The sequence below is a fragment of the Mercenaria mercenaria genome, chromosome 16 (assembly GCF_021730395.1).
Source record: "Mercenaria mercenaria strain notata chromosome 16, MADL_Memer_1, whole genome shotgun sequence".
Lineage (NCBI taxonomy): Eukaryota > Metazoa > Mollusca > Bivalvia > Venerida > Veneridae > Mercenaria > Mercenaria mercenaria.
The window spans coordinates 52,050,828-52,193,376 of NC_069376.1; the positions used below are offsets into that span (position 1 = coordinate 52,050,828).

The 142,549-nt window shown below is 34.3% G+C and overlaps 8 protein-coding genes and 1 pseudogene across 14 annotated transcripts; 5 read left to right on the forward strand and 4 right to left on the reverse strand.

Moving 5' to 3' along the window:
• Window positions 1–1,175: 1,175 nt before the first annotated feature.
• LOC123540847 (serine protease inhibitor Cvsi-2-like) lies at window positions 1,176–3,949 on the reverse strand. 2 transcript variants are annotated; one of them, XM_045326164.2, is made up of 3 exons: window positions 3,794–3,949; window positions 3,233–3,370; window positions 1,176–1,373 (listed from the first exon to the last, which is right to left on the reverse strand). In XM_045326164.2, the coding sequence occupies exons 1-3, from the start codon at window positions 3,828–3,830 to the stop codon at window positions 1,225–1,227; spliced, it is 324 nt and encodes a 107-aa protein (XP_045182099.1). In that variant the 5' UTR covers window positions 3,831–3,949; the 3' UTR covers window positions 1,176–1,224. The 2 variants fall into 2 exon arrangements, with proteins under 2 accessions (XP_045182099.1, XP_045182098.1); XM_045326163.2 differs by having other exon boundaries at window positions 3,230–3,370.
• A 214-nt stretch (window positions 3,950–4,163) lies between these two features.
• Window positions 4,164–4,760, reverse strand: LOC128549338 (uncharacterized). Its single transcript, XM_053525941.1, has one exon. It carries the CDS (start codon window positions 4,758–4,760, stop codon window positions 4,164–4,166), a length of 597 nt encoding a protein of 198 aa, XP_053381916.1.
• Window positions 4,761–22,871: 18,111 nt separating this feature from the next.
• LOC123539566 (integrin beta-8-like) lies at window positions 22,872–25,237 on the forward strand. The gene is made up of 3 exons (XM_053527073.1): window positions 22,872–23,018; window positions 23,408–23,533; window positions 25,070–25,237. The coding sequence occupies exons 1-3, from the start codon at window positions 22,979–22,981 to the stop codon at window positions 25,180–25,182; spliced, it is 279 nt and encodes a 92-aa protein (XP_053383048.1). The 5' UTR covers window positions 22,872–22,978; the 3' UTR covers window positions 25,183–25,237.
• Window positions 25,238–31,056: 5,819 nt separating this feature from the next.
• On the reverse strand, window positions 31,057–32,938 carry LOC123541010 (uncharacterized; annotated as a pseudogene).
• A 3,807-nt stretch (window positions 32,939–36,745) lies between these two features.
• LOC123540389 (cholecystokinin receptor type A-like) lies at window positions 36,746–86,999 on the reverse strand. Of its 6 annotated transcripts, none has more exons than XR_008367877.1 (4): window positions 86,612–86,999; window positions 64,469–64,625; window positions 38,430–41,004; window positions 36,746–37,614 (listed from the first exon to the last, which is right to left on the reverse strand). XR_008367877.1 is itself a non-coding variant. In XM_053527075.1 (2 exons), the coding sequence occupies exon 2, from the start codon at window positions 40,708–40,710 to the stop codon at window positions 39,466–39,468; it is 1,245 nt and encodes a 414-aa protein (XP_053383050.1). In that variant the 5' UTR covers window positions 40,711–41,004; window positions 61,349–61,554; the 3' UTR covers window positions 38,390–39,465. The 6 variants fall into 6 exon arrangements, 1 of the variants encoding a protein (XP_053383050.1); XR_008367878.1 differs by lacking the exon at window positions 86,612–86,999 and adding an exon at window positions 84,573–84,819; XR_008367875.1 differs by lacking the exons at window positions 64,469–64,625; window positions 86,612–86,999 and adding exons at window positions 42,165–42,276; window positions 61,349–61,555.
• LOC128549339 (uncharacterized) lies at window positions 47,433–47,894 on the forward strand. The gene has a single exon (XM_053525942.1). The coding sequence runs from the start codon at window positions 47,433–47,435 to the stop codon at window positions 47,892–47,894; it is 462 nt and encodes a 153-aa protein (XP_053381917.1).
• On the forward strand, window positions 68,880–74,844 carry LOC123540390 (monocarboxylate transporter 3-like). Its single transcript, XM_045325381.2, has 7 exons — window positions 68,880–69,067; window positions 70,183–70,367; window positions 70,785–70,928; window positions 71,618–71,986; window positions 72,138–72,279; window positions 73,631–73,884; window positions 74,204–74,844. Exons 1-7 carry the CDS (start codon window positions 68,958–68,960, stop codon window positions 74,350–74,352), a joined length of 1,353 nt encoding a protein of 450 aa, XP_045181316.2. The 5' UTR covers window positions 68,880–68,957; the 3' UTR covers window positions 74,353–74,844.
• Window positions 87,000–87,082: 83 nt separating the features above from the next.
• Window positions 87,083–98,703, forward strand: LOC123540947 (monocarboxylate transporter 3-like). Its single transcript, XM_053527074.1, has 11 exons — window positions 87,083–87,101; window positions 88,585–88,757; window positions 89,181–89,371; window positions 90,879–91,022; window positions 91,533–91,898; window positions 92,049–92,190; window positions 92,456–92,709; window positions 93,137–93,247; window positions 96,312–96,454; window positions 97,100–97,461; window positions 97,811–98,703. Exons 2-9 carry the CDS (start codon window positions 88,648–88,650, stop codon window positions 96,386–96,388), a joined length of 1,395 nt encoding a protein of 464 aa, XP_053383049.1. The 5' UTR covers window positions 87,083–87,101; window positions 88,585–88,647; the 3' UTR covers window positions 96,389–96,454; window positions 97,100–97,461; window positions 97,811–98,703.
• Window positions 98,704–123,776: 25,073 nt separating this feature from the next.
• LOC123539885 (transmembrane protein 205-like) lies at window positions 123,777–129,976 on the forward strand. Its single transcript, XM_053527076.1, has 4 exons — window positions 123,777–124,109; window positions 126,944–127,113; window positions 127,362–127,525; window positions 127,815–129,976. The coding sequence occupies exons 1-4, from the start codon at window positions 124,039–124,041 to the stop codon at window positions 128,133–128,135; spliced, it is 726 nt and encodes a 241-aa protein (XP_053383051.1). The 5' UTR covers window positions 123,777–124,038; the 3' UTR covers window positions 128,136–129,976.
• The last annotated feature ends 12,573 nt before the right edge of the window (window positions 129,977–142,549 follow it).

Genomic DNA, 142,549 nt, shown 5'->3' on the forward strand with positions numbered 1-142,549 from the left:
TGCGTCGAATCAAGCGCATTGATTGGTTGATCGCTTATCGATTTATTGGTTTGATTGACAGCCGGCGTCTGGTCAATTCCGTTATCTAGATTTACCTTATTTTAAAGCGTCTTGTACAAATGCCTGACCCAGTGGAAAATTTTTCGCGAATCAGTTTTGATATTGACTGATATATTTTAAAGTCACTTTCTTACCTGTTGTAAATGACAATACGGCGGCGAAATTGAGTTTTTAACTGAATACCAATTGTTAACCTCTGATACACAAAAGCTTTGATACGTATAAAATAGATATTATTATCTGTATTTAAAATACTCTCTCATTTTTTTTGTATTTTTTTTAAACGGATAGGTGTCGAAAAATGAATAAAATTACATCACTCAGTAACTCGGTTTTGTTGAAATAAGAAACAGATTAATAGCTCCAAGTGTGTAAATAATTTCATTTTGTAAGCACAATATGACTTGTTATAGTGTGTTGATTTACTTAATAGCCTAACCATTCCTATACATTTGTATATGTTAGTCGATATACCTGACACGTCCACATTTGAACAATTTGTAAAATAATTGCACATCAAAACAAATACTTCCATGGCGAGTTATCTCACAAAAACATAATTTTTAGTCAATTTAATAATGCCTCTGGGGCCTCCTTTACAGAGTGGTTAATGATACTGGCTTTAAACCACTTTACACCTCATCACAATTGGTTCGAATTCTCTCTTGGGATGTATTATATCTTCCTGTGAGAATGTCGTCCAGCTGGCTCGGCGGCCGCCCATGCCTTGAATAATACATGGACGAGCACCTAGAGTTTCCTCCACTGTCAAAAGCTAGGAAATCGCTAAATAACTTAAAATCATCTTTAAAAAGACATACAGCATTTTATGAGTGTTTGTATTAGAAATCACATAATCTTTTTCTAAATCTGATCTAGTCCAATTCGTTGCGTAATTATCACTTTTAGGGGAGGTAACTAGTCACGGATTGGGACTCACGTTGAATAAGTATGTAAAAGATATAATGGGCACAGTCTAAACAATTTCTTTTCACCCTAAAATCACAATGCGGCTACTTTGATGGGGATAAAATTACTGCAATACTGGGAAATCAAATCTAATAGAAGGTCCCTTTTGAACATACTAGTCAAATATAAACAAGCAAACCAAAAAATAATTATTCATTTATGTATTTGTTTATGCATTTTATATACAACGAAAATCTATTTTCCTCCTTGTCCTCCTGGATGATGTCCGCCATGGCCACCATTGCCACAGGTACAATGTCCGTCCACACAGTGCCAGTCATTGCCGCCGTGACATCCATGATTGTGACCACTACTACAATCACTCTGTTGCGTGCACGTATGGGCTTAAAAGGAAACATAGAAATAGAACCTCGATGCATGTTTTTGATTTTAAATTCATTTGAGCCCTTAATTCAGAATATGAGTCCGAACGAAATATATATGAACATTTTCTAACATGTATTTCTCATATATCACAGAAAGTTTCTGAAACACTTTATCGTATTGTGTACCGTGTATACAGGGTGAATTTTCCTTTTTGCTTTATAAATCAAGCCCTTTCCTATTCTAGCTCGACACCTAGCACGTTTCAGGAAGCTGTATGTTGAATTATATCAAACATACCTTATTCATAGCGTAATGTTCATAGAAACATGGTATTCTAACTTTTTTCAATGTCGTCCTTTCCTACTAAGTGTCACGAAATTGCACAGAGCAATTCTGCGGAGTGGTTTCGTGAAAACATGCACTGCAGAATGAAACCATGCAGTGCAGAAGGGCAAACTTTTACGGTGAAATTGAACTCTCGGATTCGATCTTATATACAAAGGCCGGTATCAAACTCGTATAGAATATCTTTACAGTCAACAGCCAAAACTATTTGCATGAGGTGTTTGATTACATAACATCAGAACTAAATTTTCAAAGATTTTTTTTAAAGTTTTGACTTATTCTCGGTAAATCAGTTTTAAATGCCCGACATGAATAGACTTTTATTGGTGGCCGCAATATTATGTCCGTTTCTGATGAATACATAGCTAATGTTTTCTGTTTATAAATGCACTGAATTTAAATAAAAGTTGTATTATATTGTATTGAATGGACTTTGTCTTCTTTTCTAAATGTCTAATCTGTTTCTTCATAAACTTCTGCTATTTTTTTCAGACACGGCTATACTATCCGTTTAGGCCTATCTACAATTTTAGAGCTATTTACCGACAACCGTGCTTTTGATTGATAACTGATTTAAGGATTTATGTAATGGTACAGTATACTGGGTATACCAATTACCGGGATATACACGATATACATATTACCGCGAATGTCCTGTTTTGACACTTAACATGAAAATTGCTTTACATTTTTTCTCTCGTTATTCATGCTCAATGTGCTTAGATTTTTAGCAAAACTATTTTTGAAAATTTTAGTGTCTTTCTATTTATTTCAAACGGATCCCAGAAATTAAAAGGAATTTAGCTAAGTGACTGGTCGTTATGGTTAATCTTTGCAATTTTTCTCCACAAATTTTCAATGAAAGTGCTTATTTCTGCCATATCTGTTTCATATTTAGTTTGGCCCATTGTAAAATAGAAATGCTTTCTTTGTCTTAGATAAATTTAACAACTTCTTTAGATTGAAAATTGAAATTCACGGTAATAGGTAATATGCCAGAAAATGCTAAAATTCCCCACATCTGTTCTTTGAATGACAATAGTGGAACTTTTACCTAGTGTTTTGACGATTTTTTTGCCAAAAGTTTTAAGCTAAGATATAAATTAATTAAACAGAATAAAATTTATCCTTTCATAAAATCATTTTGTTATAAATAGAGTCCACTGAATATAAGACTCACGGTAATTGGTATACCCAGTATATATAAAAAGCAAATTTCTCCTTAAAAGTGTTTGATATCAGCCTCTACAATCAAAACTAAATGTAAAAGAATCAGAACGCCTACTTGAAGCAAATGGTAGCTTCTATAGGTAATTTTATTTGTATCAAAAATATGTATCAGAGTTCAGTTTCGAGTGAGATACTGCCCATCTTGTTATGCGTAATGTTATTCCGTGTGATAACATCAAACGACGTCGCAGAAGAACTGACCATTCTAAGTAAAGAGAAATAAGAAATGTGTAAACTATAAAACAGATTTGTTTTTATGTCAGAGCTGATCAGTAAGCAAATAAGGGTGAAGTAATACCCCCTTGTCCACTGTCACCAACACAAACACAGTGCATGCCTGATCCCGTATTATGGCATGTCAGAGTGTAGCCAGAGGAACAAGACGTTATTGATGTATCACAGTCTGACGTAGTTGTACAAGTGGTGGCGTAAGTATAGCCTGCAAAAATATAATTCGTTACATAACATAATATGTCTCATTAGATAACAATAGCAAGCACATATTATGTTTAATACTAAAGAGACTTCTTTGGTGGTGTTTGTATGAAAGGTCGTGAGTTCAATTCTCACAGGAGGCTGGCCTCCATGTAAAATACTTATTATCTTCCAGATGTGACTTTAAATCGAAATCCTATGATTTCTCGTCACCTTGCAGAATGTGCTTCCAGAAATGGAGCATCATGTCATACCTTGCACGGCAAACTTCCTGAATTGGAGCATTTTTTCCTTATTTTAACCTTCAAAACCTAATATTTCTTTCTATAAATGACAACCCTTAGATTCACAGTATGATGGATTAAACATTTTCATATTAAAATATACACGCTTTAGACTAAAAAGTATATATGTATATAGTACTTACCAATTACGAATGCAAGAAAATAAACTGCGACTCTCATGTTTTCCGTGTTTCACAGTCTCGAATGAAGAATATCTGTAAGACTGAAATATTGATGAGGCGCAGAATTTTTATACTGCGAGACAACTTGAGAAAGTGCCATCTGCTAGTCAAGAGCATGTAAGTTTAGAAGAATTAGGTTAGAATTATAACGATTTCTTAAATTTAACTGACATTTGTGATAAGAAAATTTCACAATTTGTCGATCTCAGACAACCTAAGGTTAAACGTCTTTAATCACAGATCCAACAACAATCCACGATCTATTATCTAGTTGAAATGGACAATTATGACAAACCCATCTTGTTAGCTTGCTGAAGAGATTGCAGGACCATCATCCAAAGGCTTCTACATTAATAACAATAAGGATTGATACTTGCAAGCTGTGCACTAGTAGTGTACAAATATAAACACATGTAAATACTACAGTTGATACTTGGAATCTGTGTACTGGTAGTGTACAGATATAAACACATGTCAATACTACAGTTGATACTTGGAAGCTGTGCACTAGTACTGTACAGATATAAACACATGTCAATACTACAGTTGATACTTGGAAGCTGTGCACTAGTAGTGTACAGGTATAAAGACATTCAATACTATAGTTGATACTTGGAAGCTGTGCACTTGTAGTGTACAGATATAAACACATGTCAATAGTACTAGTAGTATACAGATAAAAACACATGTCAATACTATAGTTGATACTTGGAAGCTGAGCACTAGTAGTGTACAGATATAAACACATGTCAATACAATAGTTGATACTTGGAAGCTGTGCACTTGTAGTGTACAGATATAAACACATGTCAATACTATAGTTGATACTTGGAAGCTGTGCACTAGTAGTGTACAGATATAAACACATGTCAATACTATAGTCGATGCTTGGGTGCTGTACACTAGTAGTGTACAGATATAAACACATGTCAATACTTTAGTCTATACTTGAAAGCTGCGCACTAGTAGTGTACAGATATAAACACATGTCAATACTATAATTGATACTTGGATGCTGTGCACTAGTAGTGCACATATATAAACACATTCAGTACTATAGTTGATAATTGGAAGCTGTGCACTAGTAGTGTACAGATATAAACACATGTCAATGCTATAATTGATACTTGGAAGCTGTGCACTAGTAGTGTACATATATAAACACATGTCAATACTATAGTTGATACTTGGATGCTGTGCACTAGTAGTGTACATATATAAACACATGTCAATAGCACTAGTAGTATACAGATATAAACACATGTCAATACTATAGTTGATACTTGGATGCTGTGCACTAGTAGTGTACAGATATAAACACATGTCAATACTACAGTTGCTGTGCACTAGTAGTGTACAGATATAAACACATGTCAATACTACAGTTGCTGTGCACTAGTAGTGTACAGATATAAACACATGTCAATGCTATAGTTGATACTTGGAAGCTGTAAACTAGTAGTGCACAGATATAAACACATGTCAATGCTACAGTTGATACTTGGATGCTGTGCACCAGTAGTGCACAGATATAAACACATGGCAATGCTACAGTTGATACTTGGATGCTGTGCACCAGTAGTGCACAGATATAAACACATGTCAATACTACAGTTGATACTTGGAAGCTGTGCACCAGTAGTGCACAGATATAAACACATGTCAATACTACATTTGATACTTGGAAGCTGTGCCCCAGTAGTGCACAGATATAAACACATGTCAATGCTACAGTTGATACTTGGATGCTGTGCACCAGTAGTGCACAGATATAAACACATGGCAATGCTACAGTTGATACTTGGATGCTGTGCACCAGTAGTGCACAGATATAAACACATGTCAATACTACATTTGATACTTGGAAGCTGTGCCCCAGTAGTGCACAGATATAAACACATGTCAATACTACATTTGATACTTGGAAGCTGTGCACCAGTAGTGCACAGATATAAACACATGTCAATACTACATTTGATACTTGGAAGCTGTGCACCAGTAGTGCACAGATATAAACACATGTCAATACTACATTTGATACTTGGAAGCTGTGCACCAGTAGTGCACAGATATAAACACATGTCAATACTACATTTGATACTTGGAAGCTGTGCACCAGTAGTGCACAGATATAAACACATGTCAATACTACAGCTGATACTTGGAAGCTGTGCACCAGTAGTGTACAGATATAAACACATTCAGTACTATAGTTGATACTTGGAAGCTGTGCATGAGTAGTGCACAGATACAAACACATTCAGTACTACAGTTGATACTTGGAAGTTGTGCACCAGTAGTGTACAGATAGAAACACATTCAGTACTACAGTTGATACTTAGAAGCTGTGCACTAGTAGTGCACAGATATAAACACATGTCAATACTACAGTTGATACTTGGAAGTTGTGCACCAGTAGTGTACAGATAGAAACACATTCAGTACTACAGTTGATACTTAGAAGCTGTGCACTAGTAGTGCACAGATATAAACACATGTCAATACTACAGTTGATACTTGGAAGCTGTGCACTAGTAGTGCACAGATATAAACACATGTCAATACTACAGTTGATACTTGGAAGCTGTACAGTTGATACTTAGAAGCTGTGCACTGGTAGTGCACAGATATAAACACATGTCAATACTACAGTTGATACTTGGAAGTTGTGCACCAGTAGTGCACAGATATAAACACATGTCAGTACTACATTTGATACTTGGAAGCTGTGCACCAGTAGTGCACAGATATAAACACATGTCAATACTACATTTGATACTTGGAAGCTGTGCACCAGTAGTGCACAGATATAAACACATGTCAATACTACAGTTGATACTTGGAAGCTGTGCACCAGTAGTGCACAGATATAAACACATGTCAATACTACAGTTGATACTTGGAAGCTGTGCAGTTGATACTTGGAAGTTGTGCACCAGTAGTGTACAGATAGAAACACATTCAGTACTACAGTTGATACTTGGAAGCTGTGCACTAGTAGTGTACAGATATAAACACATTCAGTACTACAGTTGATACTTGGAAGCTGTGCACCAGTAGTGTACAGATATAAACACAAGTCAATGCTATAGTTGATGCTTGGAAGCTCTGCACTAGTAGTGTACAGATATAAACACATTCAGTACTATAGTTGATACTTGGAAGCTGTGCACTAGTAGTGCACAGATATAAACACATTCAGTACTATAGTTGATACTTGGAAGCTGTGCACTAGTAGTGTACAGATATAAACGCATGTCAATACTATAGTTGACACATGTATTTAATGTGTTAGTACTATACATTCAAATCTTAACGGTATTATGGATACAAGTAATAATCCCAGTAATACTTTTGTATATTGTCACCTAACAATAATATTCTTGCAAGATAAGTTCTAGAAGCATATGTTTAGGATGGGTTTAGAATCACGCCGACACAATTTACGTCATATGTTGACTTTTGAAGCTTTTGCTAGTGGAGAAAGACTCAAGAACTGTCCGGGGATTGTTTAGGATATGGGTGGACACCCGGGTAGAGATGCCGTCCTTCCGAAAGCCAACTGGATCCGATAGCTGCCCCACATGAAGAGTTCGACACATAAAGAAATGCTTTGAATTAACATAGATGAGAGGCAAGTGTTCCGACCTTAGCCACTCCTGTATATACTATTAGACTTAGTAACATATCAATGATTTTATTATATACCTATATAAATTCTGTAAAAAATCTGCTTGTATTTCACAATTAAATATGAACAGACAGACAAAAATTCCGTATTGTACCTTTTAAATTCCGTATTGTACCTTCCGTATTGTATGCAACCGGACTATTTTCATTAATATGCATGACCCGACAAATTTCTATAAAAAGCGCACATAAAAACTTCACTTTGTTCCATTTAATATCGATAAACATTGAAGATTTCGTTCAAGAACAAATCAAAAATCAAAATGGTAAAGGTATATAATAAAAAGGTCATTATAATAGTAGCTAGATCTGGGATTTGTATTCGGCTCTCGTGGATTTTGCAAGGTCGGATCACACACGGCTCTTGCGCGCCTCGTGAGATCCGATCTGGCAAAATCCACTCGAGCCGAATCACGGTGGCGATACCCTGGGTATGCAGGGGTGCAAAATGGCGGCGGAATCTCTCGATTCAGGTAACATTTTTCATTATAACTGTCTTAATACTTAACCAATTTTAACGAAATAAGCACGAGTGCCCGCTCATAAGAATACTACACCCTCGGCTATAAAGCTTGGGCTCCTGAGTTTCGTAGTTTTTGTGAAAAGTGCAACGGCGTATTCTGACGGTAAAAATGCAACTGCTATGTAGGGGGGCATTTTTATGAAAATGATTAAACCAACTATCCCTGTGTGTTTCGAAAAACGGCTTGTAGGGCGGAACCGGGCTTGACATGTTCCAAAGCTGTTGTAGAACTTTAGCAAGTGAAATCGCCAGTTTTCAACAATTCCGGGCGATTGAAAGGAACTGCTATGTGGGGGAGGTGTTTTCATTATGTTATGTGGAGGTGCTTTTGACATGTGGGGGTGACTTAACTGGTTGCTAGGCTGCTAGAGGCACGCAGTGATATGATCATTTGATATATAAAGTATATATAATATGGCTAGAAATTATCTCAGTGGAAAAAACCTTTTCAAGAATGTTTCATTTTGAAGGTGGATGTGACGTACACATATAAATGCCTTCTACGGACACATTTGGGTACATATCTCTGGAACAGACTGTCAACTCCGTCCATTCAGATTCGTACTTGTATTTTGATAATATTCCCTGTGTTTTTATCCCCATATCCGTGAAATCGAGGGCAGTATCTTTGTTGCTCTCTCTCTCTCTCTCTCTCTCTCTCCAAACGTATCAAATAAATAATTTGTTTCTTAATTGATGTCTTTGAAACTCACATACTTTACTCTTTGTCATATTACCTTTACATTGATATATAGACATGCTACCATGACCTTCAAGATAACCTTTTCACGGCAAGACACTTGGCAATTTTCCTATTTATCAATAAAATGCTAATGAATGATTCATTTCTTTATATATATATATATATTTGAAACTCATACATGCTTCTATGAACTCGGCATTCAAGATAACTTTTTCGAGGCCAAACACTTAGCAAATTTCTTAAGTTTTACCATTACTTTTTCATTTCTTTATAAAATCCCTCCATATTCACACATCCCATTCATTGTACATGCCCCTTACATTGGTAAATAAACATTTGACCTTGGTCTTCGTTCTGACATATTTACACGTCAAGCACATAGCTCTTTTTCCAGCTTCATATTTCAACGGGGGCATTGTGCTTCAAAAACACATCTTGTTTTTCTTAGTTTTCTCGTATACTTATAGCCAGTTAGCGTACTCCATGCCCCACCAAATATTTTATTTTGTTTTCGGTGCTCACGAGTGCCGTGGCAGTAATGTTTCCTTATCTAATTTTCTGATTAACTGTTTTAACTTTGAAAAAAAAATGAAGAAGAATGTGTTAGTAGAAATATATAGTGAAAGTCAAAATCGTAGCATGATATTTCAAACTGAATTGTTGTATATTTGGAATTTAGCCTATGTATGTGAAAGAGTTTGACCCTTCAAAATATTGTTCGAACGGCCAATTATTTCCCTATGTACTAGCAGTAAATGTATTCGGGCTAACGCGGTTCTTGCAATTTAAAAAAAAAGAACTGAAAGGTTCTATACAATAATTTTATGCTTTACGCGCAGTTTCTTTTTAAAATAAGGATAGTGATATCGAAAATGTTTAAAATCGTTATTTAGACAACTGCTTTACCACTTTGAACCATAGAATATTTTAAGTTTCAACTGTCATGACTATATTTCAGTACAATACAACTTCTAATGCCACCTTTAATATTTATTTTCCAATTTCTTTAAAAGAGTTTTTATGAATGTTACCATCGCTGTTCCTGGTTGTGGAGATGCAGCTGATCAACTGATAAAAACCCCAGTCGCAAACTTCGCAAAATAAATCCAACAGCGGCAACGGAGATATAATGTGTTTTAGTAATATATTTCGGGGTTAGTCTTACTGAAACAGCATTTGTATTTCAAATTAAATTGTACTATTCTCACATGACATTTGCACCGGTGGTAAACGAGCTCGTGAAACTTTTTCTTCATTAAATAAAGACAATCTTTGTCGTATAATAGCTATACTGAAACAGAATTGCATTCATTTGAAAATGTGAAGTGATTACAACTTTTTAATATTAAAGTATTGAGTATGTAACATTACAATAAATGACTTACTATTGGTAATTTTGTAGTTGTATTGACCTGCCTAAAAGTAATATGTGTTTTCGTCCGCTGCCACTATATGTTTAAAGGAATACTACAATAAATCACTAGAATTTGTCAAATGATACTATCGCGTATCTATACGCCGCTTTTTTGTTGCAAAATGACTATGTTCCGACTTTTAAAAGTAAAGGTGAAAAGTCAAATAAAAGTAAAGGTCAAATATTAAAGAATATAATTGAACATCTTGTCAACAAAGTTGTTATTTGATTATTAGCCAAACTGGTCAAGTACTAATTTAGAACAAGTTATGGCCGAATTTAATATAATAGATCCAAGGCCCTTATGACACCTATAGCTTTATATCTAGGTGTCGTATGAAAATGCACTCTCCAAAGGCCATAGCAGTATCGTGATCAAGTTTGAAGTTTCTAGTGCTAACGACGTATGAGAACAAACATGCAAAGACGAACGGACGGACATCATCACAATATATATTGACATATAATATGCCTTTAACAGTAAAAAATATTTTTTGCTGGCTTTATTTGTCCGTATTATTGCGTGTCTCTAGCAGCCAGTTAACTTGAGTCATCCCCACATGTCAAAAGCACCCCCACATAACATAATGAAAACACCTCCCCCACATAGCATTTCCTTTCAATCACCCGGAATTGCCGAAAACTGGCGATTTCACTTGCTAAAAGTCTACAACAGCTTTGGAACATGTCAAGCCCAGTTCCGCCCTACAAGCCGTTTTTCGAAACACACGGGGATAGTTGGTTTAGTCATTTTCATAAAAATGCCCCCCTACATAGCAGTTGCATTTTTACCGTCAGAATACGCCGTTGCACTTTTCACAAAAACTACGAAACTCAGGAGCCCAAGCTTTATAGCCGAGGGTGTAGTATTCTTATGAGCGGAAACTCGTGCTTATTTCGTTAAAATTGGTTAAGTATTAAGACAGTTATAATGAAAAATGTTACCTGAATCGAGAGATTCCGCCGCCATTTTGCACCCCTGCATACCCAGGGTATCGCCACCGTGCGAATACTGCATCCCAGATCAAGCTACTGTTATAATAACCCTATTATATTAGATAGACGACAAACTTGTTAAAGAGAGTGCAGGGCCAGCAATCAAGAGACTGTAAGTTTAATAATAATACTAGTGACACTTGCAAGCAAAGTACAAATACAAACCGAGAGCTAAGCACTGTATTATAAGTCACTTAACAATGATATACTTTTCCTTGATACTGTCAAAGACTATACTTTTACTATATAGTCACATCACAATGATAGAAATGATACTTGCTTACTGGTGACATACAACTTAATTTCAGATTTAAAATGAACTATAGTTTTTTTATAGCGAAATAAATAACGTAATCTAACTTATTGCCAAGACAAAATTTGATATAATACTACTGTTTGCAGATCAAATTGCCCTTTCGTCTTTTCTTAAATCTCTAAACTTGTACCTTTACAGCGATGCTGGAGCTATTTTTGGATCTCGTCTATACAGGTAACTCCGCCTTTCCGATACGAGTAAAAAATACTGAATGAACTTGTTTACATAGACTGCGTTTAACCGGATTGTAACAGATGTACTAGAACTAATCTTCATTTAAAATTTAAATGAATCTTGCCATAATGCAAACTACAGTTAGGTAGCGTGGATATGAAAAAAGACACCCTCTTGTACATTACAGGCCTTTTTCTGCCTAAATTTCAGTACCTTTTGCTGCATATTTTTAAATAATGTACCTCGTGTTTATTTTTTTAACAATAATTAAAAAACGTGACTGACTCGAGTTGTTGGATTCGCTCATCGTTGATTGAAGGGCATAAATTCGATTCCCGGAACCGACCATGCTTCCTTAATTGAAAAAAAAGTCGGCAATTTCTTACGGAATATGTGAGTCTTAGTCTAGCTAATTTGACGCGATTCTAGGAAACAGTTTAAAACGAGTAGTTTTCTCCACTCGAAAGAAATTGTCATTGCCAGATTTGGGTTTAAATGCTGATATTGTTGCGAATATAAGATAAATTCAAATAAAACTTACATGTATCAAAAGGTAGTCCAAATAATTTTACTCAAGAGTTGAATATCGTTATATTTTTGACTGGTTGATAACAACTATCTATCTACGTCCGATACATTTCCATACACAGGTTTATTTTTAGGTTACACGCCACGCCTATTGTCATCGACATTTTTTTATTTACTCCATGTACTTACTTTTCGCATTATGGTTAACATTTTCGTTTTAACTGTATGTTTTTAAATTGATGGCATTTTCTTCTTATTAAAGATTTTTCTATTCTGTTTTTGCCTTTTCTAGCCGAAAGTCCAATTATATTTTTCGCATTGATTTCAATTTATTTACTCATAAGACATAATAGCTATTTGCGATCGCGCTGTATAAAATTTTACCGGTAAATTTATGAAAAATCGGTCGTTTTTATGTAATTTTGATTAGTTTAAAGTTTGTATCTTAATGAAAATGCCCTAATATTCTAGCTATATCTATCTTTTATCGACGTTGAAAGTCTGAAGCAAATCTGTTGGATATTAAAAGCTCCACACACGTTTCCTGTGTACGGGACACCTAAATTTCGCGGTATTATTCTTATCTAAAATTTACCTGGTTACCTTTTTTCGGTTGCCTGTCGTCGTCTGCTTGTTTATTGTACGTTTTCACTACTGGATATTCCTATGGTGACTTCTTTCTTATATCCATTACTCTGCTCTGTATGTTGTTTATGCCACCGTAGGTCCCTAACATCTATTTACAAATGCTTGCCTAACTTTACTGTAAATGATATTTTCTTCCTATGTTTACTATTTGATTTCTTATAGTTGTTTTATTACCTTTGTTTCAGTTCTATGTAAAACATGTTAAAGTTGTTTCAAATTTTGGTTAAAACTGTTAAAACTAGCTAAAATATAATAAAATTTTATACAATCAGCATCGGCGTGTGCAAGCGATAAAACCAATAAGTACTGCGATTTATCCTCAATTATTTTGGTCCTTTTAGAGAGACCTTCACAAATATAAAACAAACTAAACGTCGAATTATTTTGACTTATGTGAGTCTATAACTGGTTCTTTCCATGAACGAAGACAAGGCTTATCAACTGCCTGTATGTTAATAACTGATATAGTGTTTAAACGACTTCAAATAAATAGTAGATAAATTCACATAGTTTATCACGTAAACCATACCAAAAAAATAAAATAAAAAAATCAAATAAATCAGTTTTTATGGATATAACAATTACATTTTCTACAAGTGTTGCGGAGTTTGAAGGTTCAATGATCAGTGATACCTTTCTATAAAACCATGTAGCCTATACTTTTGCATTGTTAGAAATTTCGTCGATAATAATTGTCATAACAAACAAAAAACGCTGTTTTCATGTGAACGTAGTTGAAATATTCTATATTCTACTTTTGAAACAATATATATCTATTATCTCCTTATTCATTGCACTTTACAATGTATGCAAGTACGGCGATACTTCAAAGATAGAGTCAGAGCGCGCCCTTTGTGTGACGTCAAGATAAAGAAAAAAGTTTCACCACAAAGTGAATGAATGAGGCGGGGTTAACCAATCGTGCAACATCGGGCATTTCCGTATACTCCGGTAAATACGCCTCGTGTATAGCTCCAGAATACACCAACGCTATTCGCCTGTGGTAAATGTCTGTGTTCGTTCGCGTGAAAGTAACAAATTATGTATCCGTTACTTACATAAAAAAAATTGAATATATCACGTTATTTAATCGATTTTTTTTATTTATACACTTAACATTTGTCAATTTTTGTAGGGATTTTTAAGATATCAGCTCTGACTAGCCAAAGTTTATATAGTCAAAATACATGTATATACAAACAACAAAAATGGCGGATGACAGTTCTCAAACACGGAAGTAAACTTTGATTTTTAAAGAAACGTTAACTGTATCACCAAACGGGTCTTAATAATAGGTAATTGTTCAGATATTGACATGCAGAAGGCATAATAAAATGTCTAAGGTTTGTCAATGGGCAAAGAAGTATACATTAATTAAATGATTTTATTTTATAGCTCTTTGCAATGGGCTATTTCATTAGATTTTTAATTTTATTATCAGACCCCACGAAACGGAAGAAAATTCTGCGAAAGAAAAGACCAAGGTCCCTACTCGGACTGGAACCCCGGACCTCATGATCCGTAGGCGGGCACTCTACCCACGTCGCTAAATTGTAAACCCAACATCAGACATATACATATTTTGATTAAGAAGTGCTTAGCACTAGGACTGCTGGTCCTTGATTTGTTTATGAACAGTTAACCATTTTATTTATCTTATCTTGTATGCCTAAGGTGGTAGTATTTAACTGCATATAAATACAAGTTCAAACCTGAAACTCAACCGGTAAAATCAGAAGTGTGACAAAGAATTGCATGTAGAAATGAATTATCACATTGTATTGTTAGTGAATATTAACATCATGACATTACATTTAGATACAAGTTATTACTTTAATTAATATTTATGACAGAAAATACAGCACAAGTGAAGTGCCACAATACTATAATCTTCTGTAGTCAGAAAAGCCCATGGCCTAGATACAAGAATTTATTTACAGTCAGACCTCTTTGGTCTTGTAGTGCTAGGCACATATTACTTTAAACGGACTGATATTTTTCAACCATTAAATATATCTTGACTTACTTTTCAATGTATTGTGACCCCCAAACGTTTATGGTCAGTTTTCAATCACTTATAAAAATGTTTTAATCTACTGTCTGCATGGGAAAGTGCACATTACACTGCTGTTAACACAAAGTTGATTTAGTACAAAAACTGCTTGACAGTACTGTCTTGTCTTATGACTTTAATTTACCTAGAAAAAAAGCTGTATTTCATTAGATTAAATACATTTGTTGTTGTTTTTGTATCTTTGCCTAGGTAGTAATACAACAGTCATGAAAAGAAATTAACTAAACAGGAATCAACTATTCATCAATAATCAATACAAAAACATCTGTAACACACTACCTAAGTAGTTTTAATGTATTACATGTAAAATGCAGCAATACATGAAATGCAAACAGCATGGATCCTGACCAGACTGCGGGGATGGGCAGGCTGGTCTTTATCCATGCTGGTCACAAAGCCACTATGTTGGTTTTCTCATGGCACAGCTCATTTCATTTCCTATTCTTAATTCAGATAGACAGTTCTGTTCACAGGAAATGTTATGATGCCAGAGTGGTCAATTTATACTGTAATGTTTAGATAGTGTTGTTGATTAAATGTGGTTATTCCATAATATTGCAAATCTATATGACTTAAAGATCTCCTAGCTTGCTTGGAAATTGAAAATTCCAATATTTTTTCCAATGTGGACAGTCTGTGTCAGGTAGCTCAATTGGTTAGAGCACCCCAAACATGTAAGTACAATGTTATGGGGAGGTTTCAGGTTCAAATCCTGATCTGGCACTTGTCCTCACATTTATAAACTCCAGTTTTGTCAAAAATATATTGACAAATATTCAAAAATATATATTGCTCCTTCAATTTTATATTTTCCATAGGGGGGCAGGGTGTAGAAAGTGTTTCAAGCATCTTGGGAGAGCTGAAGTGAGCAACTTTTATCAGTTTATCATTACACACTGAAAAGCCAGTGATAACTAGAGGCCATGCTTCATGCTGAAATCCTCTACAAGCATGTATTTGTGTGTGTGTTTTTTTTTGTTTTTTTTTTTTATATTTGACCCCATATTAACATCAATTCTTTGAATAGTCAAGTGTGCTGTCAACAGACAGCTGTTGTTGAATATTCATTTGCTTAAAAAGTCATAATCTAAACAAGTCTGACATTTTTCAATAAAGCTTTATGACATTTAAGCCTAATGTCTTATAGTTAACATCTTTGCTAAGGCTCTTAAAGTTTTCAAAGGTATTTATTTCAAAATAAAATTGATAAATCTATCTTTAGTTAACTTAATGACCTGAACTATTTCTTTTATCACCAAGGACATCCAATTTTTATACATAATCAGATTGTGTATTGTTTGAAAATTATGGAAAATAACACGTACTTTGCTATGTCAATTTCAAGACATGAACAGTCTTAGTCTTAGTGCAAAGTACTAATTTATTTATTTATTGACATTTAAGATCAACAGCATAAAACACAACACAAGGCAACAGATATAATATCACAGCATATAAAAAACAATTTCTTTACATAGTTATAAAAACAAATTTATATTTAAATGAGTTAAAAAGTTGATTTATGACTAGGGTAAGATGCATACTTTTAATAAAACTGAAAATTCTAAGCCAGGTGTTATACTTTAGAGAAAGCTCAAGACCTATAAATAACCCATTAAGCTAAAGCTTTATTTCCAATGGGGTACATGCTAATCTACAGTATAAAAGATACTAAGAATATGAATCTGATGTTAAAATATAGTAAAAAGAAAGAGATGTGTAAATTAGGTTACATTTACTTGGAGCTCTCTGTGATTACTTCTGTTTTAATAATTTAAAAGGAAATTTTGTATTTTTAAAATTTAAACTGAATGACTTAACAATTCTATTGGAATGGTAAAACTCACAATGAAAAGTTTAGAAAACCCTTAACAGGAGATGTGTGTGTTTTAATGAAAACAAACACACCAGAAGCATTGTTGCCAATCAATGACAAAAGAAAGTATGCAATTGAAACACTAACATCCAGCATCTTCTAAGACAAACTATTACCTATTCACAATTCATGGTGTATACATTAACTGATTTAACTGATTTTACAGTTTATTTATCCACCTCAATTTTCTCAGGTAATTGAATTCCCCAGAATAAGCTGTCATGGTCATCTGAAAGCATTTGTCACTAGCCAGTCACAAAACACAGTAACTTCTCTGTCTGGTGTCTTAGGTTATCCTCAAGTGATCTAATCAATGTAAGACTAGTATAACTCACAGCCTAACAATGATTAATTAAAAATTCCTTTTTAATCAAATGATGATAACCTGTGATGATTCATACATATTATTATATCCTTTAATGTACATGTATCCAGCAGAATGGTTAATCCAGCAGTTCAAAGAAATAAATTCAATAACTATCTGTTTATCAGTAGATTTCAGATGATTTATTGTTTACATCTCCCTCTATGTTCAATCAAAATGTTCCCAGAAAGAAAGAAAATGAAATGGAAACACTGACGCTTATCAAGTTAAAAATATAATTATCAATAAGTAGAAGTAGGTTATTGTATGGAGGCTGCCATTTTAACGTCATGTGACTGAAAGTAGTCCAATATGGCGCCCTATTATGTCAGAGGTCTATTGCGTAGCATAAAGGCCGAGGTGATCAGATTGCGGGGTTAACCTGTCAGCATTGCTCCAAAAAATAGCTTCAGCTTCACGGTTTTTGTGACGTAAAAGAGTAACTCTATCGATTTCAAAAAGGAGGAAAGGGCAATTTGATCTGCAAACAGTAGTATCTTTATGGAAAAGACAGCTATAAAAAAAAGAAAAGAGCAATTACTAGTTTTCTTAGGTAGATCATGCCCTGTGTGTGTGTTCGGGTTTAACGTCTTTTTCAACAATTTTCCAGTCAGTCATATAAACGACGGGGATCATGTCCTATTCAGGAAACATTGATTTGACTAGAAACCCGAAAAAAGTTTGATTGATTAAAAATTATAAACTTCTGCAATGAGCTTTGAAAGTGTGCTCTTAATATTATATCTACACTAATTTTTCTGGGTAATAGTTAACAAAAATACTTCAGATCTTAGTAGAAACCACCTAGCTATTGCCAGAGCAAGCCAGTCTTCAAGGTTTATCATATGATATATAAAAAAATCTTGTCGTTCGCTTAATGATTTGAAACCTCGCTCTTGTGTTTGAGCCGCAGGTAAATGTACGCACTGTTGACTTATCTACCTGATTACTGAGCGGGTATATAGAGGACCTGTAAAAACGAGTACCTATATACCATTTATAGGAATACATGTACTATATAATTCATTTATGTTAGTTGTACACCACACAATCGCTTCGGCAATGCAGACGAAAGGCGCTCTCTAATACATTATCAATGTTGCTCACTATAGACCTGGAGAGGGCGTTCTGATCATGTCGTCAGGACGTGATTATCATTAGGGAGCACGACAAAAATACGCAAATTATTATATTTCTTGACGCATTTAGCGTATGATATGTATAAAATACTAACTACAGGTTACGCTAGGATTACCATGTTTACAAAATATATGCATTTAAGATAATAGTTTGAAAGTTTGAAATGTGAAGTTTGAAGTGTGAAGTCTGAAGTTTGAAATTTGAAGTTTGAAGTGTGAAGTCTTTTTCGGGCGTTTTTTCTATTTTTAAAACAACCTGGGATTACCGAGATTGAACATAATGAAGTAGAATAATTATTATGGCTGAGTTACTTCTTAAACCAGGGGCGTAATTTGAATGTATATCGTAGAGTATAAATATACTGTACGAGAAGAAGATATTAAAAAGGTTTTCCTTTATAAGTCCGTTTAAAAGTACTGTCCCTCGGATGGGACAATTTTGAATCCAGTGGCATAATTTGAATACCTTTAATACTAGAAGACCGCTAGGTAATGCCACACACTATATATCTAATTTCTATGCCTATCTGTTTTACACATGAAGATTTTTAAACATATTTTTCCTTTCGTTTACTATTGCAACCACATTTCTACATTGAATGGAATTGTTTTAGCAATTTGTATGTGCGTCACCCATGTATCATTCCCGCGAGATTGTTTAAAAAAATTATCCCAATAGTTTTTCTCAAGAAAATTTTGAACGGACGGACGACAGACAGTGAATTTCCCCTTATTTTTCGAATATCAACAAGTGATATAATCTAAACTCGAAAAGTCGTTTATTTTCCTAGAACATTCAAAATGTACACAATCAATAACACTTAAAACTCAAATAAGAAATGACATACAGTTCGTTTTTGTAAACATCATGTTTGTAAACATAAATATTGCGTTTTGTAAGCTAAATTCAGCTGTGGGTTTCGTTTTGAGGAGGCTGCGTTTTTGGTGCGTGGCATTCCCTGTTTGATATTTGTCTTTGTTTTTTTTCCATATTTTAGTGTGTCTTGTATAAGGAAAACGTGAGCTCAAGCTAAAACAAAACATAATCAAACGGTAGAAAGGTCATTTTGTAAGTAGAGAAATTTTGGTTTGAAAACGTGTAAACTCGTATGACCTAGTAATTGAACTGTACATATCTATGGCAATACAAAATAAGCAGATGACGTCAGTCACGTGATGTTTAATCTACGAAGTGCGAAGCGTGCAGTGAAGTGTGAAGTCTGAAGAATGAAGTTTGAAGTGTGAAGTGTGAAGTCTGAAGTTTGAAGTCTGAAGTATGAAATGTGAAGTATAAAGTCTGAAGTTTGAAGTCTGAAGTTTGAAGTGTGAAGTATGAAGTTTGAAGTCTGAAGTATGAAGTGTGAAGTCTGAAGTTTGAAGTGTGAAGTATGAAATGTGAAGTATGAAGTGTGAAGTATGAAGTCTGAAGTGTGAAGTTTGAAGTGTGAAGTCAATACCGGTCTTTCGTACCTAATGCTTGTTGCAAGAACGATGCCCCGTCTAACCGAAACCCTAAAACAATATATAATGGTGTACAAAAGGCTAGGCATGTAAACAAAATATTGACACAGTATGACGAAACAAACATTGTGGCTTAAACCACTTAACGGTGCTCACGGAACATCACACTTTATCAGCAGTACCACGCTGCAAAGATTCAGAACTGTATTAAATGCCAGTAGGCCTAACACACTGGGAACGTTAACCGTGTCTCAAACGTTTACGTATACTGGTTTTGTACCATACACTTTTCGTTAGATTTAAAGTTAACCTGACACAATGTAGGCCATATAGTAACTTTTCCAACAGCTGACTTGGAGAAAGACCCGAAATGTAACTCTGGGCATTGTTTCAGTCACGGATGGGCTCCAGGAAAAAGACCCGAAATGTAACTCTGGGCATTGTTTCAGTCACGGATGGGCACCAGGTTAAAGACCCGAAATGTAACTCTGGGCATTGTTTCAGTCACGGATGGGCTCCAGGTTAAAGACCCGAAATGTAACTCTGGGCATTGTTTCAGTCACGGATGGGCCCCAGGTTAAAGACCCGAAATGTAACTCTGGGCATTGTTTCAGTCACGGAAGGGCTCCAGGTTAACGACCCGAAATGTAACTCTGGGCATTGTTTCAGTCACGGAAGGGCTCCAGGTTAAAGACCCGAAATGTAACTCTGGGCATTGTTTCAGTCACGGATGGGCACCAGGTTAAAGACCCGAAATGTAACTCTGGGCATTGTTTCAGTCACGGAAGGGCTCCAGGTTAAAGACCCGAAATGTAACTCTGGGCATTGTTTCAGTCACGGAAGGGCACCAGGTTAGAACCAATGGTCTATCATAAGTCAGTTGAATGGCTTCCTCAAATTAAATTTCTACACCTCAAACCCTTTTCGGTGAGGGGCAAGGATTTGTAGTCGGCGGCACTCACTCGATCCGAAGGCGGCTCCCTCTGTGTTCCATATCGGGGTATTTTGCTAAAAAATAATGTCAGTAAGTTTTTCGGAAGCTTATTTCACAGGGATATAAATTTTGGCATTTTTGATTGATGTCTTCATTTTTGTTTTTGACAAGTAGTGACTTTGGAACATTATGGGAATTAAGTGAATTTTGGTGCTTTGAAATCCCAAGTGTTACTATTGTCACTGACATTTCCACGGCGGCGTCACTGAGTTCCTTTACTCGATTGTTTTCCTTTGTTTTCTACATGTTTTCTTTGTCTATGTCTTTTATGTATATTTCCATGATAAACAGATCATGTGGCCGAGTGGTTCAGGTCACTGTTTTCAAATCTCTTGTCCCTCACCTATGTGGCTTCGGTCCTCACTCGGGGCGTTGAATTCTTCATGTGAGGGAGCTATCCAGCTGGCTTACGGAAGGTCGGTGGTTTTACGCGGGTACCTACCTGTGATGAAATAATACACGGAGGGGCACTTGGGAGTCTTCCTCCACCATTAAAGCTTGAAAGTCGCCATATGACCTATAATTGTGTCGGTACCACGTTAAATCCGACAAAAATTAAGAAAAAGATCCATAAGAAAGTGTTTCCTGATTTTGATACAAAGTTCCGCGTTCTGTGAATGGGATGTTGCTACTGGATCTTTATTCCTGATTATAGTGTTTCATTGCTGTAGGTTAACTGGTTTATTACTAATATTCAGCAAAAGTACAATGCACACCATAAGTGAAGCCACGATGTCTCTGTCCTTGTATTCTATAATTACACCTGTTATCTTTGAAAATCATTCAGATATGTCAGCCAAGACCTCGGAGGCGAACTTATTGCCTTAAGTAGAGAAATCATGTGAGTTCGCATTTGAAGGTTTTTTGTTCCTTGTGTCAGTTTGTTTTTTATTATTCTTGCCCGGTAAACTTACTTCAGGAAGGAGTAATTTTTAACTTTCACTAAAGTACTGAAAAGGCAGGAAACGCATATATCACAAAATGTCCTAAGTATAAAGAGTTTAAGACTTAACATTTTATCCAACAGGACATTGCCCCGATCCTACTTAAAAGAAAAATTCAAAGGCAATGAACTAGTGATTGAATATATATTTTTTGACTGTATTAATTCACTATTCCTGACAAACTGCAAGGCGGCCAACCATTGATAAGGAAATATTGTTTTGAAAAAAAATATGGACCTGGAAGCAATGCACATGTCAAACTGTTCTTGATCACCTTTCTCATGGCTCATTGTCACAGGAGCAAATTTTTTTTCAAAATGGCTTTTTGTCATTTTTTTCCTAAGAAAACATTATAATTGTAGTAAATTTAAGTGCATATGGCTCATGGATCCATACTGTATCCTAGGTACGTTACTGCCACCTGTGATTAATTATAGCACACCATTGTGAACCTAAGATATTATTATAAATTTCTACCGTTCATTACATTGTACTTTAAATGTCCTGACGATTTTTTATTTGCATAATATTTAACTACAGCGGCCGTGTTATGAAAAGGAAAATATATAAAGATCAGATCAAGAAATGCTCTTGGGAAAATGTGACATTTTCGTAGTGGAATATGTCGACAAACAGACGACTTAAAAATATTCCCACAGAATTTCACAAAGTTAAATCTGTTGAGAAAGCCACTGATGGAAAGAGAACAATCTGCTACCTATATATGTATGGGAAAAGATCAATACATACGAGAATTTTGAACAGAACTGTTAGATGCATGACTGTGTGTATCCTGTAAAGCAGGTAACATAGGCAAATTACTTTTCCATTGCACTGATATAATATGGATAGGATTATGATTGACAAACAGTGTTCTTTCAACAATTTCACAAACATATTCTTCCCTTGTGTAAAAGAGGGTATAGGGTAAGTCTCGACGAATGGTTTTTGGCTCGTGGTGCCATGTTTTAAAATCGCTTAAAGAGAAACGTGATACATTAATTAGATGTTTGAACTCTTCATTCCAAATTGGGGTAGAAACATGAGGCAGGGTTATCTGTGTTAAACTACTTCAGCAGTTTTGTAGATAAGAGCCTGTTTGTCACTTCGTGACTGCGTGATCAAAACAGAGCATATATAACCATAAAATCGTGATCGTTATGTGAAAATGAACATATTTTACAATGATAAAAGCGGAGTCGGAATATATATATATATATATATATATATGTATGTAGAATGTCAAATAGTCTTCAAACATTTAATTTCACACGAAACTGTAGATTCGTTTAATAGCACAAAATGAAGGTTATTATTGCGTTACTAGTTGTGACAACTTTAGGTGAGTTTCCATTCAGCAACTTATATTTTTTTCTAATGCGTTTTTCTATCACAGGTTGCGGATGCGAATGGGAATACGGAGTCCCGTTATCCTCGAGCCGGACATTCCCATGTGCACTCAACCGGTCGTTGGTCGACCTATGTCTATAAAAGATACAGAAAGAAGATTTAACGTTTTCAGTTTGAACTTATCAAGCTCGTTTTATTGACTGATTCTCGAACTTCTTAATCTTATTCAGCTCGTTTAATATATTTTGTATTAAAAGACTCTCATTTTAGACACTCTAACTATAACTAAAAATAGTTTTACATATAGATCTACATCTTAAACATTTGATTAAAACTGAAGAAAGCGATTTATAAATGTACGATTTCCAAAACATATTTCAGCTTTTGTCTATGCTGAACATTGTAGAGACAATGCCGCATGTCACGAACACCATATCACTCAGTGCCACGGTCATACACATTCAGTTTGTCTAGATAATTGGTGCGAATGCTCCGATATTCAACACGGTTTGTATATATTTATTTACATACATATACATTATTCCGTGTAGCTTCTTTGTAGGCAAGTATTTTTACATTTATCGCTAATATCATTTTTACATATATGTTTAGTAAATTATACGTGCATCACACATATTCAACAATATTAACACATATACTAAGTAAAACAGTTACACTTTCTTTGTTTCCATTCAGCGTTTGAAAAAGATAATCAATCAAATAAAATAGTATACAGAAAAAAGAATATCAAAATGAAAATATGAAACACAAAACTGTTGATATTGTAAAGTTGTCATTGGTGTTGGAGCGATCTCATAATTTGGCTTGTGGAGAGGGGCACAATAGGTGGAAATGGGCAACGACAATTAAAAAAGAGTAAAGGAAACGTTCTTCGCTTTATCAAAATAGACGTCAAATCAATTCCTTATCGGTACATCTAACTGCTCTCTCAGATTGCTCTTTGCCCTTTTAGATTTCTTTTCACTTCCTAGGTCAAACTTTGGAAGCCAAAACATATGCTGCCCCCGCTCCTACTCTCACAACTGGAGGGAGGGGCGACCCACATTCTCCTATGCCTATGGTTGTACAGAAGATGATGCGATTTTAGTATTACCCATATTACATGTGTATCAGTTTTGAAATTTGATTATGAGAATGAACAAATTGTGAGCAGACTGGTTTGTTTGTCATCACTACGAAGGAAATATTTATAATTCTTCAATTACTACTTCCCTGTACTTATAGCTGTTCTGCATTCCATGTAAAAATCATTATTCGTCTTGTTTGAACTCGTGTTTACTTTTAGGGTTTTCTATTTTTCTTTGTCACTATAAATTGTTGTGAAATACACAAATCGAGGGCTGAACGCAATACTGTAGTAACTCCTATTAAACAAAGAAGGACTTACGCTAGTATTGCGTTCAACCCTCGAAATACTCTTCGTACATTTCTAGCAGATTTCATCGGGTCATTCAATGTCGAAATTTTTACATCTTTGACTATCTTTTGAAAGTGGGACGTTGTCAGTCACAATTTCTATAGTTCAAAACATGCTGGAGGATTTCTTAACATATTGGTATCTTAATGAAAAAGAACTTCACAATTATAACCTACAAATTCTTAGTGACATCTTTAATTTAACGGTGTTCAAAATGTTAATGATAAACTAAATGACAACACTATTTTATTTCAATCGAGCTGAGTGCTGAAGAATATCTCTCTTTATTTTATTTCAACTAACTGGAAGACTGATTTTTTCTTTATTTTATTTCAATCGTGCTGAAGACTAAAGAATTCCGCTTAAACCGGTGCTAGGGGGCGAAATTAGTGCTGCACATTTTATTACCTCTCATGAACAGACTCAATCAAACCGCGTCTGTTATTATTATTTTTGGTTGCATTCTATGCTTCCAAGGGATCTTTTTACAGATATTATTCGTTAAATCATTTCTTTTTAAAATAGGTTGCACACATGTTATTAAGAGTAAGCGCTTTATAATGCCATTTGCATTAATGATATCACATACTTATCTTTTACTACAGGGCACAATTGTACGGCTCAGGCAGACTGCCCTTCCTGTCCCGATAATCACGTGGCTCACTGTGTGGACGGCCGCTGCCACTGTGCAGGAGGTCGACCCGGACAAGGCAAATAACTCGATAATAAATAATTTGTAAACCAAAAGATATATTATAAAACACAGAAATGGCTGTTTTGTTATTATGATTTTATATATTTTTTCACAGTCTTACTGCTTCTTATGAAGCAGCTATCCAGTTGACTTTTGAAATGTTGCTGGTTCTTCAAAGTTAACTGCTAGTGCATAAACTAATGTCCAGGAAGTCCGGCTCACCACTATTTAAACTTGTAGCTAGATTAGGACCAAAGTTTGACAGTAAGACTTTAAACCAAATCCAACCTTATCCTGACAATATTCTGTTTGATGCAAAGAATTTCTTTGAACCAAAGATATATAAAACAACATTGATATGAATATGTTACTATAATTTTTTTTATAAAACTTCCAACGTTTATTCTCTAAAATTACTAAACTGGAAACGTAAAATGCCCTATAAAATGTTGTTGTTTAATGAATGATTAATCAATATTATATATTTTGTAAAACTAAAAAGTTCCTTTTACCATCATTTGAATTCTTGAGAACAATATATAACTCCCATTTTCATCAAGTGTCCAGAATGCAATAGTTCTTATGCAATAAAATTTCATTTGAAATAAAATTTCATTTGATCTTGCGTTTGATTCTGTTCAATTTTTTGTGGGATGTTTAGTTAATGGGGAATCTTTTTAGCTAAAATTGTTAGAGAATGGCCTTAAGTGCCTTCTCCGAATGACATTTCAGGCACAGGCGGGCATATGAGAACAACAACAGACCTACTTTAGGAAAGCTGACTTCTTTGCATGTGTTATAAAACATTTACAATACTATCATGATATATCATGATGAGGGTGGATTTTATATTTACTTTACAACTTTTCTAGTTACACCATTATTTTTTGTATTGTCATCTCTGACAAATTTTGAGAAAAGAAAAATTGAATTTAATTTTAAATGATCATTTTGATTTGCTGAATCATTAATAATAACGGTCGGACTTCTGCAGAATAGTCTTGATTTATTACACACATATTGTATACAATGGGGATTAGAAGTTAATGTTATGAAAACTAAAATTGTTGTATTTAGGAAAAGGGGAATTACTTTCGCTAGAGAAAGATGGCTTTACAATAACCAACCGATAGAAGTTGTAGATTATTTTAATTATCTTGGTACAGTTTTTAACTACTTAGGGAGTTTTGTGTTAAACCAAGAACATTTGAGTGGTAAAGCATTAAAGGCTTTAAACGTTTTATTGTATAACTGTAAAGATTTTGATTTTAAACCAAAGTTATTATGTCAGTTGTTTGATTCTTTTGTAGGCTCTATTTTGTCATACGAGGGATGTTCGAAATGAATTGCTTATTTCTATCTGGAGACTTCATATTTCAAGTTAGCCCAAAAGGGCTCATTTCATGCCCTCGAAGTACTCCCCGTGGCTAGAAATGCAAAGTTTCAGCCAATGTATCCACTTCTTTAAGGCGTCACGGTACGCTGATTTGGGCAGAGTAATAAGGTACTGATGAATGGCAGATCCAAGTGCCTGTCGGGACTGGTATTTCCGCCCAGCAAGGAATGATTTCAATTTCGGAAACAAAAAGAAATCACATGGGGCAAGGTCTGGGGATTACGGGGGCTGAGGCAAAACAGTTACTTTTTCTTTCTTCAAAAACGCCGTAACTATTGCGGAGGTATGAACGGGAGCATTGTCATGTAGAAGACGGACATGTTTAAAAGCAGTGGCAGGGCGTCGGTTCTGATAATACTTTTTCAGTTTCTTCAGTACTACGTCTTTGTAGTACTTTCCGGTAATGCTTTTGCCCTTTTTCACCGGCACTTTTATTGCGACTCCTCCACCAGAGAAGAAGATTGCATACAAAACCTTCTTTGCACTCAAAGAACGTTTGGCAATTATTGGGCGTTTGCTGTGTTTAGTGGCCCAGATCTTATTGCTAACCTTTCTGACGGGCTCAAAATAATGGACCCAGGTTTCATCACCTGTGACGACATTGGCAAACTGCTTTTTGTCATATTTTGGAAACATTTGAAGTAGCTTTTTGGCCACTTTAACCCGTTGCCTCTTTTGCTCATCAGTCAACAGATTTGGCACCTATCTAGCAGAAATCTTTCTGACTTTCAAATGCTTCTTCAAAATAAGGTGAACCGTTGATAGTGATATGCCTACCTTTCGTGCAATATCACGAACTGTAAATCTGGCATCTCCTTCAATGATTTCCTTTATTTTGGAAATGATTTCTTTACGAGATGCAGATTTTGGCCTACCTGATTTCGGTGCATTTTTGATGGACTCTACACCAGACTCAAATTTCTTTTTCCACCGCCGAACTGTGTCATAAGACACACAAGAAGGTCCATAAGCAGTAGAAAGTTCAGTCATCAGCTGCTTCAAAGAACAACCAAGTTTTGAGCGAGCTTTGTTGTAAGCCCGTATTTCATCTTTCTTGTCGACGCTTCTACCAACCATTTTTACTACAGTGGTCAATGATTGCGTGTATTCAAATGGCAAATTTTATGTCTTACACTTAGTCTAACATGTACATTTATACACCGTTGTGTAGATATTGAATAACCCTATACAGGTAGGTATTGGTTTTTATCGTGCCCCACGTGGATATCGAGCTAGAGGACAATAAGCAATTCATATCGAACACCCCTCGTACTGTTCTGAAGTATGGGGCCACAATAAGTCAAAAGATATTGAGCGTGTACATATGAAATTTTGTAAAAGAATCTTAAATGTTAGAAGTAGCACTTGTAATGCAAGTGTTTATGGTGAGTTAGGTAGGCACCCTCTATATATTGATAGATATGTGAGAATAATAAAATATTGGTACAAATTAATAAATACTGATAATATTATATTAAGGAAAGTCTATGAACTAGGTGTATCTGATTGTGATATAGGTAAAAAGAACTGGGTATCGAATGTTAAAAACGTATTAGATATGTATGGCTTCTGAATATTTCAATAATACTAGTTTGATAGATTGTAAAATGTTCCCAAAGATTTTTAAACAAAGACTTATTGATAATTACATGCAAGAGTGGTTTGCATCTGTTGAAAATAGTGCCGTGTTAGATCTTTATAAAAATTGTATAACAACTCTCACATATAGATGTTACTTAGATTTATTACCTAAAAGTTATAGATTTTTGTTACAAGAATAAGAATATCTGCACATACTCTTAGAATTCAAACTGGTCGATACGGACAAAATAGAATACCACGTAATGAACGATACTGTTTATGTTGTAACACTATAGATATTGAAGATGAATATCATTTCATTTTAATATGCCCATGTTATATAGATATTAGAAGAAAATACATTAAGAAGTACTATTATAATAGACCATCGATGTACAAATTCATTGAACTTATTACTACAAATAAAAAGAGTATACTATTAAATCTTGCAAAGTATATTAAAGAATTTGTTAAAACTAGAAATATGATTATGAATGCTAACAATTAATATTAACATATGCGTCTTCTATTAGCAATTTTAACAACACATTTAAGCCTACTTGTTGACAGAATTGTTATAAATATATTATGAATGTTATATTATAACTGTTCATCCTCCGTCATTAAACATTACTATTTGTTGTTTAATTATTATATTATTCATAATTATCATATGTTTGAAAGATCATGTTAACGTGACATTGTATTATCAAAATATGTTGTTTATTATGCATGACGATGTACCATGTACAAGTCTTAAATAAAATTCTGTTCTGTTCTGTTCTTATGGTTAACTTATTGTAACTGTCAAAACATGAATTTACGTACGTTTGTTACTGCTGTTATGGTGTATTTAAATAACATTATATTGCTTCCAATTTCATTGAAATATGTCAATATTTGACAGAGAAAAAGCTAGGGGCTTGAAAAAGTGTCATTAAATGCAATATGGCACCTACGATATCGTGATGAGAGCTAGTGTATCTAAACATCTATTAACGACACCTATGATATAGTGGCGAAGGTTCATTTAGTATCGACATCATGTTATCAAACGCATGGTAAAACCACCATTGATTAAATTTTCCGACATGAACGTCTCTTTTCCGTATCACAAATTGAAGTCTTTTAGTGACTAGGATAGCCAATTTAAAACTTTATCATAACAGAATACCGCTTAAGCCGGTGCTAGGGGTGTTGCAAATTTTATTACCTCTCATAAACAGGTTCGGTCGAACCGGGTCTTATTTTGGTTGATTGCATCCTGTACTTCAAAAGGACCTTCTTAAAGATTTTATTAATTATCACAAAAGCAGTATTTAAGTGCCTTATGGCGGCTGTAAAAGGTCTCCCCGTAGTTGGACTCAGTGTTGTTATAATTTTCTGATCCTCTGGGATCATGGAGTACATTTTGTTCTATTATTATAATAATAAAACTCCGCTTAAGCCGGTGCTACCGGGCGTGAGGGGTGTTGCACATTTTATTTCATCTCATGAACAGACTTGATCAAACCTAGCCTGCTTTTAATTTGCTTGGCTGCATTCGGATCTTCATATAGGTTTTATTAAATTTAGCGTCGGTCATTTCTTGATGCGCATTATCAATAGTTGACACCATAACAGCATATGAATGCTGATTGCAGATAACAGTATTTACTAAAGAAATTAAATTATTTTTGTTATGTTTTGGAAATACGGAATCCGGAAATCAAAATCGGAATAAATCTCAAGCTTATTATATATTTTTGTGAAAACATAAATAAATATCTATATAATTGGAGGAGCACAAATCGCGAAATATTTACGATAAATTGCCAAAAATGGTGTTTAAATTGCCGTCAGATGTAAAAGTCAATAGCGGCAGATGAGTCAGATAATGAGTAGGCAATTACGTAAGTTTTATTGAAACTTAAGATTTGAAATAAGTTTTAGAACTATTATATATCTTTGTTTGTTACAATCATTAAATAAAGTTATTATTACCATTATTATTGCTGATGGTATTGAGAAAGATCTAGACTTCTTTCATTTTAAATTTTCAGGTTTTAGTTAATTCACTCAGTAAATGTCTACATACGCTGTTATAGGTGGTCCTTTGGTCTAGTGGTAACACACTTTGTCAATTCAGAGACCCGAAGTTCGAATCCCTGTTCAGGCGCTGCAAATTTCTGAAATGCTCTCTGACTGAGAGACCAGTACTAGTTCTTGCCAGGAAAGGAAGTTTCGCATGTATCGGTGCTATACACTGGGAGCAAGTTCTGATCTAGACAGTCTATTGAAATAGATTTAGGCTAAAATAGCCTGACATGTCTATATCAAACAGATTTCTCTCTCTGTTCTGGGGACTCCCTCTCTCGTTCTGTTTGTTTGGTCAGATCGCTCTATGTCTGTTCTCGTAATGGATAAATTGGTGCACTGCGTGCTCCCTTTGTATCTTAAACATTTTTGAATGAAAAGTCATTTGAAAGGTAGAAAACCCTGTTTAAATTTTACTAATTTTCCAATTCACAATTATCTTTCTTTTTCTGTTACTGTTGATTAAAAGTTTATATGCGTCGTAAAACATGAAGATTCAACCCGGCCCTTCGTCGTTGTTTAATTTTAAATAAGATGGATTTAAAAAATGACGAATTTGACTTGTGTATCAACCACCATTTGCAAAACGAGAAATAAAGAGGACGAGTTATTGTTTATTTACTATCAACTGAAACATTATATAAATATTGCATTCCTTAGAGGGTGATATGAAAAATATTTCGAGGGGTGAATATTTATCATATCACCCTCTAAGGAATGCAATATTTATTTTATTATACCGAATACACAGTAGGTCTGAACAATCATTGAAAAAATTATGTAACGTGTTCTATGATTTATTGAAATAATCAATAAAAAATTAACATTAAAGACAATAGAAAATCAGTCTATCAGTGTATCTCATTGTAGTTTGTACAGTACATTTAGTTCTGAAATAATCACAGTCTTAAGTCACATGTACCAGGCACTGATTTGTATTTCCATAAAAATGGAAATGTACATTTGAATTGTTCATTGTTGGATTTATTGAATACTGAACGTTTCTCAATAATTGATCTACACTTTCTGCAGCAAAATAGTTTGTATTTGCAGACACTGTTTGGTTGAGAACACCAACTGGTACTGACATTCTGCTTGTGTCCTGACTACGACTACCTGAATAACTGACTTTATTTTGTTCTTTAAAATTATTTTCCTTATTTTCACTTGTTACTTCCACAAATACATTATCATCCCTAAACCCTTTAAGAAGTTCTTCTTCTGATATTTCTGGGAATTGATTTGGCTTTTCCGAGGAGTTTGATGACAGAGCTGCACTTAAAGTGGATGGAATTTCACGCTTTTTCCCCTCAGTGAGTCGGTTGGAGTAACTGCGAATTGATGATTCCGATTTATGTCCAGATGTTCTCATTAGATGCCTTGCCTCAATTCCAGCAGCATCCATAGCAGTGATAGATGTAGCTCTAATACTATGGTTAGTGTATATTTTTGACAAATTTCCTAGTTTGGAGATTTGGACCATGTAGTTAGACAATGGGTTTTTTTCAACCGGTGCTTTACAGTACCAAATTATTGAGGAAGTTTCAAAAGATTCAGATGGCCTTTGCACCAGAGCATCAAGAGCAGGATGAAGTTTTTGGATATATTTCTTAAACGAGGCCACTGGGCACATTAGATCGTCCGGCCGTGCATACATTTACCCTCTCCAATTGTGTCATCCGGTGTAGCTTTTGATCTACAAATAAATATTAACATAGTAAAAGTGATTTATTTTCACAAATCCGTGCCTATTAAAATGCTTTTTTGAAAATAAAATCCAGCATTATCGGGCATTTCCGTATTCTCCGGTAAATACGGAAAAAAACCACAACAACAAAAGTCGTCATGATCGGCCTGTCATGATATCAAAGAAATTTAATTTTAAAAATTTAATTATAAAAAAAAAACAAAAAAAAAAAAACAAAACAAAACACATTGCTCTAAATATTAATTGAAACTTACCCATGATTTTTATCTGCCTCATCTATGTTTTGGTATACGTATTCAAGGCCAGTAGCATCGGATGCAACAGCAAATGTTGATTTTGTCATGGATCGAAGGTTTTCCCTACCTCGTCGGCAAAGGAAATACATAACATCAAACCAAACTTTGTATTGCAGTCCACATGGTGTGTCCACATTGAACACAACAGAATGTTTGTCGTACAAGATTTTCAAGTCCTCGCTAGATATAGGGGGTTTGTGTTCCACAGATCCAAGTCCACACTTTTTTAAGTCATTCACTTTCGCTTTGAATATTTGCTGGCAACTGCTGAATTCTTTGTCTCTACTTATATCAACTGAACACTTTTCCTTCAGGTGTTTAGATAACCCATATTTGTATGAGTTCAGAGTTGAAGTTTTTACATTTTCCCTTGATCGATTTCGAACTGAAGCAAAAAAATTCCAGAGTTCCGTGTTTAATTCCTCTTTTGAAAAGTCCTCGAAATTGCTTCTCTCTCCCAAATATTCACGGAATAAAGCAACACTACGCTTCACGAGGCGCTTTGTATTGTTTGAGTCCTTTTGGTCAAGTAAAGATTGCAGGTCTTCTTCAGTTACTGCGGCAAATTTGCTACAAGACATGTTTTTCTTTTCTTTCTGTCAAAGTTTCTATATTTTGACACATTAATCTCGTCTGTTGTTAGACAAACGCTTCACAGCTAATATCAATAAGCGTCTAGTCAACATTGATCATCAAAGTATGTAACTCAATGTGAAAGAAATACCGACAATATCATATCAACCAACGGGTGATCTGAAAAAAAAATCACATGCGCAGAAAATTAAAATAGCTTTTCTGCGCATGAGATATGAAATTACTGGTAAATATGAAATATTTTCAAAGTTAAACCAATGGGAAATTTGCATTGGACATTTATATGAGGTATAATAATGTTAATTATGCTGGCTTGTTGATATGACGTTTAGCACTTATCATGCTGTACACGACTGATTCTGCCTTTGCGACCAGTGTAGACCATGATCAGCCTGCACACCCGTGCAGTCTGATCATGATCTGCACCGTTCACCATTCAGTCAGTATCTTTTTGGTAAGCACCCCTTTTAACAGTTAATGGTGCTGTCCAAATTTAAAGATGGACAAGTTCATTATAGTTTAGTAAGGGTTAATACTGTATATAATGATTATTTCGTTTAGATTATAAGAACTCTTGTTTTTTGGATATGGAATCTGTCTGTTATTTCTGTAAAATTCCGAATGAACGGGAACATATGTTACCAGAAAGTAAATAAAAAGATGAACTTTAAACATACAAGCGGAAATCACTGTGGCAACATAAATCAAAACATTTGAGCTTACATGTAATGAGTTTGATTTTATGATATAATATAATAATCTAATTGTTTCATGTAGTTACAGCATATGAATATTTACTCTTGTCGTTATCCTTGCCTTTACAGTGAGGACACAAACTCAGAATTCACTTGTCTGCAACGGATGTGACATCTGAACTTGACAAATATTGATGAGTTTAGTTTTCAAGGTCAACTATTTATTTTATTGGAATCGATGAAAGCTTCCTTAGTTCACATTTAACTACACTGTTCAATTTCCTCCTACGTCGATTCGTATCTGAAATGCCTCCTATGTTATGTGCAGCACAGCCATAGCCTTGGTCTTTTTGCTGAGCGGCTGACAACTGTACTCTTATGTTAAGGACGTATGCTAGAATTTGGTGTGAAAATTTTCCCAATAACAGAATTTCTTTAAACTTTGGATATTGAAGGACAATCGTCTAAGAAACAAAAAAATGCAATAAAAATCATGGGTCACCGGATTCAAAAAAGAGTTATCTGCCCTTGAAAACGTCATTTTTGGGGGAAATGCCGTTTTCAAGGGCAGATAACTCTTTTTTGAATCCGGTGACCCATGATTTTTATTGCATTTTTTTGTTTCTTAGACGATTGTCCTTCAATATCCAAAGTTTAAAGAAATTCTGTTATTGGGAAAATTTCCGCCCATCTCATATACAAGGAATTCTAGCGTACGCCTTTAATATATCTGTTGTCATTCTTTGTAAACAGAACCTTTTGAGATCTGTCTCAATTTAAACTAACTGTCCCAGACAAGAATCATTAATGAATGGACATCATAACTGATTCGCACTTTCGGCGCTGGTTTGTCAGACTTCCTGCAAATTAGGTTCAAGCTTCTAAAATGAATTTTGAAAACCTTACTATATCAGGTTATTTCTGAATAGGCACTAGCTGATAGTATTTGGAATCAGTCTGAACATCCGCGTCGATTTATCAGTATAAACTAGCCATATCGTTGCTGAATATATGTAGTGTGATGTTTAACCTTTAATATTGCAATATTTTGTTTAATTGTTAAAACAATCCCACATTGCTAGCGATGAAAATTGTCGACAATCACGGTGTGAATTAAAGTTCAGAGCTCAGGCGCAAAGAATTTGAACCACGGGTGTTTATACATTATTGTTTCAACTTAGTTTGTGTTTTCAAGATGTATCATATATTTACATAAGACTTAATTACTCCTTTTATTAATCTTTAGTTATTATCTATTTGTCGTTACATGCTTAGAAAGACAAGCACTTGAACAGTAGAGAATGTAAAAGAGTAGACTAAATAGTCGCCACACAACAAGTAAACATACTTGATGGTCAACATTCCAGCCAGTCTGACACGATCCGTCTCATCAGTTCTTTGAGCGCTTTGATCTTTGAAATCAGTGTTACACATAACTTTCAGATCGTGTCTTTCATTTCTTACTGTTTAAAACGTGTAATTAAATCTAAAACGTCGGTATATTACAAATGTATCTGTACATTTTCACGTCAATTAGTTTCTAACGAAGTGCGGTGTGTTGTCCAAGACATGCAGAATAACGAGCTTTCATGTACGAAAATGTTAGCGTCATGTAATATTTATCAAATCAAAGATTTTTTCAGCATGATGTTTCCGTGTGTTGTCATAATCATATTAATATTGTATTTATATACGCTTGAACCATTGATATCTATTACTTTCTAACATCATCATTTAAGTAATATAGTAGTTTTGTGTTTAACTTATTTTACAGACAATAATTGTTTGCCTTAACACCTATCATGCTAGTGTGTATGTCGGTTTGGATCAATTCGAATAAACTTATTAAAGACACATTTCATTTTCGTTTCATATCTTCCTTACTGTAATGGTCATTTATATAACCTTCGTATAACGGCAACATACAAAATATTATTGATTTGATAAGCGGACAAGTCTTAGTTAACGTTTTATAAAATGACAAGCGTTTCATTTTGTATCCACTTATACTCAAGTTGGGATCAATTCATTCCGTATTCAAAAATAATAATCATGTTAAAATTGTCATTTTTCATTTCTGTTGATTCTTCGAATGTGTAAGTTTTTATTTGAAAATATCAAGTGGCAGCGGTCAGATTCAATAGAGAGAGAGAGAGAGAGAGAGAGAGAGAGAGAGAGGGGGTGGGGGGGGGGGGGGGGGGGGGGGGGCGTGTAGCAGGGAAGGGAGTTCTAGACTTGAATTTTTGTTCTATTTTTTGCGGACTTCAGCTTTATCATAATTATTTTATTAAATTACGGATAATGACTTCTGCGCACGATACATTTTCGATATGAAAATGCTCAAGCATGTAAATATAAGAAATAAAGATTATAGATGTATTATTAGGTATTTTCCTTCAGTATGTATATAGTTAAAGTCCTTGATTCATATCTAACGAATTTAGATCTTTTGTAACTACACTTTCATCGTTTTAAAAGAAAATGTCCATTAAATTTCCAAAGTATATTCTTATAGATTTTAGAATACTAGATATCTCGTGAAATTTTTGTTTTCGTTTCACAAGACAGCTCCGCTACGTGATATATTAATCCGTGTGCGTTCTTATATAGTGGCATTGATATCTAAAGGCATTAAATTGTATCATATCAAAGCCATCTTATATGCTTCAGTAAATTTTATGATCCGCACTAATTAGGGGACCTTCAAAGGATCTTGATAACCTAGGTGACATATGTTTTATCATGTCATTTTGCATAATAGTTACGTAATGATTTCCGGTAGATCACTTAAAACAGCAACTTCAGTATGTACATGTCATTCAAGTCGGAGAAAAATATATACAACTATTTGAAGTTGTAGAAAAAATAGATATATGAAAACAAATGACATTTTAAAATGTAAGGAACAAGTTTTATATGTGTATGATGTGTGGAATTAGACTGGAAATGCTTGTTCTTTTCTGACGAATATAAGAATACAGCAGACTTTTCAGGTAAGGTATGATTAAAAATATACATGTCTTTAATCAAAGCATACCGTAGAATAAATTACTTGACAGAAATCATCTTTACAGTGGCGAAACAATTCGTAATATAATGAAAAAATTTTGTAGGTTTTCTTAAAACTAATAATTCAATCATAAACTTTATAAATATCTTCCTTTGTAACAAGTATTTTGCGGATTGGCTGATTAATTTAAAAATGTAACTCGAGCGACCGATACGCGCTAAGCGTATAAATTTGTACGCTAAGCGTATATTTTACCCGGTAAACGCGTAAAAATACACGGTAAGCGTGTACTTTTATAGATCTACCGATTGAAATACACAGTAAGCGTGTAAATTTACACGGAGAACGTGTAAATTTGCACGCTAACCGTGCATTATGGTACCGCTCGAGCGATTTCAGACTTTTGACCAAAACGGTACGTCATATTTTATTACGTTTGGTACACAACTAACTTTATTTCGACAATCCCTTTACTGCCTCCGAACTACAGTAAGCACGCTTCCCTGAAGTTAATGCAATTCAGTCTAATTAATTAATATTGGTGTTCATTCATAAACGAATTAATAGCCAGTAAATCAAAATAACGGTAATTAAATTACTTCGGAACTTGAAGAGTAATAACGGGTTACACATCAGGCCGCACCATGTGGACTCCATTATTACATTTTTTTTTATATTTCCCTTCCTCTGTCCCTGGAGCTGATACATTGATATCAATACATAGCTATATTAATACAATACCATATTCTCTTAATACCCAAAGGCGCGATCGATGTGTACGGTGTATTTAGGCAGCATTCATATAACTTCAAACTTATATTGAATATTTATCACTATTTTATTCAGATTTCGTGACAAACAACGCTCTGTAAAACATATCTAGCTCGATAAAACCAATCTATGTCTATGATCGGCCTAAAAACCTCAAAACATACTTTAAACATCTCTTTCAGCTAAATCTTTTAAGATTCTATATCATCTGATGATATAGAATCTTAAAAGATTTAGTTGAAAGAGAAAATACATGTGTCTAAAATATCTGATATGATGATCATATCAGATATTTTAGACACATGTATTTTATTTCAACCACTTGTTATCTTAAGGTTTCGATGGAGGCCTTGAGAAACAAAAATCAAACAACACCAAATCATAGAAAGAAAGAGTTGTTTGACATGAAAATTGAACAGCATGTAAAACATGTATATTACTTTACGAAACAAGTGTCAGTATACTGCTATAAACATTGAATTCCGGAAAAGGGCTGCCTAAAGAGGCTCCACTTCCGGACAGTTAAACGCCTTTAAAAACTCACCATTTTCAAAGAACAGTTACACATGTTTGTTTTGATGCATTTGCAATAGCGTGCGAGTGGTGAAATTTCGCATAACAAGGTGGAACACAGTTTTCAGCAATTGTTTATCTTTATTTCTTTACAAATGGCATTCACTTACTAAGGGAGACAACTGTTCCCGATTATTTTAAATACAAATGGCATTCATTTTCAAAGGGAAACAACTTTTTCCGATTATTTTAAGTAATCTTTGAGAAAAAGTTGTCTCCCTTTGAAAATGAATGCCATTTGTAAAGAAAAAATGATAAACAATTGCTGAAAACTATGTTCCACCTTGTTACGTGAAATTTCACCACTCGCACCCTATTGCAAATGCATCAAAACAAACATGTGTAACTGTTCTTTGAAAATGGTGAGTTTTTAAAGGCGTTTAACTGTCCGGAAGTGGAGCCCCTTTAAGCAGCCCTTTTCCGGAATTCAATGTTTATATCAGTATACTGACACTTGTTTCGTAAAGAAATATACATGTTTTACATGCTGTTCAATTTTCATGTCAAACAACTCTTTCTTTCTATGATTTGGTGTTGTTTGATTTTTGTTTCTCAAGGCCTCCATCGAAACCTTAAAATAAATCTAGCATTTATAAAAATAATCAAAGAAAATATAATTAACAGCTTATCTATAGATCGATTTATATTGATCAATTCACTTTTCTAAAAAGCTTCCTTGGCTAAGTGGTTACGGCCTCTGACTTCGAACCAATTGCCCCTAGGTTGGTTCGAACTCATCTCTGGTGCGGAATTCATCCAAACTAATCGACTGTCTACCTCTACACACTTGTGTGCCTGTGTCCGAAATAATGCGGCACTAGGGGAGATCCTCAAGCATTAAGGTTTAAATATCGTAAAATGACCGAATCGGTCAGGGTGACTTAAAAACTTAACACAACGGAATTTTATAATTGTCACTATTCCTAGAAAATGTGTACTAGGTAGTTTGGCAGGCTCAAAGAGATAAACTCAAACCAAAATATTGTGTTACATGATGTTGTTGACATAGTGAAATTCATCCGACTTTGGAAACGTACCTACGTTAAACTTGATGAAAGTTTAAATTCAGAATCCTTGCCAAATCATTTGTGACTGGTACCTTTTTGTAATTATTGTTAAAAAATATGGAACTTGGTGTGAAATAAAGGCCAGTATTTAGTATTACATTTAACTTTTTCATTCTCCTAATTAAACTGCGATAACAACGTACGCTTCTCTACTTAAACCGCTTCAATTCACTGTTCATTTCTCAGTGCCCAATTTCTCTCCACTTAAACTGCTTCACTTCACTGTTTATGTCTCAGTGCCCTATTTCTCTCCACTTAAACTGCTTCAATTCACTGTTCATTTCTCAGTGCCCTATTTCTATCCACTTAAACTGCTTCACGTCACTTCACTGTTTATGTCTCAGTGCCCTATTTCTCTCCACTCAAACTGCTTCAATTCACTGTTTATTTCTCAATGCCCTATTTCTATCCACTTAAACTGCTTCACTTTACTGTCTCAGCGCCCAAATTAACAGTTCCAGCCTTAATATTCTTTGTTAAAGCACACAATGTGTTTAGCCATTCTGCTCCTGGTCTTTGCTCGTATATATTTTCCCTATTTTAATTTCTGAAACAAAACGCAAACTTCCGTAGTAGCCGCTTGGTTTCGTTCCGAAATCTATTGTCCCAAAAACTGTATATGACGGGGTTAGCTGCATTATTTATTAGATATGATCTTAACATAAGATCAAGTAATAAAGATTCCGTAACTGTCATATCAGTCCAAAGAGCTTCTTCAACTGTATCCATGATGGAAATAACAATAAAAGGTAGATAAGAAATTACGAAAACAATAGTTATTGTCATCATCATAAGTGTTATCTTCATTTTGTTCTTTTCTTCAGCTTTTGATCCCGGTTTCTTATGCCGTATCATTGTGCACATAGTTTTTGCCGTTTCTGTACGATTAGGCTTACCTTTTGAGTTTTTAAACTTTACATTTAAAACTTTTTTCTCTGTCGTCTCCGTTTCGATGGCAGAGCTTTGAAATTCAGCGTTAGTAACGAAATGTGTATCTGTGATATCATCAGTCAATGCATTATTCAACGCGCTAGTAAGCTCTTCACCGCCATCTTCCTCGTCTTGATTGTCAACTGTGAAACAAAAACAAATCTTTTTAGATTTCTTCAAAGTTATCTCCACTGACATTTTATCATGCTGATATATTTTCCGGCAGATAAAACCATAGATTATGATTAGAAACAATACTGACATTACAAAAACTAACATATTGAAACCCAAATATCCAACGGCTAGATCAGATCCGTGATATTCGTCGGCAATGAAACATTCCACACCCGTGAGATTGTTCACCGGCGTCAGTACAGAACTTTGCCCGTATATGAAACCATTTGGAATAGAAATTACAACTGCGCCAAATGTTGCGAGTAAACACGCTTTTCTATCACCGAAGTCTCTAATTTGTCTTTTTAAAGGCCTGCACACTTTGAAATATCTGTCTAGTCCAACAACTAGAAGAATAAACACCGAACTGAGAGTGCAAGCACCTATAAAGAAACTCAATACTTTACATACATTAGTATGTGTGTATGTCAAAATCAGAGTCAAGTCAAGAAGATGGTATGGTATTCCAAATAGACACACAGCCAGATCTGCCATCGCTAGACTTAGGATATAGCATCTAGCGCTAGATCTAGTGAATTTCGTTTTATAGACGATAAGTACAAGGGTATTACCGACAATTCCAATCACCATGATGGTCACGAGCAACACTGTAAGAGGAAGATACTTTAATCTTTCTGATTTATCCAGTTCCTCAAGGGTAATATTATTTTCATTTTCCATTTTCTTTAAAAATGGCGTCACGTCTAATTAGCTAAGACTTCTTATTTTTTCTTGGTTCCGGTTTGCAAATATGTATCACGAATCATGTAAGCCGTAAGAATTGTCGTTTCTAAATCACCTTTTTGCTCCAGAGTTCAGGAACTTTGTTCAGCTCAAAATTCAACACTACAATGTGGGAAAACTTCAAATAATGGAACTGAAAGTTTAGTAACACGTTTTTAAATGTTTCTAAAATATTGTAGCATTTCCAGAGAGACTGTATAACTTGGGTTTTCTTTTTCCTTCGTCTGGTTCCTGAAATATACAAGAAATTATACAATTATTGTTGTTAGTAAAACTCACCAATAACGTTAAAAAAAAAGAATTGCAATTCAGATACTGGTAGCACCAGTTTGCCTAACTAATATACAAGGACACATCATATACAAATATTACCCGTATTAGTAGTATTATCTTTAGTTTATTTTAAAAGCAATCAGAGCCATAAATAACAACATTGGACCGCAAGCAACAGAAACAGTAGTGGAAAAAATATAGCAGACGGGTTGGTTCAGAAAGACAAACGGATTGGGGTAGACAAACGGGTTGAGTGTTGAAGCAATGTATTTTCAACCAGTTAGAACAGACAGTGCAAATAAAATGACTCATCACTGGGAAATGTTCTAACATTAAAAATTTCAAACTGAATAAAAAAACATACAATATAGGGTCAATTTCAGGTATAAGTACAGCAATATGATTATATAGCGTTCTTCATGTAAAAATAATTTCATCAATAACATTTTCGTTTGTGCGATAATACTGTACTCCACTACATTTGTGTTATGTGTATTAGATATCAGAAAAGCTTTAATATTTTTTATAAGTAAGATGATAGTGATAACAGTACATGGTATTTTAATTTATTCAACAAATGTACGCCTCTTTTTAAAGAACAAAGAAATACATAAGTTTTTAATCTGACTTCTTAATTTATTTTTCCTGGAACTACTTTCGCCCCATGTGGTTCTGGGACGATCTGTGTATGAAAAGAATTGGAACCACTGCCTTACCCTTGCATGATCGTAAGAGGCGACTAATAGGTTAGGGTCTTAACACTTGGTTTTGCAGTAATTCTGTGATTCCAGCAGGTATGCAAATTTTGATTCCATACCTCATGTTTTTATTTCGATGTAAATGAGATGTGGAACCAAAATTTGTTGTCCTGTTTGGCGCCATATAACCTATACTGTGTTTGGTGCGCAGTAAAACCCAAATAAATAAATAAATAAAAGGAACTACTTTCGTATCTATACTGACGAGATAAAGAAACGCCTCATTGAAATCTGGCGTTATTTTTTTCCTAACGCTTTTAATTGTTGTGAAATGTAGTAAATCTACATGTACTCTGACCGACAAACACAGTGAACAAAAACTCGCGCGATTTCATTCAGCCATTTGTTCACTTCATGTACCTGGTCATGATTTCCTCGTGCAGTCCGTGCATGTAAACCATGTGGTTTGATTGAACGATTTTTGCACATGTACATGTGTAATACGACACACAACCATATTTTCAGCTATTCTCTGAAAAAAAAAAACATTAGTTTTCGTAATGCCGAGGCTGAATTCTGAAGAGAGGGCTCAGGTTTTGGCTATGCTTGAATGTGGGCGAACGCAGGAACAAGTTGCTAGACGTTTTAACGTCTCTCGTTCGACAATTGTGCGTCTTATTCGACGTGTTAGAGACACGGGAACGTCTATCGATAGACCACGTTCAGGTAGACCGCGTGTAACGTCAATACGACAGGATAATTATATACGTCAACGTCATTTACGTGACAGATTTGTGACGGCGCAATCTACGTCACGTATAGTTGTAGGTAACCGTGGACGTCCAATTAGTCGACATACAGTGAGAAATCGACTCAGAGAACGCGGAATTACCTGTCGTAGGCACTACCGCGGTCTAATTCTAACGTTACGCCACCGTCACCAACGTCTTATTTGGGCCCGCAACCATCGCGGCCAGCGTTGGCAGAACGTAGTGTTCAGTGACGAGTCGCGTTTCAACTTGTGGAACGCCGACGGACGTATCCGTGTCTAAGACGACGCCATGAACGCTACGCAAACAATTGCGTTTTGGAGCACAATCGTTACGGTGGAGGTGGAGTAATGGTGTGGGCAGCAATCAACCATAGGTTTAAGTCCCAACTCGTCGTTTGCCAAGGTAATCTCACAGCCAGCGTTACATCGACCAGATATTACGTCATGTAGTTGTCCCTTTATTCCGTCAACGTCAAGGATTAGTCTATCAGCACGACAACGCGCGACCTCACGTTGCACGCGTCACCAGGGACTTTCTACAGGCTAGAAACATTAATGTTTTACCTTGGCCGGCGTGTTCACCGGACTGCAATCCGATTGAACACGCGTGGGATTATCTCGGACGGCGGTTACGCCAACATCAACCCCAGCCAGCAAACGTCCGGGAACTGAAAGCAGCGCTGCACCAGGAGTGGGCCAGAATCCCACGGTATCTGTTACGCAACTGGTGCGGCTCTATGAGGCGTCGCCTTGCTGCTGTGGTTGCTAGCAGAGGTGGCCACACGCGCTACTGATTTTTCTAATGCAATTTCTCCGACCGGGCTATTAAAATTCAAGATTTAAGCTTAATGCGACAATGAAATGATTTCATATTGACCATAAAGTCTTGTTAAGCATCTAATTTGCGAATGGAATTGTTCTTTTCTAATTTTGAATCACGGTTAACCAAAAATTGTATACCGAGTTTGAATGAGGCGTTTCTTTATCTCGTCAGTGTATCATGGTACATTCTGGTAATCAAAACGTACGGATTGCATTATCTGAACATAAGCCTCCAGGTTGTTTTTATCAGCTGTGCTCCTGGCATTCTTTCAAATGCATATTTATATTTGTCAGCATAAAATAATATGAAGTCATTACTCATATTTGCAGATGTTTGCAATACACAAAAAGCGTCGTAGGTTTGTCATGATAATATTGCGGAATATAAGAATGTAGCTAAATATATTCATTTTTTCTGTATTCGGTATTATTTGATACATTATTTTCTTAAAATGTTGAAAATGTCCGATTTTTTTATAAATGAAAACCACATATAAATGTATAAATGTGATTTTGTATTGCAGCCTCGTTTACATGTATTATTGTTGTAAATACCTCATATTGCATGTTTTGTACATGTTTGAGAGAATAAAAGAGATGTTCTGTTCTGTTCTGTTCCGGTAAAGTAAATTGGTGAAAGTTATGCAAGAATCATTATAGTATATTAAAGGTCTGTAGGAGAGATATAACAGCATTAAATCGAAACGATAAAATTTATTTGAAAACGCTGTGAGGGGAACAGTTTGCATATATATGTACGCAGTGTACATTGACCTATATGAGGCAAATTATATTGTCTCCAAAACGTAAGTTAGACTTAAAAATAGTGTTCAAAAACCAGAAAGTTAATATGTTTTTGTTAATATTGAAACAAATAAGTGAAGTTTTGTATTTTTCAAACTGACATATATTTTTTATTGTGTGTTGCCTATTTTGGGAACTCCTTTCACAATTATGAAGTGTTTAAGAAGAATTATGATGCTAGAGATTTATGTCAAACAAAACGCGCATACGATAAGTGTTGTGTTTCCCTTTGATTGCCAGCAATACAGCTAAGTATTGTCATATTTCATGAAAGGTAAATCGAATTATTGTGTATACATTTATCACTGACATATTGGAATATAACGCATGCAAGTTTAATAACTTTAGTAATACATTGAATCAGAATCACTAAATAAAAGAATCCCATATATTCAAAAAGTTGAAGATACAAAATAAATTTGGTGGTCTAGCCAGTTCAATCTTTAGTTTGAATTTACATCTTATTGATCCAGTAAACGTAGATATAATAAATAACGAAGAAGGAAATTAATAAAAACAATCACATTTTTGCACAAACATTGCATTGCCACTACTTATCAAACGGATTTTGCAGTTATATAATATTTTAAAAATATAATTTAGATCTCTTTTCAGTATCTAAATCATTGTAGGTGCGTCACTGCAAATATCCCATATGTTAATATCAGGTTAGAAACATCATTGTAAATAAATATGTGAAAGATACACCATGATAAAAAGAAAAAAAGAACTTAATCGATATCAACAGCTAATGCTTTATTCTTATCATCTTATTTATGAACACAATCTTCCACGTAGATCTGCAAATTAAAAAAAAATCTGCAGGAAGATAATACAAGTATAGTGCTTAAAATTACCTGGATATATACATCCAACATGCGAATATACTTTTCTTTAGACAACTTCATTCCAATTGATATCAACACAACAAACCCATAGAGCTTAGAAACGTTTTTAAACACGCCATCAAAGATAACAGAACATTACCTCAAGTTACCTAATAGTAGAAAATATCTAATAATTATCTTCTTTCTTTAGATAGTTCAGTGTTTCCGCGTGCCTTTGTTATATCACTCTAATAGAGCAGCCAAAATGACTGGCACACTTTATGCTGTAATTCGCCATCCAATAAAAATACAGTTTCTGATATCACATAGTCGTGTGGATAGGATGTTGATTTTTACATAAGAAAAAAATGAGTTTTAACTATTAATTAATGCATTCAATTGCAATTTTGGTTGCCGATTTTGTTTTAGGCGACTGACATTAGTACATTAATCTTGTGGAAAGGGCCACCTTTTATATCATTACTCTAATATGATTTATACGAAAGTAAACGTATTTTTCTAAAATGCATAGTGAATGTGAATAGTGAAAAATATTACATATATATACAGTTTGGCCCAACAAATTCAAACCTCATAATTTTCACATATTAACGCATCTTCCTTTTCTTGCTTAGGTTTTGGGCAGGCATTTCAACCTTACGTTGCTTTGAAACAAAGAAATCAGTGTGTGATTACTTCAAAAGCATTTCAATTAAGAGTTTGACACCCACACACAAAACATAGAGAACTAAACTGAGTTTTTTTTTATCTTCCGCAGGACTTGGGATTCTCATCCTACTTTGACATGTACGGAAGAAAAAACAGCACACGGTTTTAATAAAACCATCTGAAGTTCTTTATTCTAAGGATCAAAGAATAATGTTTAAGATTTTGTAATTGTTTATATTATGAAGGAATACTTAACGTTAGTCGTTTAAAGTATAAAATTTCCACAGTAAATGGTGTGTCTTGTTTTCAGAACAAAGAACAAAGAACTTTTTCTACCTGTTTCGTATACTTACTGTATTTCATTTTTTTTAAATATAGATGCAATTAGATTTTGTTCATTTGAATGCTGTTCTGTTGCTCTGTAGAAAATCACATATAATCCAAAATAGTTTCTTTTTATATTATGGTAAAGATTTGAACATTTATTTTTCCTTTTATGTTAATTATAACTGTCGCCACATTTTGAGTGATAATCATTAAAAGAAAAGCGATTGTCGACAGAAACAGAACAAAGTTTTGTTGTTACAAACACTTAAAGGTCCATTACTAAGGGAAAGTGAGTTGGCAATTTTTTTCATAGCCAGTGCATAGACTTCTGCAAGACACTAAATAATGAAGATTGGCAGGTCAAAATTTACAGAAGGTCTTTCGAACTCAAAGAAATGTATGTGTATTATGTTGAAATTTCAATGAATCGACAGAATGACCCCCAGGTCTTTTTAACTTTCTTCATACTTCATAGAAAAATAATTGTACATATAGTGCGACATATTTCGAATTTCTACATACCAACTTTCATTTTCCAATAAAATGAAATAGTTTCTGTGCTTTTTAAAAGAAATTAAAATGTTCACTTTCCTTAAGAGTGTCACTAAAATAGATGACAATAAGTACACAAAGTCGTATCATATTCACTGTTTGTGGAATCTCAAACCATCTCTTCGTGTGACTTAAAACATACAACATTTACGAGTAATGGAGATAAATGCTATCATTGTGCTTTCAAAAACAAAAATAAATAAAATGGATTTGCCGTAACCCACTACATGTGTTCCAACAAGTCGGTGAGTCATAAAAATCACTCTGGTACTCTAGTTGTAAGACGGCTATACTACAATATGACAGATGATTAATTTAAGCTCTTTCTATGATACTTTCACTACTTCACGTAATGTTTATTTTAGCTTTTCATACCCAGTGAATATTTTGAAGTTTTGAAACACGGCTAAATGAATATCTCATAACGTACAAACAAAATATAGTCTAAAGTTACGAAATACACCAAGTATTGTACATAATGCTACTTTATTTCAATAAAACGTTTAGAAAGTAAACACCCAATTCTCCACCCTCTCAGATGCCAATGTCAATTTTAGACATTAAAAAACAAAGTAGATAATTGTATTTCTCATTTTTTCCCGATGCAAACTGTGTACTATAGCCATCATTTAATCACAAACGAATACACTTATTATGTGGGAGATCTTTAAGCAATCCGTTTTATACAGGAAACTTTGTCAACAACAAGTAATCACACAATTGGATAAATTATGTCGTTAAGTAAACATTTCGAATCTCGACTTAAGCTAAAAATCATTGTAAAGTTTCGTAAGAGGTGAAGCATCTGAAGAATCATTGTAAAGTGCAAAAGAAATGTTTCATAAGAGGTAAAATCATTGTAAAGTGTAAAGAAATGTTTCACAAGAGGTGAAGCTTCTGAAGAATCATCGTAAAATGCAGAAGAAATGTTTCAAAAGAGGTGAAGCCTCTGAAGATCATTGTAAAGCACAGAAGAAAGGTTTCAAAAGAGGTGAAGCCTCTGAAGATCATTGTAAAGCACAGAAGAAAGGTTTCAAAAGAGATGAAGCTTCTGAAGATCATTGTAAAGCACAGAAGAAAGGTTTCAAAAGAGGTGAAGCTTCTGAAGATCATTGTAAAGCACAGAAGAAAGGTTTCAAAAGAGGTGAAGCCTCTGAAGATCATTGTAAAGCACAGAAGAAAGGTTTCAAAAGAGGCGAAGCCTCTGAAGATCATTGTAAAGCACAGAAGAAAGGTTTCAAAAGAGGCGAAGCCTCTGAAGATCATTGTAAAGCACAGAAGAAAGGTTTCAGAAGAAAGGTTTCAAAAGAGGCGAAGCCTCTGGAGATCATTGTAAAGCACAGAAGAAATGTTTCAAAAGAGGTGAAGCCTTTGTAGAACCATTGTTAAGTGCAAAAGACCCCAGATACCCCTTCTGGCACTGGTTTTGGGAATGAGCGGACGCCTGGTAAGGACCACCAGCATTCCGTCTGCCAGCTGGATGGCTTCTTCACATAAAGAATTTTACAGATCAAACGAGGTGTGAACCCACACCGGTGCATGTTGTGATTTCGTAATGTCTCTTATAGCTTCACATCGAGCTTAGATAGATCTAGATTTATTTATATCTTGAAACAGGAACGTATTGCATTAAAGGCCAAATGCAAATTCGTCTCCTATAGTTCTTAACAAACATAATAAAGGGTAGAAAACATATTTGATAATCTTGACTTAAAGATACCAAAATGCCAATCTTTCACTAAGTATTTTGTTTTTAGATATTTACTTCAAATGTAGAAAATTCTGATCAAATGTATTTCACTTTACTAAAGATACAAAATAACTATGCATGTAGAGTCATATATTTAATTTAATGTCTTGAATTCCATTGTTACAAAACTTCCAACTTTTAGTGGAAATAAATAGGAAATTTGGGTAACTACTTATAAGACGAGTGTGTGAGTTGGGTTTTATGGCGAATCAATTTATTAGACGAATGATGAAATAATTGAAGGTCACATTTCTGATTAGATAACTTGTAACGGATTATGACAAAGTTGATAAACAGTTGATGCATTTCCAATGATTGAAACTTGGCAATATCCACTTCCCCTTTTTTCGAACGGCAAATGTAACAACTTCATACAGCCAATTTATAGATCTTTATCCCCTTCTGACAAAATGTGCAACAAAAATGCCAACAAAAATGTACGACATCATGAAAAATATGTGGAAAATAGTGGTTACAGAGACTGACGTCTAAAATGCTTTAAGTTGTAGGGGTGCAGTCGTCGAACTCGAGCTTTTGAATATTTTGGCACCCTTATTCAAAGTGCATTTATATTAATGTTATAATTATTAAAATCGAATTCCTAAGGAAATCAAAGAATGTGGTCATAAGGAACAGATGCAAATATTTGTCCACCTAGCTCACTTTTGGTCGCCATTCTTGGAGGCATAGTCGAATGAAGCAGCAAAACGACAATAAATGTCTTTTGGCTGCATTTTTCTAAAAACCTTCATTGATGAAGCAGCGGTTTAAAGCCTTAGGGTTATTTAATATGGCAACGTGTTTTAATTACATTTTATATGTGGAAACACACACAAGTTTAAACACATACAGGTTAATGACATGTGTTAGAAATATGACAAAAAGTAAAAAATTCTTAGTTGTAAGAGGGGTACGGGTAGGTTGCAATGTTTATGTATTCTAGATGTAATCTCAAAAGTGTAAATTGATAGTGTCATTTTATGTATATTACTTATTTAGTGTAACTCAATAAACTCTAATTATTTACATATATTATTCGTCATAAAGGTCAAAATAAAATCTGATTATCTGATATTCGTGGGAGAGGTATGTTTATGGATATTGCCGTTTTGAGTAACGCATGTTTGCCCATTTAAAAAACCATTCGATTACACAGGACAAAGTAGACCCTACGTGGTGATGATGATGGCAGCTCTTCAAGAAAGTACTTGAAATAGATTTAAAATTTAAAGTAATAAAGATTTCTAAGTTCTAATTCGATAACCATTTTTTTCGAGACTGCATACGGAATTGAGCATGCAACTTTTGTTTTATGAAAGAATGGGTATTTAACATTTACCATCCACTACAGTCATTACTTTTTTGTACGAATGTCTAGGCAAGACCGGCTAACCTAATTTAAGTATTGTGCCAGCTCAGTATGAGTATTTTCTTCCACTTCGCTTTGCACTGATTATCAATATCAGCAGGACATTGCAGTTTTGAACAATCGGTCAATATTACTTTTATACTGCTTGGATATACTTTCTACATCACTAAATTTTTACTCTGTCTGTTCTAGCAAAATCCTTGTTTGTTAAATCTAACTTCTTACATCAGAATGGATAGACTAAAACCTTGCAAATGAGCTAACATGATAACGGCCCATACCAGACGTTATAAAATGAATTGTGAAAACAGTAAAATTTAAAGTCAGTAGGTCATTCGAGTAGTGGAAATGCATGCAACCGTCCACGCCCTCTAGTCCCGCGTTGAGCAGAACTCAACATTTACACATGCTAAATGTACAAAAATCCGCAGGTGTGTTCATACGGTGGTGCACATGGAACCTTCAATGCTACACTAGTGTGTAACTCCATGAAAAGTGGCGTATGGTCCCAAGTCAATGCTACACTAGTGTGTAACTCCATGAAAAGCGGCGTATGGTCCCAAGTTAAAATAATGGGTATGCCCTAAACGAGAAAACAATAGGCAGAATTACGATGAAATTGACACAGAATGAAGAGAAAAGTAGGTGTCATGTATCTTCTAATAGAGATTTCTCTTGTCATATTTGCTTACTGCAAAATCACATCAAAATCATACTGCTGTGATCTGGTATTACTTCTCATACTAAAATTGACATCCACTTTACCAAATATAACCTCTCCCAGTTTTGATATCAAAATGTCAAAAATACATCAACAATGAAATTTAAACAACAACGAGCTTTTGTGGCCACGCCAAGTGAGAAAATTAGTGTTCAAAAACCTGCATCCAGAATGAGATGTAAACACAAAACATGAGCTTTAATCAAGACCTCAGTGGTCATGCCAGTTGAAATAAACAGTGTTCAAGAACCACTGTCTGCCACGCTGCATGGTTCCTTAAGTATAATGTTATATGGGTAGCATAATTTCTATTATATCTCTTGTATCAAGTGTTTCAGACTTTCTTATGGAGAATGTTGACAATAGATAGGCTGTGGTTAAAAATAATTCATATTAAAAGAATGAAATGAAATCGAAAACAATAAGCAGCAATTCCAGGACTGCAATTGATATTTGACGAATTGTGAAAAATTCAGCACTCGGACTTACATATTTTTGGCCACATGATTAAAAAGTTTGATTAAATCTATATTGTGGAACCTTTTCTTTTCGCGGAAATATCATCAAAAATGTGATTTTTTCACAGAAGCCGTTATGAAAATTGACCGGAGAGCCCATATTTCCAAATCAGTCTATTAGATAAGAAATCACACACACGATCTTAGTATCTTTTTCAGTGGCTGAATTTCATTCAGATACAATGATCCTTTGAAAGGTGTGGTTTAATATAACTTCTATATTGTAGAACAATGATTGTTTTAAACTTTAACAACTACCTTAATCGATGACGGGTCTGGAAACAAAGGTTGTGCTTTCCTTTACATTGACTACCATAAACTTAAGACTCGTAAACACAATAGTTTCAATTAATCTAATATAATGTTCATCACAAAGGCTCCTACACTTCTCTTTAAATATCGAATATAGTCTTTTTTAGTGATCTACACAGTTAATGCCAGCTTTTATTGATTTATTTTCAATATATATCAGATACATAGGTTATAAAGGAACAGGATATAAAGCTTTGTGTTTTCAATACTTAAAAATGTCAAGAAAATACGCGAATAGATTTTAATCGTATTCCTTGTCAGCGGAATCTCAAATTCTTCCCTCGCGGTAATCACCATAGGAAACGTTTTATTTCATAGGAAAGCTACTTATAAATAGCGTACATAAACACCCACTGAATTACTTCGTGATCAAAACTAATTGGACGGAAGTTGCCGAAATCCATAAACTGTGTTCCCATAAGACAACGAATCATAGCATAATGTTTGCTTATTTACGCAACATCTTTAGCGTGTGATTAAAGATATAGTTTTCATATAATGGAAGAATCATAAATCAAATATCTAAATTTGCTTAATGGAAAACTCTTGTTACTCATAATTATGTCGGATAGAAACTTCCAGCGAAACAAACATTTCTTAATTGTTTGGCTGATTGTAATAAAAGTAATACCAGACTGGTGTAGTGTATTTATACAAATTCTGAGAAAATGTTTCCTCTACGTATTTTCCTATTTATAAACAGCAAAGCAGTTCTTTTTCTAGTCACTTACAGTAACTGTTAGTACCCACTTTTATAAAACGTCTTAAAAATAAAAATGTAAGTCTATTATACTTTAGTTTTAGAACTTATACCTTTGATCTACGGAGTTCAATACGTACCATTAATTTAATCAGTTTTTCGACATAAAATGCGGTCGTTTCAACAAAAATGTTACCATAATGTATTTTTCAAATAAAGTTTTTCAACAAAAAACTGGTTTTTACATTAAATCCGCTTACATTTTAAACAGATGTCTATGATATGAAGTTAAGTTTAAAGTAATTTTCCATCAACTATAAATCATAAAAATATTTTAACTATTTTTCGATCTTTTAGTACAGCTTGAATTTTCATTTTATCTTTACTAAATAAGTCAAATGGCGCTTTTTATGATGATTGCAGGTACCCCATCCAGGTATTATTCAGTCATGGGCGTTCATCCAAGAAAAACAAACAACCATTGGTAAACCAAGTGTGTGGCTTCCTAACAAGAAGAATTCGACATCCCAACCGAGGTTTGGAACCTTATGTGAAATAGTTCTTGTATGATAATATTTATAGAGAAGGAATACAGATCAAATAGTCATGACATATTTATTGGCTTATATAACTATGAGGCTCGTGAGTGTTTATGCCTTTTACAGCTATCTGTAAGCAAGTTGTGATGATACAATAAACATAGATATTTATCTTGGCATAATTAATAAAATGTTAAATAACTGAAATACTCTGGTGTTCAACTTAAGTGTTTTTTTTTAAAAAAAAAACCCGCTGCATACGAGTTATACTTCTCAGAAAAAACGGCCTTTTACTTTTTAATGTAATAAACTTCTTAAGGTTTAGGAGTATCTCATCAAAACACAGAAATATTTGATAAACGAACAACATCTTTACCAATATTTTACCTGACCATTACATGTTCTGCCGTACTGTCCCGTACGACGGGTACTTAGAATATTCTGAAAAAGTTGTCCCTCTTTGGAAATGAATGCCATTTGTAAAGAAATAAAAACAAACAATTGCTGAAAACTGTGTTCCACCTATTTATGTGAAATTCAACACTCGTATACGCTATTGCAAATGCATCAAATTGAACATATGTAACAGTTCTTTGAAAATGGTAAGTTTTTAAAGGCGTTTACTGTCCGGAATTGGGGCCCCTTTAGGCAGTCCTTTTCCGGAATTCAATTTTTATATCAGTATACTGACACTTGTTTCCTAGAGTACATGTTTTACATGCTGTCCAATTTTCATTGGAAACAATTCTTTCTTTCTATGATTTGGTGCTAAGCGTTAACGTATACAAATAAACACAATAAACATCCTAGCTAATACCATTTCATCCAGTCGTCAAACAAAACCATTTGTTACATACTGTACTGAACTGTACACATGCTGTAAAGCTAAATTCTGTTACAAGTTATTTTAAAGTGTATTGTTTAAGCATTATTGAAAAGGATAGAATTACTCGATGTAATTTAAAACAAGGTACTTTACATATATCGGAGAATTCAGAGATAGATATTTCAAGATACGTACGATTTATGACATAACATGGGTGGGGGCGAGGGGGGGGGGGGGGGGGATATATAGTTACTTGAAATAATATGAGTTAGTGTCTGCAGCTAAAAAAACACGAAGTTTCATATCTCATATTTTTGTATTTAAAGAAAGAGTTCTTTTAAAACTCTAGCTTTGCCAGAATCGTCCTTCTTGATATGAGGTGACATTTGGCGCTCTATAAAACTTTATAATTGTGTTTCTGTTCAATTATATATAGATAGTTTATAAACATGAAAATGTCTGAAAAACACTTCTAAATTTCTAAACAGAAGCACAGGGCTGATTATAGAATTTATAAAGTAATCGCCTTATATAAAAATAGATGTAATACACATCATCGTATACAGCTAGGGGTACGGAAGAGCGTTAGTGCCAGTTGTATGTTATTTATTAACTCGAAATTTCGAGTTACTAACTATAATAGTTTACGTTGATGTATAGGTCCTGGCCAAGATTAGGTACCTTGTGTATCCATCGGGTAGCCCTACAGGGTCATATGATTAAAATGACTGAGCAGCGTTTTCTCATAAAATATCACTATTTAAACCATGTTTAAGTCTGGAAGGTTTACGACCTAGTTTGGGCCCATATGTCAAGGAAATATAGACATACCCTACATGAACGGAACGTTTAGTAATGAGTCTGATCAAGATTGGGCACCTTGATAGATCTAGATTTTGAGGCGATCTGAGGTCATAGAAGGTGACTGGAAGGTTTTCGACCTAGTTCGAGCCCCTACCACCTGAACATACTATACATGTAAATGAAGGTATATATCCTGGATACAGTTTGAAATCTGGAGTAGCTCTTGAGGCTATGGGGTAGGTCGTACATTGATGTATGGTAGTATATGTTCAAGTCGCTACATGTTGGGTACAGTATATGGATGTGTAGATAGATAATTCCACTTCGAAGAGTCAAAAGTCGTCCATTACTTTTTTGGCCTTTGACAGACGGACGGACGTTCAAATTTTGCAGATAAAAGGGCAAGATACAAAGTCGAAATTTCGTGTTATTAACTCGGGACTTCGAGTTACTTAACTTAATGCTCTTCCGTACAGGGGTAACCTCTTAGAGCAAAACATCTGCATCTACGTTTTCCTGCTTGAGGGAACCGCCACATAGAGTTTTGAAAAAAATTGAATTTGTTTCAATTATATGACCATATTGTATGTTTACGGGGTATAACCACCTGTCTCTACACATATATCAGCATATGATTAATTTGATGTGAGATGTGACGTGAGACGAGATGAGGTTTGTGTTACCCTAAAATAATTATACAACATCACCGAATGTAAAATATAACAGCACGTAGTGAAACATACCTGTCTTAATTATATGACTTGAATTATCAAAATAGAAACAATGATATAAAATCTAGAATTGTATTTATATACTGCAGGCAAAAGAATGAAACAGATATATAAAACAACTTTTACATGTGCATGTTATATTCTTCATATGTTATACCACTGTTAAATGCAAAAAGTCATATTATAATGAGAATAACTTAAATAACTTTTAAACTGATGTAAATATTTACTTCTTGTGAAACAACATTGATTGTGCTATAGAACAGAACAAACACTTATTCACATACCTGTTCGTCGACATCATATCAAAACTCATCTGATTTTTATTTACATACTGATAAATGCTCAAGTGATTATGATAAACTTTAAAACAGACTATGTTTGCAGTTTATTCACTGTAGCTCGAAATAAATGTTGAAAAAAGGGGTTTATATTTGTAAGTCAAATCATATAGATAAACATTCTTGCATAAAACCTTTGTTTTTTGCCGATTTCGACCATGCACAAACAGGGAAAAAACGTGTACAAACAAGGAGATTCTCGTGAGCACGCGCTGTTGGTGAACGTTTTGAATATGCTGTTGCGGGTCCAACGTAAGCAAATTATGGATCCCGAATCAATTTTGGCCAAGGTCGAAAGTTCCAAGATTTATGAAATCTTTTCATCTGCATTTTTATTAAAATATCATTTTTCAACCTAACTTTACTTTAACTTGTAACAAGTGCTACCTCGCTTGATACGCGACTGCATTGACGTTCCTTATTATTGTATTATTACGCGTATTTCACTCAAAGTAAGTTTACACGCCGCGGTTTAATTGCAAACAACTTTTACAAAAATACAGTTTCGTTTTCCAAATTAATTTGAGTCGAGAAAGTTGACATGCTAACTTTAAATCTTACACTAAAACTTTTAAAAAATGTTTGTGTCTACTTTACACATCTATGCAGTCTACTGATGTAGTGATGGTGTGTAATGTAAAGCATAAACATGACGAAGCGTTAAGTTTGAAGGATTTTTCCATAGTTAATGAACATTTGATGAACAGAAGGTATTTATTATATATTTTTCAATTTATTTGTAGATCTAACCAACCATGTTTGAGTTTATAAATCCAATCTAAGTTGATTGTATCGATGCTGGAAAAATTCAAATTTTTGTGTTTATCAAACTATGATCGCGACGGGGTGGGGTGCAAAGCAAAATTTTCTACGTTATAGGTCTAGAGATTTCATTTTAACGATATGAAGAATATAGGTATCGATACCAATTTCTATTAAACGATAATGTTTACATTTAAAAAGCGTAAGGGACAGACTATAAATTTAAACCAAGCAGAATTGTGTTCTGTCGGCACCTCACCTGCAAATTGTGTATCCTGTTGATAAAGACAGGATGCCGTGTATGTCCTATTCTCATAAATTCCGAGCCTCTAAAGCTAAAGTTCCTACCGATATACTGGAAAAAGGGGGAGTCATACTTACTTTACATATATTTAATATTAAAGAAATTACCACATCAAGAATGTCCGTTCGACATGTATAAAATATGCACTGTTTCAGTAGGCCCTAAATGCATTAATAAAACATGTGTCCATTACAACCTGAAACGGCCGACTTCGATCGGCTAATGTCAGCTGAATAGTCTTTTTGTTTTCGATATTTCCAGCACTTTACCAATCCCCAATGATAACGTGATTCCCGCCGAAACGCGAGGACGAGTCTAAGTCATGATAACTGATGAAATAACCATTCATAATGCTTGCACATTACTTGACAAGCAAATATTAGTATTTCTTTCATTTTAAATATCCACTAAGTATATGGCAACATAGCTCAGTTGGGTAAAATGCAGACAATAATTGGGTGTAAGCAGATCGTTTTGTGGGTTCGAATCCTGAGGTTTTTTTTCCAGAATTTTTTGTTGTTTTTCCTATTCGTTTTCGTATTCGTTTTCATTTTTACTTCCGTATTTTTGTTTCTTTCTTTGATGGTTTGTTGTCGAGCACGCTTGCGGTGAGCTGATACGGTCGCCACTTTCGGTATATGTGCGTGCGTGCGTCCGTCCGATTTTGTCCGGATCATAACTTTGACATGCATAGACCAATCTTGTTTATATTTCGCATTAATGTTTAATTCAATGAGAAGGCATGTCATGTCATGTGCAAACCCATGTTCCTATCTCAAAGGTCAAATTGAAGTCTGTCCGGAGCATTTCTCCTTCATACATAGGATTTTGATGTAACTTGGCATGAATGTTCACAATAGTGTCTTGATGTACATTACCATAATGTCTTGTGTGATGATTACAATAAAATATGATTAAACTAATGTTCACAATTATAAGACGGAGTGTCATGCGTAAGAAGCAGGTCCCTAGGTCCAAGGTCAAGGTCACACTTAGAGGTCAAAGGTGCTGGTGGGCTCGACATTCTGCCCGTGGAGATACTTGTATTTGTATATATGTCTTCATATAACACAATAGTATGTTCATTATTTGCATTAATCAATATCATCTTTGTTATATAATAAACTATTCTGATCTGCCATGTCGCCTTTAGATACCTCTCTGTCGTGTTGTCACAGAGCTCATGAAGGAATCTTAATTTTTATGCAAAAGTGAAATAAAAATTAAAAAAATAAATAAATGTCGATGCTGAGTTTCGAACACACACGGCAAAGGATCTGTTGAACATGGACTGTATGCTTTACCACTGAGCTAATTCGTAACTGGTATAAAATCTAGAAATATTTAGATTGTAACATGTTAGGAAAATGTTGAATTCCCTATGTTCCATTTTAATCTATTTATAGTCATGTTTGTAAATATCAAGTTATCGTTGGGGCATAATAGTTGTGTTTTATGCAAGAATAGCGATAACACACGTTTGTTTCGTGAAACAACATCTGCGGAATCCCTCGGGCTACATTGGTGCACTCGCTCTACGGGCTCGTGCACCAACCAATCCCTTGGGATTCTGCAGATGTTGTTACACAAAAAAACAAAAAACGTGCGTTAACCATACAGTCATTAATAGAAAAACATGAATTAAAAAAGAATAATCATTATGACAGTTACCTGATACCTACTTACTAAAGCTACAGCAGAGGTTTGCTATACAAACAAGATTTATCTATCTATTTTAGCATGTTATTACCGTTATTCAATGATTTATGCAGAGAACTAGGCCGTCACTCATTGCTTTTCCAGACATGTTACATATCTATACTGATTTTCTTATCAAAATGTTATCATTTTATTGCGACTTGTTTCAGACATGATCAAAGGATGATTATGTTCGAGAATTCCATAAGAATGTTGGTAATTTATTTAAGCATTTTTTTTTCTTCGTCCTTGTTATACTTTATAATAATATATTGAACTACCATAGCCTGTTCTAACAACATGGATGCTAAATCTATAAGGCGACCCTTTAGAAGTATATAACTCAAACAAACGAAATGCATGATCAAATTATTCAAAATAGATACAATCTTGGGCTTTTGAGACTTAGTTTGATTTTAGGTTAGTATATAATCTATTTTCTATTCCATTTGGAAAGTATGTAACCCATACATTTTGGAAATGTCGTCTGCATTAGATAAAACAAAATTGATCATGTTCCTTTTATGACTATAAAAATACAAATGTCATTTTAATAAAATTTATAAATGTCTAATCCATCTTCAATTTTGAATAAGGTTCCCAGCTTGGAGAAAAATCTTATACTAAAACGTTTTCCAATACATAAATGAGCCGCGCCATGAGAAAACCAATATAGTGGGTTTGCGACCAGCATGGATCCAGACCAGCCTGCGCATCCGCGCAGTCTGGTCAGGATCCATCTGTTCGCTAATGGTTTCTCTAATTGCAATAGGGTTTGAAAGCGAACGGCATGGATCCTGACCAGACTGCGCAGGCTGGTCTTGATCCATGCTGGTCGCAAAGCCACTATGTTGATTTTCTCATGGCACGGCTCAAATTTGTATTTATTGCGTGATAGTTATTTTGGTAGAATTTATACAATTTTACTTACTTATATATCTGAATACATAAAATGTCTTTATTGTTAGTAATAAAGACTTAAGAGAGGAAAATATGTACATATTGTCTAACCATTTTCGGTTTCAATGGAACCAAACATCAGCCATTCGCAAGAACTAAAATCTGCATCACCTTAAATGTCCATATCAAAGGTAAAATCCATTGTACTCAAAAACCAATGATAAACATCAAAAGTTTTAAATGTTTGCTGATTACGATTATATTAACTAATTAAAATTTTGAGTAGAGTCGCATCTAAACTGTTAAACATGGTATAGTGTGAATTTATACTGTCTTTTAAGAACGTTGGTAGATGTCCCGAGAGCACAGAACACTCCAAACAGAGCCATAGAGCCATGCATCGCACAGTAGGCCACAACAAAACGCAGCTGTGACGGAAAATATAGTAGACGGGTTGCTTAAAAATCCAACAAGTACATCTTAATTATATGCAAAATACAGAAAGGTGGGGTGGTTTGGTAGTGGTATGGGTAGATAAAAGGGTCGGGCCATTTGCGACGGCCATTCTAAAGATAATGATAATCGCAAGCTTCCGTGGAAGTTTAACAAGCAAATAATTCGCGTTTTATAGAGATGACTCAAGAATGACTTCTTTATACCCATGCAAAGTTTTATTGAAAACGGTCGTACTGTTTTGGCGATATTTAGGTTTGTATATTTGGTTCAGTCATATACACTTACCAAAATACATGCAGCTATGAAAAGCGATTAGAGCGTTCACTAAAATACTTTGTTCTTCAGATATACATGCAAGGCAAATATTCAGTGAACTGCATACTTTATATGGGAAGTCTGCAGTATACGAGAAAAAGTGTTTACAGGTGAGTACGTAAATTAAATAATGGTTAGGCAGTCCTGGCAGACCCAAAAGAGCAGTCAAAGAAAATTGCTGCTGTATGACGTCTGATTGATGAAAACGCCAGGAACACGGTGTCCGAGATAACGTGTTTTCTTGGCATGTCAACGGGGAGAACTCATAAGAGTCTTACTAAACACTTTGGTTTAAGAAAGGTCTGTGTCCGATAGATGCCTCACATGTTACCGAGGAGCAAAATGCCAACAGGGTCAAATGTGCGAAAGAATCGCAATGTTACAGGTCCCGACAGGAGATGAGACCATGATATACTTTTATAACCCACGATAGCTGCAAGAAGGTATCCATGGATCGGTAACTGCACAACAAACTAAAAGTTTTGTAATCCATCTTCAACTCAAGTGGTACTATTGTACAAATTTCTACATCGTCAGGAAAGTCAATCATAGAGACAAAGTACCGAAAGTTGTTGAACTAAAATACAAAACATACGTCAAAGGGCTGGTTTTCACGGTCTCCAACTGATCTATGACAATGCTACGGCTCACAAAATAGTTTCTGAGAGAGGAAAAAGTAGTACAAATCAATCATTCAGCTCATTCACCAGATCTGGTCCTGTGACGTTTCCTCTTTTCAAGGCTGAAAACAGATGCTGGCTGGGCGCAAATATTTATCGAATGAAAATCTGGGAGTGGTTTTCAGTTACTTAAGACTATACCAAGTGCAGCTGGGGTGGGGTGGGATGGCTACTCTGTAGCGATCACCTCTGGGATTTTTCGACTGCGGAAGCGCGTGTAAATCAAGAGCGAATACTTCGAAGGTATTAACTAAATTAAAGTCTGTACATAGACTTTGTACCATTTTAGAATGACCCTCGCACGAATGTTCATCTATAAACCACTTAAAATAGTTTATCGTCGTAAAACATGATAAACATCATGGGTGAAACCGCCTAAACAATTTGTGCATGAAGTTTGTAGCAAAGTTCTGTCCTTGATAATGTGAGTTTAAAGAGATGACCAACAACACGCCTTTACATAAAAGCTATATTTAGTGTCAAAAGACCTCTGAAAAATTTAAGAAACAATCTTCCATTAGCACATTAGCACGATAGACGTAGAACCATACAACTTAATATTCAGACGTATAAAAAATGATTAAAGGCTAAGATTCAGAATCGTACAACTCGGTTTTTTGCAGCTTTGCGTGTCAAAGTTAACTCTATGCTCCCTTTGAATATGATGGCAAACACAATTGAAGCATAACAATTCATTGAAATAATAAAATTTCAAACACAAACGAAACTTTTGGAAATAAAATAAAAAACGTCGTCAGCGAATGCATATACATTAAACTGTACAACTAGTATAAATCTGTGACTTTTTTTTAAAGAAAACCGAAAATGAATCTCAACATCCCATTAACTTAGCAAAAACATGCAAGTAAAATTACAGTCTTCAGTGCATAAAACGAGAAATTACGTTGCTGTATAAATATTCTTATTATTACGAGTAGCTATCAAGTTATTAAGTTTTACTCATTAATTGTATGAAATAATATGGGGAAACAAGTATACAATAAAATTGTACGTGCAAGTTGAGTTAAATATATCTGAGATGATACACACAGTATCATGTTTCATTTATTTTACTGTAAAACAATAAAGTTACCAAAAGACTTACATTGTACAAATAGTTATAATCCTGATAGTTATATCCCTTGACTAGATATACCACTGGGCATTAATTAATCTAAAAAGGTGCATGTACAGTGAAACTGAGAAAAAATGTATTTAAGTTTCCTCTTCCATGCTATAAACGATGTTAATATTTCCACTGATACCAAGAAAATGTAAAAAACAACTTTAATGACAATCGTAAACAAGGATGTTGTATGATAAGTACCGGAAATGTTTCTCCATACGTGCAAGTATGTAAATTAGTACAATAACAGTTGTGTCACTACCATTCTCTATTATGATCGTTAATTAAGTACAAAAACAACAATACATTTTCACCAGAAAAGCTGATAAATACCACTGGAATCAAATGTGTATAGAAGATATAATAACACAGTTTTTGCTATAGTATATCTGGAACAATGTTATTCATATACCACCGTCCATCGTTATGTTATCAAAAATTCTGATTTTTCTAAAGCAGGTTGTCAAATAATAAATGATAAAAATACCTTTGGACATTTTAACTATCGATTAAAAGTGTTCTATGCTATATGATATACAGGTATAACTTGACTTATCTGTATTAAAGTATAGCTAAGTAATACTGTTTAAACAAGTCATATTTTAATATGTGAAAAATAGACAGGGAATGTTACTATAACACTAAAGTTCAAAATAAAGCGACTTATGATGTAGATGTATTTTATATAGTTACCTAGCGATTAGATTTATATACAGATGCTGAAACATTTCAATGTTGTCTATTGCGCTTGCAGACATATATCATTCCAACCTACAATGTGTTTTTAGAATAATTCGATATCAACATATTTATATTTTATTGGGAATCTTTTACAGAAATAAACATGATCAAAGGATAGATATTTTCAGCCTTTCTCGTTGTGATGTAAAGTACAATTTGTTTGTGTGTGTTTTCGGGTATAGCGTCTTTTTCAACAGTTTTCAGTCATATAAACGACGGTGCCTACTGCAACAGTGGACACAGTGCTCATATTTATAGTGCTGTCTCACCGGAATATCACGCTGAAGACACGTGACATGACACCCCACCCAGTCACATTATACTGACATCGGGCTGACCAGTCCTAGCACTATCCTCAATGCTGAGCGCTAAGCGAGGAAGCTATTAGTACAAATTTTAACGTCTTTGGGATGAGCGCACACAAGACATCCCGCTCTTAGGAAGCGGAAGATCTGAAAAAAAAAGCTACCTAGGTGGTTAAAAGTACAATTTATTTACGGGTTTTTAGTAAGGAAACTTGATCTCTCATGAGATATAGTGAAATGTGCAATACCTCTAATGCTCCCCTAGTACCGTCTAAAGCGAAATTATTTTATTCAGAAATACTGGAAGGACTCAATAATCAGAAAATATAACGTTAAATCTTTGTAACCTCGTGTCCGCCGTACAGAGGAAAATGGTTGAACTAAAACAACACTGTTACTCCAAGCATCGCCACTCTGGACAATACTATTTTCAAAGCTCACTCGATGAAGTAAAACTACATCTTAAACAGAAACAAAGTAATATCCTCTATAGATTGGCCGAAACCGGATTCCACAGTCGTTTAATAGGTTCTACATAAAATCATGGAAAAAATGAAATGTCAATCCAATCTTAGTAAAACTACTTAGTATATAGTACATCAAAATATGAAAACATTGTTTGTGATTAATCTGAGGAAAGGGTCAAAGTTGGATTAAAGAGGTACAACGCACGTGCACATTTAATCACAAGACGAAGTAGAAGTGATTAAAGATTGCCAAAAGTACATTTTTCATCAGTATAATCAAACAAGCTCATTTATTTGGCTGTTTTCAATACAGTTTTGACATTCACTCATCCTTTACATACGTAAGATATATTGGCTTCAAGACAGATTGTTTGTTGTAAAATGAGAAACGTGATAACAATAAAGACAGACATTTGATTACTGATTTTAAAACCGTTTCTTCAACTTTGCGGATCAATAAGTATATTTCATAGGATGATTTAAAGAATCAAATAGGGTCGTGGATGTGTTACGAATTTTATTGATTGTCTGATATTTATAAACAGGTTCAAATGTTCTTGCCTGTCTACCTAACGGGGAAAGATAAGAATTCCTGGGTAGGATATCACCTTATCTTCTCTCTAGGGAAAAAGGGGAAAAGATAAGCTACACCTAAGTCGTTACGTCATACTAAAACTATTTGTGTGATGGCTAAATTTACTTAGAAGTAGCTATAGCTATCAGTAATGTACATGTTACGTAAATAAAAATAGAGCGAAAGTATTCATGCGTTCATTTATTTCATTTTTTTGCGTAGATAAAATGCTTTTTGAAATACACTTAAAACGATGGGAAAGTAAACCCTTTTGTACGAGGGAAGTAACTGTTTTTTCTGTTAGAGTCTATATTTTTCGTATGTTTTCTCCCGTGAAATTTCGTTTACATCGAGGGCAGATTCATGATTCTGTGAATATTGGTTCCAAAGGGGCTAAAGGTAAAATTGTAGACATTGTAAAGCCACCTGGCACATATCAGATGTACACTGTTCAATCATTAATTAATGGAAATATACACAGGCGAAAGACGAGATGGGTAAGGGTCTCCAGACAAAACCTTTTGACTTTGACTTCAATCAAAATTTTGATAGTGATTTAGAGTCATTCTCCACTAGCGTATTAAATGTATCTTCCGCCTCTGCCGATGGTCCGACTACTTTAGTTAGTTAGAGGCCGGTCTCTACTGGAATTCTTGGCACTGTACATACTGTCAATCAACCTAACATAGCAAGCAAAAGTCTGAATTCAACTAATGTGCCTATAGAGAGTCGGCGTTATGCTGACAATTATTCCAAACAGTCCAGAGTCAGGCAATACTAAATTCCAAAACAGACAGTCATAAGAAGCTACTAGAGAGGTTTTTGGAAAGCAAAGGTGAAAAAGAAAAATGAGAAAAGTTCATGCCTATGTTGCAGAACTGTTTGTAAGATTCCGCAATAATAACGTGCCAGTAACACTCAGAAGTATGCTCAACAGTTTTGAGACATAAATATGGGTGAAGTATTGTTCAGTCTCAAACTGCAGATTCCCTAACAGAAAATAAAATAGTACCATTTCCACGCCACAGCTCGGTTGTCAGACATCATACTCAGTTCTGGATACTCTTTAGCCTAAAAACGCCATTCATTTTGGCAACCAAGGTGCCGGAACAGAACACCAAAACATCTACATCCGGTTGAAATACGATCATGAGCTTCGGCAGGAGTACCTGGAATATTATGAAAGACAGACTAAAACCAGAACCGGGGAAAATGACAAATACTTCAAACTTAACTACATATATGCAGAAAAGTTTCTTTATGTTAAACATTCGAGAAACGGTCCGTCAAACAAACTGGTAAGTGATATTATAAAAAGAATGTGTCGAAACATACAGACTGACAAATGACTAATAAACACAAGCGTACGCAAGCATCTGTGCCAAACATTGCTGCAATGTGTTGTTCCTGGTACGCATGCCATACACGTCTCAGGTATCACATATAAAACTTCCATTTTTCTAACTAATTATATTATTTCATTTATTTTAGTGTAAGAAAGAAATATTTTTCTAAGAGTGAAAACAAGATGCAATACTCAAAATATCGAAAATTCCTGCGACATTTTAATGTTCAACATTCTTGTGCTTGTCTATTGTCTTATTCATATAATGATGACGGTTTGTTTTAAGTTAATTTAATTCACAAATATATTAAACATTACTGCACACCACATTCCGCTCATTGTGCCATTGTGCATCTGTTTTTTTTCTGCCTTATTGTTGCATAAACTCTTCATCAAAACTTAGCTGGTATATGTAGTAATGTCTTCTCATGCAATGAAAAAACAACAACAAAAACACCAGACTTACATGTAAAATATTTATCAAATTAATCAACAAAGCTTTGTGAAGGACACAGAAATAGAAATCTCACAAAATGTGAAAAATAACGCACTGTTGTTTTTCGCTTCACACGGGTCCAGTTTTAATATTTATTTTCCCCTAAACTGCATGTTTCTGAGACTTCTGTTTATCCGCCTTACAAGTTTTTGTGTCTCAAAAGTTACCTGTTTGACCAGTCCCAGTTCACTTTCTATCAAAAGCTGAATGATTAACCAAGTTTACTAAAAAAGCAAATACTAAAATAACAGAACTTAAATCATACTGTTCTGGTTGACAGGCTTAAAGCCCTACCAAAATAAAAGGGCCTGATCAAAAAGGAAAAACGGACAACAATTCTCCCGCCAAAATATGTATATCTGGACAAAAAAATGCAGTATGTTATGAAATAATCAATGCTTTCGAGTGTTCAGTTTGTGTAGGAATTGAATCATGAATGCTCGAGCGGTTAAATAAGTAAGCACCTGAAAGATGGCCGTGGTAAATTATACGATAAACCACAAAAAAAACTCTTTTGTTTTCAATCTCGCACCCTCACATACTCATTAATATAGTCAGTTAGAATTCTGTTAGTAGGATTTTTAAAAACATTTACTTGTACTAAGCATAGCATGATATACAGATTCGTGCAACACATCATAGGTATACACAAGACGAATTCAAATATTAGAATATTGTATCGAAAATTCATGTATGAAGATTGGAGTAATATCAAATATTCATCTAGGAGTCGATTGAAATATTACCTATAAAGGTATAATTTGTGATGTTAAATAATGTCTAAATAACACAAAATTAATACGTCACAGAATTGAAGCATATCTTCGCAGGCCACTTTGCATTCATCTATCACATTTAAAACAGAGATGCAAGCACAGAGGAACCTGTCCGGCTTCTTTAGTGTAGCCTTGTTAAAAGGTAAAGTAAATCAAAGATACTAGGGTCAAAGTAAAGTAATTGCTTCAGACTGTTCACATATAAATACAGCAAACACTTCTTAAATTCACTTTGATTGCATCATTTGATAAAACGAGCAAGTAGTATTACATTTTACTACCTTATACAGGAAAGGAACATTTGCTTAACTAATGAGGTCAAATGATCCTACTGCACTGACCTTGGATATAAAAGTGTACACTTGATATTTAAACCTAGATATATTTCAACTTTAACAGCCTTATCTGAAACAAAAAAAAAATAAAAGAAATAGTACATTCAATTAATTATGCTGACACAAAAAAAACCAGATAGGTCCAAGGGGAAGAACTCCGTTAGGCTTAGACAAAAAGCTTATGGTGTGCCGGAGTACTTTCAATGATTCAAAATGAAAGTTGCACACATTTCATCTAGCTTGCTCTCCAGTTTTGATATGAATATGCGGACAGACATACAAAAGACCGACTGACATTATGTGTCCTAAGTACACCCCAAACTCTGTATGAATGGGTGTAAGTAGCATGTAATGTATTAGTATTTGGCAAATTTTAACCATTTCATAACTAATATTTGAACGTTAATTTTAACACGATCCGCAGCAGTTGTTATATAAACATATAGCGAAATCGCTTATACATGAATCTACGATAAAATATAACTGTTTCATTCCACCCTACGATTGTAACAGGACGGTTAGATTCTACTCTGCTTCCGTTATATGCCGACTAAATACCCGACATTTTCAGTGCTAAGTAGTAATAAAAAGTACATCAAATTTTCTGAAACAAACAGTTTTTATTTTACCGTAAGAAAATGTTTCAGCCCGGTAAGTTTCAACTTCAACATCGGTGCATTTATATCTGGTCGTGTGCAAAGTTTACAATTTCTGCGTTCTAGGCACCACATGTACAAATGTCAAATAAATTCTACTTTGACAGTGAATAAATTATAATTCATGTTCCAATCTTCCAGACTCAAGTGTTTACGCGTTTATATGTCGCAATGTTCTGGCGTGTATGTTTCAGTGCCATCATGTAGGTGACGTGTACTATTTTTAGAAACTTCATATATAAATTTTGAATGAAGTATTTACTTCTGATTTCTATATCCAACCTTAGATGTTATTGAAAATAACATTTTCACAGCAGTAACTACTTAATTCTTTAAATGAAATTTACTGAATATCGGAAAATTCCGTTTCATGCGACGCTTTCCATTCGTGGGGAGGTTTTTATAATAGCAAATGGCCAATCGAATGACGTATCGAGCTAAAATGTAGTGCTGTTAAATGCGAAGAATTTGCGTGGTTAGAATCGAAATAATAAATATGTTCCAATCATTTTATCAGTTAATAAAATATGGGCAGTCGTTCGGATGCGAATATTAAATCACTCGTGCTACGCACTCGTGATTTAATTATTACGCATCCGAACTCCTGCCCATATATTATTAACTGATAAAATATAGGGATATATTTATTTTTTTCTTAAATATTACCTATTCATTTTGTGTACATATATCTGATTCTGATAAGCTTTGCTTGTTTTTAAAGAAATAAAGGAAATAAAAAGGCCTAGAGTAGCCGAGAGGATGTTTTTTACTATGTATATCAACTACCCAAAGGAAAAAAGATGCTAGTTTCAAAAGGCTGGGTTAGAGATATGGTAAATCAAAATGTTCAATAAAGCATGTGCCAACAGGTTACGATATGGTAAAATTACTGATGTGTCTAACCACATTTTTGATTACACTGTACATCATACAATTTTTGATGAACAACATTTATCCAAGTAGTAACAAACCAGATGTCATGCGGCAATTTGACGTCATAATGCTTTGACGATAACGTAGACGAATTGACTCCAACAATTCCACATAGTTGCCATTGTTGTGTATAAAATTTGAACAGCTGTCAGGACACGTTTTGCAATGGCAAAAACAAAACAGAACGGTTTTGTCTAATATCAAGTACCGTAAACACAACATCAAGTAGCTTTCGGTATGTTTGCAGCTTCTCATGTGTGAAACTTATTTTTTGCGACATTTTCATGGAAGTGTTTAATGTCTGATACTGCCAGAGCTACCATTCAGAGCCGTTTGTAGTTTTAAATGGTACAATATGACTTATATTTGAAATAGTTTGGGCATAAATATTTCAAGAATATACAAACGGACCAAAGTTGATAGCTTTTAGGTATGACTGTCGTTTCTTCCAACCATTGCAGATGCAGCAATTATAGATGGTAACAATATAAAGTCTTGCGAGCGAGGCATGCCGAATGTCCCAATATATCAATTAAAAGTTATATAAAAATGTTTATTAAATATCTTTAACCATTGAATGTTAAACGTTCGTGAACCTTTGTTTCGAGCACGTTTTAAAACATAATTTTAGGCATAAACAGACACCTGAGAGCAACCACCGGTCTTCCGTAAGCCAGCTGAATGGCTTCCTTCCTATTATAATACTATTATGACTGAAATATCACTCTATAACAGTATAGAGGCAATTTTGTAACACTTAAATTAGGAGATGTCACTGTGAATATAGATATAATATATTGTTATTATCATTTTGTCGGTGAAAATTTATTCCTCAACATGTTTCAGGATAGTCAATGTATTTCTGTACATATATATTTAGATACGACTTAAGATAGATATTCGACTGAAGCATAGGTCGTGAACATAACAGTAACAAATGGTGAATCAGTTTCTTTAAAGATGGCGTCTGAGAAACGTAGTTTTTCCATAGATGATTCAATGACTGAAAGTACACGTCTCTTAATTGAGAAACAGGATGAAGGGAAAGGAAGAATCTATAAACATAGGAGGTAATATTTATTCTTACTTGAAATAAGAACATTTGAATATTACATAGTCGCTAATTATTTACTATATAATTTCTGCAAATAAATATTTACCTCTGTGGTTTTGGGTTAATATCTGTTAATATGAATTTATTTTCAACAGAAAATGTTTCCGTCAAGGACCAGCTGTTCCTTAAGTAGGAATAAGTTTATTTCTATAACACACAGATAAATACCGTACGTATTAGGATTGTTTCTGTTCAGCTTCAGTATCAACAAGTTTTTTCAATAACCTATCATTCATAATTCAGTACATATGAGTTTATTTATGTAAAAGGAAAACTAAAATTTTGGAAAAAATTTGTTTTCAAAATTTACATCCAAAATAGAAAAAGTGGAAACTGCACAGGTCGTTCAACACGACAAAAACAAGTCAAATGCAACTTTTGTGCAAATATCAGGAAAGTCTTCTTGCATCACGTAAGACAAGGGATTTTCTCTTTGTGATAATTTCATAACTTAATGATTTTATATGCTATTCTAATTCTGACAATTATTTTGAGCATTGTTATACTGATAAAATAGTCAAGAAAATGTTCTTGAGAAAATATGGAAACAAATTGCAGTCATGCGTGCTGTACATTTATTATCAAAATGTTACTAGGTTACATGAGACTTTAACTTATGCAGTAAGAAGAGTATAAAGGTACAATCAATAAAACAACAATTAAAAGTGTATGAAATATAATGGTGAAGTGTGTGTCTTATCTGTAGTGCAATTAGCGGCAATGTATATGTATGTAAATATGAAAATTTATGATATATTCCAAACTTTGGAATTTCAATTTGTTTGCATTTGGTATCTTTATTTTGGAAAATATTGGATACTGTCTCTAGATCTCAGACGTAAGATCATGGTGTAAAATCGAAGAATATAAGGTTTACTCATGACAACATAGATAATTCTGATATGTTATTTTGTATACTGAATATATATTGTAACCTTTTGAAATTTGTTTTTCGTCTGGCTGCAGTTTTCTTCATGATCAAAAAATAAATTCGGGTGGACTCTGGTAATTAATTTGTTAAAGCATTATTTTACGTATTTTTCATTAATTCGGACACTTAATTGCAATTAGGAGGAAGGCAACACGAGCACGAAAACTGGTTGTCATGGTTGCAGGTCTGGTTCAGCAATTTGTCTCCGTTGGGTTAGGATTCGGACTCAGCATAATGTACGTGGAGCTCATCGCAGTATTTAACGCAAAAAGATCTGACGCAGCACTTATTCAAGGGCTTTATCTTGGGCTTTCAGTAGGAACAGGTGAGACACAACTTTCCTGTGAACGTTTATTCACTTCTGAAAGAGATATTCAAAAGCATCGTTTTACTTTCTAAAATAAACACGTCATTTCCTTCCGCTTAAATTGGTGCTAGGGGGCTTGAGGGGTGTTGCACTTCCGATTACCCTTCATGAACAGACACAATCAGACACAATCAAAGCGAGTCCGCTATTATTTTGCTTGATTGCATCCTTTACTTTCAAAAGATTACAAACATGTGTGCCACTTGTCATACTGTTAGAGAAAGCAATCTTCACTGTACAAAGCTAACGTGTACAAATAGATATTCCTCCAATGATAGAAATACTCGGAATGCAAATAGTACTATAAAGGTTTCAATGTTATATCAAAATACAAAAAAAGCAACTTTATCTCAACTGCTTCGTTTCTGTTTACAGGTATTGTCTTAACAGGAGTTATCAAGAAGGTTGGGCCTGGGCCCACGATCATTGTTGGTGCTATAGTGGCAGCAATAGGTCTGTTTACAAGTTCATTTGCACAAAATCTCCCTACAGTTATAGCACTCACCGGAGTTGTATCGGGTAAGTGTATCAGTTTTATATTTCAGTTTTTTTTTGTATTTCATGTTTCATTTCACTATTTGATACAATCCGTATGTAGATCAAATTTCTCGTATTATTCAAAATGTAATATCAGCTAAATATGGTATCAAGCCGCGTAAACGAACACAGTTCTAGCTGGCATTTCAGTCGGTGCTAGTAATTCATCTATTTCAGTCACATTATCATATAACTCGCGTTAGTAACATAGTAAAAACAATCAATTTTCTTGAAATATCATGAAATTCCATTGATTACATCGTGTCACTGTTAATTCTGAAATTTAAATTCTTAATGTTTACCAATTTAAAAAATACAGACTTACACTTGAGGACAGGTTTTTAAGCCACCGTACTTGAACACGATGCTGTAATATATAGCCTAGTCCTTCGGGATCACGAAGTCCATTCAGTTATATATATAGAGAGAGTACCGTTAAAGTTGATACTAGAGGGCATTAGGGATGATGCACATTTCATTTCCTCACAAGAACAGACTAACCTAGTATGCTATCATATTTCATAGTTTCCATAGACTATTTACACTGTATCATAATGATAGATTTTGGCTTAAGCCAGAGGGGTGTTTCACATTTCATAACCGTTCATGAACACTATATGCAATCTGAAAATGAAAGGTATAAAACAGAGAGTACACTAATTTAATTTCAGGCCTTGGCATGAGTACCTGCTACCTTTCTGCATTCATTTCTGTAAGTTGGATGTTTCACGAAGATCCCGGGTTTCCACTGGTTTGTCTCACAATTGGATCTAGTCTCGGTCAATTTGCAATTCCATTCCTTTATGAATATTTCATCTCTGAATACACGTGGTCGGGTGCATTTATGCTTGTTTCCGGAATAGCTTTGCAATGTGTTCCATTCGGGGTTATTATTTACACATCTAGAGAATATTTCGTCACGAGCGATCATGGAAGTCACGAGAGAAAGGAGATTCCGACATGTGAAGGATACATGACACTTCTGAAAGACTTTGTGCTGTGGATATTACTGTTTGACTTTCTGCTGATTGCTTTGTCAGGTATTTTGACTTATACATAGTCAGATACTCTTTCTGTCTCAAAATGTAGCATTATGGCCTAGATTTTAATCTGTAGAAGAAACTACAACGACGATGAAAATTATTACACTAAAACATAATGGACAATTCAACTCTGATCTCAATTTTTCAGGTAATGTGGAAGCCTGGTTCATTGTTGACATTATGACGTCACGTGGCTATTCACGGGAGTCTGGTTCTATACTAGTTTCTGCTTTAGGGTTTGCAAATTTTATTGGACGTGTCAGCGGAAGCACGTTGCGATTTAAATGCACGTGAGTTACAATTCTTTAATAAGGTATTTATTTCTTTATTTATGTACAGAATGGCGGCGCAAACTGTCTAACAGTTTTCCCTTTCCGTATTTACTGTATCCTGTGCCTAGTTCTAAACTAAAAAACTGAATTAGTGTGCAAGGTACAACAATAGAAAGATTAGTTTTCATGCTTTTGAATAACATTATATACAAGTTCTTACCTTTGTGTTGTTAAACTTACAGAGTTACAAAAGATAAAAGGTAAGGAGCACAGACTCCCAAACACAGCCACGGAGCCATGCATCGCAAAGTAGGCTCAAAACAAAAATAAGCTGTAATGGAAAAATATGTAGACGCGTTGCTTCAAAAATCAAACAAGTACATGTTTTACTTATATGCAAAATACAAAAAAGGGAGGGGGTAAGAGGTAGATAAAAGGATCTGTTGTGGGGACAAGAGGAAAAAGAAAGGATGAACATTCAACAGGGATGTCCAACTAACATACACAGATAAACAAACAGACAAATAAGAAAAATCAATACATTGGGACACCAACAAAGACACACATACACACGAAAGCAGAAAAAAAACAACAACAGTGCGGCACCGCCCAATGACGGCCAGCTGCCAAAATTATGGTGGGCACGATAACACACTCATGATAAAAGGAGAGGGTGTGCATATGCATGGAAGCGAAAATGCAAGGGGACGATGGGGGTAGTGGGGAGAAAGAGGAAAGAAACGCCAAAAACAAACAAGACAACATACGCAACACCAAATACGAAACAGACAGAAAACAAGTTGAAAATAGGGATACCGCCTCAATTTAATAGGGACACAAGTTTGGTAAAATCAAATTCACTGGCCATTTGCCGCTGTATAGCTGTGAAAAGCATATATTTAGCTTTTAATAATTACATGTACATGAACCGTAATTAGTTGATGCCGTTTTAAAAATTAATAATCAGAATTTTGCATCTTTACAGTTTTACGATAAATTTTACGACGTCATCGTAAAATATCTCAAATTGATGACCTCTGATTCAAAGTTGCTGTATTAAAAAGTTCGATGCTTATCAATACTAAATTAAATTAGTAGCAAACTTACATTTAAACTTATACTTACATTAAAACTTACAATTATTCTTCTGATAATTCAGACCGAAGAAATATAGTTAAAACACATCTCTTTATTAATGTATCTTGCACTTTTATAAAGTTGAGGCTGGTATCGTAAGGTTTAGACCACCCGTTGTACATACCTTGAATACATTTATCTTCTGTTAATAATACTGTTTGTATAAATCCGAATATGAAACTCCTTAGTCTTATAACGAAAAACTGCTCTAAAATTATAATAACCATTTCAGCAACATACCAACTGTGTATCACTGGCTCTGGATATGTCCAGTCATAGCTTTAGGACACACCCTCGTTATTAATTTGAGAGGCTATTGGGCTATATTCGCTGCAATTATTCTGCAAGGGGCAGCATTTGGAATGAATAACTCTCAGACTCCGGCAATAATGTTTGAGGCATCTGGGTTATCAAAATATCCACAGGCTATGTCGTTGGTTAATCTGGTGTACGGCATTGGGAATTTGTTTAGTAATGTAATTGGCGGTATGTTGAGTTTCTTTGTTGTTATTTCATGTTTTGTAATCTTAAACGTTTTATGTAAATACCAGTGAATAATGTTTATTGCGAATGATTTAATTAACTAGATAAAAGTGACATTATTCAGAACAGATAAAGTGGAAACTCCACAGGTCGTTCAACACGAGTATCGTCAAATATAATCATGCCAAACAACATGTTGTTTTAACAGTTACTGTATTATTTTTTTTCTGATTTAAGCATCTGTTAAAATTAGTACTGTCCCTTATATAAAATGTTAAACTAGAGTCGTTGAAGGGAACTTATATTCTGATTCATGTTACAGGTTTTATTCGAGACAGCTTCGGGGTATATGACATTGCATACTACATTGCAGCTGGTGCGTCTTTGTATATAACATTCAATAGTGCAATTGTCTCCTGTATCATACATAGACGCAAGCGACATCAAGTGCAGTATAGTTCTCTGGAGTGAAGACATATTATTGTAGATGTTGTTTGGCATTCTGTGAAGTCCCGTGTTCTTAGTCTGCTTTGTGCAACTGCTCATATTCGAATCGGTGCAATGAATTACCTCAGGAAAATAGCATGGTTTAACCTTAAATACATGTTTCTGGACTTATCATTATAAAATAGAACTTTACATTACATTACTTGTGCGTGATAAACGCCTTTTTTACAGGGCTTCACAGTATACTTTTGCAGGAGCCTTTTTATAAAAACTGTGTTTATATGTTTTTAAAGACAATGTATTACGTGAGAAAGAAATAACATTCTTAATTTTAAAAGATCTTACGATGTAAATTTAGCAGCGTATCCATATAGGATATACTAGTAATGGATTTCCCTGAAACGTCTGAAAGCGATATTCTTCCAGGCTCTGTAAAGCACTTTTACTTTCTTTTCATACTCTTGGTCACTTACCAGCTTCTATGAGATTGAGATAAAAAATAAGTATGAAATTGTTTGTTAATGATGCAATACTTACCCATGAAAAAACGAGCAGACAAGATAGTATTCTGTATTCCGGAATTTTGCATTGAGAACAAACTGGTGGTAAATATATATGTGAAAATATTCATGACGTTAGATAAAACAACAGGATCTACACAATCGTTTAACCTGTAGATACAAATCTGTATGGAATCAATCCATAATAATTAGAATTTTACTAAAAATAGATAAGAGATTTATTATAACTGTGCATTATGTTTAACGTGAGAGCTTCCTACGTACCCAAGGAAATTCTGTATATTTTACTACGGTTGCAGGATGGTACATTTCCCTAAAATCCGTCAGATTTATTTTCATCCTTCGTTTCAATGAATACGACATCGGTTCCTCATTGAACGTATGTGGTGTTTCTACAGGGAGTCAGATTAAGAGTCCTACATTGGGCCGGAAAACTCCAAATTCAGGGTAGTGAGAGACATAACGTTCAGAAGGCTAGTAGGCCTGTACTTTCTGGCACGTTCCTGTCTTCATTGTACATACTTTTGTGTTCTGCATCATGGCGCTGGGGTAATAGTAGGGTACTAGTAATGTTTTGCATTTAAGCGTGAACATTTCGGCTTGGATGTTTCCAATAATCCCTCTTTCAAAGCTTTGGGTATTGTAAAATTATCCTTGGATATGGTGCCTGCTCTTTAAATTTGTTTTTTTTTTTTTTTGCAGTTTCTGTGATATGCAGCCACTGTAACCTCAGATCCTCTTTCTAAATCCCCGTTTGTTTAGTTCCACATTGTTTTCTCGTTTAGGGTAAGTCTATTATTTTAACTGGGGACCATACGCCGCTTTTCATGGAATTACAAACTGGTGTCCATGTGCACTGCCGTATGAAAACATCTTCTGATGGTACTTGTAAAATGTGTAAATGTTGAGTTCTGCTCAACCCGGGGCTAGTTGGCGCGGACAGAAGCATGCATTTTAACTACCATCCATGAACAGACGTTAATTAAGGGGAACAAGAATATAAGTCGGATTCCTGCAAGAAAACAGACACCACGATGAAATTATATCTCTTGAATTTCTATAAAACAAAGTAGTTCATGGAACAGTTTTTGTGATTGTGCATCAATATGTACGTTAGTCTGCTTTCTTTTGAAAGCTTGATATTTTGGTATATAAGCATTTAACCGCAGTTACGCCATATTGTACATCAGAAGTCAATGTGAGAGAGGGAGTAGCAGTGTTAAAAATGTACCCGCTTGAACTTGAAAAAGATATTTGTCTGCGTGCTAATAAGTAGAGAATAGATACATTTATTTAAATGTTTTGTTTCGCTCGAGATAAGCAGTAAGGTGATCTGTCAGTAGGTCTGCAGTTACCTGAGAACCTATTTTAATATTTAAAATTTACCTTTAATGGTAAATACTGATCTTGAACACAGTTTAGGTCTTCTGGAAGACATAATATCACTTCCTTAACTGTAGGCTGTAACAGTTATTGTAGAATCGCCTGTAAACATGTTTTAGTGCTTAGAGGCAACTGAATTAAATTATGTATTTTATAAAAAAACAGCATAATGGCTGACTCAGAGGCACACCGAAGAAGGGACAATGTTTCAAATATATGTTATTTTTTGTGACCTGTCCTCATTGTGTGAAATAAACCCGTTGTAGCGGGGTATGGATGCTTTGGAAAGGCTAGATATTCCGTTGTTGTTTACAGTAAAAAAGACAATGTATTGAACGAAAAGATATACTAATATACGTGCTTATATTTTGACTAATACTTGAAGATGCGTAACCAGATTTTTCCATATTGTAAGGCTTACTAGTATATGATATTGTAAACATCGTGTACCTTTCGTAACTGAAAGTATTCAAACATATAATATTAACGTAACAGTAATGAATGATATACTTCGTACCATAAAACCACAAAGATAACAAGATTTAGTGGCTACTAGACAGAAAGTTAAACTTTTCTGTTCATACGATTTTTTTTTGCAATTCCTACAAATAATATAAAATAAGAAAATATTTAAATCCATTTAAATGTATAACGAATTTTAATTAAATTATTACTTAATTATACTTTTAACACCCTCAAAGTAAAATCAATGCATTTCATATTGTTTTAGCCTTACGAATTTAGATCACATGATACAAAGATATGTATGGTTTTACAAAAATTCTGGTCACGTATGTTTGTTTGCTTCAGAACGGTTACATAGCTTTAGGTTTAACATACGGATTTAGTGTAATGTATGAGGACCATATAAATGTTTTCAGTACGTCGAGATTGAACAATGCATCCATTCAATGAAAATTTAATCTAATCGCTATTGGAGGAGGTATGATCTCCTTCATTGCTATACAAAATTAAATCCCCTTCCCACCCCCCAACAAATATGTATTTCAATGTTAAAGTACTGTAATCTTTTAGCGGTACTGCATGTAGGCATACGTAAGGTCTTAAAAATGGCAAATTGGCAGAGAAATACAACACTCTTACCTCAGATAGATCTACTTTCTGTATTAATGTACCATAATAGTACATTAAAGGTACATGCTCGTCTTATCCGATGATATACGTCTTTACTTCTTGAACATTCACCAGACAAGCGTCACACTTATCAGAATGTTTTAGTCCAGGTGTTATGTAGAAAACAAGGTAACACTTTACAAACTGATTGATACACAACAAAGCTTAAAATTACCAACCAAACTTGTAAATAAAAAATGCTGTAGTTTCTTCTAGAAACTGCAAGATAATATCGCATTTTTATTTATTTTATTCATAATATGGACAAAGCCAATAAGAAGATTCGGACTGAGTCTATCCATGATTATAGGCGCTCTTTTGGGATGATTCGGTTTCGTCGGAAGCTCATTTGCATGGAACTTTCAAACGATTATATTTTTGTACGGGAGTTATTTGTGGTAAACAAGGATGTATTCAGTATTATATATTACTTGTATATACCATACCGCTTATGTGAATCACGTCATACAGTGAACACTTTGTGATCTCTCTTTTCTTCTGTGTAAAAGAAAAAGAAAGGAACTGTCGAGGTTGGTAATATCTTAAATAATTCTTGTATTTACAATCGTGAATGTGTTGTACGACCACATAATGTAAAGATACACATTAAATAGATAACCTCATTTGTGACATTAAATGTAGAAAATCCAACATATTTAATTATTGCTCTCCTTGCCGCAAAAATAATGCATATTCTTATACATTTTATTAACCGTCACTTCAGCCGTCTTCAAGCACCGTATAGAATCTATAAAAAGTTTCTCGGTACTTAAACTCAATGTTGTCATGGTCCTTTAGGAACAGTAAGACCATCCAATATATATTATGGACTACCTGTTAAGCCGGTGCTAGGGAGTGCATGCTTCCACGTGATCTTCTTGTAGACTTTACTAAACAGGATTTCTCTATTTTCAGGCACCGGGATATTTACGGGTTTCTTAGCCCCATTTGTAGCAGAAGGTTTGGTATACAGTGAAGACCCTGGTTTTCCATTGACATTGCTTACAGTTTCGGGTAGCTTTGAAAAATGACAATGCCTCTTGTTTATAAAGCATTTCTTAGTAATTATCACTGGTCTGGAGCCTTTATGCTCGTTGGAAGTATTTTACTCTACATGGCGTACGGGTCGATTACCTTCTATGTTACTCAAGTGACTAACTTGTCAGTAAAGAGCTCTTCAAGCTGTGACACAAACCTGCTGACAGACTTGAACATTTCGGCCTGGGTGGTTCCAACGTTCCCGCTTTCATAGCTTTGGGTATTGTATAATCACCTCTTGAATATTGTGCCTGCTTTTTAATTTTGTCTTTTGGCAGCTCCTGTGATATGCAGGATCCATAACCTCAGATCCTCTTTCTAAATTCCAGTTTGTGTAGTTCTGCTCATTGTTTTGTCGTTTAGGGCAAACCCAATATTTTAACTGAGGACCATACTCCACTTTTCATGGAATACATGTGCACCGCCGTATGAACACATCTGCGGATGTCTCTAAATTGTTTTTCTTTGTACTTGTAGCATGTGTAAATGTTGAGTTCTGCTCAACCCGGGGATAGAGGGCGTGGACGGTAGCATCCATTTCCACTACCGTCCATGAACAGGCTCAATCAAACAATTAAACTTTCGTTTTTGTCGTGTTGAGCGACCTGTGGAGTTTCCACGTTTTCTATTTTTGCGATAAGGTTATACCTCGTTATTGTTCTGGTTTTATTTGGAACAGGAATGCTTTAAAATCTTTGTTTAGGATTCATCGACCAACAACTTTACGAAAAAATATCTATGTCTTTTACTGTATATACCGCAACACTAATGGTAGATTCGACAGAGAAAGCATACCACATACATCTAGAATTTAGATTTTGTATGTACTTATAATATTGTAATATTCATCTGTGTGTAAACAAAACCTCTGTAAAAATGAAAAGAAGTTGCAAACGTTATCCCGTGTAAAATATTTATTTATTAGATTAAATACAATCGATTATGTTACGTTTTTTAAAACAAATAATAAATTTTCATAATGAAATGGTTTGTTTATGTCAGTTTTGACACGAAGTTTGAACTATCGTTCTTTATTATCCAGATGTTATCTTTGGGATACTCACAAGAGTTTGGAATATAACTGCTCTGCGTGCTCGGATTCGCCAATCTTGTTGGTGCTAATAAAACACGAACTTACATTGAAACGATACCTTATGATTGTATAATTGTTAAATGCGACTGGAATACGTTTTTGTTAGAAAAGGTATAATTAGTCTGGAAAAAAATTCTTATGTTTAATAAATATATTGACACACGTGTCTTGCCGTGTTCACAAAAAAAAATATGAAAGGTAATAGTGAACTCCTTGGAGGCATTCAGCACAGCCATAAATCTAAAAGTAAGTCAACTACAAATACAAAAAGAAACTATAGTGGAATGATATAGTAGACGGGTTGCTTCAAATATTCATCAACAACTTCATTATATAAACCACAACGATATAAAAAAGTAGGGATGGAGTGAGGGTGGGGGGCGAAAAGTGTAAAACATTATATGATAAAGGCATAAGAAGAGGGGATATAGGTAGGAACATACCAGAAGTGGGGATGAAGAGAAATAATACCATCGACATAAAAGACCTATACAGGACATAAAACGAACCTGACTTAAAGCAAGTTGAAAAGGGGCATCAGCATAGAACGGTCAGTAACCTAATATATAGGAGCGTCCGGTGCAGTCAACTCCATACTTCCCCTATTCATAAACTAATTAGACAAGACAAGGTACATAAAACGATTCCCGGCAAAAATGAACTCTGACTTATTTTAGCTGAACAATCATCACACCATCAAATAGGACAGCATAGAGACTAACTGTAAAATGATTTCAGGAGGTCAGTCACCAAACATGCTGTGTGCTTTGCGATGGTTTTTGCCCCCTTCGCCTCCCATGAGTGGCGGGGGCATATATATTTGGTCTTGTCCGACTTGCGCACCTCCCTGGAATAGTAAAAATGCACATTTTCACGTTTGACTCGCAAAAGGTATTTATATAAATCGATGAAACTTATCGTGATATGAACTTGCGAACCTTCTATTTTTCGTCTGGCTACACGCCCTCCCCAATTTTTAAAGTTATAGCCCCTGAAATTGTCAAAAATGCACATTTTCACCTAATGAAGTATCTAGCTGAAAAAGTATTTAATGTAAATTCACGAAACCTTGCATGAGTCTTTATCGTGATATTAACTTGCGCACCTCCTATTTTTCGTCTGGCTCCGCCTACTATTGCCAAAGTTATGGCCCCTGAAATAGTCATAAATGCACATTTTCACCTTGTGGCGCGCCTAGCTAAAAAGTATTTAATATAGAATGATAAAACCTTGCCTGAGTCTTAATTATGATATGAACTTGCGCACCTCCCATTTTTAGCTCGAAAATGTAGAGCTATTGCACTCGCCCCGGCGTCGGCGTCGCCGTTGGTTAAAGTTTTTGATAAAGTCAAATATCTGTTACTATCAAAGCTATTAACTTGAAACTTAAAATAAATATTTACTATCAAAGTCTACACCAGAAGAAACAATCCCCATAACTCTGATTTGAATTTTGACAGAATTATGCCCCTTTTTAACTTAGAATTTTAGGTTAAAGTTTTTGATAAAGTCAAATATCTCTGTTACTGTCAAAGCTATTGACTTGAAACTTAAAATACTTATTTACCATCAAAGTCTACACCAGGAGAAATAATCCCCATAACTCTGATTTGAATTTGATAGAATTATGCTCCTTTTTAACTTAGAATTTTTTGTTAAAATTTTTGATAAAGTCAAATATCTCTGTTACTATTAAAGCTTTTGACTTGAAACTCAAAATAGTTATTTACTATCAAAGTCTACACCAGGAGACACAATTCCCATAACTCTGATTGAATTTTGACAGAATTATGCCCCTTTTTAACTTAGAATTTAAAAACATTTTTTTGATAAAGTCAAATATATCTGTTACCATTAAAGCTTTTGATTTGAAACTCAAAATAGTTATTATGCCCCCGAAGGGAGGCATATAGTTTCTGAACCGTCTGTCGGTCTGTCCGCAATTTTCGTGTCCGGTCCATATCTTTGTCATCCATGGATGGATTTTCAAATAACTTGGCCTGAATGTGTACCACAGTAAGACGACGTGTTGCGCGCAAGACCCAGGTCCGTAGCTCAGAGTTAAGGTCACACTTAGACGTTAAAGGTCATTTTTCATGATAGTGCATTGATGGGCGTGTCCGGTCCATATCTTTGTCATCCATGGATGGATTTTCAAATAACTTGGCATGAATGTGTACCACAGTAAGACGACGTGTCGCGTGCAAAACCCAGGTCTGTAGCTCAAAGGTCAAGGTCACACTTAGACGTTAAAGGTCATATTTCATGATAGTGCATTGATCGGCGTGTCCGGTCCATATCTTTGTCATTCATGCATGGATTTTAAAACTATTGGGCATGAATGTGTACCACAGTAAGACGACGTGTCGCGCGCAAGACCCAGGTCCGTAGCTCAAAAGTCAAGGTCACACTTAGACATTAAAGGTCATATTTCATGATAGTGCAATGATGGGCATGTCCGGTCCATATCTTTGTCATTCAGGCATGGATTTTAGAATAACTACGCATGAATGTGTGGCATAGTAAAACGACGTGTCGCGCGCGAGATCCAGGTCCGTAGCTCAAAGGTCCTAAACTCTAACATCGGCCATAACTATTCATTCAAAGTGCCATCGGGTGCATGTGTCATCCTATGGAGACAGCTCTTGTTTTCTATCAAAGTCTACACCTGGAGACACAGTTCCCATAACTCTGATTTGAATTTTGACAGAATTATGTCTCTTTTTAACTTGGAATTTTTTTACTGGCGAAGCTTTAATTCAGAGTCAAGTACTGAGAAAAGTCGAGCGCGCTGTCTTACGGACAGCTCTTGTTCATCTGGCTCCGCCTCCTATTTCCAGAGTTATAGTCCCTGGAATAGTGAAAAATGCACATTTTCACGTTGTGACTCGCAAAAGGTATTTATATAAATTGATAAAACCTTTCGTGATATAAACTTGCGCACTTTCTATTTTTCGTCTGGCTACACGCCCCATTTTTAAAGTTATGGCCCCTGAAATAGTCAAAATGCACATTTTCACCTAATGAAGTACTTAGCTGAAAAAGTATTTAATGTAAATTCACGAAACCTTCCACGAGTCTTTATCGTGATATTAACTTGCGCACCTCCTATTTTTTCGTCTGGTTCCGCCTCCTATTGCCAAAGTTATGGCCCCTGAAATAGTCATAAATGCACATTTTCACCTTGTGACGTAATATATCATAATATGAACTAGCGCAGCTTTTATTTTTGGTCTGGCTCCGCTCCCTATTTCAGAGTTATGGCCCCTGAAATAGTCAAAAATGCACCTTTTCTCCTTATGACGCGCCTAGCTCAAAAAGTATTTGAAATAAATTGATGAAAACTTGCATGAATTTTTTTCATGATATGAACTTGTGCACCTCTTATTTTTCGCCTCGCCCCACCCCCACCCCCCCATTTTTAAAGTTATGCCCCCTGAAATAGTCAAAAATGCACATTTTCACCTAATGACGTACCTAGCTCAAAAAGTATTTAATGTAAATTCATGAAACCTTGCACGAGTCTTTATCTTGATGTGACCTTGCACATTTGACATTCTTCTGGAGAGTTTTGGCGCTTATCATAAAGTTATGACCCTTGAAATAGCCAAAATAGTGGACTTTTTGTTTGTGATGCTCATAACTCAAAAAGTATATGGCCTAGAATAATAAATCCTTTATATAAAATGTTTGTTGAGGCTATACCCGCTTAAGACTGTAAACATTTGAATTATTGCCGGTTATATTTGACAAATGTACCAGTTCGGGCACACCCTGCGTCCTACAGGCACGATCTAGTTTACATTTTATCCTCTTTTGATAAATTTCTTTACAAATGTTACAAATATTTAATTAAAATGACGGAGTCTGTTTTTATTTTGCTTGGTTGCATTCTATGATTCCAAAGGCTCTTCTTGATAGATTTTATTAACTATCACCACAGCAATCATTAAATGCCGTTTGGCCACCTTAAAACTTGCATACAGTGTTGTCATATTAATTGGTCATTTGGGATGCCGGGTTCCATTCAATATCTATATAATGGAATTCCGCTTATGCTGGTCCTAGGGGCGTAATGGCGTTGCACATTTCATTACCTCCAATAAGCAGAATAAATGAACCGGAATCTGCTATTTTTTGCTTGGTTGCCTAGGATATTTTTAAGGTAGTACTGCACGTTTGGATCGATTTTTTTTCTGCAATGTAGAATTTGATTGAACTCTGATTTTCCAAAACTTTCAGAATATACTTAGACACTTCAGTAATTAAAAAAGATAGGGTCATGTGCTTGATTTTTTCTAGACTGATTTGAAAAAATTGGACCTCGCGCAAGTTTTCATAATGGGAGTCTATGGGAAAATCATAACTTTCATAAAATTTTCGAGAATAGAATTTTTTCTACAATGTAGATTTTAATGAAACTTCTCAGTGTTGTAAATAAACACATGGCCTATAATATGGTGAAATAAAATGTATAGGTCAGTGTGCTTATTTTTGAGATATTTGATCATAATTAAAGTGAACCGCGCAGTTCACGCTAATTTTAAGACATTATTTTGAATTATATGACGTGTCAGATGTTTTATTTTATATTTTAACTTAAGAAAGATAGTAACAGTGCCACTGTTACAATTATCACGGTTGTCTTATTCATTAATGATTATTTCGCTCAATCAGCTGTATTCTACTTCCGATAAATGACGTTACGCCATCACTTTCGGTTTATCAAAAATGCATAACTACCTTAAAGACTTTATTAGCTATCTTTATAACAGATCGGATTAATTTGAAAAATCTAGTTGAGAATGTATTTTTGTGTATTAGCGGGCTTGGAAGAGATGTCGTTTAAACATCGTATGGTTTGCAGTACCTACTTGTTTTTAGAATACCCACTTTTCGAACGTTCTGTGGCAGATGCGCATGAAAGCTTGTATCGGGATGAGTAACAATATGCAACAGTTTTTGTTACCAGAAACATACGTCATGTAGTTTTGCAGACACAATAAATTGCTGATATATTTTTCTCGGTCGCCTCGCGAAAGATGAAAATAAACGATGTAGGACGTAACACTCACTGGTTTGAATCGCCCACTTTCTTCCTGTAGAATGCCTTCACACAACATCTCATAGTTTTTGAAAAAGAAACTTCCAAATCCAATGCAACAGGAAGACAAATGTAAAACTGCTAAAGTAAAAAGATCCATAAATATTCAGTATCAGTTTTTATCTCATAACATACAAATGATAAACAGATATAACACTTTGATAAACACATACGGGTGTATGTATAACAGCAGAATATTTCAAACTGATGTGGCTCACTACAGGTCTGGAGCGGTCGTTCTGCGCATGTCACAAAATCATTATCATCGGAGCGCACGGCAAAAATACGCAAATTATTGCATGTCCGCACGCATTCAGTGTATAATATGTATAATATACTGACTAAAGATTAGGGTTAGGATTACCATAGTTACATATTATATACATTAAAGATACTTGTCATTCCAATCGCTTGAATCCTGTATATACCGGAGTCTGTAATATATAACAGGCGCTCCAGGTCTGTTTTTAGGAATAAATGTTTGTAGTGTGAACTAAAATATATTCAAAGATATTCCCTGATTGAATCCATATTAAAAGAAAGAACTGAGACATTTATCAAATAGAATTTATCAGTAAATATCAAAATATTTATAGCTGATACACCGCATCTATTGTAATAAAAACTAACACAACAGTGTTAGTTACTAGTACAGTGTAATAGCTGATACACCGCATTTATTGTTATGAAAATTAATACAACAGTTACTAGTACAGTGAAATGAGTTCTTCATGTTAGAAAACAGTAATGACATGTCATTTATTCGTTGTTGTTAAAGGTTCGTTAATCTGAATAAATATCTGTATAAAACACTTATCAATTTATAATCAAATACTTTTTTTTAATGCTTACTAAATCTAGATACGTTTAAGAAGAAATTTTACATCTCTTTTAAACATATATTATTGCATATTCCATTGAATTTCTTTGACATTCGATGTAATCAATGACTGTTTACAATGTAGCATACCTATTTTCGTAGCCCTATTTGTTAATGTTTTATTTGCAGTACATGTATTTTAACTTTATATAATTAATTATTCTAAACTAGTTATAAACAGTAGGCCTAACAAAATTGCTTATTGCAGAATCCTGTAAACCAGGTTTATAACCAGACGCGAGCAGATACTGGACCGTCAGAAATGTATGACATCATTTGTGACGTAACTTTACTCAGTGTCGTCGTTTGAAAACATCAATATTATATGTGAGTGAACGACTGAAGCAATCGAGTAATCGTTATTATGTTTAGGAATATGATAAAATACCATTAAAAGGCAGCGACATTACTAACATGTTTATGAGCATTCCTAAGACTGTGCTGGTCCTCGAAAGTCACCATATGACCTATAACTGTGTCGGTGCGACGTAAAACCCAACAAAATAAATATACTGGCCCTCGGGCTATGCACATTCTAGTAACCGCTTCAGGCACGTCATTGTCAGTTAATTAATGTATAACAATACATCTCAAGAAATAAACAACGAATAAGGATATTAACAATATGTTGTTGCATATTTTCTGTTGTTAATGAATAAAATAAATGTCATGTAAACAGAAAAAACAGGATGAAGCGTGACAAGATTGTTAACATTTAGCGCGCGTGTATGTAACGCCTTGTTTACATAAACAAAACATAAGTGTTATAGTGAGAAATGTGTTGGTACATTTGTACTTTTGATAATAGAACGGTTTTGTTTAGGTAATGATTTCAAGTCAGAATGAAAATGCAATTCATCTGTGAAAAAGATTGATTTAAGACTCAAAAAAGTATCACTGGAATAGCCGTGGTAATACAAAGCACAGCTAATTCAATATAAGCATTGTAATACTGTAAAATCTGGTAAATAAGCGTATAAGCTTATAATAATTTTAGTGACACTTTTATGCGCCTATTTTTGATATGCGCTTACACTTAAGCCAAAACTATGCGCTTATATTTGATATGCCCTTATAGACAAGCCGTGTGCGCCTATTTTTGATATATTAAGAATATTGACAGTGCTTACCTTGGTTGAGAAATCGAAAGTAAAACATGTTCATGGACGTGCGCAGTGAAGTACCTCCTTTTATTTCATACATTATTAAGACATAATGAAAACATAATGAATGCATAATTTGCAAATAATGTTCAATCTCTCGGACCATTCAATAATTGTTCAACACTAACACTGTAGTATTTTATCCATATTCTTTTCACAGATTTAAAAAAGAATGACAAACTGTCATGACAACGCAAACAACTTATCTGTTATTCAAACTTTTACTTTCTTTTACCGAAAACATTTTCTATTCAAAAAGCATGCTTATCGTTTTATCAGACAACAGACGTTAAAATCTTTTAACATCTATTGGCTATTCAAGAGGTAATAACATTTGTCGTCTGTATTTATGATAAACAATTATCACGGTATAATAGCGTTAATTAAGTCTTTTTGCTACATCTGTTGTCTGTTTACCAGTAATCGGATATGCGCCTACTTTCGAGACAAAATTATGGTAAGGGCATGCGCTTATTATCCTATACGGAATAACAGTAAGGCCGTATGGGCTTACTTTTGATATGCGCTTATATTCGAATATGCGCTTATTTACCAGATTCTACAGTATTCGAATTTTGTGGATGTGGTTTCGATATTCGACAGTCGCTGTCTTTAAAAAAAATATTCTGTGTAATATATTTTGACCGTTAACAAATAGTGTTATGTGAACTCATATAGAATCTACTCTTATAAGAGATGTAGATGAAATGAAATGATATGGAAATAGGTTGTGTTTTGTAATACATTTTCTTCAAATAATTATAAAATATTTATATTCTATATTTATTGTATACATTTGAAAATGAAATAAGTAATAAATGCGTCCAGTGTTTAACTAGTTAATTTGTGCTTCTTATTGTAACTGTAGACTCGACGTTGAATCAAGTCATGTTGATTTTCTATAGACGAGTTTTTAAAATGAACTCGCAACGATAACTGAAAGTTCGTAAATTCCATTTTTGAAAACGATTTGTTTTAAATAGTACCGAAAATTTTCGCAGTATGCATGTATGTCTGCGTTGAAATGTTGACAGTGTATATATCATTTATGGAAATATGAGTGTAATATTATAAAAAAAAATGTCTTACTTCAAATGGCTTGAAAACGTCGATGGTTTAAAATGAGTTTTTATAAGAAGATTTATATATAGAGTTCCGATATGAAGTATAAAAGTAACAATTCTGACAATATCATTCACCAAACCAGAATGGATTGAAAGCTGTTTAATCCAACCACTGCTTCTAGCTAACATATCAGTCCTAATTATGAAAGTACATGTACGTATAATTTATAATTACAACTTGCTTATTTTACACATAGGTCTGAAATAAAAAAACAACATATATTAAGGACTAAATAAATCCGATATATTCTATATGGGCCAGAATACGTTCCCATTATTATCAAAATATCTCTCTACCCATAACACTTTTGTTTTGTATCTTGCATTTAGTCTAAATGTACTTGTCGTTGGATTTTAGATGCAACCTGTCTGCTATATCTTTCCACTACAGTTTCTTCTTGTTGCGAGCCTACTATGCGATGCCTTAATCTCTAGCGGTGTTAAATGATTTTACTTTAGAATGTCATATATAATACCAAATTACATTTTACCAAGAGGTCTGTGTTGTAATTAAGCTTTTGTCAGCCCGTTTATATATGAGACGTTAGTTTCCTTTTAGCCGCACGTTAAGAATAGACCTGCCTGAATTATGTAGTATGAAACAGTTACAAAGATAATCCAACAATTGACCTTGAATATATTGAAAATTGACTCCTTAGCTTTGAACCTGGTTTCTTTTAATAAATGCATGGTCATAAAATATCATGACTATCTTTATATAAAGTACTTTGTAAAATGTTCAGGTATGGTCCATGGTTTAAGCTATTCTCATGCAATGTATACCGGTAAGAAATACGTCAATATGTATTTTATCAGTGGAACAAAACCCAAGAAGTAGACAAGTATTATTGTACGAAACACTAAAGTGGTTATAGCGCAATGAACACAAAAGAAGACCCGGTCGCTGAAACCAGCAGACATTTGGAACATACGGAAAAGACCAGGCTTTTATCTACATCACGGTCAGTGGATAGAGGATTAAGAATTGGGTAAGTCTTATTCCTCGCAATGTAAATACTTCAAAGTAAATAAGTAAATCGAAGACTGTTTAGCCAAGTTTCTTTAAGAAATATGGAAACTGCAGACATTTTTCTCGTAGATCAAAACACGTTTTACCTATTTAGTATGACATTATCCATTTATCAATACACTTGGTTTGTATAAGGACAACATCAGTCACAAGCAAATTTATGTTTCTCGATTAGAATTGAGGATCAATAAATTATGTTAATGATTTGTCATTTTAAAATGATTTGTCACTTTGAGCCATATGAAGGATTCAGGTTTCTTTTGCAAAGATAATATATGCCATTCTGTGTGATTATTATTTAGCCGACATAGGGGTATGTGAAACATTGAGAAAAATCGCTTTGCAATTGATTTTTTTCACGGATCTATAGTTTTTTTTTCAGACATCCAAAGGCGGCATCTAAAGCAAGAAAACTGTTAGTCATGTTGTCCTGCGTAATGCAGTTGTTTATATGCAATGGTATTGGGTATGGTTTGAGTGTTATGTATGCCGAGCTTGTGGTGGTACTTGATGCAAAAAGAGCTGATGCAGCATTAGTACAAAGCCTGAATATGGGCTTATCAGCCGGGGCTGGTATGTTTTCCAATGTTCACATGTTTTCTGCAACCATTGTGAGAGGGTAAAGTAATGACCTTCTGTCATATATGGTTGATTCCTCTTTGTAAACACTAACCCTTAAACATATAGCTCAGAAAATGATTTAAATGTTTCATGCAGTGTCGGCTTACCATTACTATGTCTTAGTTTTGATCACACAGTTTGTAACAGTAGAACTGACTGAGTGGTATAACAGCTCCTTTCACATCTCGTTATTATTGTGACAATAAAACTAAGTTTCGGTCATAATTATATACGGTTCTGTGTAATTATATAAACATGCTACGAGGGCCATTCTAAAACTAATGCCACTCGCGCGCCTCCGTAGTAGTTTAACATGCAAGAAACTCGTGTTATTCACGGATGACACATGAATGTTTTATTGACAAATATAGTACCTCTTTGAGATATTTAGTTTCTTATAAGGTGTAGTCATATACTATAAGACAAATACAAGCGAACAAATTTGAGCGTACATTACAGTACGTTGTTCTTTCGAAATAATACCTAAATCTTAAAATGGTCAGGCAGTCCTTAAGGAAAGGGTTCATCCTGGCAGGCCCAAAAAGCAGCAGAGACGTCAGAGAACATATATGCTGTATGAAGTCTGATTTATGAAGACGCCAGGTACGGGGTTCTTTTCTTGGCATGACAAAGGGGAGACCCAATGAAATTCTCACTAAGCACTTGGATTTAAGAAAGGTTTGTGCCCGATGGGTGCCTCACATGTTGACCGAGGAGCAAAAGGTCAATAGGGTCAAACGTGCTGCAGAAACGTTGATAATATTCTCAAATTTAGATGATCACACAGTGTCACAACTCTTAACAGCAGATGAGACCTGGATATAATTGTGAGCAATAGCATCGCCTTTTATGCACTGGGTACTGTTGTGTAAATTTCTACATGGTCAGGAAAGTCAGTCACTGGAACGATATTTAGAGACATAGTACTGAAAAATGTAAAACGAAAGCACACACAGAATATGCGCCCAAGGACTTGTTTTCGCGGTCTCCAGTTGATCCATTTCAACGATGCGGCTCGCAGAAATGCCATCGTTCAAATGTTTTACAGATGAAAAAAGGTACAGGTCAATTGTCGTGCTTATTCATCAGATGAAAGTCCTTGTGGCATTTTCCTCTTTCCAAGGCTGAAAAAGATGCTGGATATGCGCAAGCATTTGTCGAATAAAGTACTTGGGGTGGTATTTTTCCGTTAATTTAAACCATACCAAGGGGAGACTACTCTGAGATTTCTCAACTACGGAAGGGCAAATACTCCTAAGGAATAAAGTTTAAATTTGAAGTTTGTACAAAGACTGTGTACAATGTTCCAGAACAGTTGTCATTATTTCTAGAATGACCCTCGTATGTTAGATTGTAGTTTCGCCTTACAGGCCCGAGTTTAGCCTGTAAAATGTACCTTAAATACCTTGAATGATATACTAACGTTTATTTCACTTTGGTTTGAAAACTTTGGCTTTAGGTATTTTGTTTGCCGGCTTCATCAAAAAATACGGACCAGGAATTTGTATTGTTGTTGCATCCGTCACCAGCAGTATTGGTTTATTTGTCAGCTGTTTTGCAAATGGAATTGGTCTGATAATATGTTTCACAGGGGTTCTAACAGGTAGAATTATTTAAACGACGCATGTATTTGAAGATAAAGCAAATGGTGACTTATATATATATATATATATATTTTTTTTGTTCCGAATATATCATACACATTGTTCAAAAAGATGTATTATTTTCTAACAATACGGATAACGTACCGGTATTCGGAAAAATAGTTCGAAGAAAATTATCTTTTTAATATGGATCGTCAAGAGACTAATAAAAATAAAGTCGCGGTCCGACAACAAAGTTATGAGTAAAACTTCTTGATTTTATTAATAAAACAGGTAAATTTAACGTTAGCATCATTCAAAATATTACTAAAATAGGAACTTGTTGCATGAATTATTTTGCAAAGTCAAATCGTTTCTGTAATGATAAATAAGAGCATTTAGATTTTTTTTAAATCTTGAAGCTTTCGCTTATTCATGATTTTATATTTTATCAGTTAACACCTTGTTCTATTCATACACTCAACCTCTCTCTTCTTTGACCTTATTATAATATCTATTTTCTTTTTCAGGACTGGCAATGTGCGTTTGCTATTTTGCTTCCTTTGTAACAATAAGCTTATTATTCTATAAGGATCCAGGATTCTATTTGATTAGTATGACATGTGGGACAAGTTTAGGACAATTTATCATACCGCTTTTCTTTGAAATTTTTATATCCCAATATGCATGGTCAGGGGCTTTCATTCTTCTGTCCGGTTTATGTCTCAATTGTTTGCAATTCGGTTTGATAATACACTTTTCACGGGACTTTTTCTACAAAGGAAACGTTCAAAATAATAAATCGTTAAGAGCAAGTGCATTTTGTGACGTTTCTCTTTTGACGGACTATCTAATTTGGATTTTATGGTCAAACTGCTTTCTGCTGGCTTTGACAGGTATTTCTTTTACACCGTTTGATATTTAATTTAATTAAAGGCGTTTCAACAACATTTATGCTTTAAAAACTCTTATCTTGCTTTTCACTTGCGTATAGTCTACAATTTTATTTTTAGTAACATAACATGAAAGCTTATTGTTTCATTAAGCAAATGTGGAGGCCTGGTTCATCGTAGATCACGCTGTGTCTATAGGACTTACACGAGAATCAGGTTCATTAATGGTTTCCGCAGTTGGGCTTGGCAATCTGATTGGTCGAATCATAGGGTCAGCCATTCGATTGAAATGCACGTCAGTATAGGATATAGTACTAGTTATTTATTTAAGATTTGTAAAGGCCCGTCTTAACTATTCTTAAACTTGAAATACCTGCTTTGATGATACGTATTTATCACAAATATCAAACTATTGCAGGCGAAATAGGAATTTATATCGGTTTGTAGAAAACCTGTTTTCTTCTGTAGATAAAATGTTTCTTTTCTTATAGCTTTATTATTTCATGTAAGGCTACCAGAACAAATTGTGGTACACTAAAAGGCGGCATATCTTCTTTCAGCAAAACACCAACTGTGTATCATTGGATCTATTTATGCGTTTTGACGGCCGCCATCCATTTATTTGTCCCAAATGTGGGAGAAGTCTTTCCACTTATTCTTGCATGTTTGGCAACAGGAATAGCTATGGGCACCACAGCCGCTCAGGCTCCTGCTATAATGTTTGAAGCATCCGGCTTGGATAGGTATCCCCAGGGAATGGCTATGGTTAACGTTATGTATGGAATTGGTGAAATGCTTGGTCCTTTGTTAGGGGGTAAAGTATTCGTTCTATTTTCCGATGTATTATGTTGCTTAGGCAAGGATAATATGAATTATCTTTCTAACGCTATGGTAGTGCCTCATGAAACTATCTAGCTGACATACGGAAGTTTGATGGTTCTACCCGAGAGACAACAAGTGCCGCCATTTTGCAAGGCCTACATTAGATCTGCTTTCTACATTATATTAACTGATTTATTACCGGCGACACTTAACCCTCGATATAAACAAATACATCCCAAACTGACACAAGGTTTAATACATATAACCAATACCAAAATGATATATCAGCTACACAGTCGAAACAATTTAAATTTAATTTGGCAGCCATAGTTTGTATAAAACGGAACAATCTTTTGTTTAAAAACAAATGCAAGTATGAAAGATCTGTTGCTTATAAAGTACATTGCTTAAATTTACAGGTATGGTAAAGGATCTTCTTGGGACTTACGATTTAATTTTCTATATTGCAAGTGGAGTCAGTGCGTACATGAGTGTTTCTACTATAGTCGCTGCATATTCTATACGAAGACGTAAGCAGCAGGAAAGACTTGAATTAAGGACTTTTCAGGAATGAAATAAACTGCTTTCTGTAACAAAACCTGTTTTTTGCCAGATGAATACTTGATGTCATGGTATTTTTAGTTGAGTTACTATTTTTGTTTTTAATTTCAAGAGTCAATCTGCTGCTGCTGTTACTATACATATTTTCGTACATCATGTATGATAAGGTTTGGAAATAGGATATCATGGCATAACCTAATTACAGATAGTAAAGTCTAGATCCGACATTGGGGATTTTGTGGATTCGTATATCACTTTTTATATGTAGTTTATTAACTTGCCATACCCCAGCAACATTTAGTAAACACTACTTTTAATGTTTTTAATAACAATCTGAATTAAAAATGTATACAAATATAGAACAGGTCAATAGTTTTCATACAAATATCTTAAGAAATCGAAACATATGTGCAATAAGTTACCGAATAGCAAACAGTCTAAAAAGATCACGAAAATAAGTAAATGATCTAAAACACACATCAGCGCATTAGGGACTTTGAAATTAACCGAAAACAAACTAGGGTATGTTCGAATAAACTGAAAACTGCCTCATGAGAAATGATTCCTGTGATTAGGTCGCGCTATAAACACTAGAATGTAATGCGTTCAGGGGATAGTTACTTATAACTTTATAAAATGTCTGACAAGGGTAGAGCGAATGTATTACAAAGCTCTTCATCGTATAACATTGCAGTCGATTTTATGATGAGAATAAATTACAAATAAAAAAATGTTTTGAGATATAAATGGCCAAGGTTGCCAACCTAGGAAAATATGTCCTTGTTGTCTGCAAATGACTAATCAAAAGCGTATGTTCGCTTTAGCTGTATCTAGCTGGGTTGAAGAGCGTTCCAATATTACCATAGATATGTTTAAGTCCCAGTTATGGCTAAGGAACCAGAGAAATAAATATCCAATGCCACGTCTGTGATAATGAATTTTATCTTAGGTGTATTTTTAAATGTACACATTCCTCATTAAATAGTTTTAGCAGTGGTACACCTTTGTACTGTATTTAACTGTAGATTCATTAAGTGTGTACTCTTTTAAATCTAATGCATAGTACAGTACAACCTCTCCGGAGCGGCCCTCTCTTAAGCAAAAACATCTCTATAACAACATCATCAAAATATCCCTAAGCTGAAATATACTATTAAATATGCCTCTCCAGAACAACAACCTCTACATAACAGTCAATACATTGTATCTCCCAAACCAAAGGTTGTTGCTCTACAGAGATTGCACTGTACTATTGATAGACATAAACTTGTTACTTTTTGTTCACATAAATTATATAATTGTTATAAAGTTTTGGCCTTGGAAATAATTCAAGCATTCATTAAATTAAACCAAACTTTGCTCATTCGCGGGAATATGTGTATACGTAATTGCAAGATTCCTTATATAAATCATCGGTCTGTAAGTTACGTAATTAAGCGGTATATAGCTCAATACTAAATGTTGCTAGCCAAATGTCAAAACTTGAAGAAAAAGGTTTGAGAGTTTATTTCTGATGTCATATAATAAAATAGTATCGGACCCTGGTCAGTAGTTACAATTATACACCACAAAACCGGTGTGTAATATAATCATAAGTGTATAAAATAATCATTATTAATAACCAACTTAAAATGAATATCTCTTTAAACATTTACACCTTTTGGTCAGAAAATAGGTCTTGCTACAAGTACGAAACATTGTCTCTTCGTGTATTGGCACATTACAACGGGAACATATCCTTCATGACTAGTATGATTCAGGAGTAATAAGTAATTTGTTCATATTGGTTATCAAGTCTTGTAAATAGGATAACTGAAAGTAAAGAATAACATTATATTTAAATATCAATACACGAATTAGAGATTTTTATCTAAAATACAAGCTGCAACCTTATTTACAACTTCCATCGTATACTTGAAAAACTAAAAATATGCCTGTTAAACTAATATTCTGTCAGTATGCAAAAGCAAACATTTCAGAGCAAAAGTCTGGATATTTTTATCCACCTTCACATCAATGCGTCCGTCAAAATGCATCAGAAATAAGGAAATGAACAATCAATCCGTTTGTACTTGACTTTATCAAATTTAAGTCACAACACTGTTTTAACTACTTGTTCTTCCTTAAAACTGAAATTCCTTATAAAGCCTTGAGCAGTGTCTATGCCTAGTAATGAGTTCTATGTATAATTCATAAGTAGTTGTTTTTAAAAAAGTAACATCTACAAGAAACAAAATAATAGCCGACTCGGATTGACCAATTCTATTTATAAGACGTGAAGAAAAGTACAACAACCAATAACGTATGCAATTTTATTATTTAATAGCAGTACAAGCAACATTCTAGAATTAAAATCAATACATTTCACTGTAATTACTTTTGGCCTACATATTCAAAATATTGCAATAATATAACAGCGTCAGAAAATGACTGAAAAAGTATGCTCGAAAAGGAGGATCCTCGTCACGTTTGTTTGCTCGGTTCAGAATTTTGTGTCAGTGGGATTAATCTACGGATTTAGTGTGATGTATGTGGACCTTATAAATGTTTTCAGTATTTCGAGATTCAACAGTGCTTTAATTCAAGGAACATTGAATGTGATCGGTATAGGAGGAGGTAAAATGTCTGTCATCTTAACAGGAATTTCTGTTAACTTTATACTGTAAACTTAATTATATTTTGTGGAACTTTTCTTTTATTTAAAAAAGCAATATCGGTTTATTTTATTCCTATGAAATGAAATAGCCGCTTTGATCAAAATATGATTGAACAGTATACATAACAACAGTGCAGTCAAAAGTACATGGTCATTATATTACAACATCTAAGTATGTCAATGTCTTAGTCGAGCATCATTTTCTTACTGATTTATATACCGGTTCACTTTCAGCGGCAAAGAAAAAACGCAAATAGATCTCCTTGGATTTTGATAAAAAAAAACATGATCAGTTAACATATTTTATGACAAGTTACCGCAGAATAAATGCAGTTGGCAATTTCATTTATATCATGTCTTTTGTTCTATTTTACTAGGTGTATTATGGACATTGCCAATTAAGAGATTCGGGATAGGCTTGTGCATGCTGTGGGAGCTCTATTGGGATGTTTAGGTTTCGTCACAAGCTCATTTGCACGAAATTTTCAAACAATTATCGTTTGTACAGGAGTAATAAATGGTAAGTTACAAGAATAATAACTGGTAAGTTGGAATGTTTATTTATGCCAATTGACGAAATGCTGTATTTAGTCAGTGAGATAATCTATATCACATAATATTATATTCACATCGTGAATGGCGTAGAAATTTGTTTTTTCCTAAACTTAGTTTTCCCTAAATAACATAATACTACACACTTGTGAAAATATAGAAACAGTCTCACTTCTAGGCGAGATACATTCCATATTCTTGAAAAACAAACGTATATCCTTTTACGTTTGTTTAAATTTTCCTTTCACTACTACCATTGTACCTCTCGTGATAGATGTTAGTCACAACATTAAAATCACAACTTATTAAGACTAAAAATTCTATGCTCATCAACACATAGTCATGCAAAATATCTTAAACGTGTTTAAATGATAGTTTATGTCTGCTTATGTACAGTAGGATTCTGCCATTCCATGCCATGGTGGGATATGGTGAAATGAAATGTAAGCACAATTTGTTTTAATTTAAATTGTGTTTTGTCTGTGTGCATTAGACATTAGGCAACTCTGCCTTTACCCGCTAGGAAGGCCCACAATGTCATTCTTCCTGCATAACTACCGGCTTTGTCGATCGTATCCCTCATTAAATGGGTACAATATGTTTGTTGTTTCAGGTACTGGTATGTCGATAGGATTTCTAGCCCCGTGTGTAGTAGTGGGCATGATATATAATGGAGACTCTGGATTTCAGATAGCATTGCTAACAGTTTCTGAAAGCTTGGGACAGATGACAATACCTGTTGTTTATGAAGCTTTTCTTACTTACTATCACTGGTCTCCGGGGCCTTTGTTCTTCTTGCAAGTATTGCTCTGCATGGTGTTCCTTGTGGGCTTCTTATCTATTATTCAAGACACCTACTTGTCAGTAAAGACGATAAAGATGTTAAATATTCTAGTGATGCATGTGCCAAAGAGCTGTTAACGGACCCTGTGATATGGTTATATATAGTAATAGTTTTAATAATATTCAGAACAGGTAAGCTTTTAAAATGTATGTAAGAAATACATTGGCAATGGGTACTTAATAAAAAGTATTTCTTTGCTTTGTCTTCATTTTAGCAGAAAATGCATAAATGCACATACGAGCTGAAAATGTAGTATACACAATTTCAAATCACTATTTACACATTCCATAGATATTTATTTATATGGACATTCTTTTAAAGATAAATGTTAAAATATATATGTATACGAGCGAAAAAGTCGTATGCCCGTGACAAAGTCATATTGATAGAAATAAATATTTTGCTTTTCTTTTTAAATGTTCACAATAAAAGTTGCCTAAATTGCAGTTACATGTTTCAACAATATATGTTCTTTAACAGTAAATTTTGAACCGTGGTGTCTGGTGGACCAAATGGTATCTTTGGGATGTTCACAACAGTTTGGAATACAGCTGCTCTCAGTGTTTGGATTTGCGAATCTAGTCGGCCGTATCTTTGACAGTGTACTGAGGTTGGGTTGTCGATCATTTCCAGCAATATGCAATATGTTTTACGTTTGTCCTTTAATAACCCTAGGTCATACCCTCGTTATGAAGCTACAGACCTTCACCAATTGGATGATTGCTGTCTGCATTGTACATGATTTTGGATTTGGAAATCTTGCTGCAATTACACCGGTTGTTCTTTACGATTTAGTAGAACGTGACAAGTTTCTTCAAGCCTTTGCCCTTCTTGGCTTGGCTTGGCTATTGGAATTGCAAACTTACTTTGCAATTTCTTGGGAGGTACGTCACTTCTATAATCGTGTGGACATTAAGTAATAGTGATGCTGTAAAGATTCCTAACTGTTTTTAATATATTACATACAACATTTTCCGCTTAGCTGCAAAAAGAAATCTAATGCGTTTTCCATATCTAACGGAGTGATATAGGAAACATAAATAATGTCTTCGATGACTAATGAAATTGTTAAATAAATCAACAATTATTTATAACTGAAAAAATTACAATTTAATCTCGTGATTATGATTACAAGGAGCATACGCGATGTTTATGGAACATACGATTTTGCTTATGAGCTAGGGATAGCAGCAGCACTTCTGGCGACATTTGGTTTCTTAGTCTTGGCATGTGTCACGAGGAAATGCCACAGGAAGGAGGGTATTTTACAACAAAATTACTTGAAAACCAAGCCGTACAAATCTATACATTGAACTGTTATATGACTTATATTCCAAGGAGTCATTAAATTGAATTAGATATATTGCAGTGATGCTCTCTGTGTATTTATCAGATGTTGCCAGCAAGCGTTTGTGAAAACCTAGGGCAGTACTCATCGGCTGGGCAGTAGTCATCTTACAGAAGAATATCTAAATTCCCTAACCTGACTAATTTGCTTTTGTAAGCATCAGATTTCATTAGATATTAGATATTAGACTACCCTATTTCGGGTTCGCCTTGTATGGTAAAACATGGGAATAGCACGTCGTGAAAATGATTTTCCGATTACATGCACAAATTTCCGATTAGAGTATCCGTTAGCTCAACCTATTTTAATGAAATGACTTGTCCTCTATCACTCACCTTCCTGTCGAATAGTATACCTGTCTTACATCTTAGCGATAAAGATAATAAGATAACGTATGCAAGCGTATGTAAGCCATAAGATCACAAAAAACCTAACAAGACGGGTACGGTAATCAAATTACTCAGTTTGACACTAATCATTTTAAATTGAAAAGGCTAAAACTCTCAGGTGTTAGACAGCTTGGATTGGTTAATTATTCAGAGTTGATTGAGTTTATTTCGACACCTTTAGCGATTTCAAAACTCGAGATAAACCTTGTGAAAACAATGCAAAATCGAAAAATTATTCGGGATATAAAACTCAAAGATAAACAATGAATATTACAATGTATATAGAATAAGAAAGAATCTTCTTTCTTTTTCTTCTTTTCGTTCGCTCTACACAGTCAGTCCAGAAAACATATAAGAAGGAATGAAATCGGTACTTTACAAAATAGATCGAGATAAGAAATAATTGAGACAAAGCAAATTCGAGATAACGAGGTCCGACTGTATTCGTTTTGCAAGAGTTTAAGTTGGAGGTTCCAATGATAGAAATTTTTAAATAAGAATTAAGTACAGCATTGATATCGCTATCTGAAACTACAGATGATCTTCACCAAATTTACCCAAGATCGTCCGAAATTTTAAAGATTTTTTTTCAAGAAACCTGAAAGCACTTCTTAAAAATGGCCTTGTGCTCTCTGTATTCAACGAGGACGATGTTTCTAAGCTAGGAAAAAATATATGTAATGCTTATCTGAATCAAATGTGTTAAATCAGTTATAAATGTAAAACGGAATACAAAGCACCATTTGTAAAGAACAATACATGTTTATTAGACTGGTCCGTCTGCAGTTAGTCATTACGTTTGTGCGATTGCTACACAAGTGTATAGTTCCCCTGATGATTTGTGTTTTAAATGCAACAGAAACGGATGGAGTAAAATTTTATAAAATACGATTAGATTTGTTTTCATTCGCTCTACACAGTCAGTCCAGTAAATATATAAGAAGGAATGAAATCGGTACTTTGCAAAGTAGATCGAGATAACAAAATATAGAGACAAGCAATGTCTAGATATCGAGGTCCGACTGTTTTTTTCAAGAGTTTGTTTAAGTTGGAGGTTCCAGTAGTAGAAAAATTAGAATTAAATACAACATAGATATCGCTATCTAAAACTACAGATTGTCTTTACAATATTTACTTCAGATTATCCGAAATTTTAAAGATTTTTTTAAGAGACCTGACACGGTCTTGCACTCTCTGTATTCTACGAGGATGCAGTTTTAAGCTAGGAAATATCATATGTAAAATACGATTAGATTTGTACATTTTAGACAAAACAATCTGCTAACATATATCCATTGCTACAGTAAGGACTCAGATTCATAGTTGGGGATTTGTAAAAAATCAGGTATGTGGTTGCCCATAGACTGAAAGTAAGTACATCTACAATCATGAACAGTTTCAGTAAAAATCAACATCGTGGAACGCTTTGTTAGCATTAGGCGAAAATGTCACCAAAACGTTCATTTTCACACAGATCCCCAGTATTTTAAAACTGATCTACCATAAAAAATAAAAAGAAATAAAACAAGCACACTAATCTATCTTTGTCTCGGGCTGGATGTACTTCAGAAAAAATGATCAATTGAAACAGAATGATTTTTATTAAATTCAACATTGTAATTTTTCATTTTAGATTAACAACGGTAAAGGAAACAATAAATATACGCTACGCTCGTAAACTGAGTGGTTTGTTTATAATATCTTAACGTATCTTTTTGAATGATACATGTATATGTGCACATTTTAAAATGTGCTCATTTCATTAAGACGACATCATACAAAATTTCCATGGTTATAGAATGCACACACAATTACCATTTGTCACAAACAATACAAAACCTAAACTGTTACTGTAAACTACGGTGGCACAGAGGTGACATCCGCAACACTTTATTTACATTGCGGCCACAACTTAGTAAATCGTGGCCACAATGTAGTAATTTGTGGCCACAACTTAGTAAATTGTGGCCACAAGTTAGTAAATTGTGGCCACAACTTAGTAAATTGTGGCCACAACTTAGTAAATCGTGGCCTCAATTTAGTAACTTGTGGCCACAACTTAGTAAATTGTTGCCTCAATTTAGTAACTTGTGGCAACAACTTAGTAAATTGTGACCACAACTTATTAAATGGTGGCCACAACTTAGTAAATCGTGGCCTCAATTTAGTAACTTGTGGCCATAACTTAGTAAATCGTGGCCACAAGTTAGTAACTTGTGGCCACAACTTAGTAAATTGTGGCCACAATTTAGTAACTTATGGCCACAACTTAATAAATTGTGGCCACAACTTAGTAAATCGTTGCCTCAATTTAGTAACTTGTGGCCACAATATAGTAACTTGTGGCCACAATTTTATAAGTTGTGGCCACAATATAATAACTCCTGACCACGACTATATCAGCCAATCGAAACTATAAATAGATGGATAGACGGACGGACAGATGAATAGATTGGATAATACCTACGTACCTACCTACTTATTTATTTGTCAGCACTTCCGACCGTCTATCTATCTTCCATTCCTGTCTTACCCTTTCCAGTGACGTAGACATTTTATGCGTCCATTTCGTATGGTTGCTGATTTCTGCCATTTTGCGTTATCTCCCTGCGACCCTTTTTGAGCGGAAACATTATATTTAACGATTTAAATGCGGAGACGCAGGCTGAAAACTTTCTATCTAGTGGGGAAGCGGAGCGAAAGCAGGATAATTACCGGGGTCACGGGGTGAGAATTAGTAGCTGGTATGTCAGGGGTGGGGAGCGAAAACACGATAATTAGCGCTGCTTAAACATAGTATTTCCGAATCGCCACCCCGACATCCAGTTACCAAATTTCACCCCGCGAACTTGTTAAACATCATGTTTCCGCTCCTTGCCCCCACTAAATAGCGAGTTATCACCCCGAACACCTACCATTTCAAGTTATAAATTTCACGTGTTTTCGCTGTGCGTGGTCACCAGGCGAAAACTCGTTATTAAACGTTTAAGCAGTGCTAATTATCGTACTTTTGCACATCGCCCCAGACATACCAGTTACTAAATCGCCCTTGTGGGGTTTCGGCCTGCGTTCTCGACATTTTAACTTGCTAATTCTCGTGTTTTCGCTCGACGGGCCCGCGGGCTGAAAATATAATTTAATTGGGCTAAAACGCGAATTGGCAGAATTTAGCATCCTTACAAAATGGACGTGAATAAAAGTGTCTACGTCCCTGAAACGGGTTAGACAGGAATGGAAGATGGACAGACGGACAGAAAGACAAATAAATAGGTAGATAGGTAGGTACCATCCAATCCATCCGTCCATCGGTCCGTTCCTCCGTCGATCCATCCATATATCTACCTTTTATTCCTGTTCAACATTTGCTGGTACGTAGACACATTTGTGCGCTCCTGTTTTGCACTCCTATACAGCAGCGAAGAATAAACATTCGTTTTGATTGGCTAATTCTGTCAATCCGCGTTTTAGCCCGATTAAATTATATTTTCGTCTCGCGGGAGAAAACACGAGAGTAAGTAAGTGCAAATGTCGAGAAAGCAGGTCGAAACCCCGCCAGGGAGATTTAGTAACTGGTATGTCTGGGGCGCAGGGCGAAAACACGATAATTAGCGCTGCTTAAACTTTTAATAGCGATTTATCGCCTGGTGACCCCGCTTGACACTTGAAATTTACAACTAATGATGGCAGGGGTTCGGGGTGATAACTCGCTATATAGCGGGGGCGAGGAACGGAAACATGATAATTATCAAGATCGCGGGGTGAGATTTAGTAACTGGAATGTCGGGGTGCGGTTCGAGAACACTGCGTTTAAGCAGCGCTAATCGTCGTGTTTTCGCTCCCCATCCCCGACATACCAGTTACTTATTCTCACCCAGCGACCCCTGTAATTATCGTGTTTTCGCTCCGCGTCCCTGCTAAATAGAGGGTTTTCAACCTGCGTCCTCGCATTTTAACTTGACGGGTGCGGGCAAAATGGAAAAAATCAGAAACCATACGAACTGAACGCACAAAAATGTCTACGTCTCTGCAAAGTGTGATACAGGAAGGGAAGTTAGACGGACGGAAATACAAACAAATACATTAGTAGGTAGGTACTATCCAATCTAGTCATCCGTCCGTCCGTCTATCCATCTTTTTATCGTTTCGATTGGCTAATAAGTCGTGGTCACTAAGTTGTGGCCACAATTTAATAAGTTGAGGACACGAGTTACTAAGTTGTGGCCACAAATTAATAAATTGTGGCCACAATTTACTAACTTGTGGCCACAAGTTATCAGATTGTGGCCACGATTTACTAAGTTGAGGCCACAAGTTACTAAATTGTGGCCACGATTTACTAAGTTGAGGCCACGATTTACTAAGTTGTGGCCACAATTTAGTAACTTGTGGCCACAATTTACTAACTTATGGCCACAATTTACTAAATTGTGGCCACGATTTACTAAGTTGTGGCCACAATTTACTTAGTTGTGGCCACAATTAAAATACAGTGTTGCTAATGTCAGCTCTGTGCCACCGTAGTAAACTCAATGTTTATATCATTTAATATTTTGCCAATTCCCAACAATAATTATTTTCTTTAATGCAATATACCATCTCAATATTATTATTATTTGTTGTTTTTTTTTTGGTAAAAAGATATATTGTTCTAACATACTATTTATGGTTCAAATTATTGAAATACTGTTAAGTGTGGAAAATGAGGTCTCAAGTTTTAATTGTTACATGAAATTGAAGAAGAACTGAATCAGTATACTGTAAACTTATATGATGAACACTAATCAAAAATTGGTTTGAAGGCACTCAATTTTGAGACGAAATCGACCAATGTTGTCAACCTATGAGAACCTATCAATATCATTTGCATTTGACTAACCTGCAGTACATTTCTGCTTTTTTGCAATGCTAAGTTGAATCTAGTTTGACTGGTGATCGTTCCCGCATTGGCAGTAAACAGTTATATACGTGGTGCGTTTGTGGCAAAGTTAAAAATAGCAAATATCAGAGATTGCACCCCGATCGGAATGGTTGGATACAAAGAGGACATGTTGCGGATATTTAAAATGTAGATGGTTCTTGTTATTTGCAAATGTTCAATTTCTTGTCAATGTTGGAAAATGTATATAAATAAACATTCCAGAGTAAAAAATTAGCTACTTTTATCTATACACGCATTACTCTTTCGTTTGAAGAAAATGAATAGTCAATTCTTCTATACTTGGATTTAAGAGAAAAAGATTTTTTAAAGTCACAACACTGTTTTAACAAGTTGTTCTACGTTAAATTTTGAATTCTTATAGAACCCTCAGCTGAACAATTATTATTTCTTTCTATGGTTTAATAATATTTCTTTTGATAAAATCTTTGAGACGGTGTTTTATACGAATGAAATGTAACCAAATATAACAGTAGCAAACTCAGCTTTACTTGGTCTGTTCAAGACAGGTAATGAATAACGCAATAACCAATGTATCATGCAATTTCATTATTAAATATTGGTAAGGCTCTAACATTAACTAAAAATAAATATATTTCACTTTAATTGTTTCACCTGCGTTCTGATGCAGTTTATACAAATATTACAACAATATCGCAACAAACAGAAATGACGGAATACGTACGTTCAAAGCGAAGGGTCCTAGTCACCTTTGTTTGTTCGGTTCAATATTTTGTGACATTGGGATTAATATACGGATTTAGTGTTATGTATGCAGATCTTATAAATGTTTTCAGTACTTCCAGATTGAACAGTGCTTTGATTCAAGGAACATTCAATCTTATTGCTATGGGAGGAGGTATAATGTCTTTCTTTTTAAACAGGAATTTGGTAAACCCTATGCCGTAGAATAATTGAAATTTATGGGAAACATATCTGAAAGTAATATTTCACTGACTAACTCTATTCTCATGAGTTAGTCATTTTGATAAGAATAAGGAAATTATAAGAAACAGTTAGTGGCTAAATGTACAATTTTAATTAACAAAGAAGCTTGAGGTCTTACTATGATATGAATGTTTCACAACATTTTCTTCTCTGCAAATGCTCAACCGTAGAATATATGATTGCATCAAGGAATATTAGTAACTACTATAAAGTAGCATTAAAGCATTGGGCTAGATTTAGAAACTGCTTCAGTCCTCAAACAACAGAGGACATAGGAAATATGTATATATTTGCAATAATGAGATAAAACATCGCGGGGATCCTTTAAATTTCGAATCATTTTTAAAGAGTAACATCATTTCGTTAAAACAAATCTGGGATTTTTCCAGAAATACCTTTATTTCATCTGAAAACTTGTTAAAATTATTAAAAAATAAGCGTAACTGGATCTTTGAATGGAACATTATTAAATCGAGCTTTCCGAAAGCACCACTTAAAAGCATGAATTTCAGAGCTGATAAATTCAATTTATCTAGACGAACTACAATTCTGCACTTAAAGATATTTCACGAACAGGCTTGTTGCAGTACTAGGGGTATAGGGGCACCTATCTGGCCGAAATATCTTGCCAGCTTTGTTGGTACATGTCATCATATACTCGTCCCTGTGCTTGCACTGTAATATTGAAAAGCAAACATGATTGACAAACTTCATTGAAGACAAAGGCTTGTGTGTTTGTTTGTTTTGGGTGGCAACATTCTTATGCAAAGATAACAACACAGTTAATTACCACACTTATATGTGCATAATAGATATCTGTAAATACAACTCAAATGATATGCATCCATTGTTCTTATTAACACCTTTTTGTATTGTATATTGTATTGTTTTGTCACATTGTCATACAATGTCTAAGGGATGTTAACATAAAGTTATGACATTTCATTGATATTTGTTATTGCCAGTGCTAATATTAAATATTTCAAATCATTCAATATGTAAAATCTACTACTTACTTTCAAATGCTTGATGAAGTTAGATGACACCTTCAATGATCCAGATATTTCAGAAGGGCAATGCAAGCATTTTGCTTTGAACCTGTCCTCTGTTTTCCGGTAGTTTGAAAAAAAGTGTTCCAGCTCATTTTCAAATTCAGAAAAAAAAAAAACATCCACATATCCAGAGAGACCAGCAATGACTGTTTCATACAAAAAATAAGTTACTTTACTCTTAATACTTTACTATTTATACTGAAAAGTGAGCGAACTGACCATTTCATTGTTATTGATGACAGATCAAATCAGTGCAGGATGGCTATTATATTGCTATTATACATTCAACAGCAAAACAGGTTTATCCCACAATTGCTGTTCTGTGATATATGCTTCAGTCATGTCAATAAATATGATTGCTTAAAGGCATAACATCTAAATTATATTAAAGGCAGCATGTATTAGATGCTAAGTTAAAAAGGCACCATTTCATAAAAATAGTTCAACTTTTTGAAAATCAAAACAACAAAGAAAAAAAACAAAGTACTGGTTGGGTACTGCAGTAGCAGTACCACTTTTTTGAGACAGTAATGCAGTATCAGTAACAGTAGTCGCCAAATTTTGACCAAGTAATTCAGTAGCAGTACCAGTAGTTGCTAAAATGGCTTCAGTACCAACAAGCCTGTTCACGAAAGAAAATAAAGCTGTGAATTGTAAAACTAAACCAAATATTCGCGATATTGAATAGGAAAAAGTTTAAATTCATGTCGGAACATAAATGGGAAAATGCGCTTAACAGCATCTACCGTGAGAAAAATTCTGGATTCAGATTTCACGTTCTTACACTCCAAAAATGCGAAAGTTTCAAGGGAAATTTATACATAGGGCTATTTTTACGGAATACAAACTCCATCTTATGAAATTATCAGGTGAGAAATGTATGATATGTAAACAACACCCAGAAACTTTAGTACATTTGATGTGGGAATATGATTTTGCCAAATATATTTGGAATGTTTTGACACAGAACTTCCAAGACCTTTTTAAATCTTAATTCTCAACATTTTTGTCAAACATTCGCTGTACTTTTCGGCTTATATGAACAGCCCCCTTTAATATGTAGATTCTTGTGGGCTATTTGGAAGTATCGAAAGAATATGAAACACAATAATACAAAACATTAAAACGTTTTACAGAAATTTAAGGTCAGCAATTAAAGATTATACTTTATTACAAGGTATTGAAATTGAAGGCTGAACTTTTAGAAATGTAACTGAAACGCCGTAGTGACGGATATTAATAAAGGCAAGGGACGTAACTCAGTAAAAATTTTGATTTAAAAAAGCAATCTTCGCTTCTCAACCTTGTCTATTTTTGCTTTCAGACAAGTCACTGATATCGTATAGCGAAGGGGTTCGTTTGTTTAAATATATATTATAGCTTACTACGTCTATTATACATTGATAATTTGATTGTGAATATGTGTAATATTGTTTATAACTGTATTATATGGATTTTATTTATTTATACATATAAGGCTCTCAAAAAAATTTTTTATGACAATTAAATGCATTATGTATATATTTTGAAATTTCATTTATATCCATTCTACTAGGTATATTATGGACATTGCCAATTAAGAGATTCGGAATAGGCCTATGCATGGTTGTAGGCTCTCTGTTGGGATGTTTGGGTTTTGTTACCAGCTCATTTGCACGAAACTTTCAAACTATTATAGTTTGCTCTGGAGTAATAACTGGTAAGTTGGAATGTATTTTATGCCAACTGATTAAATCACTCACACTATGAATAATATAGCTTGTGTTTGTTTATATGATTGGCTTCCTCAATTAGTTTTAAATAAAAGGACAATTTATGTCACTTTTAAAAATATGGAATACATATTATCTCAAAAGTAGACAATTTTGACTTTATTAATCGCGATACGCGCCTGTAAAAACATTTAAATTGTTTCATTTATCGATGAGGTAAATTCCCGATTCACGAAAAACGAACATTTTAACTCCCAGTATAGTTTGTTATAATTTACTATCACCATTATAACTCGCGTGACGAATTTGAATCACTACATGGAGAGTTTTATACTTACAGGAAGAGATCTTTAACGTGTAAAGATGATTGTGCATGGCCATAAATATAGAATTCTACATCCCAGGGGACAGCGAGGAATGTTGAATAAATTGTTAGCAATAATTTCTTTAAATCTGAATGGTATAGAATATTACTTGTTTGACAACAATATTATCATTATAGCAAAATTTTCAATTCAAATTTCATCTTAAAGCTATTGGCCATAGAAACTTACTCAACACACAAAATGTCCGTATAAAGTGTACGGAAACATAAAAAATATTCAGTTACGATTTTTAACAAACGTTTTAGAATACATGTACCATATTTTACACTTCGGATTGTTTTTCATTTACTTATGTTATATTCCGATTTGAACCAACCATTCTGACAAATGACATAGGCAAAGGCTTTTTCGAGTTCTAGTATAGAACAAATGGTAGAAAGTCATTGCGTCAATGCTGAAAATGTATTCGGCACAAAATAGGCCCATAATTGGTGGATACCGTGAAGGAATACTAATATTAATAAACCATTTCGTGTTTGAATATAAGTAATGTATCTCAAATATTGAATTTCCTTTAATAAAATCACAGATACGCCCTAGATGTATTTTACCTATGCATCTAATCCCTGACGTTGATATTATGCTTTGTTGAGATAAATTATTTCTCAATCATTTGCGGGAAATCCTGCATATTTAGTAAACCGTAGATAAAAAAAATAATATTCATAATGAGCTGGTTTTTCTACGCTATGATTTTCATAAAGCATGTACTATGAGCTATCATTCCAGAAATTCTGCCATCTGACAGTCTGGTTCTTTTTAAGTTACAGCCTACTTTATACTTTACTATTAATAATTTTTAGAAAATACTGACTGGCACTACAGGTAGCCATAAATGGTTTACAACCTAAACAATGTGTCAATGTATAAAGACAGAATATACAAATTTATATTTTGCAGGTAAAAGTGACACTTATAGGCATGTGATTTACGTTATCAAATGTACGTTATCAAAAAATGTTACGAAAATAGTAAATATAACTATGTAATTTTATATTTTATTTGAAATGTCTAAGTCAGAATTGTTATATAAAAAGGTTGTGGTTAACATTTAAGAGCTTGACATAATTATATCGGTTGTAAAATATTTCTAATTAATATAATATGAAAAATAAGAGGTAATGTATAGTAAAGAAAATAAAATAATAAAAAGTTGACAATTTGAGTATCAATTTTATGATAATCATTTTAAAAATGTCAAAAAAAAAAAAATTGGATATGGTAAAATATTTTATTTAAACAGATATGTAGCATGTACAAATTCCATAAATATGTATTATATTTTAAAACATATAAATATATAACAAATTATAAATCTATGTAACGAAAATTACTAATTACATAACTTATATATAGTTTTCTTTAAACTGAATTTACAATTAAGATTAACAAACCAATCATTTTTCATGAAAATGAAATGAATTAAAAATGAAATGAAATGAAATAAATAAATACAAAATTACACATGTGTGAAATGATTTGCAGAAAGTGAGTGCTCAAACTTGCTTCGTATGCAGTGCCCCCTCTCTACAGCGGACCACTTAACAATAATTCCCTCCTTGCAAAAACCTCTGCTACTGACTCCAAAATGTGTTTATTGTTCTTTATTTTACCTCTCTACAACAACTCCCTCCCAACAACACCCAAATTTTCCGTCTCCCAAAGGGTGTTGTAGAAAGGGAGCACTGTATATGGCACCTTTGAATTGTTCAATCAATAATAATCCTACAGAAAATGCAAGTAATGAAGTTGGTCAGAAATATACTATAGGGACATGTGACTTGGCTGTAGCTAAGAAGGCATATTCTTTGGTTCTGCAGTCTAGAGATGGACTATATTTTGGACTATAGGAAAATTTATGAAGGGCGATTGTCTTGCAGAACTTAGAATCAGAAATTTGTTCTAGTGGTTCATTTGAAAAAGTATTACCAGGTAAACACTACAACCGTGCCCAAAATGTACACACAACTGTATTGAAAGCTCTTGAGCGGCTGCTTCTGTGCAAGTGTGAAGAGACAGAATCCCGCAAGGAAAGCATTTAAGAAGACACTTATATCACAGAAACGGACTGAAAGTCCATGCAAAGAAAAGGTTTTTGAAGTAGTAACTCTCATGACTTTGAAGAGTATTTCAACAGACATCAGCAGTTCAAATCAGAAATTCGAAAGGTTGAAAGTGGCAAGACTCCTCAATTTTGGTTAATGTATGTAGACATAATTAGCATAATATTGTTGCTCATAAAAGCAACAAATATTAATGCTCTTGCTTTACATATAACATATATGCATAAACTATGCTCTTTGTTCTTCGCATTTGACCACAATAGTTATGCCCGCTTCCTCCACGTTTACCTGTTGACATTGATGAATGTTGATCCAGGTGCTACTCCGAAGTAATGATTCTAGTGTACCCAGGTCCTCTGTACCGGCATTGAGAAATGCTGTAGACATTACTATAGAGCAGATCATTAACATACATGCAAAGTTGAGGGTGGCATAATTGGTTTCAGTAGAAATTAAGCTGCATACTTCCGCTGGTGTATTACCTGTAATTTCAGAGCCAGGTATGTTGAAGCACCACTTCAGAATGCAGACATAAATAGAGAAGGCATGTCCAACCACAAAGAAATATAACCTGCTCAGATACGCAGGAGTGTATAAGAAATTAACAGGGTTATGATGGCGAACCCATTCCAGGCTAAAAAAGCAAACAACAAAGATGAACTTTACTGTGAGTCGTTTAGTATTCCTATGATATCAGAAGTCGCTCATGACCTTAGGGCAACTGAAATAGGTGAAAAAGACGATGGATGGATTATTAAAAGAAGATTGATTGAAAAATCAGTTCCTTTTCAAGACCCCATTAAATGAAGCAAACTTAAAACATTTGCCACAGCTGAAGTTACAAGGAAAGTAACCAATTTTCAAAATAAAATACTACAGATAAAAGCATAACGTAACGTGTATGAACAATTGGTACTTTTGGCTGTTCAGCACAACATCTAGAATTGACACTTTCTTTTCCTCTAGGACCTGTTCCTTTGCCGTAATAGCTACTGCAAATGGAATGCCAGTGAAAACAGACAAGACAAAACTACTTCACTATGTAGAGGCTAACCAGCCGTCCTAAAAGATGACATTGTTTTGTTGATTGACAGTAACGCCCTGTTGCAAAGATTAGTTACCATCCCTGCAACATTGCAAGACGTAGTCAAAACTTTGGCCAGTCAACTACCTAAGACAGCTTGTGTCGATTTTGTAACTGACACTTACAGTCCGCAATCGATCAAATCATATCAGCGTGGAAGACGTGGATCTGCTCCAAAGTTCTTACTGTCTGGAGTGAAAACCAAATTACCATGTGGCTGAAAAGCATTCATGTCAAATAGGGAAAACAAAACACACTTGATCAAGCAATGAAAATGTGATTCCTATGCACCAAATATGAAAAGAAGACAACTGTAAATATAAATGGTGAAAGGTGTAATTTACTTATAAGTGAAGATGCGAACAAAGTTCAAGCTCGACCAAGTTCAAGCTCGACCTTATGTACCACTGTACTATATACAAGAAAAAGCAGACATAAGAATAACATTCATAGCATAGATATAAGTACTACTAGCACTACACGAAAGAAGACAATCGAAGTTACCAGATACAGACGCGTTTTGTTTTATTGGTGATATCTTCAAAAATACGAAATACCGTTTCATTTAACACTGGAACTGTCAATTAGAGACGCCATTTAAATGCTTACAACATCTTTAAAGGCAAAGGAGAAAGAATCTGCTCAATTGTACCTGCAAAACACTGTCTGACTGGTTGACACAACCGCACAGGGAAAGTAACATTGCTCAGATTAATAGAGAAAAATCAGGTGTATGTTGCAACACTAGCGGAAGTAGTTCATACACATCACTGATCTGATGACCTCTTTAACGGGATCGAAAATATAGTCTGTGCAATCTATGAATACAAAGAATACAAAATCATCAAGAATCTTATATATGACATGTTTCTTGCAAAGTATCAAGTACGTGCTTGCAATGTCCTGAGTACATATAATGGTATTGACACGAGTCTATTTCCACTGTTCCAGTTGTCACTTAAAATGCACATAACACTTGTGAACTATCAATTTACCCAATTCTTTCAAAAGTAGATCAAAGTGGATAGAAATTTGGATCAGAAAATTTGTTGGAATATGACTGGTGTTCCGATAATACAGTACTTCAAAAACTAACTGAAATTATTTGTGGCACATCAGCAACATGTGACTCGGATGATGACTTTGAAGAAGTAGAGATGGTCAATATAATTGACACAATATACGAAACAGACAGTGATTATGACGACTAAAGTGACTGAAAATATAAATCTGAAAAGAACTGTTAATAGCAGTAAATACTAATTTGCTTATTACAAGGTATCGGAAGAATGATTTATGCTACAACTTAATTGTTTTTCAATTTTGAAATATGTGAATTTATTTGGTTAAGCAAGTAAGCGGTTGTAAGCGTGTATTTTTCAGTAACTACAATACACATTCAGTAACGTATTGTAAGGTAGTTTACAATGTCAGTGCTGTGCTATATGCATTTTTATATCAAACTAGTTCAAACTTGATAAGATTCTCGCATTATCTAAGTTTAAACATCATTATAAGTATTACATAAACAATCTATTGACTGAAAAATGAATATATTATATCATGAATTTTAGTAATTGTGTATAATTATAATGGTAACGTACATGTTCTTAAAACTGTTGAACGATGCATTCTTAAAAACTAATGTAATGTGTATATGAAAATACTATATATTAGACATATCTGATATTTTCTGACAACTAAACCTATTGAATTAATTGATAAGAGTATTTTTGTAAAACATATGGTAACGTAAATTACAAAATGAAATGATTGATTTAGAGAACAAAACTAAACGAGAACATTGACAACAGCATATTCTGCATATCACTAAACCCACTTGCTAATGATTTTGTTTGTTTCTACCATATACATTATCGCATTCCAGTTTTATCTTTTATTAAATAACTGTTAATGTAACGTAAAGAACATGATGTAATTCATAGAGAACCCGTTTGCCAGATGGCAGAATTCAAAACTATGGACTACATACATGGGGCTTCAAAAATAATGGGATCTAGAGTGGGTGGGTGTGGGATTCACCTTCCAGCTCTAGGCCGAATAAATTGTATATGTATTGCTTGCCTTGTTTCAGGAACTGGTATATCAATAGGATGTCTAGCCTCGTGTTGTATAAATACGAGCTTAGGTGATTGTATGAAAGTTAAACTGTATATTTTTGTCTTGTTTCAGGTACTGGTATATCAATAGGATGTCTAGCCCCGTTTGCAATAGTGGGCATGATATATAATGAATACCCTGGATTTCAGTTAGCGTTACTAGCAGTTTCGGGTAGCTTGGGGCAAATGATACTACCTATTGTTTACGAAGCATTTCTTACTTACTATCACTGGTCCGGGGCCTTTATTCTTCTTGCAAGTATTGCTCTGCATGGTGTTCCTTGTGGGCTTCTGATCTATTATTCAAGAAACCTACTTGTCAGTAAAGACGATAAAAATGTAAGCTATTCTAGTGAAGTTTGTGGCAAAGAGCTGTTGAGCCCAGTGATGTGGTTGTATATCGTTATCAGTTTGATATTATTTGGGACAGGTAAGCTTTAAGAAATATATGACAGGAAAAAAACTGGTAATAAACCTTCAATAAAATGTAATTCAGTACCTTTTTTTGTTGGATTTGCGTCGCACCGACACATGATAGGTCATATGGAAACTTTCCAGCTTTAATGGTGGAGGAAGACCCCAGGTGCCCCTCTGGCATTATTTAATCACGAGCGGGCACCTGGGTAGAACAACCGACCTTCCGTAAGCCAGCTGGATGGCTTCTTCACAAGAAGAATTCAACGCCTCGAGTGAGGTTCGAACCCACATCGATGAGGGGCAAGTGATTTGAAGTCAGCGACCTTAACCACTCGTCCATGGAGTCCCCCTAGTTTTATGTGTAGTATACATTGTTACCAGTGTAAACTCAAATTAGTTGAACTGTAGCAATTTATTGCATTTCGTGTAATTTAATTTTTAGCTGCTACAATCTCAAGTTCGTTCATCTATGTCCATTCCAGTACAATTATATCATGGTTTGAATTATATTATCCGGAAAAGGTATTTTATATAGAAAGAAGAAGGAAATTACGGATATTTAACACTTTTCATTGTATTTCGGGCTCACTGTTATCCCTAGAAATCTGTGTAGTTTATAATTTTAAAAGTATGTACGTTAGCTGTCTAAGATAAGCTTAAAAGGTATATGTCGCGGGGCTCATGTTTCCATGGTAACGCAGTTACTCTTACTTCTAAACAACTATGTATGATAACGGGTTTGTCAACGGCTTCAACAATGACCAACATGGAATATTAGGGTAATATTATAGTACCCTATATACCTTAACATTTAAAGTAACCATGGCAACAAAGGTGTTCAAAATATTGTTTATCTTGCTTTTTATCGCAATTTCTTCGTAAATACTAAATAGGAGTATCTTTCTCGTTTAATTTAGCTTCAGATTATTTTATTTCTAAAGTAAGCAATATGTTCGTGTTATTTGCAGTTATTTAAACAAAGCTTAAAATACTTACAGCAGTACCCCTCGTCGGACAATTTTATGAATGAATCATTGTACGTGCAATTATTTTTCTCATGGATCGTGTTGAAATACAGATACAAAGCTAAAGCTGAAGCTGTCTTCCTTAAAGGGGTCAATGCCTTTGAATTTTACATTTAGATATACCCGGTATTGGTTACGGGAAATCTTTCCATGGTAGCATTAATTTGGTTCAAGAAAACACTGTTCTTTTACTGAAATTTGAATAATTTTAGAGTATAGTGTATATAATAACACAAGTAAACATCATCCATATCCTTACATTCTGCCTAACATTTCAATATAACTACATAAAAGCCGCAAAATATTGGTCATTATTCCGAGCGAAAGACTCAAAAAGTATTTCGGCAATTAATGGCTGTTTGAAAATAGTTAAAAAAAAGAATGCTCAGAATTACGTACTTTCAAAATAAAAGCTATTAATTTTGCGCGCTAACTGACACGTAACGTCAAGACGTTGACAACGTCATTTTAACTAAACAATATTTTGTAGCGTTCCTGTGGTAATTTATTCATTATTTCAGCATTATTAAACCATTAAGCATCAGATCAGAGACAGATTAATGATTTTTTTCAAAAGAATAATATTATAAAAGCACATTTAACTTGTCGTAAACGTTGTCGTAACTGTCACGTTCACTCCGGTTGGGCATGTCCACATACAAATGTAAAGGTATACTATCTCCTTAAACGACGGCCAGCTGAGCAGAGAAGGCAAATGCACGAGGTGTTACTTTTTCTACATAATCATTCTGTTCATTATTATTAATTCGTACAAATCTATATTTGCGTTTACCTTATGTAAAATAGGAAACAAATTTCAGCAAAGTGCAATCGTCATATTTCTGTAACAAAGAGTAATTGATAGAATAAATATGGTTTCATCTAACTTTTCTTGTTGAATCTTTATATTGAAAGAAATAAATATTGTTCATGTAACGTTTCTTTTTGAATCTTTATAATAAAATTATTTGCCTGCATGGTATTTATATTTTTAAAAGAAATATGTTTATTTAAGAGTAAATTTAGAACCGTGGTTCCTGGTTGACCAAATGGTATCCATTGGATATTCAGAAGAATTTGGAACTCAGCTGCTCTCTGTATTCGGATTTTCGAATCTGGTTGGACGTATCGTCGGTACTATATTGAAGTTTAGATGCAAATCATTTCCAGCACTTTACAACATGTTTTACATTTGTCCTTTGATAGCCCTGGGTCATACCCTTATATTGATACTACAAACTCTCAAATTCTGGATGATGGCTGCCTGCATTGTATATGGTTTCGGATTTGGAATTTTTATTGCAATGACACCTGTTGTTATTTACGATTTAGTGGGACCTGACAAGTTTCTGCAAGCTTTGTCTCAGCTTCTCCTGGTTATTGGAATTGCAAAGCTACTGTGCAATCTTTTAGGAGGTACGGCACTTCTATAATTGTATTTAAATAAACCAATATTGTAGTCGTATATAGTCCAAGATGTTTTTTCCACATATTACAAACATAATGGTCAAGTTTGTTTCATAGAACGTCTAATATATATTCTAATATCTAATTGAGAAATATAGCAAGCAAAAGGTATGTCTTCGATGAATAATAGGTTTTTTATTTGCAATATATTCTTGAAAGCAATAAAATAGGAGTTAATTTTTTTAAAAATCTAATCTCATCGGAACATTGGCAATTTTATTTTGTGACTCTATTTTCAAGTAGCATTCGAGATGTATATGGAACATATGATTTGGCTTATGAGCTGGGTGTAGCAGCAGCACTTCTGGCGACCGTCGGTTTCTTGGTCATGGCATGCATCACGAGGAAACGCCACAAAAAGGAGAAACTTGTACAGCAACACTATTCGAAAATCACACCATACAACTCTATAAATTGAACTGTTTAATTACTTGTATTTTCAGAATAACTGAATTCTAGGTTAATGAATTGGAAAAATGCTCTGTGTGTTCATCGTACGTCGCACGCAATCAGTTGCGATGACCCAGTGTCGTACTTTTCGTTCTTGCAATAGTCTTCGTACAAAAATAATGGCGTTTGATATATCCTTTGAATAATGAATAACAGATGTATTCAAATTTACTTTTCTTTGGATAGTTAGTTACAAAATGCATAGGCATCCGGTATTAGATAACCTTATGTCAAACAGAACGTGAGAAATAGGTAACCATTTTCATCATAAAAGACCATAGTTTCGAACAAAATTTCACTATTTTTCAATAACGTCAACATTTTACTTTTTGTATAGTCATCAGTAAATTTATCAAAAATACATTATGTATATAGTACATAGGATTAAATTTAAGTTTTTAGTCAGTTTTACTTGGAGTTCTCTAAAAACGTTTACACGTACACATGTTCAAGGAGGTACAATGTAGTCTAAATGGATGCTACAGTCCACATACTCTAACCCCGGCTTGACCTAACCTCAACATCTGCACATGCTACAAGTACCAAAATTACAGTTTTAAAGGCGTCCGCAGATTAGTTCATACGGCGATGTACATGAAACTTTCAGTGACACACTAGAATGCAATTCCATGAAAAGCGGCGTATATAGTCCTCAGTTAAATAAATAAAAGACGCAAAACTCGTTGACATTGCGTTTGACAAAACTGAAATATCATACGTAAAGTTCGTAAAATAGTACTGTATCAACTCTATAACAGAGTACTGTCGCTGATTGCTGTAAAAAAGCTGTGTTTATATGTTTAACCACATTATCTGTGTCTTCCATAAAGAAAATTTATAAAAGATTGACAATAGTGTTATACGTACACATTGACTTTATCAAACTGTGAATTGCACGCAGCTTTCCCCAGGCCTCATTTTGAATTTAAATCTGATCATATACGTACTTTCTCGATTTGTCTCCCCTAAACAAAGGAATAGAAATTATAGATTTACCTAAAATGTTAAAGACAAATCTATTATAATTGGTTCTGTTATTAAATATTTCAGCAAACCAGTCGAACTTAGCATAAAAGTAGAAGTGTCACCCTTACTGAAAAGGTCAGCCAAATCAGCTTATGAGACACCTACATACATTGAACAGCATTACGTCCCGATCCCTATTTTCTAATGCCAGGCGTAGTAATAGTTCAGATTGACCTGTCTATATGTTCTATTTTAATCGGTCTGGTATTTTGTCACTAATGTGAGAGTTTATGTCTGCGGGAATTATTGTTGGACACTTTCTTGTCCTTTTGTCTTAACTTGTTGAAAATAATGTAATTACGAGTTGACATGCCCCAAACATTGTTAAATGTTCAACAAAAATGTCCAACAAAATAGTTTTTACTCTTCCAGGCTTACACAGTGAGGACATAGGAAAGATCCCCCTCTTTTAATTACTCTCACGTCAGTGCAGTGAATCAGATCGATTCCAGTGTTCACACGAGTTTTTCTTTTACCATCCCATTACATTGACCCACTTTAGGAAAATTGCTAAGGGATATAGGTGCATGAAAAACACTTTTTACATAGCTGTTATTCATCACAACTTGTGTCACGTGACCGCCAAGGAATTTTGGACTTCAAACAACGATTTTGGCGTATAAAATGTGTCTGTAGTGGCTATATTTAGGGAAAATTTAGGGCAAAACCGCAATTTTAAGGACCTCGGCGATATGTTAAGTACATTATTATTACACCACACTCTTTTCATGCATATGTACACGTTCAAATATTAGTATATTACAAAAAACGAAAAGTTCAACAAAAACAAAATATGCAAGTTTACATGACAAAAGCATGATTGTAAAACACAAAGCAAACAAAGAAATATTCATACTAGGATATGAAAAAATAAAGTGGCCTTAGGATAAAGTGCTGTTCTAAATTCTAACATGAAAAGAAAAAAATGTATTGGTCAGTTTGCGAAATGTTTTACAAAGAAGTAGGTTGTTATCGGATTTTGAAAATGCAGCCAGCGTGTCAGCTTCCTTAACCTTGACGGGAAGGGAGTTCACTTCAATGTACATTGGTTTGGGATGGTAGTGTAAATTACCTTCACACACTAACTCTCTCTTTATGCTCCGTCCAAACAGATTATTTCAAGTTTTCTGGTTTTGCCGGGATTTAGACTTAGATTAAGATTTAGAGCCGAAATTTAGACAGACTTCTGCCTCACGCGTTATTTATATGCTTCATGTAGAAATGAAATCGACACTAATACCAGCTGATGCATCCAATGTAATCATTATGAGTTAAATCAGAAGGAAAATATTTTAAATCCAAACCATTTCCGTTTTAATTCTTGTTAATATCATTATCCGGTTTTTGTTTTGATTTTTTATGAGAATATTATTATACGACCACAAACACAGAAATGATGGAACTATGATTTCGTTTGTCAAAAGAAGTTGTGATTTTCTATTGCTTGATAACATATTTAAGAAGCTGAGGAAACTTTAGTCGCTTCTTTAGTCTGCTTTCCTGTTACACTCCCTGGCCGAGACATATCAAAGGATCAACAGTGTCTTTGCTTGGCGCTCATCATTAACTGAATAACATATTCTCCTCTTTTATACCCTCGTGTCAATAATAGACACAGTCGGGAATGACGTGATTATTAACAGGAAATAAATCGATACATTAGGGTGTCGATACATTCAAAACATTAATGTGTCACCTGCTTAATAAACTATAGATGAGATAGCTGAGCCGCTTGTTTAAATGACAATGCATTTATTAAAGAGTTAAAGGCGTACGCTAGAATTCCCTGTATATGAGATGGGCGAAAATTTTCCCAATAACAGAATTTCTTTAAACTTTGGATATTGAAGGACAATCATCTAAGAAACAAAAAAATGCAATAAAAATCATAGGTCACCGGATTCGAAAAAGAGTTATCTGCCCTTGAAAACGTCATTTTTGGGGGGAAATGCCGTTTTCAAGGGCAGATAACTCTTTTTCGATACCGGTGACCTATAGTTTTTATTGCATTTTTTTGTTTCTTAGATGATTGTCCTTCAATATCTAAAGTTTGAAGAAATTCTGTTATTGGGAAAATTTTCGCACCAAATTCTAGCATACGTCCTTAAAGCAAACGAATCTTTTTTTCTAAATTGTCTATTTTTTTATATAATGGACTAAATATAACAACGTCCACTAAAACGTATTCGCTACCTTTGTTTTCAAGTCTTCTGCAAAGTATATCATCTGTCATATTTATTTAAGGTTAAATTGACATAGAATACGATTTCCTATTTATTTCAAATGAGTTATGTTTAAAACATCATTTCTAGGCTATTATCTAATTTCTGCGTCGATGGTTAATTCGCAGCAGAAATGGCGGGAAATGAAAAGACAACAGCATCAGCTCACCGCGCAGTTTATTTTAGCGGAAGATTCTTTCTGTGTCTTAAGGATGTACGAGCGATTTTTTTCTAATGTTAAGAATTTTGTAATACCCTGTGAGCTTGAAGAACATTAGTTTCTAAGACAAAGAAGAGCAGAAAAAACATAGGTCACCGAACTTGTTTTGATTTTATAGGATATTTTCTTCACCCACTGTTTACGCATTTCTGAAATTTTGTAAAACTAAAAAAGTGTTGGTACTTTATAAAACATATAATATCCTACTTAATCTTATAGGGATTTCAGGTCTTAGAGGTTAATATTAATATATGGTAATGTCAGTATTATATAAGCATAATTGTCACTAACAAATCTCTTTAATTTTTACATGTTGACATAATTACCCCACCCACTTTATTTTCAATGGAAAAAACGTATTTAGATGTACAAAAAAAATTCTGACGTTAAGATTTTCAAAATATTTTGCAACATTAATGACACACCAAAATACTTCAAAATGGAAAGAAAAAAAGTTGGGATCACCGTGCATCTAAGAGATTTATTAAGAAAAAACTGTCAAAAAGTGGTGAATTTTGATATTTTTTGTTCTTTGTGTTTTAATTTATATTTTCTAGACAATATAAAATGCTATCTTGAAAACCTCTGTGTGTTAGCCAAAACGAAGAACGGTTTACATCACACGCATGTTTTGAATGTTTCTATGTTATAAAAGTAGTTCAATTATAACAATAAACATAAGGAATAAATGACTTACTTTGTGCTTGCATACACATTGTTACTTGTTTATGGAATAATAATTTAAGTATATTTTGACAATTTTGACAATGCAGAATGGATCAGTAAAGGTATAGACAAGAATGAAGGAATCAGTTGTAACATTGAATACGAAGTTATATTTGAGAAAGTGAACTAGTATTATATACATGCAGAATATACTATTTCGGCATGTTATACAACTGTACTAGGTGGTATAATACATGTATAACATTTATATTTCATAATCAAAATTTAGTCCTGCAAAATTTAGCATCCAAGAATTTCGAATTTACTACTTTCAGTTGTAAATTTACATTGTTTTCATTTGATCGTAAATCTATACACTGATTATCACGTTGAACTTGTTTACACGTTTTAAACTGACTTGTGAAAGTATCTGGAATTCTGCAAAGTGTCACGTTTCATTGAAGAATGTCCTTATCATTGTTGAATCTGCTTATCTCCAAATTCGCGGGTGTTTTAAGTTCTATTGTAGTATTTATTTATGTTTTACTCATGACTAGAGATGGGAAATATTTTCTGAATTCAGTTATGACAATGTTACTGTTTGAAAGCAATGTACGCTTCATAAACTTCCAAGTCATCTTGTGTAAGATCGTTCTTATTGATGGTTTTAAAGTTGTGAAGTTTAATTATTATTGTTTGAAAAAAAAAGTTTAACAAAAATATATAATTTATTTTCATGTGCACTACTTTCCGGCAAAACTGTCCGCAAATATAGGTTACAGTCACAGTTATTTGGTGTGGACTTCCTCTAACACGATCTGCCACAATTGCTATAAAAGCATATAGCAAACTGCCTGTATATGTGAATCTTCAATAAATATTTATTTGCAATACTAATATGAAAAATCCATGCACATTTCCGTTACAAAAGGGAATTTGACGTCACGTCGACATATTGTTCGGCGCAATACAGGCGTTGAGAAAGAGTACTGCCAGATTTGGTCTACTATTCTATATAAAAGACGTTTCAGACTTGTGTAACACTTAATTATAACAGACTGTATAGGTTATGAATAACATGTATTAATATATTAAATGAAAAACAAATTGCCGCAGATTTGGCGAGAAATATTTTGTGACGAAGAAGTACCCGAAAAAATACAAAAAACAAAACAAAATATATATTGACCATAAGCGAAAAGCAAGTGAAAGTGACTTATAACCTGGGGATAAAGTTCTTTGGAAAGACACAAGAAACAGAAATACAAAAATGAGCACAAACTATGAACCAACACCGTGTATTCTTATTTAGAAAAATGGCAATCGGTGTATTTTTAAATCTTCTGATAATGTCATACACAAACGCACTAGCACTTACGTGAAAAAAATGAAAGAATTTGACGCGAAAAACTGAGAATGATTAAAAAAATTCTCTGGCTTCAGCAGTAGAAAAAGTTCTCGAGAGCGTGTTCTGTTTACATTTATTAGCTGATATTTGCAAAATTAAACTTTTTGTTTTGATAAATGTCGAGTGAATGAAATGTTATTGGCAAAGTATTTTCCTGTTACCGTAATTGTTTTCAGTTCGTGCTAGTTATTTGCCACAGTGTGCAGGCGTTTTGTCGTTTATACTTATAGTAAACCGCCTCGGTAGCCTAGTGGTAGAGCGTCCGCTTCGAGTGCGGGAGGTCGTGGGTTCGATCCCCTGCCGCGCCATACCAAAGACGTAAAAGTGGTAATAGTAGCTTCCTCGCTTGGCGCTCAGCATTAAGAGGATAGTGCTATGTATAGTGTATGTGTATGTGTATGTGTGTGTTTGTGGTGTACGCGACTGCGTGCTGTGGGTTTCGTTTTGGGGAGGCTGCGTTTCTGGTACGTGGCATTCCCTGTTTGATATTTGTCTTTGTTTTTTTCCAGTATAATGTGACTGGGTGGGGTACTATGCCACGTGTCTACTGAGTGATATTCCAGTGAGGCAGCACAATAAAGTTGGGCATTGCGCTCATTGCTACAAGTAGACACCGTCGTTAATATGACTGAAAAATTGATGAAAAAGACGTTAAACCCGAACACACACACACGCACGCACGCACGCACGCACGCACGCAGACACAGACACACACACACACACACACATACTTTTAGTTTCTTTTTAAAAAATAGTAATTTCTTTAATTAGGAAAATATCATTCTGAAGAAAGGGGAAAAACTCTAGGGTATGTACGGTAAATTACGTGGTTATGTCCTGGCGGGAATCTTATGTATTAATAGGTATGCATGCTTGATGCTCCAGTATATTTGCCATCTATAAGTATGATTGTATATTAAAAGCATTTAACCCACTAAGTAATGTCAATTTAACACTACAAACATATCTAGATTTATTATTTTATTAGTATTCCTTAATTACAACGCCAGGTAGGTGTGATTAAATATGTCGCTTATCATGCAATTTTTGAGAGAATGAAAAATCAACGTTCCTCAACCAAGGAGAGAGTTCGTTTGTTTTAAGCCCGACAAAGCTCAGACAAGAACAACAGAAAATAAATGAAGCAGCATACAACAAACGTATCAATCATAGTTTTTAAAATTGCTTTTCTTACCTAATTAACGTAAGACTTATTCTTGCATCATATTAACAGAAGACTCATTGAAAGATTTTGCACGTTTAAAGGGACATTTCACATTTCATCATCCATTAAAGTACGTGCTTTTTTTTTATTGATAACCAAGTTTTTAATCGGTCAACCCTTCAGTAAAATAAATAGTGTGCAGTAGTATTTCCTTAATCAGTTGTTATCAGGTGTTAGTCTGCACTCCTGACGTATTGACCTTACAGGGTTTATTTGTTATGCTCTTTTTAAAGGTGAACTTATTTTAACCTTACTGTTTACGTGATAATAAGCATATACAGACCTGTATTATTTCAAAATACGCTCGCACGCTTGATGGAGTTGCCTAAAATAACATTTTCATTGATGGATAGTGTTTAAATTGCTTAACATTTATTGCATTTCTAACATTTATTTCAGTTCATACTCGCTTAAGAGTGTAATTTAAGATAAGGAGTTTGCTTTTGAATGAAATAAAATTAGAATCTTGTTTAAATAAAAGCAAGGACGTTTGTTTTTTTTAATAAAAAATTTGTTGTTGAACCATTCAGGAGATAATAGTAGTATGGGATTAAAAGTAGCGACTGCAACTCAAGTAAACAGACAGCAGAGCGTGTGTGTTCCTCGAACGTCATGGTCAGTATAATAAATTAAGCAATGATATATTTGTGATATAATAATAACACGCATCTTCAAAAGGAAATCACTGCCTAAGATATATTGTCTCGATTCCAACATGATATCAAGGATTATTGTCTTAAAAATGATGAAACCCCTTAAATATTTGACGGTATGTATCTTTCAGTGCGCCGCTTTGACGTTTGACGATATGACGTAATAAGTGTGACGCATTATCAGTGCTTTTATTGCAAATAAAATACATGTTCAGTAGAAAATAAGATGGGTCTTGTCGAATGTTTCACAGCGCAGTAACTTCGACACATTATACTAATGTATCACTTAATACATCTTTTTTTCTTATTTACTTGTTTAATGCATTATTCACTTACGCAGAACATAGTTGTTAGATTTAACGTCACACCTACTAATGATATGTCCTAATTTCTTTAAAACATTTAACACGTGTTTTATAACAGAAATTGAAATATGTGTACCCTGAACACGTCTGTATAAATTGTTCAATTCCGTTTAATTGTATGACCTTATTGTAGTCTCTATCACCAATTATTGAGTACAGCCTCTTCCAAAAGTATCATTCTAATGGTAACATTTGAATCCCAAAACTGAATTAGATGGAGGGATATACTTCATAATGACATTTGCTTTTGGACAAACAATTACATATTTTCTCCAAAAATATCTACTTATGACAACTTACAACGTGCCCCTCATGGTATTTTCAGGCACGGGTTGCCACCTGGGTAGAACCTCTGACCGTCCGCAAGCTAGCTGCATAGCTTCGTTACATGAAAAGTTTTTATACCTTATGTCTAGTTAACCTTTGGCCTGCGATGCATCTGCGGAGCCCATAGACTGCCCGTATTATCCTTTCCAAGCGGCCTCCGTGCGGATGCAAAAGACGGCAGTGCGACTTTCATACGGATTAAGGGGCTCCGCAGCATCTACGATTTTGTTTAGCGTAAAGTAATACAAATTTGAAAAAATCGTTATCCCGTAGACATGTCGCAGATGGCATTGCACAATCCCCGAACGGGCATCGATATGAGGCCGCGCGCTGATCGTGCAGCCAACGCACGATTTTTCGTGGACATGGTGCCCAGTAGAAAACGTACGGAGATTGTAGACCCGTGGGACCTTCGCACGGCCCTCGCACAACTGCCACAAGGTTGCCACTCGCTGCCCGAACAGTACCCGTGAAATCACACGGATACTGGGCAATCATCGCGTGGTAGCCATTGGGCGGCCTTGATATGGGTAAAACATTTTCAAATGGTAATATACATTGGCCATCTCCAGCATGTTTTCATTATTCGTCCCTTCAGAGAAAAGTCGTACGATTTCCATGGGAAGCTTGCGGAGACTGCACGGCAACTGCACTGAAATTGCACGATTTTCGTATAATCTCCGCGCATCGTCCGAATGGATTTCTCCCGGCCTTTCCCCGAGAGCCTGTACAAAAAAGGCACGATGGTCGTATATAATGTGAACACACGCCGTAGCCCGTAGCCACCTATGATGCCCCTAAAACCACAAGGAAAATCGTAGACTTATTTTTCGCACGGCGCCCGGGTCAAATGTGAAATTAGGCATAATAAAGTAGGTTTCAAAATCATAGAGGTGCGGGGCAAGTCTTTCGATGTCAGCAACATTAATCACTTGAAGATGGAAGACCGTTTTTATATCGAACTGATTATTATAAATAATTGTTTAGAATAAATTGAAAACTCATCTATTGTTTACGTATTTTAACGGCCATTTCACATATATGCCGGACTGTAACGGAAACTAAACTGATGTTTCGTTATCGTTTCGGACTCGGCCAGGGCTATCACATATACGCCGAATTTTCACCCAAATCTCTGGACTAAGATGTATAGAATCATAGCAAAATCAATAGAAACTCGTGAAATGGACATAATATGGGTGATATTGAAATGTAATTACTTGGATATCAATAATACACACAGAGCATAGATGAAATAGGTACATGTGGAGAAATCAGCTAGCTTGTTTGGAAATTCAATGATGATCCAGCACCATTTTTAACAAAAAAACTGAATCGACTGATTTGTTAAAAACGCGATCTTATTCACATTTTCGGACCAAATTCGGTAACCAGTCTAGGACTTCAGTTCGTACAGGGTTTTGATCCGGTTCCACTTTACTTTTCGATTCAATTGTGTGAAGTTTTTCGTTTCGATTGTTGTACCTTTATATGTGGAATGGCCTTAATGTCTTTAATACAAATAGGGTATGTCTGTCTGAATTTAGAAAGAACGTACCTAAATATTACTAAATAGATTGCCTGTAAATAATGCCTTAAATATGTACTTAAGGTACACACAATTCGTGGTTATTGGTTGACTCCCAAATGAGGGGAAGCAAGTTGGGAATCTGGTTCGCAATATTTATAACAATGGTTGGCTATTTGAAAGTTGGCTGTTTTGCATCTAAATTTATCCGAGTGATATCAGATAAATGGAACAAATGTATATCGCAGTTTAACTTCCTAGTTTATTTTCTCTAGATTTTTGTATAAAAAAGTATAGTGGCTTAACATTATACGTCATCTTTTAACTTAATGATTTTATTTTCTAATAATATGAAATTCTGTAGATAATACATGTCGGGTTATAAGGACGAAACCATTATGCCACTCAGCTCATTACTGAAGTAGTTAACAGCTGTTCCTTTGATGAAAGATGATGTATCACGTAATGTAGCAATAATAAGATATTTGTAAAAATATGCGTCTTGTACTATGTTGATAAATGTACAAAGAGTAAAGACACAAACTTACTTTATGATATATTTTTTTCTGTTTACAGCTCAAAGCTTGGGCGTTATTTTTCCTTGTTGACGGTTGTGGTTTTGATGATATCTATCACTGTTGGATCTAGTAATACAACTGAAAACAGATCTACAAACATCGTATTTCTACATCTACTCAGTTTTGCTGCACATTTTGGAGTACAATGCTGGGTAACATTTGTGGCAGGTAATAGTTTTATAACATCTAAATAACAATCTATAATGGAATAAACTTTTCATAATAAACACTCGCTAAAACCTATCCGAAACTATGAATGTCATATAAAATAATTCCTACGTTTTATACTTAGTTTGATTCATGATTTGAGTGAATTTTCTACTGCCGATTTAAAGTGAAATTAAATTGTTTACAAACGATACCAGTTTTTGTACTCACTACGTATGGTCAAAGTTTCATTCTGTTTTTTTTTTCAGGTTTCGCGATGTTTTTCAGTGTGCCTAGAATCATGTTCGGGCACTTACAAAGTAGAATGTTCCCGCTTTACTTTACATTAACATTGGTTTTGTCGTGTGTTACGTTGTTAACATATGTTGTACAGCATCCCTATCCGACAATGACGCCATCAGAAGCAAAGCAGGTACATAACATTTATCGAGTGTTCACATTTCACAAAAGTATTTTTTAACAAAAAAGTTTCGTATCTGAGCATTATATTATCAGAAACTAAACGGTCAAACAATATCGATTGGTTGCAGCTGCATGAAAAATACTTGCTAATTATCTAATACTTACTTACAAATAAATATTTTTGTTCAAAAATTTACGTGAAGTTAATTAAGAATGATGAGTTTACGACACATCAATAATATATTTAAATAGCTTGACTTGTTTTGTCTTGTTTAAAGTCATTTTTTTTCTCCTTTTAGCTAATGGGAATGTGCATATGTGTAATATCAACATTCGTCAACAGTTTCTACCTGGCACCGGAAATCGTCAACGCAATGATTAGCATCTTTGAGATAGAAAAATCATCCGGAGTAGCATATGTCATAGGATACTGTGACAGAACTGAACTGAAGAAAGATCCAAAGTACTGTGAACATTATAAACGATTCAGATCGGTTCACAGTATATCAGGGGTTGCTAATGTTGTCACTCTAATTTGTAACATAATGTATTTATACCACCTGGCTAGTATTAGCGTTAGTCTACACTTGAATCATTTGAATAATGCCTATCGCATATGAATTTGCATTCATCGTTGAGAAATCAGTATTAGATTTACATAGAAATATTTATTTTAACCTATTTACAGGAGAATATATTTGTTGTGTGATTTTTATCTCATGTATACGTCTGGTCAGTAGTTTGTATTATATTTCTTCTGAATGATAGTTCAGACATCATGTATTTGGAATATATCACATGTACTATCTAAAAGAAATTACCATCAACTTGATATTGAACAATATATTATCAGTTTACTGAGAATCGTATATATCTTTTTGTTAGATTCTTTCTTGAAACATACTCTTTTTTTCATGATCAATAGCATATTACAACATTTATGTTTCATTTCATATACATATATGCTTTTAACATTGTCGATTTCTGAGAGTTATAAAATATTCTGTCCATTAAACAGGTCCCAGAAAAGTCATAGCTAAATCTGGCTATATATAGCTAGAAATGGCTTTAAAACCAATAACAATTGTACAATATATGGCAATGTCAAAACGAAAACAGTCATTATCCCATCCTAATTGTTTATAAGACAAAAGACAATCGCAAAGAACTGAAATCTATGCAGTCTAAATTTCAATACATGTTACGAATTTTATAAATCATTACTAAATTAGTCATAAGTAACAGTGATTCATTTGAATTTGACATATTTTGCATCATTGTTATTTGTTTTATAGCTAATTCTAGCTATATATAGCTAGATTAAGCTAAATAGCTAATCTGTATCTGTAGGGTAGACGACGCAGGACCACTTCTGGTATAAGGCGTCGGGGTGAGTAGGGTCGTTCAGTAACGATGTGTGAGAGCTGTTTTAAAGCTCTCTACTGTTTCTGCGCACGCAATATTGTCTTTCAGTTTATTCCAGTCCTGCACTGCCTTAATAAAAAAGAATGTCTGTATTGATCTGAGTTGGCGTTATTTACTTTGAAACAGTTTGAGTGGTTAAAGCAGAATTTTTCAACGATGTTTGAGCTGATGCTGTCACTTATAATTGTAGGACGTATACGTCTTTTATTAAGTACTGTTGTTAAATAACTGGTCTTGTTGATTGCCGGCACCATACCCCTGATGATTTTATAGATAAAAATTAGTCTTGCCTGCTGTCTTCTTTCCTGCAAGCTGTCCAGGTTGAGTCTTTGTAACATGTCAGTAACACACCCATCTTCTCTGGAGTGATAGTCTTTTAAAATGAACCTTACTGCGTGGCGTTGAATTTTCTCCAGGGAGTTGATATCCTTAACATAGTATGGATCCCAGGTAATTGACCCATACTCAAGTGTAGACCGGAAAAGTGAAATATATGCAAGTTTCCTACAGTCTTGAGCACAATTCCTAAGGTTCCGTTTTAAAAATCCCAACGTTGAATTTGCTTTTTTACAAATATTGGTGATATGTGTTTACCATGTAAGATCCTTTGATATAGTTAATCCAAGGTAGGGATTTAAGTCCACTTGTTGTAAGATGGTTTTATCTAGCTCGTAGAAGAAATTTGACTTCTGGCAGACACTTAAAATATAACACTTCTTGGCATTACATTTCATGCCCCATAAGTTTGCCCATTTTTCTAGTGCGTGTAGATCATTCTGTAGAAGAAGATGGTCATTATGTGAACGGATGGGTCTGTATAATAAACAGTCATCAGCAGACAGGCGTACTGTAGATTTAACGGAATCTGGAAGGTCGTTTTTGTGACATAACTAATTTTTGGACATTTGTGACATTTCTGGGACTTGTTAAAGAATACTCATTTCGCTATATACATCGTTGTTCATATTATGATGTCAAATGATTATCCAATGTTAGATATATACGTTCATGTATAAATATAAAAAGAATGACTTCACTTACATTTCTTTCTGTTATTGTTTTGTCTTCATTGATTTATTTTGTTGGCAGACTCGAGAAGTATTCAGAGAACATATGGCAGGCAAATTTCGAATCGTCTTTGAAACATATAAACACGCGTAACTTGAGGTAGATAATGAAAAATATTAATATCAGTAAATCTTAGAAAATGGTACATCGCAAATGCAAACAACCGAAGACTGAGTTTAGCCATTACACGTATTTATGAATGAAAGAACAATTTCCAGTAAAAGCCTTTGTAATAAACAATCAAAGTACGGTATTTAGTAAAAGCCTTTGTAATAAAAAATTATTCAAAAGGCTTTTTGATACATCAAATATCGTGTTACTAGTAGAACCCTATATGCACCTTACCCCATGCATTATTACCCTCTGCCGAAGGATTAAAGTTTTGGCGTCGTCCGGCTTTCCACACAACCATCATAGGTTTATTGGATTGCGAGAATACATCTAATATTTTGGCTTTATGTGACTGTTTGGGTTTTAAGTGGCTGCCTTATATGGCTTTTTGGCGGATTAACAGAAACGTCCGTTTGTCCATCCGTCTGGCTGTATGTCCGTCCGTCCGAGGTCATATACATAACATCGTTTGGATAATTTAAATAAAACATGGTGGAAATGCTACAGGGAAATGCCATCCTGTAAGTTTCAATGAGGTTGCTTAAGTAAGACAAGAATGTTTGAGAAAGACAAGATTTATAACGCTCTGTACTTATACATGACTTACACATGTAGTGTTTATATTTCAGTTTCCGTCCGTTCGGTGTTATGTCTCAGGCATGATAAAATATCAGCTGCTTTGGGAAAATGCGGCTCTGCAAGTTTCAGTCAGACTATTTGCGGAAGACAGGATTTATGGTCCTCTGTCATAAAAATGTGTTGTTATTTTTTAATTTTCCGTCCGTCCTGAGTTACATCTGAAACATCGATTGAAGGATTTCAAAAAGTTATTGTAATAATAAACAATTATTGTAAAACGTGTCTCTAAAAGTTTCAATGAAATTGCATTAGGAACACAAGAGTTGTGGCCCTTAGTAGTTCTATACTGTTTACAATGTCAGGCATTTCTTTGCAAATGGCATAGGCTAATTGTTTCATCAACATAGAACGGTCTGTTACCTAATACAAAGAAAACTGGGCGTGAAACGCGTCTGGTGCAGCCAACTTGATACTTTTTCTATTCATAGTCAAATAATTAGACAAGACATTGTACATAAAACGATTCCCGGCAAATACAGATTCTAACTTTAGTGACAAAATAGCAATTAATCAAATAAAATAGGGTCGGTCCGAGGTATCAGTATACCATTGTTTGGAGTTACAGTACTATAAAGGGCACGACTATGTAAGTTGCAGGACGAAAATCCTCTCCCTCCTTCCATTGTTATAACATTAAAGACAAAACGATAACTGAGTAATCATCACACCATCAAATAGGACAGCGTAAGAGACTAACTGTAGAGAGATTGGGGAGGTCAATCATCAAACTTGCAGTTTTCTTTGCGTTTCTATTATCAGCATAATACCTGTTTTATAAGTCGTTTTTATCCCGTACCCATTTTTTGTATTTTGCATGTAATCAAAATGTACTTGTTGTTGGATTTTTGAAGCAACCCGTCTGCTACATGTTTCCACCATATTTTTTTCTAGTTTCGGGCCTACCTTACGATGGATGGCTTTGTTTGGGGTGCTCTGTGTTTCCGGGATGTCTACCCTAACATTTTTGTAGTAATATAATGTATAAAAATATTGAAAGTAAAACGTTTATCATGATGGCATGTTATTTGATGGCACATTAACATTGATGTACAGATACTTGTCTTGTTTATAGACAATGCTGTTTAAGAAAACAAAAACATAAAATGATTTAAGAAGGTTTCGTTGAACCATAAGGATTAGATTTCTTTTATTTTGTACATACGTGAATAGCCTTAGGAGTAAAACCTCACATAAAACTTCTTCGGGGTCCAAGTATGTTTAAACTCGCATCATAGCTGTGTCAAACCGTAATAAAATTCATAAAAATAACGAAACTTTTCTTGTTTCTGAGCAACACTTATATGTATAATTATGAATAGTTACTCTTCTCTGTTCCTTCGGTTTCGTGGAGCCTATTCAATTATACTGCAATGGTATTCTGCTAAAGCCGGTGCTTAGCTGTGTGATGGGTGTTGCATATTTTATTATCTCTCATGAACAGACTCAGTCAAACCGAATCTGCTGTTATTTTCACTGGCTTCTTTCTATTCCTATAAAGCATCTTACATATTTCATAAGTTAGATCATTGCCTTTCCATTGTATGTATCAAAGGTATTCATTCATTAATAACTGAAGAACGAGGCAACAAGAATTGTAAGTATACTTTGCTGGTGTCGATGAGTGTAATCGAATAATTAAACCAACTGTTTGCTCAATTATTGTCCATGTAGTTATTCCATGAATGGATCAAATTAAAAAATAATTGTAGGACACGTATACCGCCATTTGCGAGGAATCTTTTCTGTGTCTGAAGACGAGAAAAAAGTCATCTTTCCTATTCTCCTTAAAGTATACATCGTTTTGTAACCTAGACGAGTTAGGTGGTAGAAAGAATGTTTAATCAAAGAATGCTGCTGCGGGTGAGGAGAAACCAAACACCAGTCTTTTCCTGGAAACAGTCAAAAGATCAAGAAGACTATTTTTAGAAAATGATGCACTCCTTGATATGTTTATTTTTACTATTGGGAAATTGTTATTTCATAAACACTTTTTAAAACACGCAAATAACAATAATGTCAATGCAGCACCTCAGACATACAAAGTCACAGAGGCTGTTACACATGGCACGATATATGCAATTATCGTAAAAAATAGTCAATCTCGCATGAATAAATCTAGTTTAAATGCTTTAAATTTAAATCACTATGAAGCATCCATGTGGCAGTATTTTTACATTTGACTAAGTATAATTATTGTCGAAGTGATGCAAGGTTTTACGTTGAATAAAAATCTTTAGAATGCAACGTATAATGCAATATTACGTTTCACTGAGAGGTTTGTGTTGTCATTTAGCTTTTGACAGCGAGATTAAAAAATGTTTGGATCAGACGATCCTTTCCATGCAACCGCACGTATTAGAAATAAACTTGCCTGAATTATGTAGTATGAAATAGTTACAAAAATAATCCAACAATTGACCTAAAATATGTTGAAAGTAGACTCCTTAACTTTGAACATTGTTTCACTTAATAAATGCGTCGTCATAAAAAATCGTGACTATCTTTATATAAAGAACTGAGTAAAATATTCAGATATGGTCCATGGTTTAAGCTGTTCGCGTACAATGTTAACCGGTAAGATATACGACAATGATTATTTTATCAGTAAAGCAAAATCCAAGAGGTAAATAAGCATTATTGTACCAAACACTAAAGTGGATATAGCGCAATAAACACAAAAGAAGACCAGAGCCTTTGGTGGTACTTGATGCAAAGAGGACTGATGCAGCATTATTACAAAACCTGAATATGGGCTTATCAGTTGGGGCTGGTGTGTTTTCAAATGTTCATTTATTTTCTGTAACCATTGTGAGAGGTTAAATTAAAGAACTTCTGTCTTATTTGGTTGATTCCTCTTTGTGAACATTTTATTGATTGTCCCCTAAACATATAGCTCAGAAAATGATTTAAATGTTTCATACTGTGCAGGCTGTTTATTACTATGTCTTAGTTTTGATCACATGGGTTTTAACTGTAGAACTGAGTGGTATACGAGCTCCTTTAACATCTCGTTCTTAATCCGAATTTGTTTTGTTGCATCTGTCACCAGCAGTATTGGTTTATTTGTCAGCTGTTTTGCAAATGGACTTGGTCTAAAAATATGTTTCACCGGGGTTCTAACAGGTAGAATTTTTAAACAACGCATGTATTTGTAGATGAATCAAATGTTGATATATATATAAACTGACATCTATTACAAACCTACTGACAGCAAAACATACCTACTGTTCCAGTCATGCCATCCGAAACACACCAAAGTCAGTATACCATTCTCACTTGCTAGACGTCTAAAACTCATAGTATCCGATGAAGCAACACTTATGAAAAGATTCGAGGAACTGAAAAAATACCTACAGATACAGAAATATCCAGACATTTTAATTACAGCAGGAATTCAAAAAGCAAAAGAACTAAACCGTGAAGAAATATTATCAGAAGCTAACAAATCACCAATGCTAGATACCATACCCACTCAACCCTGAAATATTTGGACAAATCAGACATGATTTAAATATCCTACATCGAGACTCATGGATGAAAAAAGTTCTCTCAAACTTCAAAATTATTAAAAGTAAAAGACAACCATCAAATCTTAAAAAGATATTAACAAAAGCAAAACATCAGAAAACCAGTAGTAAGTAAATGCAACAACTCAAAATGTGGTCTGTGCAAGCATATTATAGAAGGAGGCTCATACACATTTAGATGCGCAAAGACATTCAAGGTGAACCAATCAATATCCTGCGATGTGAAAAACGTAATATGTCATTCAGTGCCAGGGATGTCAACAAAAATACATCGGTGAAACTTCAAATCTTCGAAACAGAGTGACCTTACACAACCAACACATCCGTGACGCCACCAAAAGGGTACTTTACGTAAGCGAACATATTGACGTTTGTGCGGGAGCTAAGTTCCCAAAATATAAAATATTTCCATTTTTCAAAATGTTCACGGACAGTATAGTCAGTAGAAAACAACGAGAAATGATGTTTATAAGGCAGCTTAAACCTTCACTAAATAGAGACACATAAAAATCATACCTGACAGATATGTTTTACAACGACGTCACATCATTTTTATTCGTTAGTAAATTAGACGTAATTTATTTAACAGTGACGTCCTTTGTTTCTATTGACGACGTCAAAGGACGCCATATTGTTTGTAACCCTCCTGATGATAATTTTTGAAACCGGTTGAGGAATAAATCAAATAATACAATTTCCTTAAAACCCTTTTTTTAAATAAATAAATAAACAAATAAATAAATAAATAAATAAAAAAAAAAAAAAAAAAAAAAAAAAAAAAATATATATATATATATATATATATATATATATTGGTTCCAAATATATATGTATTGTTTTTTAACTATTAGGATAACATATTCGGAAAAATAGTTCGAAGAAAATTATCTTTTTAAAGTAGTTCTGCACGTTTGATAAGCCGGAAGTGATGGCGGAACATCATTTTTCGAGACAACGTAAAAAAGCCTGGATTCGGCGTACGGAAACGAAAACCATTTTATGGATTAACTGTTACTATCTTTCTAAAGTTAAATATGATATTAAAACATCTGACACGTGAAATAATTTAAAATAATATCTTAAAATTAGCGTCACATGTGCGGTTCGCTTTAATCATAGTCAAATATCTCAAACATAAAGACAGGGACTATACGTTTTATTTCTCCACATTATAGGCCATGTGTTTATTTACAACTGTATAAAGTTTCATTAAAAACTACATTGTAGCAAAATCTCTATTATCGAAAATGTTGTAAAAGTTTTAATTTTCTCATAGACTCCCAGTATGAAAAATTCCGTGAGCTCCAAATTTTTCAAATCAGTCTAGCAAAAAATCAAGCACTCGACCCTATCTTTTTTATTGCTCAAGTATATTCTGAAGTTTTGAAAAATCAGAGTTTTATCAAATTCTACATTGTAGAAAAAAATCGATCCGAACGTACAGAACTACCTTCGTATGAATCATCAAAAGAATGATATCTAGATGTCCTTTGAGATAGAGTCCGTCTCATTGAATTAAACATTCATGCCAAATATAAACAAGATTCCTCAATGCATGTCAAAGTTATTGGCCGGACAAGATCTGACATGACCTTTGACTTCCAATTTTGATCTTGGCCTCTAAGATAGGTTTGCGCATGACACGCCGTCTCACTGAGGTTAACATTCATGCCAAATATAAGACTGCTTCATGCATGTCAAAGTTATGGTCCGGACAAACAAATCCAGACAGACGCACGTATGGACGCACGCACGCACATACACCGAACAGCGATTTGGACAACTATGTGTTCGCTTCCGCAAGCGGGCTCGACAAAAATAAAGTCGCGGTCCGGCAAAAATGTTATGAGTAATAACTTCCTGATTGTATTGATAAAAATGGTATATTTAACGTTAGCATAATTGAAAAAAATATTAAAATTTGCAATTGATCCATGAATTATTTTGCAAAGTCAAATCGTTTCTGTAATGATAAATAACAGCATTTAGATTTTTTTTAATTCTAGACTGTCGCTTATTCATTATTTTATGTTTATTAGTTAACATCTTGTTCTAATGATACAATAAATGTCTCTCTTTTTTGATCTTATACTATTTTGAGTGTTATAATATCTGTTTTCTTTTTCAGGATTGGCAATGTGCGCTTGCTCTTTTGCTTCCTATGTAACAGTAAGCTGATTATTTTATAAGGATCCAGGATTTTATTTGATTAGTATGACATGTGGAACAAGTTTGGGACAATTTATCGTACTGCTTTTCTTTGAATTTTTATATTCCAATATTCTTGGTCTAAATTGTTTGCAATTCGGTTTGATAATACACTATTCACGGGACTTTTTCTACAAAGGAAACAATCAAAATAATAAGACGTCAAGAGCAAGTGCATTTCTCTTTTGACGGACTATATAATTTGGATTTTATGGTCAAACTGCTTTCTACTGGCTATGACAGGTATTGCTCTTATACCGCTCGATATTCAATTTAGTTAAAGGCGTTTCAACAACACATTATGCTTTAGTAACTGTAATCTTGTTTTTAACTTGCGTATAGTCTACAACTTCCTTTTTTTATAACATATCATGAAAGCTTATTGTTTAATTAAGCAAATGTGGAGGCTTGCTTGATCGTAGATCACGCTATGTCTATAGGACTTTACGAGAATCTAGTTCATTAATGGTTTCCGCTGTGGGGCTTGGCAATCTGATTGGTCGAATCATAGGGTCAGCCATTCGATTGAAATGCACGTCAGTATAGGATATAGTTCTAACTTGCAAAGGCCCGCCTTAACTATTTTTAAGCTTAAAATACTTGCTTTGATAATACGTATTTATCACAAATATCAAAGTATTGCAGGCGAAATAGGAAAAGCCTCTCGTGTTTTCATTTTATGTATTTGTTTAGGTTGACGTGGCCCTTATAGACAGGGACCCTCACCCTGTATTCATGAATCTTGCAACATCAAGCCGTAATAATGAAATGAATGAACTAGCACGCAGAAAAGTGCTATTCAAATATTCCAAAGTTAAATGTAAACACAAAGTCACCGTATCCGAATGCTCAAATGAAGTAAGTATAATATTTAAGTTGAGCATTACCACACTAATGCATCAAACACCACCACAATCCGATAATATTATAATACAAAATTAATTCAGAATTAACAGTTCTATCAATTCTGTATTCATTATATTATTCAAGAATTTTAAAGGTGAACTTACGTTTTTAAAAATGTAGCACTGTTGAAACAAAACTGTATGTCCTTTTTGCTAAAAGAATTAACCTTAATTCATCTTAAGATAGCTGTATTATTTTTAAGGTAGCAATTTACAGACAGCAATCTGCATATATTTTAAGGTATTAATATTAATATTTAAAGTAGCAGTCCTAAGGTAGTGAGTTTTATATATTTTGAGGTATTAATTTAATAGGAAACGAACATAAAGTAAAATAAGGTGTCATGCATCCTTAGCCAGCACTACAGACACTATCTTTCGGTTCAGCTTGTGCTGGAAAAAAACCAAGAAGATATGACATTATACATTCCTTGTGAAAAATGTACTGGTGCCTTAAACATGTTTTACTCAGCTGAAACACTCGGCACTCTAATGTCACACATTCAAAATGCAATCAGCAAAACCAGACATCACTGGCTAAGGAGAAGACAAAAACAAAGGATAATGGAATATTTTAATAAAGATTCTATCTATATTGTTTACTTTCTTTTAGTGAAGACTGTGCTGTTCTTTGATTTTAGTTCCCAGTTTTATTGGTAATAACAGTTGAAATTACTATCTATATTTTTTAGTTTCTCTTGAAAATAAAAAGGGGGGAGTGTTGGTCTATAAAATTTAGTTTCTTTTAGTGCAGACTGTGCTATTCTTTAATTTTAGTTTCTAGTTGTATGGGGAATAACAGCTGAAATTACTATATCTATATTTTTTAGTTTCTCCTGAAAATAAAACAGGGGGAGTGTTGTTTTATAAAATTTAGTTTATTTTAGTGCAGACTGTGCTATTCTTTAATTTTAGTTTCCAGTTGTATGGGTAATAACAGTTGAAATTACTATCTATATATTTTTATTTTTTTCTTGAAAATAAAACGTGGGGTAGGGGTGGGGGTGTTGTTGATTAATACATGCCCGCTTCCTACACCTATTTATTATCAAGGAGCTATTAAATGAGCAGCGGGCGACCTTGGGAGCTCGCACAGTGAGCGGAGACGCAACACATTATCCAGCTGCCTAGGCCCTATCAGATATCTATTCAGGCCCCCACAAGGCCTCCGGATGGATGTAGGTTGACGGCGTTAGTTAAATGTTTTCACTAAACATGCTTGACTTCTATCGGTTTGTAGAAAACCTGTTTTCTTCTGTAGATGCAAGTTTTCTTTCCTTATAGCATTATATAATTCTATGTAAGGCTACCAAAACAAATTGTGGTACACTAATAGGCGACATATGTTCTTTTAGCAAAACACCTACTGTGTATCATTGTATCTATTTAAGCGTTTTGACGGCCGCCATCCATTTATTTGTCCCAAATGTGAGAGAAGTCTTTCCACTTATTCTTGCATGTTTGGCGATAGGAATAGCTACGGGCGCCACTGCCGCTCAGACTCCTGCTATAATGTTTGAAGCATCCGGCTTGGACAGGTATCTCCAGGGAATGGCTATGGTTAAAGTTATGTATGGAATTGGCGACGAGCTTCGTCCTTTGTTAGGGGATAAAGTGTTCGTTCTTTTCTCCGATGTATTATGTTGCCTGGGCAACGGTAATATAATGTTTTTTTCTAACGCTATAGTAGTGCTTCATGAAACTGGAAGTTCGATGGTTCTTCCTGAGATACCACCTAATTTGTGCTGGCGACACTTAACATTCGATATAAACAAACATATCGTAAACTGACACAAGGATTAATACGTATAAACAAGACCAGAAATGATATATTTTAGATACTCAGTCTAAACAATTTAAATTTAGCTTGGCAGCCATATGTTGTATAAAACTTGAAACGAAACAATCTTTAGTTTAAAAGCAAATGCAAGCATGAAAAGTCTGTTGCTTATAAAAAGTATTGATTGCTTGAATTTACAGGTATGATAAAGGATCTTCTTGAGACTTACGATTTAATTTTCTATATTGCAAGTGGAGTCAGTGTGTACATGAGTATTGTTACTGTAGACGCTGCATATCATATACGAAGACGTAACCAGCAGGAAACACTTTAATTAATGATTTATCAGGAATGAAATAAACTGCTTTTTGTAACAAAACCTGTTTTTGCCAGATAAATACTTGATGTCATGATATTTTTAGTAGAGTTACTTTTTTTAACCAGGTTTTCGTAGAAAACCGCTCATTAGTTTGGGGTATATCGTTGGGCGGGCGGGCGGGCGTGCGGGCTCTAAACTTGGTTTCCGCACAATAACTTTAGTTTGGAACAAGCGGGCATGCGGGCGTCAAACTTGGTTTCCGCATAATAGTTTTAGTTTGGAACAAGCTATAGACACCAATTTTGGCCTGTAGATAGAAAGTAAGGAGACAAAGGTTGGGATTGCGTTTGGGGTCATTTGGGTCAAGGTCGTGGTCGCTGTTGCTAAAAATTGGTTTCCGCATAATAACTTTAGTTTGCATTTGATGTATTGAAATCAAACTTGGTCTATAGGTAGCTTATAGGAAAAAAACAAGGTTGGAATTGTATATGGGGCCAAAGGATACAAAGCACTATTTGTAAAGCACAGAACGTGTTTGTTAGACTGGTCCTTCTACAGTTAGTCATTACGTTTGTGCGATGACTACACAAATGTAAGTCCCCCTGATGATTTGTATTCTAAATGCTACAGAAACGGATGGTGTAGAATTTTGTAAAAGACGATTAGATTTGTACATTTTAGACAATACAATCTGCTAAAATATCTTCGAATTCATCTTTGGGGAATTATGAAAAATCAGGCACCCAAACATATATATATTGTAATTGCCCATAGACTGAAGGTAAGTACATTTATAATTATGAAAAGTTTCTATATAAATCTACGTCCTGGAACTCTTTGTTTAGTATTACGCGAACATTTTATCAAGACATCCATTTTCACATAGATCCCCAGTATTTTTAAAATTGGCCTACCATAAGAAAACAAAAGTAAAAAAGAAAACAAGCACACTACCCTTTCTTTGTTTTGGGCTGGATGTACTTCATGGAAAATGATCCTAAAAAAAATGTTTTTATTAAATTCAACATTGTAATATTTCATTTTAGATTAACAACGGTAAAGGAAACATTAAATATACGCTACCTTCGTAAACTGAGTGATTTCTTTATAATATCTAAACGTTCATATTTTACTCATACTTATTTATTTGAATGATATATTTATACATTTTAAAATGTGCTCATGACACTAACATGACCATACAAAATATCCATGGGGATAGAATGCACACTCAATTACCAATTGTCACAAAGAATACAAAACCTAAAATGTTACTGTAAATGCAATGTATATATCATGTAATAATTTGCCCATTCCCAACAACAATTGTTATATATTTCATAACAAAGTTAACAGGTTGAACATGATGAGAAATCGTCAATGGACATCTAATATCAACATGACTTATAAAATGTATCAGCATTCAACAGTTTCCGTACAAAAATCTATTTCGGCATACATGTACATATAACGACCTAACGAAAAGCAGTTGTCTTAAGCAATATTTCCGAAAAACAAATAATCTCAAAACATCAGTAAATAAAATGTGTTCAAATAAACTGAGATATGATTCTAGTGTTCTTGTCTTGCTAACGATAATACAATGCAAATGGGAACAGAAGATTATTTGATATAACTTTAAATGAAGAGTTTGGCATTGGTTAAGCAATGTATTACGTAACGAAACACTTCATGCTATGATATTTCATCTCGGCGATTTTGTCGATTATAGACTGTATACAGGATTAGACTTTTAGTGTTTCATGTGAAATTGTCCAAAATGTAGTTCAATATTAGTGTTATTTTGTGTAATTAGTCACATAAGAATGTGCCATTTCTGATTTAGTTTATTGCTGCTGGTATTGAGAAAGATCTTGTGATTTTTCTGGTTTTAGTTTCATTCATTGAGTTAATATCTACATTCGCGTAATGGAAGCATTTCACCGGGTGTTGTGTTCCAAAACAAACTTATTTGATATATATATAATATACCATCTCAATATTGTTATATTTTTGGTAAAAATATATATTGTACTAACAGACTATTTATGGTTCTCATATCATTGAAATACTGTTAAGTGCTGTAAATGAGGTCTCGGGATTTAATTCTTACATGAAATTGAAGAAGAACTGAATCAGTATACTGTAATCTTATACAACAAACACTAATTAACAATTTGTTCTAAGACACTCACTTTTGAGACGAAAACGACGAATGTTGCCCACCTATGAGAACCTATGAGTATCATCTGCATTTGATTAGCCTGAAGTACATGTCTGCTTTTTTGCAATGCTAAGCTGAATCTAGTTGGACTGGTAGTCGTTCCCGCATTGGCAATAAACAGTACAATAATTTCTGCATTTATGTTAAAGTTAAATATAGCAAATATCAGGGATTGCGCCGCGATCGGAATGATTGGATACAAAGACAACATTTTGCGGATATTTAAAATGTAAATGGTTCTTGTTATTTCCCAACATTCAATTCTTGTCAATAAATAAACATTCCAGAGGAAATATTTAGGTATTGTTACCTATACACGCATTGCTTTTTCCTTCGAAAGTTCAAGAAAATGAATAGTCAATTCTTCTATACTTGGATTTATGAGATTAAAGTCACAACACTGTTTTAACTAGTTGTTCTACGTTAAATTTTGAATTCTGATAGAATCTTCAGCTGAACAATAATTTCTATATGTGGTTGAGTGATACTTCTTTTGATAAAAGCTGTGAGAAGATACTTTGTTAGAATGGAATGCAACCAAATAAAATGATAGCAGACCCAGCTTTACTTGGTCTGTTCAAGACAGGTAATGAAAAACGCAACAACCAAAGTATCATGCAATTTCATTATTAAATCTTGTTAAGGCTCTAACATTAATTAGAAATAAATATATCTCACTTTAATTGCTTTCACCTGCGTTCGTATGCAGTTGATACAAATATTACAACAATATCGCAACAAACAAAAATGACGGAATACCTACGTACAAGGCGAAGGGGCCTAGTCACATTTGTTTGTTCCGTTCAATATTTTATGACATTGGGATTA

Bases quoted from the DNA above. Each gene is read 5' to 3' on its own strand.
- LOC123540847 (XM_045326163.2), bottom strand. From the start codon at position 3,830: ATGAGAGTCGCAGTTTATTTTCTTGCATTCGTAATTG. The intron at 3,371-3,793 runs GTAAGTACTATA...ATATTTTTGCAG, and splicing joins TTTTCTTGCATTCGTAATTG to GCTATACTTACGCCACCACT. The intron at 1,374-3,229 runs GTATTACTTCAC...TTTCCTTTTAAG, and splicing joins TGGTGACAGTGGACAAGGGG to CCCATACGTGCACGCAACAG.
- LOC123540389 (XM_053527075.1), bottom strand. From the start codon at position 40,710: ATGGAAAATGAAAATAATATTACCCTTGAGGAACTGGATAAATCAGAA.
- LOC128549339 (XM_053525942.1), top strand. From the start codon at position 47,433: ATGCAGAAGAAATGTTTCAAAAGAGGTGAAGCCTCTGAAGATCATTGT.
- LOC128549338 (XM_053525941.1), bottom strand. From the start codon at position 4,760: ATGTGTTTATATCTGTACACTACTAGTGTACAGCACCCAAGCATCGAC.
- LOC123540947 (XM_053527074.1), top strand. From the start codon at position 88,648: ATGAACACAAAAGAAGACCCGGTCGCTGAAACCAGCAGACATTTGGAA. The intron at 89,372-90,878 runs GTATGTTTTCCA...CTTTGGCTTTAG, and splicing joins GGGCTTATCAGCCGGGGCTG to GTATTTTGTTTGCCGGCTTC. The intron at 91,023-91,532 runs GTAGAATTATTT...TTTCTTTTTCAG, and splicing joins TTTCACAGGGGTTCTAACAG to GACTGGCAATGTGCGTTTGC.
- LOC123540390 (XM_045325381.2), top strand. From the start codon at position 68,958: ATGGCGTCTGAGAAACGTAGTTTTTCCATAGATGATTCAATGACTGAA. The intron at 70,929-71,617 runs GTAAGTGTATCA...ATTTAATTTCAG, and splicing joins ACTCACCGGAGTTGTATCGG to GCCTTGGCATGAGTACCTGC. The intron at 72,280-73,630 runs GTGAGTTACAAT...TAACCATTTCAG, and splicing joins ACGTTGCGATTTAAATGCAC to CAACATACCAACTGTGTATC.
- LOC123539566 (XM_053527073.1), top strand. From the start codon at position 22,979: ATGAAGGTTATTATTGCGTTACTAGTTGTGACAACTTTAG. The intron at 23,019-23,407 runs GTGAGTTTCCAT...AACATATTTCAG, and splicing joins ACTAGTTGTGACAACTTTAG to CTTTTGTCTATGCTGAACAT. The intron at 23,534-25,069 runs GTTTGTATATAT...CTTTTACTACAG, and splicing joins ATGCTCCGATATTCAACACG to GGCACAATTGTACGGCTCAG.
- LOC123539885 (XM_053527076.1), top strand. From the start codon at position 124,039: ATGGGATTAAAAGTAGCGACTGCAACTCAAGTAAACAGACAGCAGAGC. The intron at 124,110-126,943 runs GTCAGTATAATA...TTCTGTTTACAG, and splicing joins TGTGTTCCTCGAACGTCATG to CTCAAAGCTTGGGCGTTATT. The intron at 127,526-127,814 runs GTACATAACATT...TTCTCCTTTTAG, and splicing joins CGCCATCAGAAGCAAAGCAG to CTAATGGGAATGTGCATATG.